We start from the raw sequence: 118,648 nt of genomic DNA on the forward strand, positions 1-118,648 counted from the left end.
AATTAAAAACTGCAGTTGATCCCCTTTCATCTAGGTTTTATCTGTATAACACATTTATAAGGAATGGGTGACACTCCAATATCTGTAGTAGCTTTAGAATATCTTTTTCACAGTGACCGCCATTAGATTTTTTTTTAAATGCACTGAAGTTCCAGCAAGATAGGTAGTAGGCATAACAATTCACTGTGAAAAGACACGGACCACACAGTCCGTTGTGATCCATCCCGATAGGACTCCTCGTCTCCGGCTACCATGCCAACAGTCTTTATGAAGGGGTGCCCAGGGTTGTCCAATCCTGTCTGGATAACATTGTCCATAGGCAAGGGAAGGTATGATGTGACTGGCCTTGCAGTTGTTGTGTTTGAGTAAATCAGGGAACTCTGAACTGTGAGAGAAATTGAAGGTTGGTCACACTATTGAAATAAGTACAGACAAAAAGGGGGTTCAGTGATAGCACACCCCTAATGAATGAATAGGTGATGGAGGCTGTGGACACTGGGATCTGTCCCTGTCTGTCTGGGATAATCCGGCATGGTACAGCCTCCTGATTTGAGCTCCTGTGGTGACATGCTCTCTGTTAAGAAAAAAAATCCCGCTGTAGCAAATGCCCATACTCCACTAAGAGACAGGAGTCCTATGTTGCACTTCCGAGAGGACAACAGCTTGAAGAAACCGCTTGCCATTTTCCCTGTGAAACATGAGGAGATTGCGTTACTGATACTAGCTGCTGTCCCCTTGAAAAGTACTACTGAATTACTACTCAAGATCTACACTAAACTACTTGATTGCTATTGAGATGTGTAGTAAACCAGTAGTGATTTATGTAGTAATTTAAGTACAGGTAATAATGAGTGATACATTGGGATGTTTCACTACATATTTCCTACTCAAATCACTACATAAATCTCCCTTAATGACTACTGTGCAGCTACTGAGCTTTTGGGTATCTACTACTTAAAATCTACACATACCCACATAATTCCTACATGTTCACTATTGGATTACCACACAACGCCTACACATTACTGATGTATGCCTACTCAATCCCTATTTAATTACTACTGCCAGTGCCATCTGTGTGTGTAGTGTCACTACTGAATTGCTTCTGATCCTTTTTAATTTCCTACATAAACCCTTTAGAATTACGATTGAAAACATTTACTACCGTTTATCTATTCAAAATCACTACTGACATCTTCTTGTTTCACTACTGTCACTACTAGACTAGTGCACGTTATTGCACTTTTTATTATTATTACATTAATTACATATTAAATTGCATATTTACACATTTTTGTTAAACCCTTCGAGGTCTTTGACTTAACTATCTTCAGATCCTCTTTTTTGTTGCAGTCACATTTCTCCACCATGTAACTTTTAGAAAATAAAGATATGCAGCAGTAATATGTAGGCATTGTGTAGTAATACAATTATAAGCCATTATTTGTCATCTGCTAACATAGGTCACATAAGACAACAAAGAAAAACATTTTATAAACAATGTTAAATCTTACCAACAATGGCCTCCAGTATTTTTATGTCGAGGGCCTCCTTGGCAACATGTCAAAAGAGATAAGAAGAATGGATAAGTACACCAATATGAAAATACTGTACATTTGCATACAAACACACTTATTAGGTATCATGAGGCTGCATACTGTGGCTACATTTCAATGGTGCTAGCAAAGAGCTAGGATAAACTCAATTACATCTCTATGACAACGGCTAACGCCTAAGACCGTTTTGGCTAGCAATCTTTTTGATGTGGTGAAAAGTTAAATCAACGACTAAACAACGACGTGAAAGTATTCATAAATCACGATGGAAAGATAATTTTCAGATGGTACCAGCATAAGGGTTATAAAAGCCAGGATGAGGAAGGATGGAAGATGATTACATTCGGGATTGTCAAAAACAGTAACGTTAGCTATCGAACAACAACAACCAAATACTTCCTGTCTTTTTCTGCGATCGCGAAAAGCCAGTGTAATCTGGCTGTACTGTTGTGACACTTATTTAATACCAACATCAAGTTGTAAACGCTCTACCTGATTACTAATGAAAAGCTGTGTAGTAAAGCTGTAGTGTTTCTACTACTTATTTACTAACAACATCAAGTAGTAAAACTCATGATTACATGATTACTACTTCAAACACTGGCTTTCCTACTGAACTCTACTTGTGTATCTGGAGCAGTGCATGAACTACACATTCACTACCCAATCCCTACATAGTCACTTCTACAACAAGCATAGGTTTTGTATAGTAATTCCATAGTACTTTTTCATGAGGGATTCAACTGTATCAAACATCATAACATATCAGAAAGTCTACAGTAATGTTAGCTAGCTTCCTTTTCACACTATGATGAGTGTTTAGGTCATATATTAGGCCTATTGTCCCTCCATCAGTAGATTCATATGATGGGTAATTTAAGGTATGTTGTCCTTAGCCTCTTGACTGGAGGACTATGGCTATACATATGAATCAAATAACACAGGCTGGTTTGCTAACCTAGATAGCTAGCAAGACTGGTTCGCATCAAATAGCGAATGTTGGATCAAATGTATTTATATAGCCCTTCTTCCATCAGCTGATATATCAAAGTGCTGTACATAAACCCAGCCTAAAACCCCAAACAGCAAGCAATGCAGGTGTAGAAGCACAGTGGCTAGGAAAAACTCCCTAGAAAGGCCAAAACCAAGGAAGAAACCTAGAGAGGAACCAGGCTATGAGTGGCCAGTCCTTTTCTGGCTGTGCCGGGTGGAGATTATAACAACATGGCCAAGATGTTCAAATGTTCATAAATGACCAGCATGGTCAAATAATAGTAATCACGGTGAACGGTCAGGGTTCCATAGCAGTGAACGGGTCAGGGTTCCATAGTTCTGCCGCTGGCAGAACAGTTGAAACTGGAGCAGCAGCAAGGCCAGGTGGACTGGGGACAACAAGGAGTCATCATGCCTGGTAGTCCTGAGGCATGGTCCTAGGGCTCAGGTCCTCCGAGAGAGAAAGAGAGAATTAGAGAGAGCATACTTAAATTCACACAGGACACCGGATAAGACAGGAGAAATACTCCAGATATAACAGACTGACCCTAGCCCCCCGACATAAACTACTGCAGCATAAATACTGGAGGCTGAGATAGGAGGGGTCAGGAGACACTGTGGGCCCATCCGATGATACCCCCGGACAGGGCCAAACAGGCAGGATATAACCCCACCCACTTTGCCAAAGCACAGCCCCCACACCACTAGAGGGATATCTTCAACCACCAACTTACCATCCTGAGACAAGGCCGAGTATAGCCAACAAAGATATCCGCCACGGCACAACCCAAAGGGGGCGCCAACCCAGAAAAGAAGACCACATCAGTGACTCAACCCACTCAAGGGACGCACCCCTCCTAGGGACAGCATGGAAGAGCACCAGTAAGCCAGTGACTCAGCCCCTGTAATAGGGTTAGAGGCATAGAATCCCAGTGGAGAGAGGGGAACCGGCCACGCAGAGACAGCAAGGGCGGTTCGTTGCTCCAGAGCCTTTCCGTTCACCTTCACACTCCTGGGCCAGACTGGACCTACTGAAGAGATGAGTCTTCAATAAAGACTTAAAGGTTGAGACCGAGTCTGCGTCTCTCACATGGGTAGGCAGACCATTCCATAAAAACGGAGCTCTATAGGAGAAAGCCCTGCCTCCAGCTGTTTGCTTACAAATTCTAGGGACAAATTTGGAGGCCTGCGTCCTGTGACCGTAGCGTACGTGTAGGTAGGTATGTACGGCAGGACCAAATCAGAAAGATAGGTAGGAGCAAGCCCATTTAATGCTTTGTAGGTTAGCAGTAAAACCTTGAAATCAGCCCTTGCCTTAACAGGAAGCCAGTGTAGGGAGGCTAGCGCTGGAGTAATATGATCACATTCTTTGGTTCTAGTCAGGATTCTAGCAGCCGTATTTAGCACTAACGGAAGTTTATTTAGTGCTTTATCCAGGTAGCCGGAAAGTAGAGCATTGCAGTAGTCTAACCTAGAAGTAACAAAAGCATGGATTAATTTTTCTGCATCATTTTTGTAAAGAAAATTTCAGATTTTTTCAATGTTACGTAAATGGAAAAAAGCTGTCCTTGAAACAGTCTTGATATGTTCGTCAAAAGAGAGATCAGTGCCCAGAGTAACGCCGAGGTCCTTCACAGTTTTATTTGAGACGACTGTACAACCATCAAGATTAATTGTCAGATTCAACAGAAGATCTCTTTGTTTCTTGGGACTTAGAACAAGCATCTCTGTTTTGTCTGAGTTTAAAAGTAGAAAGTTCACAGCCATCCACTTCCTTATGTCTGAAACATAGGCTTCCAGTGAGGGCAATTTTGGGGCTTCACCATGTTTCATTGAAATGTACAGCTGTGTGTCATCCGTATAGCAGTGAAAGTTAACATTACGTTTTCAAATGACATCCCCAGGTAGAATATATAGTGAAAACAATAGTGGTCCTAAAATGGAACCTTGAGGAGCACCGCAATTTACAGTTTATTTGTCAGAGGACAAACCATTCACAGAGACAAACTGATATCTTTCTGACAGATAAGATCTAAACCAGGCCAGAACTTGTCCGTGTAGACCAATTTGGGTTTCCAATCTCTCCAAAAGAATGTGGTGATCGATGGTATCAAAAGCAGCACTTAAGGTCTAGGAGCACAAGGACAGATGCAGAGCCTCGGTCTGACACCATTAAAAGGTAATTTGCCACCTTCACAAGTGCCACCTCAGTGCTATGATGGGGTCTAAAATAGAGGTCGACCGATTAATCGGAATGGCCGATTAATTAGGGCCAATTTCAAATTTTCATAACAAGCGGAAATCTGTATTTTTGGACACCAATTTAAAAAATAAATAGTTTACACCTTTATTTAATCTTTATTTAACTAGGCAAGTCAGTTAAGAAGACATTCTTACTTTCAATGACGGCCTAGGAACGCTGGGTTAACTGCCTTGTTCAGGGGCAAAACGACAGATTTTTACCTTGTCCGCTCGAGGATTCAATCTTACAACCTTACCGTTAACTAGTCCAATGCTCTAACCACCAGATTACATTGCACTCCACGAGGAGCCTGCCTGTTACGCGAATGCAGTAAGCCAAGGTAAGTTGCTAGCTAGCATTAAACTTATCTTATAAAAAACAATCAATCAATCATAAATCACCAGTTAACTACACATGGTTGATGATATTACTAGTTTATCTAGCATGTCCTGCGTTGCATATAATCGATGCGGTGCGTATTTGTGAAAAAAGACTGTCGTTGCTCCAATGTGTACCTAACCATAAACATCAATGCCTTTCTTAAAATCAATACACAAAAGTATATATTTTTAAACCTGCATATTTTGCTAAAAGAAATCCAGGTTAGCAGGCAATATTAACCAGGTGAAATTGTGTCACTTCTCTTGCGTTCATTGCACGCAGAGTCAGTGTATATGCAACAGTTTGGGCCACCTAATTTGCCAGAATTTTACATAATTATGACATAACATTGAAGGTTGTGCAATATAACAGGAATATTTAGACTTATGGATGCCACCCGTTTCCAGATTCGACCATATGAATGACCTAAGGCTCGTATTTCTGTGTGTTATTTTATAACTAAGTCTATGATTTGAGAGAGCAGTCTGACTGAGCGGTGGTAGGCACCAGCAGGCTCGTAAGCATTCATTCAAACAGCACTTTCGTGCATTTTGCCAGCAGCTCTTCGCAATGCTTCAAGCATTGCGCTGTTTATGACTTCAAGCCTATCAACTCCTGAGATTAGGCTGGTGTAACCGATGTGAAATGGCTAGCTAGTTAGTGGGGTGCGCGCTAATAGCGTTTCAAACGTCACTCGCTCTGAGACTTGGAGTGGTTGTTTCCCTTGCTCTGCATGGGTAACGCTGCTTTGAGGGTGGCTGTTGTCGTTGTGTTCCTGGTTCGAGCCCAGGTAGGAGCGAGGAGAGGGACGGAAGCTATACTGTTACACTGGCAATGCTAAAGTGCCTATAAGAACATCCAATAGTCAAAGGTTGATGAAATTCTAATGGTAGAGAGAAATAGTCCTATAATTCCTATAATAACTACAACCTAAAACTTCTTACCTGAGAATATTGAAGACTCATGTTAAAAGGAACCACCAGCTTTCATATGTTCTGAGCAAGGAACTTAAACGTTAGCTTTCTTACATGGCACATATTGCACTTTTACTTCTCCAACACTTTGTTTTTGCATTATTTAAACCAAATTGAACATGTTTCATTATTTATTTGAGGCTAAATTGAATTTATTGATGTATTATATTAAGTTAAAATAAGTGTTAATTCAGTATTGTTGTACATAGGAGGGCCAAGCACAGGAAGCAGCTCTTTCAGTAGTTTAGTTGGAATAGGGTCCAGTATGCACCTTGAAGGTTTAGAGGCCATGATTATTTTCATCATTGTGTCAAGAGATATAGTACTAAAACACTTGAGTGTCTCCCTTGATCCTGGGTCCTGGCAGAGTTGTGCAGCCTCAGGACAACTGAGCTTTGGAGGAATACCCAGGTTTAAAGAGGAGTCCGTAATTTGCTTTCTAATGATCATGATCTTTTCTTCAAAGAAGTTCATAAATGTATTACTGCTGAAGTGAAAGCCATCCTCTCTTGGGGAATGCTGCTTTTTAGTTAGCTTTGCGACAGTATCAAAAATAAATTTAGGATTGTTCTTATTTTCCTCAATTTAGTTGGAAAAATAGGATGATCGAGCAGCAGGGAGGGCTCTTCGATGCTGCACGGTACTGTCTTTCCAAGCTAGTTGGAAGACTTCCAGTTTGGTGTGGGACCATTTCCGTTCCAATTTTCTGGAAGCTTGCTTCAGAGCTCGGGAATTATCTGTATACCAGGGAGCTAGTGACAAATGTTTTTAGTTTTTAGGGGTGCAACTGCATCTAGGGTATTGCGCAAGGTTAAATTGAGTTCCTCAGTTAGGTGGTTAGCTGATTTTTGTCCTCTGACATTCTTGGGTAGGCAGAGGGAGTTGAAGGGCATCAAGGAATCTTTGGCTTGTCTGAGAATTTATAGCACGACTTTTGATGCTCCTTGGTTGGGGTTTGAGCAGATTATTTGTTGCGATTGCAAACATAATAAAATGGTGGTCCGATAGTCCAGGATTATGAGGAAAAACATTAAGATCCACAACATTTATTCCATGGGACAAAACTAGGTCCAGAGTATGACTGTGGCAGTGAGTAGGTCCGGAGACATGTTGGACAAAACCCACTGAGTCGATGATGGCTCCGAAAGCCTTTTGGAGGGTCTGTGGACCATTCCATGTGAAGTCACCAAAAATTTGAATATTATCTGCTATGACTACAAGGTCCGATAGGAATTCAGAGAACTCAGTGAGGAACGCTGTATATGGCCTAGGCCTGTAAACAGTAGCTATAAAAAATTATTGAGTAGGCTGCATAGATTTCATGACTAGAAGCTCAAAAGACAAAAACATGAATTTTTTTTGTAATTTGCTATCGTAAATGTTACATGCTGACCAGACTGGGCACGTCGCGTGCGCGAGAGTCGCAAAATAAATGTAGAAATCCATGTTAATTATTGCACCCACACTGCTCGCACCACGATGCCCAGGGCTAAAATAGAAGTCCTTTCTATTTCTGATGCAGATCACGCTGCAAGTCCTGCCTCTTCCATCTCCTCATTGGTTTATAGAAGCAGGTACCCACGTGCCATCTCCTCACTGGTTATACCCACGTGAGTGATTGAAAGACGAACTTTTTTGCCAATAGTCGTGGTAATATTATGAAAGTTTAGATGCAATCACCATATGAAAAAGCCTGGGAGGAGGAGAGATGACTAGAAACGATTCGGTTGGCCGTTTTAAGTGTGGATTAATTGTCAGAGTAGAGGACCTTGTGCATATCAGGTAAAATAACTCAACGTTTATATGCCAGGACAAATTAGCTAGCAACAGCAAGCTAGCTAAATAGGACAAATTAGCTAGCAAGTGCAAGGTAACTAGCTAAATTGCCATACATGTTTAATGCTTTTCGACCTGTCCCCAAATTAATGTCATTGGTTCAGAGTTTGTTTTGATATTTTAACCTGCGTGTCGTGATAGATTTTGGTGTAGTGGGACAAAATAAATGTATGCACAATGGCGCACGCTCGAAGCCGGTTTGGGTTCAGTGTTAGCAACACCTCCGCCTTTGCGGGAGATATGGTCACTAGTGTAACCAGGAGGTGAGGCCTCATTTAACACAGTACATTCATCAGGCTTAAGCCATGTTTCAGTCAGGCCAATCACATCAAGATATTGATCAGTGATTAGTTCATTGACTATAACTGCCTTGGAAGTGAGGGATCTAACGTTAAGTAGCCCTATTTTGAGATGTGAGGTATCACAATCTCTTTCAATAATGGCAGGAATGGAGGAGGTCTTTATTCTAGTGAGATTGCAAAGGCGAACACCTCCATGTTAGTTTTGCCCGCCCTAGGTCGAGGCACAGACACGGTCTTGTGAGGATTCTGTGTTATGCACTATAGCCCGTTACCATATGTGTGATTGAATATGATCTGCTGTTGGCTTGTGTGGATGTATGTGTTATGCAACATAGCTGACTTGAGACATTGTTAACAGTTTCAGGGCCATGGGCCTTTCTCGTGATGGAAAAATACAGAATAACATAAAAACGGACACATAAAGAACGTAGTGCCGGGAACAAACAGGCTTTTGTTAGATAACAGGAGCCAGGTGCGTGATAACTGTATTGAGCATGGGCGCATAGATATTCTACACAACTACTGACCGCTGAAGTGCCTAGGGGGCTGGGACCAGCTCGGGCGCCAACAATCAACAATAGGCTGAGTGAGTTTAAACCACGCCCAGTCTCTACTCTGACATTCCGGCTCGGAAGCAGGAACTACTTCTGTCAGAGTATATTATAATATCTTTGTCAGGAACAAGTCAGTTCTCTGTTTGCCCTGCGAGGTGTGACAGAGAGCCCATATATACAAAAATTGCATTTACCACTTATTGCTTAGCTAATAAAAAAATACATAGCACACAATGCGGTGACTCATTGTCATATTTATCCTGATACCAGATTTGATTGACGCAACACTAACAGTCTCAATGGGGATAGCTGAGCTGACTACACTGACCATGGTAGTGGCAGACTCCACTAAACTGGCAGGCTGGCTAACAGCCTGCTGCCTGGCCTGCATTCTTATTTCCTTGTGGAGCTAGAAGAGTTAGAGCCCTGTGTATGTTGGTAGATAAGATGAGAGCACCCCTCCAGCTAGGATGGAGTCCGTCACTCCTCAACAGGCCAGGCTTGGTCCCGTTTGTGGGTGAGTCCCAGAAAGAGGGCCAATTATCTACAAATGCTATCTTTTGGGAGGGGCAGAAAACAGTTTAACCAGCGATTGAGTTGTGAGACTCTGCTGTAGAGTTCATCACTCCCACTAACTGAGAGTGAGCCAGAGACAATTACTCGATGCCGACACATCTTTCTAGCAGATTTACATGCTGAAGCTATGTTACGCTTGGTGACCTCTGACGGTTTCATCCTAACATCGTTGGTGCCGACGTGGATAACAATATCCCTATACTCGCCAGTTTTAGCCAGCACCATCTTCAGATTAGCCTTAACGTCGGTAGCCTGGCCCCTGGTAAACAGTGTATGATCGCTGGATGATTCGTTTTAAGTCTAATACTGCGGGTAATGGAGTCGCCAATGACTGGGGTTTTCAATTTGTGAAAGCTAATGGTGGGAGGCTTCGGCGTCTCAGACCCCGTAACGGGAGGCGTAGAGACCAGAGAAGGCTCGACCTCTGACTCGCTGTTTACATGGGGAGAACCGGTTGAAAGTTTGTCGGCTGAATGAGCGACACCGGTTGAGCATTCCTACAGCATTTCCATCCAGAAGCCATGAGAAAGTTGTCTGGCTGCGGTGACCATGCGAGGGGATTTATACTACCATCTGTACAGACGCGGTTTCATCCTTTCCTACACTGAAATGACCTTTGCCTAACAGATTGCGTCTGAAGCTGGGCTTGCAGCACAGCTATCCTCGCCGTAAAGCGATCGTTCTCCTGTATATTATGAGTACAGCGACTGCAATTAGAAGGCATCATGTTAAATTTACTACTTAGCTTCGGCTGTTGGAGGTCCTAACCATGTCCAGATAAAGCGTCCGGAGTGAAAAAGTTGAATGAAAAAAAGTTGTGGGGGAAAAACTAAAAATATAAAACTGTAATTAAAAAGTAAAAACCGTAAAGTTAAAAAGGTAAGCAACAAAACGCACAGCAGCACGTAAACAAGTCTGCAAGTTGTGACCGGAAATGAGACGTTCAAGTTGGTTTGATAGGTTTAACACTAAAATGGGACATTTCATTTAACATTCTAGAACACAACTGATCGGGGGGCGCGCTGAACATAATTACTGCCAGTAGTCCAACCAGCCGCAAGATGGAGGTATTATTCCTAAAGGTTTTAGCTACACTTTTATTTGAGTCGACCACTGACCAATGTTCGGTGGAAGATTAAAACATTTTTCAAAATTCATTTTCAATCTATCTACTAACAGGGTTGCAGTTGTATTTAGCCTTGGAACAGACAAGCCAATATATGTATAATAATGTCGTTGATTGGCTGAGTAGGCTGGCGTAATTAAGCTACAGTTTGCACCAATGGTGCGACCTGCATGTCACGCGGTAGGCTAATCAACAGCGTGTGCATGACTACACGCTCCATCCTTTTGCAGCCATTAAATAGCAGTGAGCAGCTGTATACTTCAACAGAGCCAGGTGGGTTTTTGTCTGGGCAAAGGCAATTTAAAAGACTGGGGTGGAAGGGTTTGCTTCGTTTGAGTTCTTCTTGAAAGGCTCTTCAGCTCAGAGCTTTTGAAAACGAATTTGTAGTGGTTGTTTTAGGGTTGTGTGTGTGAGGGCCCTATTATTTAAAACCTAAACCATAATGTTATGCATATAGGCTATATTAAAATGCATATCTGATGCTCATCAAAATGAAAACATCTGGTCTTTGCACTACCCCCTAAAACAACAATTGTTAACACTGTGCAGACAATATTTGTTATAGATTATTCCAGCAGATGGCGCTACACTACTGTGTATATTACTCTTGAGCAGTAGGTGTGTCCAAATCCTGTGCATTTTCTCCTTGCCCTCGTTCGCCATGACGTATTTCCTGAGGGGCTATGTGATGTGGACCCCTCAGCTGTTTTGAGAGGGTTCATACAATTATGTTTTTATTTTATTTTGTAACCATTAACAATGTAGTATGATAGTTGTAAGACTATATTCGATGAATTAGTATATCGAAGAAGACAGGGGGTCATGCGTAATGTAAACGGGAATTGGTAAACCTACAGAATAAACCCTCTTAAGGCATTGGAAAGTTTCCTGATAATTGAGGCGCTCATGGGGTGTTTTGTACTGGTGTACCTTCGTTCCTGGAAGAGGCCAGACTAGTTGCTTAGTGCGAGGAGTGTGCTTTGCCTGTCATCGGCATTGCCTTGTCCCTATCAACGGAGACACTCGGGCTGTAACTGTCTGTGTCCGCCAAAAGGGCATTACGAGCCTGGCTGTAACGATAGCTGAAACATGACGCCGTCGACGTTGATCCCGGTTGTTGTTCTGTGAGAGTGGGTTTGTGTGCAATTATATTCCGATAACCGTCCAAATCGGAAAGATCAGAGAACCAGAAGGCTGGGATTAAACACGGGAAAAATTGTGTGAAAGAGCGCGTGCTCTGAGCGCCGCAGAATCGCAGTAGGCTACATTGTATCAAGTAGTTGTAGCTGATAACGCGATACAGTGTTGCTTCACTGAAATACCAGCGGGAGACGATTCAGGAACGTCTTGTATTCGAAGTTTATCGCCCAGCTGTATGCAGTTGTCAAGGACATTTGTGGTAAGTTGTCTTTTTTTTAATAGCAATAATAAGCCATTTCTGCTATGAACCACAATTGTTGTCATAAAATATAATGAAACTTGAATGGTTTAATGACACGTGGGATAACTTTTTGAGACACGAGCAGAAGTTTTATTTTATAGCCTAACTGGGCATGTTGACTCACTGGTATAACTGCCAAAAGAGGAGATATTCACTCTTTTGCGACCAACATTAAGAAAGCCGTCTTGAAATACTTTTTTAATTTGAATTGTAGCTTGGCTCCTTATGATTTGAAGAAGGATCTATTCGGCGGAGTAAACGCTATTACTGTAGCTTTGCTACTGTATATGATTAATCATTTTTCATGGTAATTTAATACTTGTGGCAGGGAATATTCATTATCTGCAAACAACATACAATGGAGTGTTAGAGGAAGCTCAAGACAAGAAGACAGTATATTGTAGTATGCTGTAAATGTTAACCTTAGGACCTGGATATTTTTTTGTGGATTGTGATACAAATGTATTGTAGTCATCACGTATTCAAGTGATTATCACCTTTAAGTGCCCCTGTCATGTCTCCATGTTAGAGTGTGTGTCAAAGCACAGCAGTCCTCTCCCGGAGTTACAATTAGTCTATGGGGAAAATGCAAATTCTGCAAATAACCACTGGGCTCTGTGAAAGTTCCTGTTTGAGATTTCTTGACTTTCTAGCCATTCTTCAACTCCTGAGCCAGTGGCCATGTTTTGATTGCTAGTAGGGAGACCTGACACCTCTGGCAGGGGAAAATGCTGAAGTATTCTAACCTTGGGAACTGCTCTGTGGTTTGCCAATGTTATCTCCTGTCAAGGGCAATAGCAGCATCACCATCTGCAGTTTGACTTACACTTTGTAGAATGTAATGTGTTTTCCATTTGGCCGTTGGTGACCCTTTTTAGATAATTTCAAGCAGAGTTATGAAATGTATGACTACTTGCTGATTTTGATTCACATTTATCTGTTAACACTTGTGCAGTTTTATAATATTTGCTGCCAAACCTTGACGTATGGTATCATTTACTCTGCTAACACTTATGAGCACTGGCAGCAAAATGGCTGGTTTCCCACTTTCTCCTGCGAGCAGTAAAGTAGTTGAGCTTTTGTTATTCCACGGTGTATGGTTTTTATACTGACATTAAACTCCGGCTGAACGGTTCAGTGCCCAGATGAGGTCACTAGGGGCGGGTGTACTTTGAGCCATGCATGTCTGTGAACGTTAAAGGGAGGCTTGGGGAAGGTGCACACCTCTGTCTGTGTGTGCTGCCTCCGCATCAGATCGGACTGCATCCGAATCACAACAACAACAACAACATTAGTCTGAAGCTCAAAGGTGAGCTGCATATTTTACAGCTTTTTCCCCCTTGAAAGTGTTAGTAATGTCATTTTGGAATGTCAGGTTCTTGTTTCTTGAGCTGTCAATCAGTGCATATTCCTGCTATTGTAACAGTGCGGTTCTTTCTGCCATTTATAGTTAAAGTTAAAATTGCCTTGTATTTGGTGGCTTTGGCCAAGTGTTCTGTCAGAATAATACATCCGTTCTGAAAGCTGAAGTTGTTCCACGTTTTCATACGGGTACTTTTTGTAGAGTTTTTAAAAATGGTGTAGTGATGAAAAGATTCATCACCCCCTCTAAAATATAATGATGTTGCTGGCCAGTACAACAGCAAAACAAGGCATTGCATAAAGTGGAAATGTTGCTGCTTGTTAGGTGGGTATGTTTTGTCGGGTCTATTGTAACAGCTGTAACAGAACACACTGCCTGGAGCACTGGACAGGGATTTGACAGCCACTCTGCCAATGGATTTCACATACCCTAGTATTTCAACTAGGTCTTTGAAAAGTTCTCATTGAATGAAAACATTTGATGCATTCCAGGTTAATTCAGATAATTATTTTGTCTTGTTTGTAGCCTCTTTAAACTGTAATGTTTTGGTTACTTTTGAGCTCAATTAACAAGTTGTTTTGCCAGAAGCTAATCACTCTGACCATGTGGTTGAGCAGGTTTTAAGACGATGCTTAATCTGGACCTATGCATTAGAGGTCGACCGATTTATGATTTTTCAACACTGATACCAATTATTGAAGGACCAAAAAAAGCCAATACCGATTAATCGGCTGATTTAAAAATAAAAAAAACGTGGTTTTTAAAATATATATATTATATGTATTTGTAATAATGACAATTACAACAATACTGAATGAACACTTATTTTAACTTAATATATATAACACATAAATAAAATCAATTTAGTCTCAAATAAATAATGAAACATGTTCAATTTGGTTTAAATAATGCAAAAACAAAGTGTTGGAGAAGAAAGTAAAAGTGCAATATGTGCCATGTAAGAAAGCTAACATTTAAGTTCCTTGCTCAGAACATGAGAATATATGAAAGCTGGTGGTTCCTTTTAACATGAGTCTTCAATATTCACAGGTAAGAAGTTTTAGGTTGTAGTTATTAAAGGAATTATAGGACTATTTCTCTCTATATCGTTTGTATTTCATATACCTTTGACTGTTAGATATTCTTATAGGCACTATAGTATTGCCAGCCCAATCTCAGGAGTTGATAGGCTTGAAGTCATAAACAGTGCTGTGCTTCATGCATCGGGAAGAGCTGCTGGCAAACACAGGAAAGTGCTGTTTGAATGAATGCTTACGAGCCTGCTGCTGTCTACCACCACTCAGTCAGACTGCTCTATCAAATATCAGATCATAGACTTAATTATAATATAATAAACACACAGAAATACAAGCCTTGGTTTCCGGATTTGACCATATTAATGACTTATCATTTCGAAAATAAAACATTTATTCTTTCAGTGAAATACGTAACTGTTCCGTATTTTGTCGAACGGGTGGCAACCCTAAGTCTAAATATTCCTGTTAAATTGCACAACCTTCAATGTTATGTCACAATTATGTATAATTCTGGAAAATGAATTACGGTCTTTGTTAAGAAGAAATGGTCTTCACACAGTTCGCAACGAGCCAAGGGGCCCAAACTACTGCATACACCCTGACGCGCTTTTGTTAAATCATCACCCGTTTGGCGAAGTAGGCTGTGACTCGATGATAAATGAACAGGCACCGCATTGATTATATGCAACACAGGACAACCATGTGTAGTTAACTAGTGATTATGTTAATATTGATGTTTTTTTATAAGATAAGTTTAATGCTAGCTCGCAACTTACTTTGGCTCCTTGCTGCACTCGCGTAACAGGTGGTCAGCCTGCCACGCAGTCTCCTCGTGGATTGCAATGTAATCGGCGTAATACCGATTTGTTATGAACTTGAAATCGGCCCTAATTAATCGTCCATGCCGATTTAAGCATTCGACCTCTCCTCTGCATTGTGTCTTTAGCATTGCATATAATTCTGTAAGTGAATCAAATCTTTGGGCACGAAGAAGTTTTGGTGTGCCTGAATAAATGTTTATTTTATGTAATGTTATTTGTGATGGAATTAGGATACTATAGTACAAATTTAAACATTTAGTTATGAGTCAGGAGGGATTTTTTGTCATCCCTATACATTTTCTGAAAGGCGCAGTCAGAAGTAGTTTTATAGCTAGATCAGTATTGAAGCGATTTTAACTGTGCCATGCTACTTTGTACCTCTGCCTGCTATTTTTATCTTTAATGGGTTGAATCCTCCAGGATTTTTCACCCAGCTTCTCATTTAGCATAATCATGCCATGCAACACTATCTCTCTGCTTTGTTTCTGCATTTCAAGACATTCTTTTTTCCAGCCGATCTGTAAATTGCATTTATTGGGATTCAAGTGCCAAAAGTGCTTCAAAGGGGAGCTGAGCCTTGCATGCTTTTTCATATTTTCTTCTTTCAAATTTCCTGTGTGGAACTTGAGCCTCCAAGGTTCCTCAGCCAGAGTCCTATCCCAGCTGAGGTCTCATAACTGACTGACTGCCAATGGCTAACACTCATCCTCATAGGGGAGATTTCAGCTGGTCGTCCCATCACTCTCTCTCTTGGACTCGCTCTGTAACTCATCATCCAATTTCCTTTTGAAAGATCGAGCTGGAAATGAAATGTTATGTTCGATGAAAAGTGTTCTTAGAAGGTTGAGGAACAGGTAGGGCTAGTGTTCTTTGTAGCTTTTTGCAGAGTTAATGGAAGGACGGAAGTCTCAAAGCAGCCTCAACCACATTCTCTGAAGTCAGCAGGCTAAATTTCTTAATTGGTTTCACTCTGAACACCTCTCATACTAGTGGTTAGGGATCTCTATGGGGTTGGACAGTTTACATTTTTTATTTATTTATTTTCCCCATGATTCCTGTTCACAATGCTCTTTACTTGGAAAAGTTTCTGACATCTCATGAGTGAAAACCTAGACTAGTCTAACCTAGACTAGTCATTGCTGGGTGAAAGTCTCTATCTTGGCTTACAGAAAAGAGGGGAAGTAGAGTTGCACATGTGTGATCATAAGCTTTGCATTATACATGGTAAGAGACATCCACTTCTCCACCACCTCCAGTGCTGAGAAAAGCCAAGAAGCAAAGTTAGGAGAGAAATAATTCTGGATTTGTTACTAGTTTGTCAGGTGAACAGCCTGTTGAAAAGTCTGCCACACACAAACCGTCTGCATTTGCAATCAACATTTTCATGCTATAGAAATTGGTATGGACTCTGTTTCCTTCAACTAATGATTCTTGTTTTCTTTCAAAGTGCCTTTTGTAATTCCAAATACAATACGTATTTAATTGTCATAGCTTCACTGAAAGGGAGAAGTAAGGACCTTGGACTCCTTTACCTCAAAAGTAATTACAGTCTGTTGTTAATCTGGTATTGTTCCCCTGTAAATGTTGATATCTTCACATCACTCCGCTCTCCTTTTGTAATGCTGTTGCAATGTAACAAGTGAGCAAACCTTGGCAGGATTGACGTCTCTCTGACAATACATACTGCTTCAGCTCACTATTACAGCACTCTGAATAGAAGTTGTAAGAGTTGTTGTTCTCATTGTGCTGAGCTCTGCTACATGTTTCTCTCTCTCTTCTTCGGTGATCCCGGTGCAGTGACTGTCCTGTGCGGTCTCTCTCCACCCCCGGCCTATCATAAAGACGCTGAGCTCAGGGACTGCGCTGCTGTAGGACCCCATGGCTCTGGGCCTTCCATCCTCCTCCATGGGCCCCTGGTCCCGGCTTGCTGAGCGGCTGCTGTTGGGGTTCCTGCTGGTGTCTGGGCTGGGCATGGCCCTTGGTCAGAGGGTTTACACCAACACATGGGCCGTCCACATCGCTGGAGGACCACACGAGGCTGACCTCATTGCCAGTAAACACGGCTTCGTCAACCATGGCAATGTGAGTTGTTGGGGATTCTTCACCCTCTTTTGTTTGTCTCTGTGTGTTTTGTCTAAGTGAATAATTAGGGAACATCTACTGCAGAAAGTGCTGCTCTAGACTGCTTTCCCACATTGCCTTTTAGTGCCAAAATACCTGACCTTAAATTGGCTTAAATATTTATTAGACTTGGAAGATGCCAGCCTCAGACACTCGGAACCAATTTAATTATATCACTTTACTATAGCAGGAAAAATACTTATCTTTAAAAAAATATTATATATCGGAGTAATATTGACGGTGTTGTTTGATATGTATTTCCAATATAACTTGTAAATAGCAGTGCTTCTTCTGGAGATTTAGGATAAATATTAGTTTACCATAGGCAGTGGTCCTTATAGAAACCCCTTGATGACTGAGTTTCAGTTCATCCATTCCAGAGAAATGACTCACCCAAACAGACTAAACACAGTTACCTGAACGACTGCAGCATTGCCTCTCCTGTTACTCTCTTACTGAGAGTGGCTGACCACAACCTCCATATGAATCAAATCACATTCTATTGTTCACATACACGTGTTTAGCAGATGTTATTGTGGGTGTAGTGAAATGCTTGAATCATACACCTGTGTGTGTCTGTGGAAATTTCTGCATTGTGTGAAAAGCAGAGTGATGCTTTCAGGACAGCTTTGATCTCATTGCTTAAGGGGAGGAGGCCTTCAAAGCACCCCCCCCCATATGCTCAGCCTGCTGTTTTGTTTGTGGTAAATGAGTTGATCAGAGAAATGCCCCCCTCCCATCTCTCTGACATGTTAGCATCCTCAACACTAACAGTCTTCCATGCTTTTCAGTTTCTGTTCAATTAAACATCCCACAAACTTTTTTCTGTGGTGGTCTTCCTTTGTCGCAGATGAGAGGCAAGTCATGGTACATTTCATGTGGCATTAACAGAACTTACTCCCCGTCTTCTCCTCAATGCGTTGTGTTGTGGCATTGTTTGCATAGCTGAGCTGTGTGTTTGACAGGAACAGATGATCCTATAGGAGCTTCCTGACTGGAACGCCCAATCAGAGCGTGGGTGAGATGGGACTTTGAACTATGAACTGCACGGTGCGGCTGAGGGAAGACTAACAGGCAGTGACAGGAATGGGACTCCGATCCAATGAGCAACACCACCAGGGTTTAGGTTTTCACTGTTTCTCTCCCTCCTTCCGTTTTGAGGACAATCTATGAATAATTAAGCTCTCCTTGGGATAGTTTGTTGTTGGTGCCCCAGTGGGGAGGTGCAAGAAATGAAACATTTCCTGTTTGTAAGTGGGCCATTTATATTCTCTGGTTGCTCCATCAGAAGACTTCAATGTGGGCATGATGAATATAATTACTTTGTTTTTTTGCCTCTGTCTTTTTGCATCCATTTCACATGTAACTTTTATAGCTTCCTTCCTGGTTAGCCTGTATCCTGCTAGGCAACTAAATCTCACGTCTTCTAGTTAGAGATCATTCGATGATTCATCTGGTCATGGAAAATATCAAGAGTGTAAGATAATTATTCCGGTGACATAAGGTGATACTGTTAGGTTTTTTATCATTCTGACATGTCTATGTTATAGTTTCCATACAGATTTTTTGTATGCTGCCTACTTTGGAGATGTAGTGGCTGTCAGTCAATTTCCTTTAAAATGCCCTTTTGCCTAAAGGTCTGTTTCATACTAATGACATGGGCAATAATGTTGATTTATCAAATAATGATCTGAATCACATAGTAAACATCAGCTTAGCCCTTTTTTAGAGCTCAGACGGACTCAATAAAGGTTGCAAATGGGGGGGAGAAAATCTATCAATGGTTTCTGAAAACTCACCAGAGAGAGATGAAATAAGATTGCTTAATCCCTTTGGGGAAAATATGTTGGGAAAATAACTGGGGAGGATTGTGAAATCACTAGCTAGTGAGCAAACACAAAATGGTTGCAAGAAAATATTATATATTTTTAGTGTTCTTTATAATATGTTTACATTGCATCCATGAACAGATTCTATTTTGGGCTATGGGAAGGTCAGACGATAAACCTTCCCTCACACTGACTCCTAGTTTGTATTTAGTGGGTGTATAATGTCAGTAATTGGTAGTGGTGTGGGCTTGTTGGCTGATATGTGGGTTACTGATTGGTTCTAATGGAAAGGGGGACCCAGTAATTCTTCCTTCTGAGGGAATTGAAGGAGAGTTTAATCAGCCTGCCCTGCCAGTGTGACCGGTGACCGGACCTAACGTGGTAGTTTGAGTTTATTTTATTTTTACAGGGACAGTGCACATTAATCAACGTTTCAGTAAAAGTGCCAGTTTTAGCCAGCCAGCTCATTTTCAACTGCAGTCCCTGAGCTTAGCTTAGTTTACCTCTGTAGCAGTCAGTCAACCAGGGACAGTAGTGGATATTTGGGGGGCGAGGTAAGGGATAGTTACTCCTTCTTCCACATCAACTGACCCCTCTTTCCCCTGTGTGATATGACAGTAATTGAAGAGCTTGGTCGTTTACGAAGCCAGGCTTCCTGCCCTGGGGCAGGCTTGGACTGTGGGTCTCTCTGTTGACAGATGTTAGGCTTCTCCATTTTAAAGACTATACCCCACCACTCCTCACAGGGCATCCATTTTTGATTAGGGCTCCCAGATCAGCCACCTCACTGTATTCCGACAGCATTTCTTACCGATCAACAGGAATGTTGCAAACTAATCAGTAATCTCACTGTGAAATGTCCAATGGCCTTGTTTTTACTGTGATTACTGGTAAGCCATTAACTATGTGTTGGCCATAAGGGAGTAAGGAATCCAGACATGACCATTAGAGACACTTACTCAGACTGTGTCCAGGAAACTGCGAGCTGTGTGTGGGCGTCTGTCTGTGTGACTGCTGAGTAGATTTGTCCCATCACCATAAAGGGATCTGAACATGTTGGAGACTTAAAAAGCTGTTTTGAGCCAAAATGGTGAAAAGTTTTGGGCCTCCGTTCGGCTGACCAAAGCCAAGTTTAGCCAAGCCTCATTGGTCAGATCAGTAACTCTACTCAGCTAATGTGCTTTACTCTGACCTTTTGCTCTGGCAAAAAACAACCCTATTTTCTCTACATGGTTATACCTGGCCCAGCCCCAGACCTACAGCGGGGAGGGACATGCTGTAATCACAACACTTCAGCTTTTATAAGCTCTTGTCCTCCACTTTAGAGTTGTCTGGAAATGGAGTCTGAAATGTAGTTACATTTTTTCTCTCCGCAGCAGTGTGGTATTGGAGTCTTCTCAGACTCCAATACCACACAGATTGCTCTTCCATTGCCCTCAGGACTCTTTGAGTAATAAGGCAGCCAACCTCCTCAATACAAGTGTGGCACTTCTGTGGTGTTTGCACCCCGTCTAATGGTATATATTTGGCCTTCATGTTTACTCAATTGCAGTGGGCTCCAGTTAGAGGACAAAGTTGACCCTGTCATGCTGTTAGCTTTCACACTGCTAGTGAGTACTCAGTCACTGTGTGTGTGATATTATAAAGCTACCACCTCCAATGTGGCTACAGGAAAACCACAGTGTTTTGACATCTGCATAGGCTGTTGTAAACATTTATCTTGACACCCAGATCAGCCACCTCACTAGTAGTTTCTACATGCCTCATCCTCTGTCTCTTATCAGCTTGGTGACGCACTGTGTGACCTTAACTCTCTCAGATCCAAATCATAAACCTGCCGGGAGGAAAAGGCCTTTCACAGGGTGACGTGGCATGAAACCTGCAAGCGTAGAAATTCCCAGCCAATGTATCCCTCGAAGATTGAACATCGCACCTAGAGCAGCACTGACTACAGCGGTGTTTGTTTTGTGGACAAGGCAAGGCCACAAACGGCATCAGGCAAGGTTGATCACTTGATGGGCTGTTGATGCAATGTGTGCAGCCCCCCCACTCATTAAAATAGACCATTAGGCAAAGGAGAGGGGGCCAACTGGGCACTAAGAGTGAGAGGGAGCGAGGAGCTCTGTACGGCCTGCTTGGCTGAATGAAGTGTGAGATGATTGGAGTATGGTAATGAAGGGAGCAGCGTTTTACATTTACGAGGGGGTGCTGGGGTGTAGAGCAGCGAGTCGGACGGCGGGTGCTGAACTCGCCATAGATGTGTGTGTGTGTGTGTGGTAAGGTCATGCTGGGGGTGTTCCGTCTGTATTTTGAAGGCCTTCCGGACTCATCTCATTACCATGTGGATCAGTGTGAGTATGTGTTCATCTGCTTTATCTAGCTGTATAGAAGGCCATGGCGTGAGCCCACAGCTGCATGGACTGTGGCCATACAGAACCATGACTACACCTTACTACATGGAACAGTCACATATGTTCAGCCAACAGTACATCATTTATGTGCCGTATCTGGAAGGAGATAAAACGATCATGCAGAAATGCAATAATACCATCATGCAGAGAGATTCTCTATTGAAATAGTTGTACTTAATGATCTTCCTGATGCAGTGAGGCATCCATCGCCAGTCATTGTGCAAAAGCAATTGTAGTAGATCTCTAATCAAAGCAGTGATTCTGCCTTCCCTGGACTGATGGTGAAGGAAACGAGGGTTGCGTGAGCAAGATCTGGTGAGGAATGGCATGCCCCAGCTGTGGTGTGGGGCTGGTGTGTGCAGGTGTTGTATTGAAGTGGGGAGAGGGCAGGGGGATCACAGGCTGCAGCTGAGGGGGTTTTATGACCCCCCCCTGATTGTCCCTGTAGAGTTCCCCTCCACCCCTGGGACTCAGCAGCTCTGGCCCCTGGCTGTTTTTTTTTTACAGCAATGAGCCACTGATGTCTCTGTTAAACGCAAGCACCTATTTCTAACTTCACTGTTAAAAGTGGATTTGATAGGTGGCCAAATGGCCCGAGAATATATACTTTTTCTCGTTGCGTGCTAGAGCTCTCCGACAATGCAGGTGTACTGCGGTAGTTGGCGTTTCTCAACTTTTGGTGTTTTGCCTAAGCTCTGTGTCTGGCCTGCCTGAGACGTCTCTACTCCATCATGCCTGAGACGTCTCTACTCCATCATGCCTGAGACGTCTCTACTCCATCATGCCTGAGACGTCTCTACTCCATCATGCCTGAGACGTCTCTACTCCATCATGCCTGAGACGTCTCTACTCCATCATGCCTGAGGCTCATAAAGCCTGTGATGATGTTGATGATTCTTGAGTCCTGGTGTTAAACCTATCCCTCTGCTGGAATAGTCTGCTATTTCTGGGGCTCACCTCATCTCGTGTGGTTTACTGCCCCTGCCTGGCTTAATGGTCTCATCTCTCTGGTCCTCTTTCTATCTAATCCTGATTAAACACATCTATCCACAGTCAATTACTGTCATTATAGAGTGATTTCACCCTGGCTTTTATAACATGGGCGATCTTCTGCCACCGTCATTGGGTTGGGATAAGTCGACTAGCAGAAGTTACACACACTTGTATATGAAGTTGAGGTGTTTGAAAAGCAGTGTTTGCATGATGGATGTCTTTCTTTTCTCCACACTTTCATAGTTCCCAGGAATTTAGAACAGGTTTGTGCTGTTTTCCTTTTCGAGAAGAGATGCAAATGCCTTGCTACTGGTGTACAGATCTTTAACAAAATCTGCCTTTTCTGTCCTATTTTCTTTAATAACAACTTATTTTGATTATTTATAGACAGATGTGGGAAGGAAGCTGATTAATAAATAAATACGTCATTGTTTCCTGCACACGCACATCAAAGTAGAATCCAGCGTTTCTCAGAACCCTGCCGTTTCCTTTTTTCTCAAAGAGCGCTGTGGTTTCTGTCACTAATGGCTGATGTGAACGCTTCCTGTGTTCAGGGTGTAAGCTAGGATGAGGAAGTGCAAGGTGGGGTACTCTTAGAGAAGGTCAAATCTCTTCATCTTTATGATAATAAGAACAGGAGCCTCCAGTTCATTTCACTGGTTGAACCTCCCCAACTCTGTGCCTGTGTTGTGTTAAGAGTACTCTATCCCTTCTGTACTACGTGGAAACACAACGCACACGGCCTAGCATTAAACCCATACATGATCTAATGGGGAAGGATGGTCCTTCTCTGCCATCGTGAGATGGGCTGATTCTAATCAGTGCTGGTACAGACCAGCACCATGACTGGGCGTGATTAGTGTTAAAGGGGGCAATTCCATCTAAAATGCCCCATGAGCATCAAACATGTGAAGTTCATAGGCTCATGTCAAATGAAGGTGAAGAGTCTATCCTTTTTGAGAAATTAAAGCATATACATTTTTCAACCATTTTCCATCCTACAAATTAGGAATAAGCAAAGGCTTATCAGTAACGCAATTACTGCAATTTAATTGGCTACAATGGGAGATGATGGTAGTCACAAACCACAGTTGGGTCACCTGCTACTGTCCTTCCTTCCACTGGCATACTGTTATGTTCAGCTCATAACTTTTATATTTTCTATGTCTGGTGGTCAAAGCAAGACTGTGAGAAAATCTGGACAACCCCTCCCTCTCACTCGTACTCTCTTTCTCTTTCTGCTGCTCTCCCTCTTCTCTCTCCAGTTAATGGGCACGTTCCTCTGCCTCCACATTGCTGATGCCTGCCAGATCTTACAACGCCTAGATGGGTATTTTATCAGCTAGCCACATATGTTACAACAATCTGTCAGTTGGTGACAGTAAATGACGTGCCATGCAGTCGGCGTCTGAGCTGCATGCACCTACTTACCTACCCTCTTTATTTACTGTGACAAGCATCTTCACCGACAGACACTGGATGTCCATGGACGTTGAAAAGTAGTTCATTGAAATTTGGTCAATCCACCCTGGCCGGACCAAATCTGAACCAATCATAGATGTCTGTTTCACAAGTTTGCACTGCACAGCAGTGCACACTGGAGTGGAGTACAGTATAATGTACTATACTCAACATATCTACGGTACTCTACTCTGCTCTACTGTGATGTTCAAGCTTGTGAAAAACCGATGTATATGATTGGTTCAGATTTGGTCTGGTCCGGGCCAACCAAATGTGGTCTTGTTTGGGGGCGGAGCTCATTATAATAATAGCCAGTGTGTAGATTAATACCCAAATAATCAAAATATTTTCCCCCAAATTTCAACCTTTGTGTACCAATTCAGGCTATATCACCATGAAGAGAATGATATCCATAATTATGAATATCTGTATAGTACAGCTCAGGGACCAATGTTATAATTCTGTTACCAGATGTAAATACACTTCGCCTACTATAGTTCAGTAACCAAAACACATTTTGGTTATAAGGTGTCATGTCATAGCTGACAACCCATTCTTTCTGCAGACTTAATATTATTTCGTAGCAGATATATTTTAGTTTTTGTAGAGAAAAAAAATCTGTAATCCTGTTACCAAACTTTGCATCTGCACAGTTCTTCCAGTAATTGTGTTTTTGTGAAATTTTCTGTGTAAATTGTTCAAAGTGGTCCTTGTGTTTTTTAGAGTTATGGTTTGTTAAACATTGATGTTTTTTCTGTGGCATACATTTTAAAGTGAAAAATGGGATTGAAAGTGTAATTCTGTTATTGTTTAATTGCCCTGGGAAAGATTGATGTCGATCTCCTAAAGGCATGGCTAACTATGGCAAGCTAAGGCCTATACACTACATGTAGCAAGACTGGAGGCCTATCTGTGCACCACAGGCATCCGGAGTGTTTATCTGTTAGATTCCCCATCTGTATAGTTCTTGTTTTCGCTCTAGACTTCTCTGTTCTGTTGTCAGAAGTGTCTCTGCTCTGTCTCCTTCCCAGTGCATTTACATTTGTTTTGATCTTGTGATTGTGCGAAACGACAAGATCATTTTCATGCAAGGCAATGCACAACACATCCGCATGCTCATCTCTTTAGCAGTTGATCTCTGGCATAGAGCTGGACAATGAGGACTAGACGATTGTAAGTGCGCATTGCAGCGGTGCCAAATTACTTTTGGTTCCAAATGTCCATGGGCATATTGTAGTGCAGTGCCAGAACTCCCTGCACCTACTGTAAATCACCAGGCCTGGTGACAGTGAGGACGGATGAAAGCTTGCCGCTGCAGAAAAACACTGTAGCAGATACACACACACACACACACACACACACACACACACACACTCTTTGCTATTTTGACCGAAGTTGGTTTTGATAAATAGCTTTACCATGTCTCAAATCGGACAGAGGGGAATCTTGAACGATATAAATATAATCCAGTGTTCATGGGAACTGTGTGTGTTTCCAACTCTTGAAATCTCTCTACTAGCTGCTGGACCTGGGCCACTCCACCAGCCATAAATCATCTGTGACCCTTTTTGTTTTACTCTTGATGCTTTCTCTAGCCCTCAAATGTAGCTATGGCTAATGTGGAACAGAACCTCGGGCTCAAATACAAGAGGCTGGACTCACACAGCCCATAATTGGTCCCTGGGGAGTCCAGGCTATTGACTGGGAGGCAAAAGGGGTTTGAAGTGATTTGCTGGAGAGCAAGGAATGAGGAGGTTATTGGGAGAGGGCGACACAGAGAAAATGGCGCGCTGATGGGCTTTGAGGCCCCACTAGGCAGAATTCAGCTCGACTCCACAAAGGTGCTTTCTCCTGTGCACAGCACCAGTTCAGGTCCTAAACATAACTGAACTCACCCATATCATGCTCCCTCACCCCTCTTCATACAACCTCTTTCAAACACAAACTCCTCTTCAACCCCTACTCCCCCTTTCCGCTCACAGCCTGAACACAAGGACTCTCTCATGATATGGTTTCTTGGAGAAACTGTTAGCGCCCATTGTGGTGTGGTAAGGTGACTTTGTTGGCTTACGAGTTACCACTCCCTTGGTTGGAGAGACTGTATTGGAAACACTGTGGCTATAGATCTGCTGTGTTAAGTATTGCATTATGGCTTTGCAGTGTTTTGTGACATGGCACACTTGTGCAATCGCTGTGTCAATCTTTAACAGGCCTGTGACTGTGCTGTGAACTCGGCTGTGGCCTACTTTAGCCAATGAGAGCTGACGGGTCTAAGGGAGCGTGCATCTTCTATACAGCCAGAGCAGGATGCCTTTTAGATACTGCAGCTTTGAATTGCCGTAATATCACCGCGACTGTGGCCCTTAGACCTAACCATGGGAGTTGGCCCTTAGACCTAACCATGGGAGTTGGCCCTTAGACCTAACCATGGGAGTTGGCCCTTAGACCTAACCATGGGAGTTGGCCCTTTGGCCCTTAGACCTAACCATGGGAGTTGGCCCTTAGACCTAACCATGGGAGTTGGCCCTTAGACCTAACCATGGGAGTTGGCCCTTAGACCTAACCATGGGAGTTGGCCCTTAGACCTAACCATGGGAGTTGGCCCTTAGACCTAACCATGGGAGTTGGCCCTTAGACCTAACCATGGGAGTTGGCCCTTTGACCTAACCATGGGAGTTGGCCGGTCTCGTAGTGCAGAGAAATGTGACTTTCTCCTCCCACCTGTTTTGGTGGTTAACAGTTTACCTCTGCATTGTCTTTGGCCTTTGTTGCTCCCTATAGACGAGTGCCCATCCCCCTCTCTGTTGCGCCCCCTGACATTCATTACGCTGTAAAGATATTCATCAAAGTGTCTCTGGCATCTTGCGAACGGTGGAATCAACTTTGTTTTGCTCCATATTTGGAGTTGAGGCATGGGACATTTTGATGGTTTTGTAACGCGAATAACTTTTTGTAACCTTTTTGGTGATGAGCCTGAAGGCAGAGCATTATTTAAAAGGTAAATGACCTTTCAACATCTGCGAAACCATCCTCAACTTAGCCCGTGAGAACAGTCAGTAGTCGAGGGAAATGCATTGCATTGCAAAAGCTGCTCTTGTTTGGTGCTGCGTAGTTAAGAGACATGACCTGAGTATGACGTAAACCTCTGGACAGAGCTGGGCTGGGATGGCCGCACCCCGACTCCCAAACAAGAAAAGCCAGCTGGTCAGCAGGCGGCCATCTGGAGCCGAGATCAGAGGAGTGGACACCCAGATCGCCAGGGACCAGAGGGGCCAGGGACCAGAGACGAGCCAGGGGAACTTCAGTGTCTGTTATTCCCCTGTTCCCTCTCAGGTCAGGGCTGAAGGACTGAGTTGAACCACTCACAGGTCACAAGTGCTGTAACTAGAGCCAGATGTGCTGAGGGGACACACATGACCGCACACACTCACAAACACACGAAACACGCTGGGTCACCTCTCCTCACATCTGAAAGGGATGTGTGGAAGGCTGTGACTAATTGAATAACCGTGTAACTAAAGGTTATGGATAAAGACCTTGATGACCATAAAATAACCCTCAAAACGGTTTAAATAGACTTACATCCATTTTAGGATTTATTTTATTTTTATTAACTTTATTTTCATGTAGATAAAGTTGTCCTAATAGCAGGAGTGTGCTAATGATTTAAGCAATTGTTTTGCTAACTCAGTCTGTCTATTCAACTTTCTACATCTCCTCTCCTATGGCACTTCAGTAAAAATATTTTATGTGGGCATTCTTTTATACTTTATGTTATTATTCAACAGCAGTCGACAAGGTTGTTCTGGCTCTGAGGCCTATAATGAACTAATGTGTCGTGGACAATGTGCCAATCCTCTCCAACCTGGCATGATATAATTTGATACTGAATAGTTTCTTAATTTGTATACTAATCCATGCTGATCAGGCCCAGCTCTAGTTGATATCCCGCCCTAGGCGAGAAAGAAAAATTGCCGCCCTCCTATCCCTGCCAAGTAGAATAGTAGCCTAGGCTATACAGTGTCGGCCTGCAATGCATTTTTACGAATGCCCATGTGGTAGCCTCGCGTTTGAAAAACAGGCAATTTAATGTTAATCCCTGTCATTTGGTTATATTCATTTCTGTGAATGCATGTATTATTTACCGTTCTCACGCCTGCTACGTGCAAAATGTAGGAAAGTGCCCATTTGGCAATGTCTGATTTCTTTCATGACTCACCACCTCTACCACTAATAAGCTGAGCTTCCCAGTAATTTTTTTCTTCACCTTATACAATGTTAACGAAGTCTGTTTTTCTCACATCTATTGCAAAAGATAGTTCCTTTTAGTATTTGAAAAACCTTTCCAACACTCCCGGGCCTCTAATCACCAAGCCTCAGTGTAAAAGAGCAAAATATCATGATCTGAAAATTCCATATATCCAGTGGAAACATCATTTTAAAAAAGTAATCTGTCCTGAGCTCACTGGTGCGGAAAACTCTGAAGGCCCAGAATAAGCTAGTTGATACAATGTTTCAAATTCGCTAGCACCAGCTTCTGGCCGAACCCAGTTGATGATTTGATACAATGTTGCACTTCACTAGCAATAGCTCAAGTCAAAGTGAGGTGGAGTAGAGAGATGAATGTGATAACCAGAATTTTCAACAGGATATTTTCTGTTTTTATTTTTCTGCTTTAGGCCTATGTATTTTACTTAGTTGACAATGGAAGTTAAAGTCCTACTGCTGCACTGGTCTAATAGGCCATCTCTGAGTTCTATGCGTTCATTTCTTTATTCGCCGGTGGACCACAGCATATCAATGTGTCCACATGGCAGAGGCTGGTGCTCTCGCTTTAGTTGAATTTGAAGTTTTAGATTTTGAATTTTGAATTTTTCTTCATTTTATGATTAACCTATCTAGGACTGGGGTTCCGCAACAGCCAGTGAAAGTGCAGGGCGCCAAATTCAAATTCCTCAAGCACACAAGTATTTTACACCATTTTAATGATGAAATTCTCGTTAATCCAGCCACAGTGTCTGATTTCAAAAAGGATTTACAGCGAAAGCACCACAAACGATTGTTAGGTCACCACCAAGCCACAGAAAAACACAGCCATTTTGTCTAGCCAAAGAGAGGAGTCACAAAAAGCAGAAATAGAGAGAAAATGAATCACTAACCTTTGATGATCGTCATCAGATGACACTCATAGGACTCCATCTTACACAATACATGTATGTTTTTGTTTGATAAAGTTCATATTTATATACAAAAATCTGAGTTTATATTGGCGCGTTACGTTCAGTAGTTCTAAAACATGCGGTGATATTGCAGAGAGCCACATCAAAGATGTTTAAAGAAATACTCATAATAAACATTGATAAAGATTCGACTATTCTACATGGAACTTTAGATACACTTCTCCTTAATGCAACCGCTGTGTCAGATTTCAAAAAAACTTAACTGAGAAAGCAAACCATGCAATAATCTGAGTACAGCCTTTAGACAACAAAGCAGCCAAAAAGATACCCGCCATATTGGGTAGTCAACATGTCAGAAATAGCATTTTAAATATTCACTCACCTTTTGATCTTCATCAGAATGCACTCTCAGGAATCCCAGTTCCACCACAAATGTTTTGATTTGTTCGATAATGTCCATCAGTTATGTCCAAATATCTTCTTTTGTTAGGGCATTTGGTAAACAAATCCAAAAGCGGGTTCAGGTCACGCTGAACATCGGACAAAAAGTTCCATTACAGCCGGTAGAAACATGCCAACTTAAGTATGGAACCAGTCTTTAGGATGTTTTTAACATAAAACTTCATTAATGTTCCAACCAGACAATTCCTTTGTCTGTACAAATGAATTGGAACGTAGCTACTTTTCACGTGAGCGCGCCAGACCGAGGCTGTGGCACTCTGCCAGACCACTCACTCAAAGAGCCCTTATGAGCCCCTCCTTTAGAGTAGAATCCTCTAAACAGATTCTAAATACTGTTGACAACTAGTGGAAGCCTTGGGAAATGAAACATAACTAATATCACCCTGTATCTTCAATGGGGGCTGAGTTGTAAAACTAAACCTCCAGATTTCCCACTTCCTGGTTGCATTTTTCTCAGGTTTTCGCCTGCCATATGAGTTCTGTTATACTCCGACATCATTCAAACAGTTTTAGAAACTTCAGAGTTTCTATCCAATACTAATAATAATATGCATATATTAGCATCTGGGACAGAGTAGGAGGCAGTTCACTCTGGGCACGCTATTCATCCAAAAGTGAAAATGCTGCCCCCTATCCCAAAAAGGTTAACCACATGACAATGATTTTAGAAATTAAAATGTTATTGAAATTAAACTTTCACAATAATGCACATAATAAATAATTGTCATGCAGATTGGTAGGATAAATTGTAAGCTTCTCCAAACTTCCCCTGAAAAGAACCCGCATCAATCAAAGCCACCAGCATATGTCAGACACGAGCAAATATTTATCCTTTCCTTAAAACGTATGAAAAAACTTAGGCCTACCTTAGGCTTTCCGGATAGGCTATAAGATAATGAATTGACAAGGAAAGTATGAAGGCGACAACTATGCTGTAGTATGACGTTGGCGACAATTAAAATAGAAACAAATACACTCAACATGTCCATAGCCTATATATCAGTGACGCTGATTATTGAGGTGGAGTGTGTTGGAAATATTTTTTAAATACTGTAAGGAAATATAATAATCTGGATGTTGACTTACTGTGTGAGGTGAAGACAAAATGACTGAGAAGGCCAGCTTATTAGTGGTGGCGAGTTAAGACAATCAGACATCCCCCAAATGGGCACTTTCCTACATTTGACATTTGCGAGAAGCAGGCCAGGTACTTCTATGCATGCTCAGGCGCGTACGCATCGCCGACATTAACGAGACGGAGAAACCAGGCACATGCTCATTGCTCACATGGAGTGTGTAAATAATGGTATGAAATAAACCAAAACGTGTTTCTCACAATTGTAGCAAACAACGTCTCCTCTACGAGAATGATAATGGTAAATGACTAATTAATACATGCATTAACAGTAATTAATGTAACCAAATGAAGAGGGTTTAACGGTACATTTACTAGGCCTACAGTGTCATATGTAATGAGGAATTGATAAAAAAATAATAATCATCAAAGGGCAAACAATTCACACAATGAATACGCAAGAATTGTCGGGTGACAGCTGAGCGCATGCATTCTGGAGAGGGACGCCATTCTTTGCCACCCCCCCCCATTCTTGTTGCAACATCTTAAATTATACTGAAGACACTTCTTCACATTTTAGATGCTTTTTACTGACAGCCGCAACTCAATTAGCTAGACATATTGCCACATGCGCTGTGCAAATTGCAGGCTTCCGAAGTGGGTATAGACCTACCCACTTGTGACTTCAAGCAATCCACAGCTGTTTTTTTTTAAATAAGCCAATGATCCTCTGTGGCTAAATTATGCTCTCTGGTGATGTTTTTATTTTGGCTGGAGTAATTATATAATTTGGGCAAAACATAAATTTCCTCTAGGGGAAGCCAGCACCCTAACAAAGCGCTGTGCACCCTCTAACTTACATTTCCATATTTGCTAGAGGCTGAAACCAGAGATCTATATATAATAATGAGATGCTCATGTCTCCGCTCTAACAATGGGAGTCGTTGTCCCAAAGGCGGGAAGGCACCTATGATCCCTTATTAATGTCATTTGTGTTCAAAGAGTGAATGGGCAAGATTTGAATGGGTGTCCGAAAGATGGCACCCTACACAGGGCAATATTTCCATTCACTGCCCTGGGGCATTGGGACAATTGTTTTAGGCCAGAGGAAAGACTGCCCCCTACTGGTCCTCCAACACCACTTTCAGCAGCATCTGCTCTTCCGACCAGGACCCACCCTGCTTAGCTTCACCCTGCTTATGCTGCTGAATAGTTTCCTGTGTGTATCAAGAATGGTCCACCACCCAAGGACATCCAACCAACTTTACATAACTGTGGGAAGCATTGTAGTCAACATGGGCCAGCATCCCTGTGGAATGCTTTTGACACCTTGAAGAGTCCATACCCCAATGAATTGAGGCTGTTACGAGGGTGGGGTGGGGGTGCAACTCAATATTAGGAAGGTGTTCCTAATGTTTGGTATACTCTGTGTGCCCATTCAGAAAGTTTCCTGAAATAGCCTGTTTGGACTCTTCTTTAATAAGAATGCCCCTGTCATGATTTCATCTTGTAAAAAGCCAATTTTCAGTAGCTTAGGCTACATTATTTCTGTCATTTCGGCGTCCTCCCACCATTATTCCTCCCCCACCAAACTTTAAGGAAGGCACTGAATTCGGGCAGGTAGAGTTCTCCTGGCATCCACCAAATCCAGATTTGTCCATTGGACTGCCAGAGAATGCGTTTCCACTGCTCTAGAGTCCAATGGCGGCTAGCTTTACTCCACTCCAGCCGAAGTTTGGCATTGCGCATGGCAATCTCATCCTTGTGTGCGGCTGCACGGCCATGGAAACTAATTTCATGACGCTCCCGACGAACAGTTATTGTGCAGACGTTGTTTTAGAGGCAGTTTGGAGCTCGGTAGTCAGTGTTGCAACCAAGGACAAATGATTTTTACGAGCTGCGCACTTCAGCATTCGGCGGTCCCCTTCTGTGAGCTTGTGTGGCCTACCACTTCACGGCTGAGACATTATTGCTCCTAAACATTTCCCCTTCACAATAACAGCATGGGTAGTTCTAGTAGGGGAGAAATTTGAAAGTCTCTGAGCTATTCAGTACGGCCATTTGACCTCCAATACTTGACTATGGAGATTGCATGGCTGTGTGCTCGATTTTTATACACCTGTCAGCAACAGGTTGTGGCTGAAATAGCCGAATCCACATTTGAAGGGGTGTCCAGACTTTCAGAAAGTTCCCATGCTAGAGGGCCAAGGAGACTTGAGACTTCTGCTGAAGCTTGTTTTTAATACTGAGCTGTTGAAATGAAAAACTATCAATCACCCTGATACACTTTTAAAAGGATATTCCTCAAATATTTGGTTGTAAAGGATACAGCGTGTGGGAAGGGAAAGTTAGTGTCTTTTGTTTCTGGCAGCTGGAGCTGGGTTCATTGTTCACTGTTGTGCAAGCGCTCAGGGAAATGGTGTTGGCTGGCGTTCAGCAGATTGAATAACTCCTGTAGGTCGCTGGTGCATGTGGCTGGATCTAATATCACAGACCGTCCACCCGGGACCGGAACCACTGCCCTCAACTAGGTCCGCTTGAAACCCTGCCTGCCAGCCATCCCCTGGATGACCTAGTCGCTCACAGCCAAGCACACATGCGCACTCTCTGACTGTCGGAGATGGAGTGACAGCTTGGTGTGTTTTCAAAAGGTTAACGCTTAGATCAGAAGACTTTTACAATGAAAACAATGAAGTCTGCCTTAAAAGCCTTTTAACCAGTGTAATGGTTGTGGTGGTAGGATGAATGCAGGGTTTGGGTAGAGTTTTTATGGTGTCTCTTTGTAATAGGAGTCATGGTGGTGCGTGTGTGTGTGTGTGTGTGTCAGATCTTAGTGTAGATTTGAGCTGTCTGCTCAGCACCTCTCTGTAACGCTGTAGCAGAGTAGCTGGGCTCACATTTCAGCTCTCCGGTCATCATTACACAGAGATGTAACCTGGGTATCATTTTCTTCTGGGCTTATTGTGTTATGGACGTGCTGCTGCTTTATTGTAACATCATGAATGAATCAACAGGTCATACATTGCATTACATGCTCTTACACCACACATGCACACACAGGCCTGTGTTGTAAGGAGGGCTGCTGCATTAGTCATGCCATGCTGTGGGTCTCTGGTCTCATCCTGCCCACTGCCAACACCCCAGAGAAGGCTGCTGTAGCCACACTGGTACTGGCATCCTCCCAACTTGTTACACTGTCTCCCTATCTCTTTCCCCACTCTCCACCTCTCTCCGCCTCTCTCTCCCGCTCTCCGCCTCTCTCTCTCCCGCTCTCCGCCTCTCTCTCTCCCGCTCTCCGCCTCTCTCTCTCCCGCTCTCCGCCTCTCTCTCTCCCGCTCTCCGCCTCTCTCTCTCCCGCTCTCCGCCTCTCTCTCTCCCGCTCTCCGCCTCTCTCTCTCCCGCTCTCCGCCTCTCTCTCCCCGCTCTCCGCCTCTCTCTCTCCCGCTCTCCGCCTCTCTCTCTCCCGCTCTCCGCCTCTCTCTCTCCGCCCCTCCCTCCCTCCGCCTCTCTACTGTACTGTTCTCTCCCTGACACCTACAAGACTCACCCTACTCATGTCTATTCTCAACTTTGCTCTTCCCCCTCTTGTCCCCTATCACCTTCCCTCTCTGATCATTTCACCTCCCTCCGACTCCTAGTCACATCACACACATCACGTCATTACCTCCACACGCCACCGTACACTCAGACTTTGATTTGTTTTTCTATGGTTCCAGTAATGTCTTGGTATCGTGCCAACTCCACGGAAATCATTATTTTAGAGGACATTCGCTCCTGAGTACACCATCTGTACAGTAGTTTATTTTATTCAGTGTTTCTTTTTGAAGTGTTTGTCTTAGTGCCTTGTTGTGCAGTCATCAGACTGCCGTATTAAAGCTGGCAACTTAGTCAGGATGCGACTTGGTTCTGTTCCTCTGAATTCTCATTACATTTCACTAGAAAGCTTTGAAATGGTTTTGATCTTGACAGCACAGTGACTCACAAGAAAGACAGGAACCCAGTCACGAAACATACCAGTAAAAACAGCTTGTATGATCTAGGAGGCTGTGTTCCTGTTGCTGTGGGGTAGCGTACGTGGGAGGGTTGGTGTTTTGTGTCTGTCTTGGTCTTTTTACAGTATCTGTTGCAGTGATGCATTTGACTGCTTGTGAATATTTTATTATCAGAGATGCAGGTTTTCCATGAAGGGACCACAGCCAAGCAACCCCACCCCCTTTGTTTTATCAGTTGTTAATGAAAGTTGACTCTCCACTCCACATGAGCAAATTGCTTTGAAGACTGTTCTCATATTCCCTGTTTTGATTTAATTTGTGAAATACACAACTTGGCTATGACAGCAATATATTTAGATTACTTTGCGGTTGTCTGGGCTTGCTAGCAGTAGCCAATAGCCAGCCAGCAGCCCTGGGTGGAGAATTGCACCCTGGGAGTTAAAATGCACTCTGGGAATCGTAGTATGCTGTGTAAAATCCATTGAATTTCTATGGCTATTGCAATAAAGAAGCTTCAGAAATGAGCTTCAGAGAGTTTAGTTCCGAAACAAAAAATTACTTTAATACAATAAATTATTTAGCTGTAATGAATAATGAATCTTAGGTCTTATGAATGTCATTTGACCAAATATTATGGCCATGAGAAAATTAAACCTGATATGTATCAAATTCAAAAGTATAATTTAATACGGATGTAATTGTATGAGTCTCAGATACATTTTCCTTATGAAAAATCATAACATTCCTCTGTTTTAATATGGTGTTTTATTTAAGAAGTTATAATAGAAGATATTTTAGTTTTTCTACCTGTTATCAACATATTGTTGTTCAATGTTAAATAAAATAAAGCCCTATGGTTATTCTGTGACTAGCTAATATGCTTTGTTTTGCTGTGGTATGTCTTCGGTTTCGGTATCAAGTATTGGAATACAAACCTGGTATCAGTATTGAAGTCAAAATTATTGTATCGTGAAGTCACATTTTTTAGTGGTTATATTATTTTCATGACGGTCTTCATCCATAACCATTGGTTACACAGTTATACGGTAATTGTGCCAGCCCTATCTGGTTCTGAAGCTGGTTTGGCTGAGTGGGCAACACCACAGACTAGGACAGAAAGCTAGAGAGGTTATAATTGGTAGGCCTCAGTTCTCTCTCTCTGTGTGTCTCTCTCTGTGTGTCTCTCTGTGTGTCTCTCTCTCTGTGTCTCTCTCTCTGTGTCTCTCTCTCTGTGTCTCTCTCTCTCTGTGTCTCTCTCTCTCTGTGTCTCTCTCTCTCTCTCTGTGTCTCTGTCTCAGACTGCAGCCTTTCTCTGGAAGTCCAGCTCCCTTCCATTCCTCGACTTGCTTGTACACGAAGTAGACCACAAGTCTGCAATTACGGTGCATGTGAAATAGCTGAGAAATGCGGCCGCCTGCGAGGGAGCTTTCCCAACCGGTGGGTTCAGTCCTCACTCTGCAGGCCCTTAACATTGTCCCCTCGGACGCAGAACCTGCCCTCGACAAACCCACTGAGACTGAGCGGCTCAGCTGAGGCCAGAGAAACCTCTCATCTCTATCAGTTTGGCTTGTTGGTTATTTTATAACCACTGCTTCTTTGGAAGTCAAACGTGGTCTGTAGGTTGAGCAGTAAGTTCGCTTACAGTAAACAGAAGCTGATAAGTCTGCTGCTTCCGTCCCTCTCGTTGCCCCAACCTGGGCCTAACCAGAAACCCTCTGAACATACTGACAACAGTCACCCACCTATCACTCCACAAATGCCGCTGCCCTTGCAGAGCAAAGGAAACAACTTCTTAAAGGTTTGTGACGACACCAATTTGAAACGCTACTAGTGTGCACTGCTAACTAGCTAGCCATCACACATGCATATTAATGCACACTTGTACATGTGTGAAATAGGACAAATATAAGCACCCACCAAATTATTATTATTATTATTATTCACATCAGTTACATAAGCAGCATTTTTCTGTTTGCATGTTCAAGCTCAGCCTCGGCGGAGGATGGTGAAGTGTGTTTCATGAAGGTTTGATGTTGGAGGATGAGTGAGAACTCCTCTGACTGAGAAAATAGTGTAAATGTGCAATCAATGCTGTCTTTTTAATGGAGGTGCTGGGCCTGCACATTCATATGCTCCAACACCATAACTTAATTCCAATAGTCTCTGAGGGGTGTTAAACCCTTACGTTTTGGTTGGCCCTCCTGACATCTCTCACTGCTGAGCAGGAGGGTGGCTGGGGGCCAACAGTGACCTGTGACCCCGAAGCAGTTGTCATGGTGACCGGCTGGCTGGCCGCAGGGCTCAGAGTAGGGGTGGACCCTTGGGGACAGAATGGAATGTTCCCCCCCCGTGGGGTGACTGACCTGGTGTGCCTGTTTAGCACACTCCAGGTCTGAACACCACGACCTCACAAAACACACACTACAATAACTGCCAAGAACATTGTTCACAATGGTCTAGTACCCTGGACAAGAACATGTCACCGTTTTTGAAGGTTTTAAATCAGTAAATAAATAAACCTTTATTTAACCAGGAAATCCACATCGATATTGACCTCTTTTTAAAACTGGAGTTTGTCGATGGTCTGCTGCTTTGACTGTGTGTCTCCTTGTTTTCTGTTCTTGGACGTTGTCTGCTGACGAGGGGTGTCCGGTGAGGAGGTTCAGTGTTTGGCTGCTGTCTGGAGGAGAAGAGGAGAGGCTGCCAGGTGGCTCTGTGTGCTAAAGAGGGCATTGAACACATCCTGTCACCGCTAGGGAAGGCTCTGCCACCCTGCCCCTGGCTCTATACCCCGGCAGAACGTCAGGCTTTAAATTTAGACTACTGCTGGGAAGACACCTGATTCCAGTACTACTGAGAGACAGTAGAGCGTTTGGCTTGACTGAGTTAACAGTATGCACACACAACAGTATGCACACACAGCCCTATCCAATCTCCACACCTCTGTGATTTTACAGGGACAAAAGCAACATGAGCGCAACTCCTGTATTGTTTTAGTGATTCAGTGCCTGCTCGCTTTAGCTGGGCTGTGCATCTCATTTATGTGTGCTCATGTCCTGGTTCGCGCCTGTGTCTGCCTTGCATCCTGGAAACAGTGTGTCTGATTGGTTTATTTGACGTTGGGCCCAATTCCGAAGTCTGTGACATCGATCTGAAATACACCCATGTTATTAATGTTCAGTGGGCTCCTCATAGACACTCAGTGTAGATGATGAGACTGGGGTTGTCCTCTGCTGTGCCACCGCTCTCTGTATGAATAATTTTGTGTCCCTCTCCTCCCCACATCTCCCGTTGCCTGAATTATTTGGTTGGATGAATTTATTTATTCATTCCGGCTGCTGAGAGAGAAACTCTGTGTGGAAATCAAAACAAAATTGACCCAAATATGCTGAAAATGCAAATGTTTTTTTCACACCGAGATGAGAAATGTGTTGATTCTCTCGGAAATAGCAATAGCGAGGTCAAGTCCTGTACCAAATCAAATCAAATCAAATGTATTTATATAGCCCTTCGTACATCAGCTGATATCTCAAAGTGCTGTACAGAAACCCAGCCTAAAACCCCAAACAGCAAGCAAACCATTATCGCCCATCACTCTACCGGTTGGATGAAGCTGCTTTCATTTTAGTTTGATGAACAGTCATTGCACTCCTCCTACCTGGCTTGTGAACCAGCAAGCAACCTATTACAGGCGCTTCCTAACCATCGCACGGCACTAAAACATCCCTGATGTTTACCCAGTACAGAATTGTTTGACTAATGATCAACTGATATGGACACTGTGCTATGCATCGTGGTTGTCTAGTGCACAAGAGGAGCAGAGCAGTCTGTCAGTTTTGCCTAGTTTCCCCTGCAGCTCAATCTATAGGCCTACACTCTCAACCAACACCTCCCCATCACCTGACCCTCCTGCCCTCTCTGGTCTCTGTCAAGGGTTAAGAGCCTAATTGTATTAACCAATCAGACCTGTTTGACAGTTGGCCTCCAAATGTTTCATGAACGTGAGACAACCAGAGCATATGTTTTACCTGCAGTGTGTGTGTGTGTGTGTGTGCGCGCCCAGCTCTCTCAATCAGTTATCTTAAATTGTGGGATTGATTGTGTTAATCCTACTATGAATGTCAGTCAGGCAGGTGTTCCACAAAGAGCTTCCCCATGCAGCGTCCTTCAGATCCAGCTCTCATTGTGCCCGGGCTAAGAGCTGGAGTTCCCACCACACCCTCTGGTACCCAGGGAAATGATCCTGTACTTAAAATATGTGCTTTTATTTCCTCCTACATATAAATCTCCAGAAAGTGCTTCTTGAAAATGACCCTCTCTTATCTATAGAAACACTATTTCCTGGTGATTTTTTGCCAACATGTGATTTAATGCCACCCTACTTGATATCTATTACAGTTTTGACTTTGGGGAGGGACTGGCGAATGCTGAGCCAACAATGCCATCCGGTGTGAGAGAACAGCCTAAAACATAATACCCTGTCACTTACACCTCCAGTCGATCATCATCTTCTGCTTCTGTCTCCGCTAGGGGAATCAAATTACCCTAAGGCCCATCCGCTCTCACTGTAATGCTGTCTGTCCCTGGCTCTCTGTAGATGGAGGGGTAATACACTGAATCCCCCAAATATAGAAATGGGTCTCTGTCAGCGTCTCGTTTGTTGGAGTGTGTTTTGGCTCACTCGGAGATTACGTACGAGTGGTTTTAATGCTGAGTAGGATTGTGAGTTGGATTAGTTTTGATATAACTTGTTTTGAAGACCAGACACACACACGAGATCACATACAGTGTGGCAGATGAATAAGCTACTGCATGTTTTGTACATGTAGAGAAGTCTTCTACAATCCATCTGGTGACTGGAACTTGTAGGACCAACAGATCGGATGTGAGTAATGTTAAGCCTTTTCAATTTCCTCTCTGTCTGTGGCAGGGAAGTTCAGGTTTTGAAATGTTTTACTTTAGATTTTGACACCCCAAACATCCAATATTGTTGTACATAAACGATCATAATAATGTTTTAAGTCTAGCAGCTATTCTACCCCCGCCCTGCTTAACAAAGACCAAACCGTTCAATATTTGATTATCAACTGATTTAATCGTTGCAGCTTCGTCTCCATGGGAATGGGAGTAACTAACAGTCTTGGAAAGGGGAGGGGGGGGTGTTGCTCCATTTCATGTTGACTCTGTTCACCTCCAGTCAGAGGGCCAATCTGGGATTGAGATGTTGGAAAGACTAATGAGGATGGGCCATGTGAGCAGATGGAGGAAAGGAAGGGAGCTGATGAGAGAGACTAGGGAAAGGACAGACTTTTAAGACACTGCATACCTGTAGATGCAATTGTTGTTGGATCGGAGGGTGAGGGCTAGGGCCATTCCCCCCAGAGATATCCTGGAACTTGCAGGTGCCTTGGTGGAAGAGTGGGGTAACATCTCACAGCAAGAACTCATGGACTGCACCAGATTTGCCAGGAGGAGATGCACTGCAGTACTTAATGCAGCTGGTGGCCACACCAGATACTGACTTGCTTTTGATTTTGACCCCCCTTTGTTCAGGGACACATTGTTCCATTTCTGCTAGTGGAACTGTGGAACTTGTTCAGTTTGTCTCAGTTGTTGAATCTTGTTTTGTTCATACAAATATTTACACATGTTAAATTTGCTGAAAATAAATGCAGTTGACAGTGAGAGGACGTTTCCTTTTTTTTCTGATTTTAGTTCAGTCACATTTAGTCTGGGTCTGCATTGACATCCATCACTTAGTTTGAGCTCATTAGCGACTCTCTGGAGGAGAGCGGTGGAGAGCCTGTGAGACTAGGCCCAGTCTAACTGTTTCTCACTCAGGACAGAGCTGCTTTTAAACTGCTTTTAATTCCCAGGGTGACTGTGACACTTCTGGAGAGCCCTCTGGAAAGTCTATTATAGCTGGTCCAGGAAGGGGGACCAGTTTTAGCTCCCCAGAGTAGGAGCAGTAACAGAGGTAACCTACCCCTCTGAGGGGATGGGGACAGGACTACTACTTTAGAGAACTGTTAGAGGCTGTTAAGTCTCTTCCCTCAGAGGGCCCAGTGCTGCTTCCATGTTTCTGTTCTAATCCTGTTCTGTATATCCTCCTGCTCTACTCTTAAAGTGTCTAGGAGTGGAGAGGTGTGAGAAGGGAGAGCGGAGAGCTATAAATAGATCCAGGAGTTGATCTCATTAGCCTCTGGTCTCCCCGGCCTATCATGATGACTGAACCCACCTGAGAGTTGGCCCGCTCGGCTCTGTGTCATGTGATAGGAGGGGAAATTAAGTGCAACCCTGGAGAAGGAATGGGAGCCATGAATAATGAACGAGTTCATCAGGATGGCTTTAATGGCTTCTGGTGTAAGAGGTACAGTACAGTTGCCATGGATATAGTGACCAGAACCCTTCTACCCCTTCTATCCACGCACACACAGTGCAGAACTTACTGTAGTGCCCTTACTTGCTGGTACCTCTGTCAGCATTGTTGCCCTCTTGTGTGCAGTAATGTTAACCTTTTAAAATGTTTTTGGAATGTTGAATACTCCAGGCCACAATGACAAGTGATCAAACTGTGACAGTGTATTTTAAAACACTCTGGTTCCACTGGAATTGCTGTGACTCACTCCTGCATTCATGTTATCCCTCATGTTTATTCATCAACACGCATTCATTCTGTTGAACCCAGAAGCATGTAGAGCGTTACGATGTGTGTGTGTGTGCGCAGTCCCGAGTGGTACTCTCTCCATGCATGTCTACACACACAATGCCATTTGTGCCAGCGCTATAATTTCCCTATTGCTGTGGGACATGGCGGGCTGCTCCATGGTAATGCAGAGAGGAGCCTCGGCCTCGTATTAGATTAGATTTAGCGCTCCCTCACAGAGACCTGTGCAATCATCCAGCCTGCCCTGCCACTGATAGGGCCAGCTCCCTGGTGTCAGAGCCTGATGTCCTCTCTCTCTCTGAGCAGGGTAACGTGTTACTGGCTCAGGTTTAATGAAATAGAATTCCAGACCTGTCAAAGTTTGAGCTTGCCCACCAGGCTGCATGAAAACATTCACATTTTAATAGATTATTTCTGCGCAGGGTGGATATGATTGCAATGAGGGTGACCTTTCATGTCCACAATAATAAACAAGTGATGCAGAGCAGCGAGACTGACTTGCAAAAGACAGATTTGTAAGGCAGTCTGGGAATTGCCTTACGATATGATATTATCACAATACTTACTGTAGGTGTCTATGTATTGGGATTTTCATTATTAAAATGTGCAGTGCATTCAGAATGTATTCAGACCCCTTGACCTTTTTTCACTTATTCTAAAATTGATTAAATTGTAGTTTTTCCTCATCAACCCTAACACAATAACCAATAATGCCAAAGCAAAAACAGGGTTTTAGAAATGTTTGCAAATGTATTAAAAATTAAACACTGAAATATCATATTTACATAAGTATTCAGACTGTTTACTCAGTACTTTGTTGAAGCACCTTTGGCAGTGATTACTCCCTCAAGTCTTCTTGGGTATGATGCTACAAGCTTGGCACACCTGTATTTGGGGAGTCTCTCATTATTTTCTGCAGATCATCTCAAGCTTTGTCAGGTAGGATGGGGAGCGTTGCTGCACAGCTACTTTCAGGTCTCTCCAGAGATGTTCTATCGGGTTCAAGTCCGGCCTCTGGCTGGGCCACATAAGGACATTCAGAGACTTGTTCCGATGCCATTCCTGCATTGTCTTGGATGTGTGCTTTGGGGTATTGTCCTGTTGGAAGTGGAACCTTTTCCCCAGTCTGAGGTTCTGAGCGCTCTGGAGCAGGTTTTCATCAAGGATCTTGCTGTACTTCGCTCTGTGAAAATGAAAGTCACCCAGTAAAATATTACTTTAGTAAAAGTATTTGGTTTTAAATGTCATTAAGTATCAAAAGTAAAAGTATAAATCATTTGAAATTCCTTATTAAGCAAACCAGACGGCACAATTTTATTTGTATTTTATTTACAAATTGCCAGGGGCACACTGCAACACTCCGACATCATTTACTGATGAAGCATTTTTGTTTAGTGAGTGTGCCAGATCAGAGGCAGTAGGGATGACCAGGAATGTTCTGTTAATAAGTGTGTAGACCATTTTTCTGTCCTCCTAAGCATTCAAAATGTAACAAGTGCTTTTGGGTGTCAATGAAATTTGTAAAAAGTATATTTTTTTAGGAATGTAGTGAAGTAAAAGTTGTCAAATATAAATAGTAAAGTAAAAGTTTTTTTGGGGTGTACTTTTCAAGTGTTTTTACTTAAGTAGTTTCCACCACTGTCTGGAGGTCTGTCAGTGACCATTGGGTCTTTGTCACCTCCGTGACCAAGGCCCTTCTCCCCAGATTGTTCAGTTTGGCCGGGCGGCCAGCTCTAGGAAGAGTCTTGGTGGTTCCAAACTTATTCCATTTTAAGAACGATAGAGGCCACTGTGTTCTTGGGGATATTCAATGCTGCAGAAATGTTTTGGTACCCTTTCCCAGATCTGTGCCTCGACACAATCCTGTCTCGGAGCTCTACGGACAATTCCTTCGACCTCATGGTTTGGTTTTTGCCCAGACATGTACAGTCAACTGTGGGACCTTTTTATATAGGCAGGTGTGTGTGCCTTTCCAAATCATGTCCAGTCAATTGAATTTACCGCAGGTGGACTCAAAATTGTAGAAACATTTAAAGAATGATCAATGGAAACAGGATGCACCGGAGCTCAATTTGGAGTCTCATAGCAAAGGGTCTGAATAATTATGTAAATATGCTATTTCTGTTTTTAATTTAAGACATTTGGCACAAATGTCAAACCTGTTTGTCCATTATGGAGCTTGACGAGGAGAAATATTAATTTCATCCATTTGATCATTTAAACATTTATTTGACCTTTTATTTGACTATGCAAGTCAGTTAACCTCTCTACGGTACGCTAGCGTCCCACCTTGTCAACAGCCAGTGAAACTGTAGGGCGCCAAATTCAAAACAGAAATCCCAGAATTAAAATTCCTCAAACATACAAGTATTTTACACCATTTTAAAGATACACTTGTTGTAAATCCAGCCACAGTGTCTGATTTCAAAAAGGCTTTACAATGAAAGCACACCAAACAATTATGTTAGGTCAGAAAAACACAGCCATTTTTCCAACCAAAGAGAGGAGTCACAAAAAGCACAAATGGAGGTAAAAATGAATCACTAACATTTGATCTTCATCAGATGACACTCATAGGACTTCATGTTACACAATACATGTATGTTTTGTTCGATAAAGTTCATATTTATATCCAAAAATCTCAGTTTACATTGGCGTGTTATGTTCAGTAGTTCCAAAACATCTGGTGATTTTGCAGAGCACCACATCAATTTACAGAAATACTCATAATAAACATTGCTAAAAGATACAACTGTTATGCATGGAATTTTAGATCCACTTCTCCTTAATGCAACCGCTGTGTCAGATTTTTTAAAAACTTTACGGAAAAAGCAAACCATGCAATAATCTGAGTCCAGCGCTCAAAGACCAAAACAGCCAAACGGATATCCGCCATGTTGTGTAGTCAACAGAAGTCAGAAATGGCATTATAAATATTCACCTACCTTTGATCTTCATCAGAATGCACTCCCAGGAATCAACGTTCCACAATAAATGTTTATTTTGTTCGATAATGTCCATAATTTGTCTAAATACCTCCTTTTTGTTCGCGTTTAGCCCAGTAATTCAAATTCATGACGCACTAGGTGCAGACTAAGTCAAAAAGTTCCGTTACAGTCCATAGAAACATGTCAAACGATGTATAGAATCAATCTTTAGGATGTTTTTAACATAAATCTGCAATAATTCGTTTGTCTTCAGAAATGCAATGGAACGCAAGCTAACTCTCAGGTGAACATGCGTGGCCAGCTCGTGGCTCTGGCAGACCCCTGACTCATTCCCCTCTCATTCAACCCCACTTCAGTAGAAACATCAAACAAGGTTCTAAAGACTGTTGACATCTAGTGGAAGCCTTTGGAAGTGCAATATGACCCCATAGACACTGTGTATTCGATAGGCATAGAGTTGAAAAACTACAAACCTCAGATTTCCCACATCCTGGTTGGATCTTTTCTCAGGTTTTTGCCTGCCATATGAGTTATGTTATACTCAGACATTATTCAAACAGTTTTTAGAAACTTCAGTGTTTTCTATCCAAATCTACTTATTATATGTTTTTATGGCTGAGTAGCAGGCAGTTTAAATTTGGGCTCGCTTTTCATCCAAAATTCCCAATGTTGCCCCCTACCCTAGAGAAGTTAACATTCTTATTTACAATGACAGCCTAGGAAAAGTGGGTTAACTGCCTTGTTCAGGGGCAGAACGACAGATTTTTACCTTGTCAGCTCGGGGATTCTAACGCTTTAACCACTAGGCTACTTGCCGCCCCAGAATAAGACTGTAACGTAACAAAATGTGGGAAAAGTCTAGGGGTCTGAACTTTCCGAATGCACTGTATTGCGGTTCATTTCTGTTGCAATTAAAAGTGCTATTAACAGTTGGCTCACTATTTAAAAAGATGCAGAGCAAGCTATAGGATGAAATCTCAGACAGAATTGCACAGCAAGAGAAGAAAAAGCATGTTCCTCTTCTGATACGGCTGTTTTGAAGCTCCAGTCTCTCGTAAAGTAGGCCAATGGTGTGGTGGGGAGTGTTTGTGTAGTGGGGGAGTGGTAGTCTTTGTAGGGTAAGATTATGGTATATTTGTACTGTAGGCCAGGGGGGATAGCTAGTCTGTGTAGGATTTTAGATTCTATTTAGATAATTTTGTAACCTGTAGTCATTCAGGTTGCACTGGGCAAAGTAGAGCTGTTTAGCAGACCCATTCTGAGCCTCTGAGGCTACATGAAATCCCCCCCCCGAATCTCAGAAGGGGTTGTCTAGTCCACATGAACATTCCAGACAGGCTCTTATTATATTACCTGCCCATTTAATAGCAGTCACCATCACTGGGCTGGGTAGAGTTGATCCCCATTGAAGGGGCTGTGTGCTGGGCTCTGTATGCCAGGTGTGCTGGTGTCGTCTCTCGTGGACAGATTCTCGTGGACAGAGGGTTTTCATCATTGATTATTTGGATGAATCAGGATTGGGTGAAGGCGGTGCTTAAACTGATGCATTGATTTTCAAGCCTGTGCTCAGATGATAAGCGGTTTCCACTAGATTCCATAGCCACAAGGCCAAAAAGCAAATTTTTGTTGATGAATTTTTGACTATTTATCAACATGAAATTAGTGGAAGAGGGGTTTGGACGAGAGTTTCCGTTTGCGAGGGAGGAGACTTCGCTACCTAATCACAAATGTTAATGTCCCCCCCCCCCCCCAGAAGTAAAACAAATGACAAACTTTAATAATATAATTTTACTTCTGGGTAACCAAGATTGCTTGTGGTGTGGCGAGGTGGTTGTGTGTATAGTGGTCTGGCACTTCTCAATGGAACTGGTTTAGTTGGCGTCATGTCTCATTTGGACCTGTGTGTAGGTGTTTACGTTTGTTGGCATTTCAGTTGGGTGGTAGTGTTTTGGTGTATGTGTGTGTGTGCCCCCCTTTACTGCAGCTTGTTAATTAACTCGCTGATGCACAGGCCCAGTTAATGGGGCATCTCGGCAGAAGTGGCCCTGTATCTTTTCCTACTGCTTAGAGAAAATATTAGCTTTCCTCTGGCCACATGCTCCATCCTCATGTCTCTTCTTCTGTCTGAAGCCCTTCATCCTCACTGGGTTGACAAGCTGAGAGAAAAAAGTAGAACATCTGGCCTGTTAGATTGTTATTATAATGCACCACACACATACACTCCCATATTGAGAAACGTATTTATGTCCCCTATTTGGAGAAGGTATTTTTAGTGTGTTTTTCTTAGAGCTTCTCACTACTGCATGGACATGGACAAAGTTCAACCTAGATAACAGAACCTCCAATGCAGGCTCCAGTTGCAAGAGGAGTATCATTTGTTTTCATGCTTGAAAAGCCAGGGCACTGAATGCTTATTTTTCAGATATTGTTAAGATGGTTCGCCGTCAAGCTGTGACATGAAAGTCATGATTTGATTTTTGGAGCTCTAGAAATAGTGATTTCATTTTATCAACAAGCAGATTAAAAACAAAGGAAGGGAAACCAAGCCATGTTTATTGGTTATTTACTTGGAGGAAAAATTGAATTCATAATAGCAGCATGAAGCCACATATGTCTGCCTTTTCTGTCCGTCTGGCTCTTACGCTGAAAAGTGTGGTAGAACGGATACCATTTCATTTTTTACATTGAATTATTTCCACTCTCAACCCCTTCACACATGCTCACACATATACGTACATTTGCAGTCTATTATTTAAACATTGCACCTCAGGTCTCAATGGCTGAAATTGCATGTTAATTTTGAACAGCAATAACTTTCCAATCTCATATCTGTGCTGCATGCTGCCTCTGTTCCCAAGCGAACGACGGTCCAGCATTTCTATAACATTTGTCTTGCTTAAATGGGTCCTGGGGAGTGTGACTTAATTAAAAGCTTAAATGATATTCCCTCCTAGTAGGAACTAGGATTAGTTTTTCCTGTGGCTACTAAGTTACACTCCACCAGCTCTCTTCTGTTCATATAAAGTCTGTTTTCTCTTTGGTGATTTGAAGTGTTGAACAGAGACTTCAACACGTTTTGTGCAAGCTCCATTGAAATGTGACCTCCGCCTAACCATTTCAACTGTCAAAAAGAAAGAGTACGTGCTCCTTTTTAAAAGTCTTTTTAGATTTAATTACGTTTTTGATTGAGGCCATTGATGTGTGGCTTTATAAAACTGTCTTACATCCTGTCTGATTCACCTTATAAAATCAAACTTTCACTCCATGAGGATATTTAATCCAGTGAATGTAGCTTGAACCTCCAAGAACAGTTCTTCATTGTGCCAAAACATCTCAATAGACCAGCTATTATTTTCAATACTGTTCAATTTCAGACTTGTATGGAATGTTAACGCTCGATACAGCAGTCAACTGGTCAAATCTGGTCGAAACGCACACCTGTGCATCCCCCAAAAGTTAACTCACTATACTGGCCTAACATTAAACTGAAATATTTAGTGCGTCTTCTACCAATTCTCAATTTAGGGTATGCAGGCGGTATATCAATATATTGATGTACTACATAAACCAATTGAAACCAATCATGTTTTGTTACAGCCCTATTCACCATGAGGCCTGCTGAAAGGTTGTGTTGCTAGTTGGAGTACTCAGCTCTGAAATAGACTGGCCCATCTCTCCTAAAGTACAGATGGCCACATTCATCTGTGATGCATTGCTTGGTCATGGAATATTGTAAACATGGTCTTGTATAAACTTTAATTTACAATCCAAAATGGGTAAATAAGGTTGGAGTTGTCACAGTCAGTATATGCTCATTAAAGTATTTAACACTCTGGGCCTTTTGTGAATTTCCCTTACATTACAACTGTCACCTGTACAATTTAGAGTAATCTCACACAGGTCTTAATGAACTGTTTGTTCAGTGTTTCTGCGAGGCCAGCTGTTTGTGCCCTCAAAGGACCAGTCAACTTTAACCTTTGACCTTTACTCACCCCCTAACTGTAATGCCCCTGAAAGCACTATGCACATCAACATTGGGGGACGATGTTGTATTGGGTCAGTGTGCGTTATTTAAAACGTGTGTTGAGTCAAGTTGCCTTTGCATAGTTTCCCCTTATCACTTGACTGGCCACAGTGTTCCAAAGCACAACACTGGTGATGTAGAAGAGTCCCATCTGCTGAGTTGTCAGGTGCTCAGCCGTATTGATCTGGCTGTAATTGATTATGATAGAGTCTGAAGATAAAGGCTTCTGTTAAACCGTGGCTGGGCTTTTGCAGGGCCCTGTAATTGCATATGCACGCTGTCCCTGTGCTTATCTCACTGCTTTCTCCCAGCACCATACAGCGCTGTCAGCTTAAAGACCTCGGCAGCACGGCGAGTTATGCCTCCAAGGACACTCCTCGTCAACACCAGAGACTGACAGCCTCTGCAGCAGTTGTGCTACAACAGTTTTACACACCAATCCACTCCATAAACTACACTGGTGCTCCTGCTGCTGGGGGTAAAGGGATGTCCTGTCCTTCGCTTGAACTTAAATAAACCCAGTGGGTTTGGCCACACGACATGCTAACAGATTGTGTGTGTGCCTTTCCTGTGTTGTGGTGTAGCTGACAGTGGGTGCTCACCCCCAAACCATTGACCACCACGAACTGGAACACTTATGTTTTACCCGCAACTATACGCACAACAGTTTCTAAATACTTTGGCCAGAGTTTAGTTATTTGGTTTCTGCAGTTATTGTCATTAAAATGCCAACATTTTATCACCCAATTCTTATCTAAGTCAGTTGTTCTAGTCAGCGCTATTAAATCCATTACTGTAAGCTGTTTTCAGAACAACACAGGCAGGCAGTTTACTGTTCTGAGAGTGATACGCCCTGTCAGACAGTGCAGAGAGGAATTTGGTATCTTGTCCGGAATGGGCTGGTATGTGGATAAATGAGTGTGCTGTAGAGGGCCATATAAGGTTTCATAAACGCACCGTTTATCTGGCAGGCGGATGGATGCGGTGGTATGGTGCTGCCGGAGTGGAGAAGTTCTGTCAAAGTTGTAAGAAAATCGAATCAAGTTTAATCTGTCACATGCTCCGAAAACAACAGGTATTTGTATTCCACCTTACAGTGAAACGCTTACTTACAAGCCCTTAACCAACAATGCTTTAAGCAGTTAAGGAAAATAATAAGTGTTAAGTAAAAAAAAATTGAAAATAAAAGTAACAAATAATTATACAGCAGCAGCGGCTATATACAGGGGGTATTGGTACAGAGTCGATGTGTGGGGGCACCGGTTAGTCCTGGTAATACGAACATGTAGGTAGAGTTACTGCCGGCGCCGACAGAGATGGCCGCCTCGCTTCGCGTTCCTAGGAAACTATGCAGTTTTTGGTTTTTTTTACGTGTTATTTCTTACACTAGTACCCCAGGTCATCTTAGGTTTCTTTACATACAGCCGACAAGAACTACTGAATATAAGATCAGCGTCAACTCACCATCAGTACGACCAAGAATATGTTTTTCGCGACGCGGATCCTGTGTTCTGCCTTACAACCAGTGTAACCGAGTGGATCACATGCAGCGACCAAAAAAAAAAAAAAAAAAAAACGACTCAGAAAAAGAGGGAAACGAAGCGGTCTTCTGGTCAGACTCCGGAGACGGGCACATCGTGCACCACTCCCTAGCATTCTTCTTGCCAATGTCCAGTCTCTTGACAACAAGGTTGATGAAATCCGAGCAAGGGTAGCATTCCAGAGGGACATCAGAGACTGTAACGTTCTCTGCTTCACGGAAACATGGCTAACTGGAGAGACGCAATCCGAAGCGGTGCAGCCAGCGGGTTTCTCCACGCATCGCGCCGACAGAAACAAACATCTTTCTGGTAAGAAGAGGGGCGGGGGCGTATGTCTTATGGCCAACGTGACATGGTGTGATGAAAGAAACATACAGGAACTCAAATCCTTCTGTTCACCTGATTTAGAATTCCTCACAATCAAATGTAGACCGCATTATCTACCATGAGAATTCTCTTCGATTATAATCACAGCCGTATATATCCCCCCAAGCAGACACATCGATGGCTCTGAACGAACTTTATTTAACTCTCTGCAAACTGGAAACGATTTATCCGGAGGCTGCATTCATTGTAGCTGGGGATTTTAACAAGGCTAATCTGAAAACAAGACTCCCTAAATTTTATCAGCATATCGATTGCGCAACCAGGGGTGGAAAGACCCTGGATCATTGTTACTCTAACTTCCGCGACGCATATAAGGCCCTGCCCCGCCCCCTTTCGGAAAAGCTGACCACGACTCCATTTTGTTGATCCCTGCCTACAGACAGAAACTAAAACAAGAAGCTCCCACGCTGAGGTCTGTCCAACGCTGGTCCGACCAAGCTGACTCCACACTCCAAGACTGCTTCCATCACGTGGACTGGGAGATGTTTCGTATTGCGTCAGACAACAACATTGACGAATACGCTGATACGGTGTGCGAGTTCATTAGAACGTGCGTTGAAGATGTCGTTCCCATAGCAACGATTAAAACATTCCCTAACCAGAAACCGTGGATTGATGGCAGCATTCGTGTGAAACTGAAGGCACGAACCACTGCTTTTAATCAGGGCAAGGTGTCTGGTAACATGGCTGAATACAAACAGTGCAGCTATTCCCTCCGCAAGGCTATCAAACAAGCTAAGCGCCAGTACAGAGACAAAGTAGAATCTCAATTCAACGGCTCAGACACAAGAGGCATGTGGCAGGGTCTACAGTCAATCACGGACTACAGGAAGAAACCCAGCCCAGTCACGGACCAGGATGTCTTGCTCCCAGGCAGACTAAATAACTTTTTTGCCCGCTTTGAGGACAATACAGTGCCACTGACACGGCCTGCAACGGAAACATGCGGTCTCTCCTTCACTGCAGCCGAAGTGAGTAAGACATTTAAACGTGTTAACCCTCGCAAGGCTGCAGGCCCAGACGGCATCCCCAGCCGCGCCCTCAGAGCATGCGCAGACCAGCTGGCCGGTGTGTTTACGGACATATTCAATCAATCCCTATACCAGTCTGCTGTTCCCACATGCTTCAAGAGGGCCACCATTGTTCCTGTTCCCAAGAAAGCTAAGGTAACTGAGCTAAACGACTACCGCCCGTAGCACTCACATCCGTCATCATGAAGTGCTTTGAGAGACTAGTCAAGGACCATATCACCTCCACCCTACCTGACACCCTTGACCCACTCCAATTTGCTTACCGCCCAAATAGGTCCACAGACGATGCAATCTCAACCACACTGCACACTGCCCTAACCCATCTGGACAAGAGGAATACCTATGTGAGAATGCTGTTCATCGACTACAGCTCTGCATTCAACACCATAGTACCCTCCAAGCTCGTCATCAAGCTCGAGACCCTGGGTCTCGACCCCGCCCTGTGCAACTGGGTACTGGACTTCCTGACGGGCCGCCCCCAGGTGGTGAGGGTAGGCAACAACATCTCCTCCCCGCTGATCCTCAACACTGGGGCCCCACAAGGGTGCGTTCTGAGCCCTCTCCTGTACTCCCTGTTCACCCACGACTGCGTGGCCACGCACGCCTCCAACTCAATCATCAAGTTTGCGGACGACACAACAGTGGTAGGCTTGATTACCAACAACGACGAGACGGCCTACAGGGAGGAGGTGAGGGCCCTCGGAGTGTGGTGTCAGGAAAATAACCTCACACTCAACGTCAACAAAACTAAGGAGATGATTGTGGACTTCAGGAAACAGCAGAGGGAACACCCCCATCCACATCGATGGAACAGTAGTGGAGAGGGTAGCAAGTTTTAAGTTCCTCGGCATACACATCACAGACAAACTGAATTGGTCCACTCACACAGACAGCATCGTGAGGAAGGCGCAGCAGCGCCTCTTCAACCTCAGGAGGCTGAAGAAATTCGGCTTGTCACCAAAAGCACTCACAAACTTCTACAGATGCACAATCGAGAGCATCCTGGCGGGCTGTATCACCGCCTGGTATGGCAACTGCACCGCCCTCAACCGTAAGGCTCTCCAGAGGGTAGTGAGGTCTGCACAACGCATCACCGGGGGCAAACTACCTGCCCTCCAGGACACCTACACCACCCGATGCTACAGGAAGGCCATAAAGATCATCAAGGACATCAACCACCCGAGCCACTGCCTGTTCACCCCGCTGCCATCCAGAAGGCGAGGTCAGTACAGGTGCATCAAAGCTGGGACCGAGAGACTGAAAAACAGCTTCTATCTCAAGGCCATCAGACTGTTAAACAGCCACCACTAACATTGAGTGGCTACTGCCAACACACTGTCAATGACACTGACTCTACTCCAGCCACTTTAATCATGGGAAATGATGTAAATATATCACTAGCCACTTTAAACAATGCTACCTTATATAATGTTACTTACCCTACATTGTTCATCTCATATGCATACGTTGATACTGTACTCTATATCATCGACTGCATCCTTATGTAATACATGTATCACTAGCCACTTTAACTATGCCACTTGGTTTACATACTTATCTCATATGTATATACTGTACTCGATATCATCTACTGTATCTTGCCTATGCTGCTCTGTACCATCACTCATTCATATATCCTTATGTACATATTCTTTATCCCCTTACACTGTGTATGACAGTAGTTTTTTTTGGAATTGTTAGTTAGATTACTTGCTCGTTATTACTGCATTGTCGGAACTAGAAGCACAAGCATTTCGCTACACTCGCATTAACATCTGCTAACCATGTGTATGTGACAAATAAAATTTGATTTGATTTGACTATGCATAGATTATAACCAGAGAGTAGCAGCAGTGTAAAAGAGGGGTCTGGGTACCTTTTTGATTAGCTGTAAGAAGAACAGAATGCATGTCTTCTCTCTGTATGGCTCCCAAACCATTTATCTCAGGTAATACATTCATGTTTTAACTGGCATGCTCATCTACATTAAGGTTTGCCTGTCTGGGCCATGGTGAATGGAGCCATGGGCCATGGTTTGCCTGTCTGGGCCATGGTGAATGGAGCCATGGGCCACGGTTTGCCTGTCTGGGCCATGGTGAATGGAGCCATGGGCCACGGTTTGCCTGTCTGGGCCATGGTGAATGGAGCCATGGGCCACGGTTTGCCTGTCTGGGCCATGGTGAATGGAGCCATGGGCCACGGTTTGCCTGTCTGGGCCATGGTGAATGGAGCCATGGGCCACGGTTTGCCTGTCTGGGCCATGGTGAATGGAGCCATGGGCCACGGTTTGCCTGTCTGGGCCATGGTGAATGGAGCCATGGGCCACGGTTTGCCTGTCTGGGCCATGGTGAATGGAGCCATGGGCCATGGTGAATGGAGCCATGGGCCACGGTTTGCCCGTCTGGGCCATGGTGAATGGAGCCATGGGCCATGGGGCCATGGTGAATGGAGCCATGGGCCACGGTTTGCCCGTCTGGGCCATGGTGAATGGAGCCATGGGCCACGGTTTGCCCGTCTGGGCCATGGTGAATGGAGCCATGGGCCACGGTTGGTGAATGGAGCCATGGGCCACGGTTTGCCCGTCTGGGCCATGGTGAATGGAGCCATGGGCCACGGTTTGCCCGTCTGGGCCATGGTGAATGGAGCCATGGGCCACGGTTTGCCCGTCTGGGCCATGGTGAATGGAGCCATGGGCCACGGTTTGCCCCTCTGGGCCATGGTGAATGGAGCCATGGGCCATGGTTTGCCTGTCTGGGCCATGGTGAATGGAGGGAGGTGGGTATTTATTTGTATAATCTGGTTAGATTTGGTTGTTGTGCTAATCTGAGAGGCGTATAATCTGGAGTTTGGGGTGCTCTAATCTGGAACTAAAGACGGACCCACATTAACAACTCACTTGAGCAGACTGGAAGGAGAGCTTAAGAAGGAAAGACGAGAGGATGGTGGATGAGAGAGAAATGACTCCGGAAGGAGATGATGGAAAATTGGTACCAACACGGATGAGGAAAAGGCGCATTATTCTAGCAGACTGAATGGCAGAACAGACCCATCTGCCGTGTGTGGGCATATGGGCCCGGCTTGGCCCAACTCGCCTTACCATTATTAAGGGAAACTGCCTGTTAGCTCCAACTGCAGCCCAGTGCAGCGTTACCTGGCGCTCTCTCTCTGCCACCTCCCTTAGCCCCGGCCCTAAGAGCAGCAGCTGAGACAGGGTGTGGCTCCCAAGACATTCTCTAAACCTGGAGGTGGTGTTTATGTTCCAGCGCAGAATGTAAATAAGGTGGGAAATCATTTCTGGGAGATGTTGTGTTTTTAACTTGTTCCTCTACTGGCAAGTATGTATTTCAAAGTTTGTTGATTTTATAATAAACTTAATCTTAAGAGGTTAAATCTTGGTTGTTTCTAGAAATATTGGCCATTGGCTGACCTCTGTACTAATCAAGTGACTCTATTGTGCGTCACTTGGGAAATTAATGTAAAAAAATGGAGGCTGTGAATCATCATTTTAGACGTGTTGAGTCAAACGCATTGTTCCAGATCCATACCTGTCTTTACTCTTTCCACATGTGCAGCTCTATAGCCATTGGAGCCGCTCTAATCACCAGAGGTATTCCCTTCCTGAGCTCGTAACTCCTTCTGGAATAGAGAAACTTTAACTTCACTTTGTTCCCATTATGCCTGCCCCTCCAATTTGTCTCCAGACATTGGGCTTTTTGTAACACCTAATTGTGTCGACAGTCTAAAGACGCCACACCTTATGATAAGTGCATTCCCACAAGGGAAACTTGGCAGGGCTCGAGTAGAACGAACCAACAAACAACCCAACAAACATGCAGTTATTCCAGAGCCTGTTGCTCTGCATCCCAATGAGGCTGATGGATTAGCGCTCCGCTCCAGTAATGGGCTGAGAGGAGGAGTGCCAGAAGTCCCATTCTGCTTTTAACAGTGGCTCACTGCTTCTCACATTTGTAATGGTGTCTGAGCCGGCTGTTTTCCACATTTTCCTCTCATCTAAACTTCTTTGGTGTGTAATTGCAGTAAATGGCCTGTTTCCCCCACAACCGACTAGTTAAAGTTTACTGCCCGAACGTGGATGCCAGATTAGATGACAATAAGGCTTTTATGTTTGGTTCACAAATGCAGACACAGGGCTAAAATAACCCAAGGGGCTTTTAGTCGTGGTGGAATGGGTTTATGTTTGTGAGTCCATCCGTTCGTAAGTTTACGCGTCTTTCCAAGAGTGCGGTGTATTCTTGATGTCTGTGTGTGTGCGCTCTGCTTGGTCCCGCACCGAGAGCGGAGTCCTCTCTGACTTCTACTGAAGGGTCAGGGGTCGTCTTTGAGCTAATTGGGTTCGCCTCGCTCTTGTCATGACATTCTGGGGTCACACTGCTTTCAAATGTCAGCCTCCAGCCGTGTTCCATGCCAGCCAGTCCTGAGAACAACAGAGCATCAATGCCACAGCCTCTCTTCCCATTCAACCATCTCTGCCGTAAACCTTGCCAAGGACCGTCCACCCAAACATCTTTTGAGAACCATTCATGAATTCACCTTTTGTATACAATGACTACATTTCTCACATCCCAACTAAAGTCAGCGGTGAGTGTTATAGAGTTAGGACATTGTTATTGCAGTTTTTAAGCTCTGCAGTTAAGAAGTTGTATTGTACAGGTCACTTCTGATGTAGTGAAGGAGAGGGCTGGGGTCTTTCTGAATGGTGGATGATCTGGAAAGGGCATTAACATTCTGTGATGTAGTACTCTAGGACAGTGTGGCTTGATAAAGAGTGTTTGAAGGTAATCACAGACCGGCCATAGCGTACGGCAGCAGTCAGAGACTACGCATGGCAGAAGCCTAAAATCCCTAATTGATTCCATGGTCGTGTTTTGAGTTTAATTTATGACGTGCTGCTGTGCGCTTGTCTTTCAAAACATTCCACACTCTTTCAACTGTTGCCTAGCAGCAGTGGGGTTTGGCACGAACCGTCATGACTTCAACCACAACCCATTATCTGATTTTTATCAGTGTCAAACTCTCAGGCTTAAACCATTTGTCAGACCTCTATTGAATTCTAAGGCCGCAGCGTTGGCTAATTCTTAACCGTAATTTCCAGGCTAATGAAGCACTGTAAAGCGGATGGGCGATCTTAAGTAGCGATCACTTTAGCTGAATCAATCCTGGCTGCTTTGTTTCACGCGTCCCTTTTACTTGGCGTTGTTGTGATTTAAGAGCTGCCTTAATGGACCCCGCGGCTCTCTGTTGAAGCCATATCTACATCTCCCTCCACCTCAAGTCTTTGATCGAAGCCCACCCTCTCAGGCTGTTATCTAGGCTCACACACACAATGGGGCCCTCAGCGCTCCAGGTCTTCTTCCCTTCTTTCTTTAGCATCCTATCTCTGGACGGGACAATGGGCTCTGCGGAGCCGCTCATGTGATGTCAGCATTTTATTCAATTTTCATCCCGCTCTCTCATGGGTTAACATTCTGTTCTTACACACACACAAACTCCCCATCTCTTTGTTGGTGTTTGTGATGGTGGGTCGGGCTCTGAGAGGCATTTCATTGTGAATCATGTCATATGCTCTTTCTGGGTTATTGCCTCTCTATTTTCCGCTGGCTGTGTTCTGAGAGGGGGGATATTTTGTATTGACCTGCTTGGAACCGGCCTGTTTTCTGGGATTTAAATGGGAGCAAGAGAGGCTGAAACCCCCCCAGAGTGGAGGAATGGTGTTCTATTTCCCCTCCACTGCAGCGTCTAAACGGTACTGTACTGCCAGCCAAGACAAAACGGCACAGTTAGTATGTGGCCTGAAATACCCCAGCCTAAATGGTCAACTTGGTTATATAAGGGCCATACTGTAGCTGGGTCATGCTAGGCCTATTTATTCAGAAGAGTCCTTCCTAGCCATGTCCCAGCCCTAGGCTTTGTCACAGCCAGGATGGACATATTGTACTATTTATTATTACATAGTCTGCCACAATTCAGTCTGAAGTCATTCTCTGGTTTTCTAAAGCAGTGCCCTCATTTGGTGTAGACCTGTTATGATCCACCTCCAGTGCTGTGTTAATGCTGTAGACATGTTATGATCCACCTACAGTACTGTTAATGTTGTAGACATGTTATGATCCACCTACAGTACTGTGTTAATGCTGTAGACATGTTATGATCCACCTACAGTGCTGTGTTCATGTTGTAGACGTGTTATGATCCACCTACAGTGCTGTGTTCATGTTGTAGACATGTTATGATCCACCTACAGTGCTGTGTTCATGTTGTAGACATGTTATGATCCACCTACAGTGCTGTGTTCATGTTGTAGACATGTTATGATCCACCTACAGTGCTGTGTTCATGTTGTAGACATGTTATGATCCACCTACAGTGCTGTGTTCATGTTGTAGACCTGTTATGATCCACCTACAGTACCCTGTTAATGCTGTAGACATGACACTTGTGATTTATACACTTCCATTCTTTCTAATGAAATCATTAATTGGCCATTCAGAACCCATCAGGCTGACATTAGGTTGAGCTCTGCTCATTCACAAGGTCTGGGTGGGCGGTTCAGCACTCACTCTCTCTTTCTCTCTGAACATTAAGCCTTTTTCATTTTTGATTGCTGAGGGCCTCATTTGGTCTTTCTGGTCTGACAGTGCTCCAACTTCACACTTCCTGTCGCTGGCTCTGTCATTAGGAAAGGTGCAGAGGGCATATGGAAGGTTGACTCAGACAATTTCTCTTAAATATATGTGCACTGTACACACAGTGTGTCCCAAACCATCTTACTCAGTGAGGTCACGGCCAGGGCAGCAGCTGTGATCCTGCCATTGACCTTGTTTTAACCAGGGCCCGTAGCGCTCCACTACCCTCCTTCAGGTCGTTAGTGCAGCTCGTTCTCAATTAGTGTCGCTGTAGTGCTGAGCTGTTAGGCCCTGCTGGAGTACACCAGGTTAGAGACTTTTCCACATCTGCCTCCCTCCCTCACTTGGTAGAGTACTGTACAGGATCAGCCTGATATAATTTCTCTATGCTATTTTCCAACTGTGTGCTCTCCTTGACTTTTGAGCTAGTCCATGCACTTGTGGCAAGACACTTCTCTACATTGCGGCACTTTGTGTTTTCAACTTTGTCTGAGCTTTCTAGAGAAGGTGTCAAAGCAGGGCAGGTAGTTTCTCCTGAGCTCTGAGAGCAGCTGAAGTGTGGGTGTTTTGTGGTACAGTAACTCAGACAGGATATGTTTACTGCAGCGCTGTCACCACCTCAGACTCTCCAGGAACTCATGAAAATAGCTGTATTAACAATGCTAGAGGGATTACATATACTGTTTGATGATGAATACTGGTGATCAAATTCCTTGACTTAATGGAATCTCACAATGAGATGAATCGATTCATATGTATATTTTCATGAATCCATAAGTCAGAATGAATTGGCTGTTTCATCCTCAACTTTAACATGCGTCAAACTCATTCCACGGAGTGCCGAGTGTCTGGGTTTTCGCTCCTCCCTTGTACTTGATTGATGAATTAAGGTCACTAATTAGTAAAGAACTCACCTGGTTGTCTAAGTCTTAATTGAAAGGGAAAACCTGAAGAAACTAGGACCTCTGTGGAATGAATTTACTTTAACAGGACATTGTCTGGCTTCTGTCTTCACACCCCCTCATGTATAATACACGTGGATTTATATTTGTAAAGTATCTAGTGATTTATCTTCAACATCAGATTTGCAACTTTTCTGTTTACACTAGCCTGGGATGTGGTGTGGCCAAACAACACATTCCTGCATCTTGTGAGTGCAGCTATTAGCATACTGTTAAAATCATAGTATATAAACAAATTGCAATTCAAACTATACAGGAGCTTCTCAACTAAATGATGTTGCACACTTGATTTAATGCAATGATTCACAAATGTGTGGATACTTTTAAAAGCAGAAAATGCTGTCTACTGGTATAAAGGTAATTCTTGCAGGTTCATGTGGTGTGGGAGAGCTGTTGTTTTTGCACTGTACCACTGAGGGGGCTATGTCTCCCACTCTACCGTTGGAGCAGGATTCCCCTCAGGGTTCCCCTTTAGGAAAATGTGGTGCCGAACATTTGACCGGCAACATTTGAATATACCGGACATTTGAGGAATTCTCCGGACCCATATGCATTGGGTGCGTAACCTGATTAAGGCGTCCACCCATGGTGCGCAGAATGACAGAAATCACATTTAGAATATGGTAATTCATTTAATTAACGGAACATGTAAGTTGAGGATTCAACGATGTGCTGTCCTTACCGAATTCTGATGTTCACTTTGAACATGTCAGTAGAACTGTCCACATTTACTCTTCCTCAGCCAACAAGACGAGTAACGAACCGCAAAATCACTGGCATTTGTCAATCTACTATAGTAAAGAAGTTTAGGCTGCCTATTCGATTGGTCAGCTTGTTGAGAAAGAAATAGCCTATTTCAAACGGACTCTAGGACAGTTATGGGACGATAGATCCCAAATTCATACGACCAGTATGCCCAGGTTCAGTGGCAATATTTAGATTGTAGATCTTGGTGGGGCAAAAAAACATGAGGGATGCATGCCTGCAAAGCCACTACACAACACTAAACAATACATTCATTGCACTATAACGGTGACAAACGGTGCCCACAAACTGTTAGGGCCTACATAAAACTGTCCCAACAGCAGATGGACGTAGTCCATCTAACTATTTGTTCAACACTTATGAAATGTACAGTATTCATGTACACCGAGGAACTTCAAACTTTCCACCTTCTCCACTGCTGTCCCGTCGATGTGAATCGGGGGTGCTCCCTTTTGTTTCCTGAAGTCCATGATCATCTCGTTTTGTTGACATTGAGTGAGGTTATTTTCCGGACACCACATTCCGAGGGCCCTCACCACCTCTCCGTAAGGCTCTTCACGAACGCTGGCTAACAAGTTGAATCAGCAATACAAAATGTTGGTTTATTTATTTACTAAATGCCTAAAATAATCACACAGAATTACATCTACACAGAATGGATCACACATTGATTACAAATTATGTCATAAAGGAAAACGTCCCTAGCGGACGGAATCGATATGACAGGCTGGTTACACAAAGACAGCGGGTTAGGTTTTGAATGAAAAAGCAGGAAGTGTGAGGAACAAAAATATTTTTTGTCTATCGGGCCATAGGCAGCAATGCTATCGTAAATATTGTATCTTATGCATTCTAAATAACCGTCCATTTGAAAAGGAAAATGCAATAAATATTTACTCTGAGCTGCGCTTCGGTAGATTGGTCATAGAAGGCCAGATTGTCCAGCATGGATCTCTTGTCCGCTGAAGAATGTCTAGTAGTGAATTGGAGCATGGTAGAATGCATACTCTGTCCGTCCTCTCCTAATCCACATTTACAGCTGCTGTTGCTAACGCAACGGCTAGGAGGTATCACTTTAGTGAATAAGAGTTCAAAGTTCATACCAAGTTGCCATACTTTAAGCTCGTGCTATATTCTGGCTGGTATAGTCAATTCATCCTTTTTGGTGTGTTGGTCGTCATCTTCACGTTGAAATTCGATGCTAATTTTGTTAGGTTCTTGTCGTTCAACCAGTGCTCACGCTGAGGTTGGCTTAGTTTTGTTGGTGATCTTGTCCTTTTAACGCAGGGACCGCAAGTCCTCACGTCCTTGGAACAGGATGTTGAATTTTCATCAACGGGTTTATATAGTGGTGAAAGAAGGGTGTGTTTCATAGTTTACAATCAATGTCTGTTCCCTTGGGCGGGGCCTCTTGAGTGAGCAGAGTTTCTCTGACAAACCGTTCTCTCATTTAAAAAGCTACAATTACATTTAATCTTTTCAAATAGTTTCATATTTAAACATTTAAATTGCACAGCAATTCCATGTGAATCTGATAACTAGAATGTGTCGACTTTCCAAGATAGTTTGTCATCCTGTCATTAGTAGTAATGTCTCAGACAACAACTGATCTGAGATCATATTCATTAATTACCAAAGCATATTTTCAACTGGTTGGATTACTGAAATATTGGTTCCGTTTCCCACCTTTTGATGTTACCAGACTCTCTGTTACGAAGGCTTTACAAGAGCCAACTCTATAAAGTAGAGAGAGAAAAGGGGAAAGGTATTTATGGGGGTCATAAACCTCCCCAAAAAGCCAACGTCATGACACGATCTTCACCACCTGGGGTGGCCCGTCAGGAAGTTCAGGACTCAGTTGCACAGGGTGGGTTCGAGACCCAGGGTTTGGAGGGTACTATGGTGTTGAATGCTGAACTGTGGTCAATGAACATCATTCTTACATAGGTTTTCCTCTTGTCCAGATGGGATTGTGCAGTGTGATGGCGATTGCATTGTCTGTGGACCTATTGGGGCAGTAAGCAAATTGGAGTAGGTCAAGGATAACTGGTAGGGTGGAGGTGACTAGACTCTCAAAGCACTTCATCATGACAGATAGTCGTCAGTTACCTTAGCTTTCTTGGGAACAGGAACAATGGCGGCCATCTTGAAGCATGTGGGGACAGCAGACTGAGATAGGGATTGATTGAATATGTCCGTAAACACCAGCCAGCCAGCTGGTCTGTGCATGCTCTGAGGATGCGGCTAGGGATGTCGTCTGGGCCGGCAGCCTTGAGGGTTAACAGGTTTTAAATGTTTTACTCACGTCGGGCACTGAGAAGGAGAGCCCACAGTCTTTGGTAGCTGGCCATGTCGTTGGCACTGTATTGTCCTCCAAAGCGCGCAAAGAAGTTTTAATTTGTCTGGGAGCAATACATTGATGTCACGAAAGCCAACATCACCCACGACAGAGAACGGTTGATTGTCAAGGGCAATACATTTCATTATCTTGGCGTTACTGGATTTGGCCTTTGTCTCGCTGAATTTGTTTTTTACTCTTTCAAATGATTGTTCAACTTGTTGACTGCTCGATCCACACAGCAGACATATGCAGTAGACTATCCAATAATGTTTGTTCCATAATGCAGTTAGTGGGAAAACAACACTATTGTCAAAAGGGCACTGAACATGCAAGCAGTTTCATGTGAAAATATCCATTAGAAATGTTCAAAGCGAGGCGACCTAATAGAGGCTACTTTGAAGCAAGGTAAGACATGCCTCATATGAATTAAAACATTTCAGGTTTCAAACTATTAAGTGTATGTTTTTCGAAATGCAAACTGCCTCCAGCTTATTGCAAAGTGGTGTGTGGCACGCCGATGAAGCCTGCCTTCCATTGCAGTTTGATGTAGAGGTCAACCGATTATGATTTTTCAACACCAACCATACTGAATGAACACTTATTTTAACTTAATATAATGCCTCAAATAAATAATGAAACATTTGGTTTAAATAATGCAAAAACACAGTGTTGAAGAAAGTAATAGTGCAATATGTGCCATGTAAGAAAGCTAGCGTTTAAGTTCCTTGCTCAGAACATGAGAACATATGAAAGCTGGTGGTTCCTTTTTAACGTGAGTCTTCAATATTCCCAGGTAAGAAGTTTTAGTCCTATAATTCCTACAACCTATTTCTCTCTATACCATTTGTATTTCATTAACCTTTGACTATTGGATGTCCCTATAGGCACTTTAGTATTGCCAGTGTAACAGTATAGCTTCCGTCCCTCTCCTCACCCTTACCTGGGCTCGAACCAGGAACACACCGACAACAGCCACCCTCGAAGCATCGTTACCCATGCAGAGCAAGGGAAACAACCACTCCAAGTCTCAGAGCGAGTGATGTCTGAAATGCTATTAGCGCGCACCCCGCTAACTAGCTAGCCATTTCACATCGGTTACACCAGCCTAATCTCAGGAGTTGATAGGCTTGAAATCATAAAAAGCTGCTGGCAAAACACACAAGTGCTGTTTGAATGAATGCTTACGAGCTTGCTACTGCCTACCATCGCTCAGTCAGACTGCTCTATCAAATCATAGACTTAGTTATAACATAGATATATGAGCCTTAGATCATTAATATGGTCGAATCCGCAAAATATCACCTCGAAAATAAGATGTTTTATTCTTTCAGTGAAATACGGAACCTTCCCGTATTTTATCTAACGGGTGGCATCCCTAAGTCTAAATATTCCTGTTACATTGCACAACCTTCAATGTTATGTCATAATTACGTAAAATTCTGGCCCAAAATGTTGCATATACACTGACTGTGTGCAATGAACGCAAGAGAAGTAACACAATTTCACCTGGTTAATATTGCCTGCTAACCTGGATTTCTTTTAGCTAAATATGCAGGTTTAAAAATATATACTTCTGTGTATTGATTTTAAGAAAGGCATTGATGTTTATGATTAGGTACACATTGGAGGAATGAAACGCACCGCATCGATTATATGCAACACAGGACATGCTAGATAAACTAGTAATATCATCAACCATGTGTAGTTAACTAGTGATTATGATTGATTTTTTATAAGATAAGTTTAATGCTAGCTAGCAACTTACCTTGACTTACTGCATTCAGGCAGGCTCCTCGTGGAGTGCAATGTAATCAGGTGGTTAGAGCGTTGGACTAGTTAACTTTAAGGTTGCAAGATTTAATCCCCCGAGCTGACAAGGTAAAAATCTGTCGTTCTGCCCCTGAACAAGGCAGTTAACCCACCGTTCCTAGGCCGTCATTGAAAATAAGAATGTGTTCTTAACTGACTTAACTAATTTAAACGGCCAAATCGGTGTCCAAAAATACCAATTTCCGATTGTCATAACTTGAAGTCGTCCCTAATTAATCGGCCATTCCAATTAATCGGTCGACCTCTAGTTTGATGCCACGTTCAAGACAACTTTGGAAAAAAACAAGCTCCGACTTGGAAGAAAAAAAAATTCTAACGGTCATCAAACTCGGAATTCAAAGATCCCTGAAATCATGATTTGACCTCCTTCCCAGTTGTCTTGGAAGCACAACAAGACCTCAGCAGCAGTGCTTGCTCTGTATGACAGATTTTCCACTCAAAGGCTCTGTATCTGTATGCTATACGGGTGTGATAAATAAGAAACATAACAAATAAAATGTACACGCACCAATTATGCAAAGTAACTTCTAGACCAATTTTTAGCATGACCATTCTAATGTATTTACATGGACTGGTATTTCCTTCAATGAATAGGCTGAAAAGCATTATTTTACACAGGGATTTTCTTCTACCTGCGCCAGTCTTATTTATTGGCTTTTCTTTGATAGGACGAAAGCCAGCTATTACCGGGTAATGGACAACTTGTCCCGGAGGTAGTGTGAGACATCTCTTAAAGAGATTCCATTTTTAACAACACAAGTATCTCTCCTGGACCTAGTTTGTGTCGTAGAAGTAGTGTAAAGAGGCCACTTGCAAATGGAATGCCTTATCTCCGTAACATGTTGGGATTAATGACTGTGTTTGTGTGTGTCTGCAAGTATTGGGTGACAATATTAACAATAATGTGTATGTGTCTGTCTGCAGGTATTTGGTGACATCTATCACTTCCGGCACCGTTCTGTGGAGAAGAGGTCTCTGTCGGGTCACCGAGGGACGCACGTCCGTCTACAAAAAGAGCCTCAGGTAAGACGCCTTGGGAGGAGGTGTGAGTGTGTGTAGATGATGTTGGGTGGGTGAGTGTATCAAAGTGGATGAGGAGGTTGAGAGTGAGTGTGTAGCTAGAGAGGGTGGAGGGATGTGAGTGTAGGGGAGGATGGGTTATATCAATAACATGACTTCACCAGCTGCAACAGAGGGTGGGGGTTGGATTGGGCTTGTTGAAAGATGATTCATTAATCTAGAGTCATACTGTAATGCACCTCCCAATTAACAACACAGCCAGTGTGAGAGAGGTGAGAGGTGATGGAGGGCAGTATGTGAAAGAGGTTGAGAGTCACTGTACTGTAGCTTGGTTGGATTTGTTAATTTATATTCCATAACATGACTGGCGGAGCCGTTGGTACTACATCACCACCTGTGGAGCCGCCATTAGGCAGGCAGTGGGTAGGATCGACGCAGAGGGGACCACGGTGAGCTAACAACCACAGGGCAGAGTGCCAGAGACCTGAGCTCTCATTTATCACCCGCTTTTAATGGATGTCTCGGACACTCTACAGCATCTGCCTGGTCCTGTTCCTTTCCCTGCTTTATGTTAGGGCTGGGAGGTGAGAGCATGCTAAACATGCTACTCACATACACACACGTATACTGTGGTGTCTAATGATCTCATTCTCAAACCACCTCTGAATAGATTAGGTTTCCAGTTTGATTTCTAATGCTTGTCATGTCTGATTTCTCTTCCACTCCTATTGTGTGTATGTAGTCTGTACTGTGGGTGTTTGAGTGATGGGTCCCTGTTTAAAAGGTCTGTGATTAAGTGTCGCTGGGGCTGTGTGTAGTTCTCTGTGGTCTCCTGGTCTTGCGTTTCCCTCTGGAGCTCTCTGGGCTCTGGCAGTGTTTCCATGGCTGTGAAAGTCGAGCGTTTGAACTGCGGCACAATGAATGTCCTGCCATCTGCAACAGCCGCTCAGAACCGCTCCGCTGTTTGTCACTCAGCGCAGCTCAGGTCCAGATGGGAAGATCAGAGAGAGAGGGCTAGTAACTAGTAACGCAAACTCAGATTCATGTCCAGGAAAAGCAGATATGCACACTCAGCAGTAGTTCCTCCCCTGACTAACTAATGTTGGTGCTGTTGTGGGCTGGTTCTGCTAATGGGGGTGGCTGGCAGTTCACATGCTGTACAAAACACAGCTTTAAAGGTATGCAGGACCTGCTGATTCAGAGGTACTCTTCCCCTCCCATATCCAAAGAACAGATGTGTGTGATTGAGTGTGTGTTCTTCTGGGGGTGACTAGGTGTGAATGAACAAGACTTGTGGTACTAACTGACATCCCCTGGGAACCCACAATTGAAAATCCCCTGTCACTATGGAGTGTCATGGGAAGTCCATTGTCTTCCCATGAAGGACTAAGTGCTACTGCAGTCTGCCAGTGGTCATCTCTCCTAACCAGTCCTGTTCCTGTCGACTGTAGAGAACCCATGTTTTGGTTTCCCTGCGTTAGTCAGCCAGCGAACTGTGTGGCCATGTCTCGCTGCTGTTTTGTCTTGAGCAGGCGCACGGTGGGAAAAGCGTTGTGTGGCCTATCCTCTTACCCTTAGCAGCACAGCACCAAAACAACACTGCTCCCGCCCCGCCCCAACCCCACTCCTCCCCTCACCACTCAACTGATGGGATTTCCTCTCTCGCAGCTGCTCCATTTCCTGTTGTTGAATTCCTTTTCTCCCTGAGCACCTCAAAGAAAGGGGAACCTCCTTGCACCTCCCTCCCTGCACTGCTCAGTTCAGTCCTGTGGCCCACAGCAGTCACACTGGGGGAGATGGATCTCAAACAAAAGCAGCAATAAACCCTGCTCAAAGACCCACATTACTGTGGACCAAACGGCCAGGGACTCTGCCAAAACTCAGTCTGGCTGACAGACCCCGCTGATCGGGGAGCTAATGTCTGGGCTTCGCCCGGCTGCTCAGTCACATCTAATGGTGATGCATTGCTCTAATATTGTGTTGCTGTTGTAAGACCATTGCTGTAGTGAAATTGTGTTTGGCCTAAATGATATACCCATGGAAATGCCATCAATCCAGTATTACCACAAGTTATTCCTGGGCAGGCCATGTTGTCAGGGAAAACCCCTGGACCTAATCATTTTACAATCCATACAGCTACTGTTACTACAGCAATGTAATACTACAGCCATGCTCTGCCATCGTAATAGTGTTCATGTTTGGTTGTGTTCATGTTTGGTTGTGTTCATGTTTGGTTGTGTTCATGGTTTGGTTGTGTTCATGTTTGTATATGGAGGGGAAGAGAGCAGGAAGGAGAGACCAGAGAGACCACAGAGACCTGTCTGCTCAGTATCTGCTGGACAGCAGCGTTTAACCAAGCAGCCAGGGTCCTTTATGTGAATGGTCTGGAGCAAAGAGAAAAGCCGTCTCAGATAGCTGGCATCCGGACCCATTTATAATGGAGATCTTATCTGTTAACTGCTAGCTGGTTCCCTCTGTTCTGTTCCACCTCACTCGGTCTGTTTAAGAATTCCCGGAGACTCCCTCTCTGGCTCGCTCCAATTTTTCCCTTTTCAAACATTTGCTTAATTATCTCTCTTTGCGATAGGGAAACTTTGGCAAAGGCCTTTAAGTGTAATTAACATTGGAAGCGTCTGTCTTTCTTGACAAAGGATCGGATGGTAATTTGTGGTAAACTTAACTCGGAGACAAAGTTAACTTCTCTTGTCTTAATGTGTTGATTTTAAATCCATCCATTCAAAATGTTTATTCACTCCCTGTCATATGAAATCACAAGCCTCTCATTAACCTCTCTGGGATATGTGGGACGGTAGCGTCCCACCTCGCCAACAGCCAGTGAAAGTGCAAATTGCCAAATTCAAAACAATAAAAATCTCATAATTAAAATTCCTTAAGCATACAAGTATTTTACACCATTTTAAAGAATAGATTCTCGTTAATCCAGCCAGTGTCTGATTTCAAAAATGCTTTACAGCGAAAGCACCACAAATGATTGTTAGGTCACCACCAACTCACAGAAAAACACAGCCATTTTTCCAGCCAAAGAGGAGTCACAAAAAGCACAAATAGGAATAAAAATGAATCACTAACCTTTGATCTTCATCAGCTTACACTCATAGGACTTCATGTTACACAATACATGTATGTTTTGTTCGATAAAGTGCATATTTATATAAAAAATCGCGTTACGTTCAGTAGTTCTAAAACATGCGGTGATTGTGCAGAGAGCCACATCTATTTACAGAAATACTCATTATAAATGTGGATGAAAATACAAGTGTTATACATGGAATTAGAGATCTACTTCTCCTTAATGCAACTGCTGTGTCAGATTAAAAAATTACGGAAAAAGCAAACCATGCAATAATCTGAGTACAGCGTACAGGCAACAAAGCAGCCAAAAAGATATCCGCCATATTGGGTGGCCAACATTAGTCAGAAAAAGCATTATTAATAGCTTCTTTTGTTAGGGCGTTTGGTAAACAAATCCAAAAGTGCATTCAGGTCCAGCCGAACGTCGGACGAAAAGTTCAAAAAGTTCCGTTACAGCCCGTAGAAACTTGTCAAACGATGTATAGAATCAATCTTTAGGATGTTTTTATCATAAATCTTCAATAATGTTCCAACCGGAGAATTCCTGTCTGTAGAAAAGCAATGGAAGGAGAGCTAACTCTCTCGTGACCGCGCCTTAGAGCCTGTGGCACTCTGCCAGACACCTGGATCATTCTTCTCTCATTCGGTCCCACTTCACAGTAGAAGCCTCAAACAAAGTTCTAAAGACTGTTGACATCTAGTGGAAGCCTTAGGAAGTACAACATAACCAATATCCCACTGTATCTACAATAGGGGCTGAGTTAAAATACAAGCCTCAGATTTCCCACTTCCTGGTTGGATTTTTCTCAGGTTTTCACCTGCCATATGAGTTCTGTTATACTCAGACATCATTCAAACAGTTTTTGAAACTTCAGAGTTTCTATCCAATACTACTAATAATATGCATATATTAACACCTGGGACAGAGTAGCAGGCAGTTCACTCTGGGCACTTTATTCATCGAAGTTACTCAATACTGCCCCCCTGTCACAAAAGTTAATGCTGTTTTCTGGGGGTGATCCGTTAGGCTAATTTGAAAAGATCAGTCCTATGGAAAGGATTGGTTGCGCCATGCGAGTTTTTTTTATTATTATTATTTTTAGCCTTCCCATCCTCAAATCAAATGTTATTGGTCACATACACATAGTTAGCAGATGTTAATGCGAGTGTAGCGAAATGCTTGTTCATCCTCTATGCAGTCAGGCGCTACTTGATAACCCTGTGCATCTTAAGAGAGGGATTTAGCTACTCTGGGATGCTATCTTTCATGACTGACCTGTTTTTAATCAATAACCTCAGATAATCAATAACCTCAGAGATACTGACCCCCTCCCCCAGACTGACGCTGTCTGAGCTTAGCAGACTGTTCATTAACAGTCCAGAACCTCCATTTTCCATCTGAACCTCCGGTTTTCCATCTGGAACATCAAGGTAACAAACTATCAACAGTGTTCTTTCTGGTTGTATTGTGGTTGGCAGAGTTCATGAAAGCAATGACAGGCTCCATTGGTCAAATGCAGACTGTAAACAGTGTTGCCCTGAGTTACCATAGAGACTGTTGTTTTCATGGAAAGTGAGTTTCTCCCTAATGTGTGTTCTCAGTACACACACCACATAGTGAGCCCAGTACCAGCAGCTAATCTGCATGCTTGACTGAGTGTGCTTGAGCTATGATTAAGGGGTCTTGTAGCAGGCCTTGTTAATGCCTTGTTTGCAGGAGGACGAGCCCAGACTGTGGCATGGCACAATTACAGGGGTCCTCTCCCTCCCTCTTTTGGCCCTCTCACTCTCCGCATGGCTGACCTAGCCTCATTCTGTGGCCGCCAGTAAATCGCAGAGTAAGAGACTTAACAGTCAGGGAAAAACCATGTTGCTTCTGGCCGTGCAATATCACTGTTTCCTTTTTTAAACTTTGTTTTTGATGACCCCGGTCGCCTCAGTTGTCATTATTCTGTGGGGAGTTGGTGAGTGTAAAGCTGATGACTGGTCTGTGGGGAGGTGAGTGTAAAGCTGATGACTGGTCTGTGGGGAGCTGGTGAGTGTAAAGCTGATGACTGGGTAAAGAGAGGAAAGCAACACTATCTACTCTGTTCCATGACTGCAGCCTGGATTAGAGATCAATGGAAACTGTTGCTTCCTGACAGGAAGTCATGTGGACTCATGGGTAATGGAGTGTGGTCCATTACCCATGAGTCAGATGGTACATCCCAATAGTCTAACGTAGCCATGCCCCACTATTTCTTCTGAAATCCCCTGCTGTAGGACACAGACAAATCCCCCATGTTATCTCTGTTTTCATATTGCTGCTGTCAGTACAGTAGCACCCCACCCCCAGTCCCCCATTCTTCTTAATGTGTTGACCTTGTGAAGGGGCCACCCACTGTGGAAGCATCTGCTCCAGTGTGATTCTGTACAACTGCCAACCAGCAAGGGCCTTTCAACACTGATTCATGTAAACACGTCCGTTTAAAAAAAACAAAAAACTTCTGTACACCAATTATTGGTTGGAGGGCAGCGCATAAAGGTGTGTGTTGTGTCGGTAGGAACCTTGGTGTTATTGACGCTCTTGTGGTTTGAGCTGTTAGCAGAGAGGGGGCTGCTGTGGTTCCTGGTTGTCCTTCATGTCTGCCTCTCTGTCCTTGCAGCAGTCTCTTGCCTCCCTGCTGCAGCTTCTCGTCCACACCCCTCTCTCCACTTCCCCCTTTGCCTGCGTCCCTTTCAGCCACTCCACTGTACGGAGAGACAGCAGCTCGTAGAGGGGGTGTGACGCAGGGTTGTCGTTGTGTGCAATCTGCCTCTGCCCACACTTTCTGCCGCACACCGGCTGGAACTCCAAGAGAAGAATATCTCAAATCAAATCACACTTTATTGGTCGCTTACACAGTTTCTAGCTCCAACAGCACAGTAATACATGGCAAAAATAATAAATAAAACACAATGCACACATAATCCAGAAAAATCCCTCCCTGCTTACTGTTATTACCAGGGCTTTGTGTGGGGAGGCAGAGCACAGGGAGGAGGGAGAGGATAAAGACTGGGTGTGTGTATATATCCTCCTTTCTATGTTGTTTTTTTGTTTGTCTCTGTCTGCGTTAATGTGATTTTGTGTGTGTGTGTCTGTGTGGCCCCCTATCTGACCTCATCTAGCAGTTGTAATTAGTTTCAGCGCAGGCCGTCGTTAGGCTCAGTCTCTAATGAGGAGCTCCTGAAACGTATGTTAGAACTGCTGTTCCCTTTATCTCTCTCTGCTGTCATCCCGCTCTGCTTGCTGAAACTACATTTCTCTTTCATTCGGGGGAAATGGTGACCCTCATGTTCCCTCCTGCTCATCGTTATTCCTTATACCCTGTACTAATGGTCTTCCTCTGGTATATTGAGTGCTGCATTAGCACGGCTACTTCAGTAATGGCCCTCCTCTGGTTGAAATCCCTGTTACTAGAGGAGTAGTGGCGTTCCCATCAGGATATTAAGTTGGTGAACGAGTCTACTTGAAGATGGAATCCGCAGCAGGGGAAACGGCGCCACTGTCTGCCCCACGGCTTTTGTTATTGTTATTGTTTTGTTGACGAAGTGGATGTGAGGAGTGTCGCCCAATGTGGTCAAAAATTGCAGTACATATTGCTGCTTCGCACTAGTACAATGTCTAATGAAGAATAAAAAATAACAGTTTGCAGTAACTTGTTTGTTGTAGTTTCGGGAAAGGATGTGGTAGTTTCACCATTAAAGATTCCAGCTTTAATGTGGAGTGCCCAAGCTGAATGTAATCACGTCTCTCTGTTTAATGCCATGACTGATGCCTCTGTGTGTGTGTGTGTGTGTTCCTCAGGTGACGTGGGCAGAACAACAGGTGGTGAAGAGTAGGAAGAAGAGGGACATCTACACGGAGCCCTCAGACCCCAAGTTTACTCAGCAGTGGTACCTGGTGAGTAGACCAAGTCTGGCTGACGTTGAACAATCTATCGCTTTATTATCTCTCAATAGGAAAAATATGAGGAAGAATGTGTCTCATGCGAGGGAGAGAAATCAATACCCACTCTCAGCGCTTCATTGCTGTCATAAATAAGCCACAATGGCTTCCTCAGTGTATGGACTGAAATTTCAGAAACAACCTCTCAGACAACTTCAGACTACTGCCCATCACTGAAGCCACTGTGTTGTCAGGAGACAGACAGTTCAAACCTCTTCTCAGTTGATCAGTAATTCCTCCCTGTGCTCGGCTGTGTGCAATGTTATGTCTGGATGCACAGGGCTCTATAGAGCCTGTATCTTTATTAAAAGGGAAATGACATAAGAGCCCAATACAGTGGCACAGCAGAGCCCAGCGCTCTGTTTGATCGGTCTGCCCATTCTCCAATAACTCAGTGGATATTTCCCTCTTGGCTGAGTAAAAAAATCAACTTTACTCTATTCAATATACTGTATTAATACATGGCGGCCCTTTGTCTGAAGGAGTGGGTGTGATTTAAGCGTCTTGGTCGATGCAGAATGGACTGCTTAATGACCATGGTCTTTTAGGAGTCCATTATCAGAACGGCATACACATTTGGGTTTCCAGTCTTAAATTGAATTCATCTATTTATTTTATTCCCCAGACAATGGCACAGTCCCCGAACGAGGCCGTGAATACAAATAAAGGACTGAAATTAAACCAGTCTCAGTTATTGACTGTATGTATCATCTTAAATGCAAAGTGAAGCACTTTGACAAGGTTACACAGTCTGATCCAGTGGTCCATGAAAGAAACGGTGAGATAAACAAGTTGTGATTTCTCTTCATTTTGCTCCACCTTTAATTAGTCTCAAAGAAGGTTCAAGGCAATATAAAAGAGTTGATTGTAATTCTCAACAAACAAACATTCCTCGCTTATTCTCCAACATGCTCATGCTGAAGCAAATCCAATTTCGCCCCATGTCCCCGAGCTGTTGTTGTTGTTGGGGGGGGTGCTGCTGACTTCACCAGTGTGACTAGCTACATTTAATTCCCCTCTGGAGTTCACAGCTCTGTCGCACACAGCTCGCTCGCTAACTCTCCAGGTACACTGATTTGACTTAAGCAGTTTACCATCATGCCACAGAGGGAGGCAGGGAACTTGGGGGACTGCGATGGAGAAGTATGGAGAGGTACAGCCGGTGCTGCTTGCGGTTAGTGGGTTTAGTAAGGCTACTGTGCAGTGAGGTACGAGGAGTAGAGAGTATGCAATGAGAAGGTTGTGAGGGTGTAAGGAGTGTAAAAAGGGTATTTAGTTTTAGTGGGAGCATGTAGCTGTAGCAAAGGTATAATGTTGTAGTGTGGTGTGTATAAGGGTGTAGGTGTAGTGTGCATGTAACAAGGGTGCAGTCAGGCAAAGCAGTGTTCTAGATGGGGTGCTGCTGTATGAGCATCTGAGAGCCTAGTCTGAGAGCCTAGTCTGAGAGCCTAGTCTGAGAGCCTAGTCTGAGAGCCTGAGCCCAAGTGATTCTTGGTGGCAGAAAGTATCTGTCGTCAGTTTACACTGTGTCTCTATGATAAGGACATGGATAGACTCTGCTGCTACTTCCTCTGCTTATTCTTATGTATGACCGCAGCTCATATCACTGGTCTGTCCCTCATGGATAAAAAATAAATAAATAAAAAAGCTCAAGGCACAGTGTGAGATTTCGAAGGCAGGACAGTTTGTTCATGTGCCAATATTTAATGCAGTAAGCCGGTCAATTTAGGTATAGGAAAAATACAGAAATATCAATGTCCAAGACCATTACAAGAGCCTGGAGAATTTTCAGGGTAATTTCCAGATTTAATCAGGATTTTCTGAGTGAGATGGATCCACACAACCATGGCCAAAGCTTTGATCTATCTGACACCGACGGGGTGTGGAATCTGACACCGACGGGGTGTGGAATCTGACACCGACGGGGTGTGGAATCTGACACCGACGGGGTGTGGAATCTGACACCGACGGGGTGTGGAATCTGACACCGAAGGGGTGTGGAATCTGACACCGAAGGGGTGTGGAATCTGACACCGAAGGGGTGTGGAATCTGACACCGAAGGCCTTGGATGAGAGGAAAATAGTAGATCGCTTTTCAGACAAATTACATTAAATTGCGGCAGCATTTTAGAGAAATGGCTGTGAACTGCAAGGCCTCAGTCATGGTATTTGACCAATGGTCAAGTATGATGGGGAGAGAACACCAAAAGGCCTGTGTAGAAGTCTCTGTACCATTACCCTGGTGGCTGGTTGCCCACTAACAGAGACCCTCGGGGTGGCTCTGATGAGAGATGTATGCTGGTTCTGGTCTGCACTGATGCTACATGCTGAGTGACGAGCCTGTCTGTCTTTGTCTGCCTAGCACCACAGGATGTTGTAAGCCTGTCTGGTGCCACAGGATGCCGTCTGCCTCCCGTTGGGATTTAGTCATTTTCAAATCAAATCAAATTTATTTATATAGCCCTTCGTACATCAGCTGATATCTCAAAGTGCTGTACAGAAACCCAGCCTAAAACCCCAAACAGCAAGCAATGCAGGTGTAGAAGCACGGTGGCTAGGAAAAACTCCCTAGAAAGGCCAAAACCTAGGAAGAAACCTAGAGAGGAACCAGGCTATGTGGGGTGGCCAGTCCTCTTCTGGCTGTGCCGGGTGGAGATTATAACAGAACATGGCCAAGATGTTCAAATGTTCATAAATGACCAGCATGGTCGAATAATAATAAACTGGCAGAAGTCAGGTGGAAGTGAAACTGGAGCAGCAGCATGGCCAGGTGGACTGGGGAGCAGCATCATGTCAGGTAGTCCTGGGGCATGGAAGGTCAGTGAAACTGGAACAGCAGCATGGCCAGGTGGACTGGGGACAGCAAGGAGTCATCATGTCAGGTAGTCCTGGAGCTCAGGTCCTAGGGCTCAGGTCCTCCGAGAGAGAGAAAGAAAGAGAGAAGGAGAGAATTAGAGAACGCACACTTAGATTCACACAGGACACCGAATAGGACAGGAGAAGTACTCCAGATATAACAAACTCATTTTCTGTTATGATTGATGTCTAATGCAGTCTGACACACCACCCAAACACTCATCTATATATTTCTGGTTGGAGACGATCGCGGTATATTTTTTTCATTTCATAAAAACAATTATAAACTGGGTGGTTCGAGCCCTGAATGCTGATTGGCTAACAGCCGTGGTATATCAGACCGTGTATCAAAACATGTATTTTTACTGCTCTAATTCCGTTGGTAATACGTTTATATAGCAGTAAGGTACCTCAGGGGTTTGATATATTGCTTAAGTTGATGATGCAAAGATATGTTTGATAATTTTCGACATTTAACGTGTGTTTTGTAATGGATCTTTAGACTCCATTGACTGTTCTTGGTGTTTTCTACTCCACAGTACAATGCTAATCATCGTGACCTGAATGCTAAAGGTGCATGGGAGCTGGGCTACACTGGGAAGGGAGTGGTGGTGTCCATCCTGGACGATGGTATAGAGAAGAACCACCCAGACCTTATATCAAACTATGTGAGTATCACCATCATCTTACCCCTGGCTTCAAGGCTGGGGCTGCTGCATCTCAATAGTTTAAGGTGGCTTCCTTTCCATGATCCATGTTGATGAGGAGAGGAGGCCATTTTGGACTATTGGTATTCACCCCTAGACTTTTACTCTTACTCCTCTTATCATAGATGAGTGATTCTGATTTTCTCTCTGCCTGTAGGACCCAGACGCCAGCTATGATGTGAACGACGGAGATCCAGACCCTCAGCCACGATACACACAACTCAACGATAACCGGTAAGACCCTGATTTTAAAAAAGACACTGTTTCAGTGACAGCAGAATTTGTTCTCCCCGTGCCTAACTTGATTTTTTTATACAAATCTACCATTGACGTCAATGCATGATTAACATGGAAATACGAGTCACGTCATATGCCACATTATGATTCAGTTCTGAGAGAAGAGACGTGTAGGATGGTTCTTATATTAGGCAATACTTAACGCATCACACGGGAATCGTCACGCCTCTACATGAATAGGCTGTGTCATTGTGGTGTCCTCATAAAAAATACTGTAATTTCTCATGCAGTCAGCTGGGTGTGTGGTTCTATTGAAGAGAGACAGAGGAAGGGATCTGGAATAGCTGGGGGGGGGTGTAATGGAGTGAGTTATGGGCACCGTCACTCTGGCTTGGGTCCAGGTCTGTCAGCTGTTAGCGCAGAGCTTCTCTGAGTGAAAAGAGAAAGGGACATGCACTCAATGAATGTGACAGTTGAGTTATTTTAATAAGCCGGGAGACGGATTGAAGTAGTAGACTCTTAGAGGGTTGGAGAACATGTCAATGGGTTTTGGGTCTCCCCCCAATCGAGAGCAAAAACATGTGCTTTAGAGTCTTAAATCACCCAGCTGCTAACAGAGCATTTCTGTGGCCTAGTTAAGTGGAGTAAATCTCCTGGGATTAAGTGAATTTGTGAAGAAAGCAGCTTTACTGCAGTGGCCTGAGCAGATGGCATTAAGACTTGTTTACTACCGCCCCGATGTCTTCTCTGCTGCCCTGAATTGATCGATTTAATTTCATCAGCGTTAACGAATACAACAAATCTGCTGGCTCTGGAAAGGCCTGCTCCTCTCATTCTGCTCCCCTGCATGCTTCCCCTTTCTGACTTAAATGTGTGATTTTCCGTAATCTGCTGTTTTCGGGCTGCTAGCCAAATACCCTTTTTTTAATCTTGAGGCTAACCATGCTTGGTGATGACAGGCGAAGAGGGTTATAGTTAGACGCTGGTGGAAATCAAAGGTCTCCAACTGAGACTGCATGGGTCTGGAGCAGGCACTGTCCACATGGAGGCCAGACTGGTGTGAGGAGAGATGGAGATGACCTCAAGTAAAACGACAGTGTACATTACTTCCTACGCTAGTGTGTATAGCCATAGGTCTTGAGCCTCCTGCAGTCAAGGCGAGAAAGTGAAACGGTGGAGTAAGAGCCAACGCCAATGGAGCTCTGCCACTTACCACACACACGCGTACACACACAGTCATCCATTATGATTCCCCCAGCATACACACAGAGCCATACATTATTATTCCCCCAGCATACACACAGCCAACAGACAGTTGATTCCCCTATCCCCCACACACAGTGCAGTAAATGCCTTTGGACTGAGAATCCTCCTGGCTTGTCCTCTCCTCCCTGCCTAGCTCACCCCAGCCCTTATCTCCAGCCGCCCAGCTCTGCCTCGCTTCCCCGTGGCAGGACTGAGGTGTGTGTAACTGCGTGGGTTTGGTGTAGGCGTGTGTGTAAACACCCTGTGGGCAGGCTGGAGCTCTGTAAGGCTGTGTAAGGGTCTGTTCCCTGCAGAAAGCCCAGCTCTGTTCACCTCCATAAAGCTCCCTTTCTTCCACTGCGTGAGGAACGCTCCTCTGCAGCAATGTGGCCATTCAGCCCTGTGATTCTCAAGTCAACATGTGATCTGGCCCTGTGGCTCTGCAGCCATACTGTCTTAGAACAGGAGGATCAGTCTCTCTAGGGGCCTCTGCTGTGAGCTGGAATTGGGGGGGGTTCTTTTATGCATCAAATGTTTCCCAAAATGCCCATCCTCAGCTGGGAGTGGCAGGCTTTTAAACTAAGTCTAGCGCAGGATAATCTCCATAAGATTTGAACTGAGGTTCTCTTGTAATTGATTTATCCAACGGAGGCTTTTCTGTTATTGGAGGTATTTTGGTAAAGCAGTGGGAAGTGGACTTGAGATGTATTTTTTAATGTCCTGGAGGAAGTTGATTTTATCACGCGGGGCTGTAACTGCTGTACTATGGCTGATATCATGTTATTCATATTTTAATTAAAAAGAGCCAGGGAGTTTGAATCGTGCTTTACATTAAGTTGGCTTGCTGCAAGATACCATCAAGGACAAGAAACTTAGATTAACTGTACTGTAGTTGTACACACACAGCAATGTAGCTGTATATTGGGTGAACATTGGGGATATTGCTGGTAGCAGTAAGTGTTGGTGATCATCTGACCACCTTTTCTCAGGCATCCAGGGTGCCAGCGCTCTGTGTCTGTTAGTGCAAGACAGAAAGAGCTCTTGCTTTGTAACAGGAGGCATGTGTGTTAGTGTGTAGTATTTGCTTTCCGTTTCCGCTGTATCACTGTCACATGTCAGGTTGTGTACACACAGCATGAAATGTCTAGTACACACATGTTTGTGTCTAACAAGGCTGCAGGGGCCAAGGAAAATAGTTAAATTGATGTTATATAAGGTTGCATTCTGACTTATCAAATATTGCTATCAGTTAGAGGAGGAGAACGCTTGTTCTTCATTACAGCCCATCATTTCTTTGGAACATTAAATCCCTCTTCCTAATGTGACCGGTCGTCAGTGTTGGGAGGAAGGCTCTTTATCAGGAGCACTCCACAGAACAACGCAGGTTGATTCATTTTACAGCGTCTCAGATTAGTTACACAAGATGTTTGCTTTGTATTCCCCCTCTGCCTCTGTTCCATAAACACTGAGAGACCTTTTGTTCTGTAGGTCAACTCATTAGTCAGCTGATTAAGTAGGAGCGGGGCCAGAGCAGTTGTCTAGATTTACCTCGGGGCAGGCAGGCTAATGATCAGCTGGGGCCACTGGCCCAGCCTCAGAGAGCACAAATTATTTTCTTCTCAGTAATTAATTCAGGTTAGGGAAAAACAGTGAGTTGAAGGAGCGCCCTGTCAAGCTATCAATAGCCCAATATGGCATCTGAGCGAGAAGAGCTCTCACACAGACAGGCTACTCAAATGAAACCCTATTCCCTATGTAGTGGACTGCTTTTGGCATCATTTAAAAAGTAGTGCACTATGGGTAGTAGGGTGTCATTTTGGATTTTGAAGCAGGACTTCAGTGGACTGGACAGCTTGGACCTGCTGTAGGAAGTTTCATCACCTTACGCAACGATAATAGGTGTAACTTTACGTATGACCTGAAAGGACGTAATGGCTGCTAGCACTGTGTTTCTGCTCTGTAGGAAAACTCTAAAGTTCCACCTGTAGTTTTTCCCACATAAAAATATTTGTCTTGTTAATCTCTGTTCTTTTAACAGTTGGCTCCGTTTGAAATATTGTGTCTTTATGGAAGTTCCACCTGTGGTTTCCCCTTGTATTAACATTTATTATGCTAATGTTAAGACCTTTAAGGAGGCAGCTGGTTGCCATGGGGATGTGAGCACCAAATTGGCTGCATCATCCCGAAAGTTCATCAAACTGTAGCCTTATGGTTTCAGCACTCCAGTTCCACACCAGTATGGGAGCCATGTTCTATCAAAACTGATAACTATGAAATATGAGTTCCAGCTAAGGAGAAAGCCAAATCAGCAGTCTCACAGCACAATGATAATGTTGTTTTTGCTTACCATGGAAATCAGCTTTCTTGTTTTATTTTAATATGCCCTTCGGTTAAGTTAGTCCAAACTTCTGGGAGGTTTGTCTCGTTCCTCTCATAGTTTATCATTCCAGCACCGTCTACAGTATCCTATCCTCAGTTTACCTTTATGTATTACTTTCTGGCCAGCTCAGTTGAAAACTGGCTTTGTCAGTGGTGTTAAGACTGGAGATGGCCTTGTCTCTGCTCCAGTAGTTCTGGTCAGGCTGACTTGCAGCTCCTCGGGGACCAGCCTCATTTCCTGCTCAACTGCAGCCCAGATGAAGGAAGGAAGGAAGGATGGAGTTGCCCCTTCACACTGAGCTTAAGTTTTTTTTCCGTTTTTTCTTTCGTTTTCCCCCCTGCGGGGGTTATGTTTTGGGCACGGTAAGCTCATCCTAGATCCATACCTAATGGTAAATTCTGCCAGGAGGAACGGCCAGCTAGCGGTCTGACGGAGATGGATTGTTTGACCTACTGCAGTTGTCAATTAAAGCAAGGACGAAGACAATTGACCCAACGTCATTACATTAAAGTAAAATTAGCACTTGGTCTAATTCAATGTCAGTTTTGAGTTCTAGCCTAGGATTGGGGGAGCTGATCCAAGATTTGTGCCTGTCTTCCAGACTACAGTAGAGCAATTACTCAGAATTAGTCTGTTTCAACGTGACTTTGGTGAGGTATTACCCTATGGGTGTATCGGAGTGCCTGGACACTGCCTGTCTGCTTTTAGTTGAGTCATTGTTTAAGAAGGTGTTTCCTCCACACAGTGATGTGATGCAAGTAGGGCTGTCTGTTCTTTGAATGAATGCTAATCTAATGGGTAGCTTTGGGCTGGCAGCCAGCTGTAGCTGTGTGTAAGTCTGTCTTCTCTCCAGACATGTGTGTCTGTAATCAGATAATGCCTGTTGTGTTCAACTCGTTGACATGGCTTTTTGTTGCTCTTATCCCTCTAGATAAATATCACTGTTGTGTGGAGACTACAGAGGATTGTTACACAATTAGGGCAGCAGCTACGAAGGCAGCAGAGTGGGCAGCAGCTACCTTATAAAAAAATCCAGCACATAAGCAGAGATCTTTAGCCACAGAAAATCTGGAACCGTAGCCACTATTTTTAACCTCAAATATGAGACCATCGTGTGTGTGACAGACGGACAATAAAAATTGTTATTCAACCTGCCTGTAACAGATGGTCCAGGGATTGGTTCAGAGCTGATCTCATTACAAACAGTAACCGTTGAATAAAATTTAAGGGATAACTATAATCTGTTACTGATGATGCACCTCCTCTCTACATACTGTAGTATATCATACCAGCACAGTGCGATTCAGAGTCTTTGTGTTGAGTGTATTCTTTGTGTTGAGTGTCAGTGTATTCTTTCATGAAATATAAGATGGAGGCCGACCCACTCACATGAGTCAGTGTCTGATCCCAGGCAAGTACATTTAGTTCATCTATATTATATAGCATTGATAGTTGTTTTATGGAAGGCCTTTTAACTGCACACTTTACAGCAGTAATATGAAGTAAAGTTTCTGTCCTCTGGTCTGTGACTGATGGTAAGTGAGGCTGCCAGTGTGTCAGATCAGTCCAGACTGTGTGTCAGGGGGATATTAAGGCTCTGTGATGTTAATTTATCTCACTGTGACTTGATGAAAGATGCCCTCCTCCTCCCCTGTGAGAGTGAGAGACGTCACTTTGTTCTGCCAGAGTGGAGCAAAGTGTGTTTTGATAGGCCAATTCATCTGAGCCCCCTCGTATAGCCTACACCAGAGCTCTGCTCAGTTACCTCTGTAACCACACCACAAGGTTGGGTTCAATCCCATGTCAATGCCAGGCTGAGGCAATGCAGGAAATCGAATAAATTGAAATTCAATTTGGTGGCAGGTAGCCTAGTGGTTATGAGCATTGGCCTAGTAACCGAAAGGTCACTGGTTTGAATCCCGAGCTGGCTAGGTGAAACATCTGTCAATGTGTCCTTGAGCAAGGCCCTTAACCCTACTTGCTCCTGTAAATCGCTCTGAATAAGAGCGTCTGCTAAATGACTGTAAACCAATCATTATCATAGAAAATCTTGGGAATGTTATTTTTGTTTGTGTGCTTCCATTGCATCAGGAAATTCGTTGGAAGTGACTGTGAACTCTGGCCAGCTGCTTGAACCCCCAGTGGTTATTTGGCTGGAAGCCTGGAACATAATATTAACCTAAGACAATCATCTAAAACACACAATCAAATTTGAAGTTTTGTATTGGCCTAGTCAAAGTGCAGACCTAATCCCAATATGACAGGACTTGAAACAAGCAGGTCATGCTTGAAAACCCATAGATGTCGCTGAGTTAAAGTAGTTCTGCATGCAAGAGTGTGCCTAAATTCCTCTACAGCGATGTGAGAGACTGATCAACAACTACAGGAAGCATTTTCATTCAGTGGTGGCACAACCAGTTAGAGTGTAAGGGGGCAATTACATCGGAGCAGAGACTCTACAAGGTATCAAGCTTTCCACAGCAATGCTAGCCCATGTTGACACTGCTTCCCACAATTGTGTTAAGTTGGCTGGATGTCCTTTGGGTGGTGGACCATTCTTGATACACACAGGAAACTGTGTGAAAAACCCAGCAGTTTTGCAGTTCTTGACACAAACCGGTGTGCCTGGCACCTACTGCCATAACCCATTCGAAGGCACTTAAATATTTTGTCCTGCCCATTCACCCTCTGAATGGCACACATACACAATCCATGTCTCATGGCTTAAAAATCTTGAACTCTCAGGGACAGGCGTTCTGCTAGCGGGACAACTTTCAGTGAAACTGTAGGGAGAGCAATTCAAATAAATAATCAGAAAAATGATGGATATTAAACATTTAGGAACATAAGTGTCTTATATCAGTTAAAAGCTTCAATTCTTGTTAATCTAACTGCACTGTCCGATATACAATAATTACAGCGAAAGCATGCCATGCGATTGTTTGAGGACGACGCCCCACATTAAAATATTTTTCCACCAGCACAGGTTTCATAAATTCACAAATAGCGATTAAATATTTGCCTACTTTAAAAAAATCTTGCTCTGATTTGTCATCCAACGGGTCCCAGCTACATGTAGTGTTGTTTTGTTAGATCAAATCCTTTATTTCCCACAAAGTCTGTTTAGTTGGCGCCATTGATTTGGGTAATCCACTCATTCAACATGCAGAGAAAGGGATCCAAAAAGCTACCGCTAAACTTGGTTAGAAACGTATTTTGACTGATTTTATCTAATCCTCATATACCCTAAAATGTAATTAAAATATAATATTTCACAAGGAAAGAAGTATGTTCAATAGGAAAACGATATTAGCAGGTGCGCGTCCTCTTCGTCACGCATCCTCTTTGTCGCGCACATAGACTAATTTCCAAGTCTGTATCCCAGTACTAAAACTCAAAATTCTTCCTCATTTGGGAAGAAACAAGTCTGAAACCTTGACCAAAGACTACTGACATCCAGTGGAAACCGTAGGAATTGCATACTGGTAGCTAGATTACATTTCTTCCCTATATGTTCAATTGGAAGAGCATGGGCTCTCCCAAAAAAAATCTGGTTGGTTTTTATTTGTATTCTCTCCTACCATATCTATTGTGTTAGTCTCCTACATTATTTTAAGATTTCTACAAACTTCAGAGTTTTCTTTCTAATGGTACCAATTATATGCAAATCCTGGCTTCAGGGCCTGAGTAACAGGCAGTTTACTTTGGGCACGTCAGTCAGGAGGAAATGGAGAAAAATAGACCTTAGCCTGAATTAACCTGTCTCCACTTCATCTACACTGGTTGAAGTGGATTTAACACATTTCATTAATAAAGCATCATAGCTTTCAGCTGAATTCACCTGGCCAGTCTGTCAGTGTACATTCCTCATTAAAGAAGACTTCACAAACCATTTTTACAGCAGTTCCAGCACCTCCAAAAGCCCACTTTTACCCTAGACCAGACTGGATGACCGTGGCATGTTTGCTTTTTTCCCTCTCCATTGGAGCAGCAACCCACAGTCTGTAAAGGCCCACTCACTCGGAGGATGTGATTGACTGGGCTGCTGACCCAACCAGTTATGTCCTCCACATTCTCTGAATGAGGAGGTCAGATAAGCACATTGTGTGGCTCTGAGATGGACTGCTGCTGTGCTGCGTTGCTGGCCAGTCGACTTCCCACTATTGTGGGATTCCTGACCCTGGGATGTCTTGCACCACGAGAGACACCAAATGGTCTCTCCTGGATCATTTTCAACCTTTTTAGATATGTTCAAATGCCTTTAGTGGTGCAAATGGATCAAAATGCCCTTGTCTCGTGGAAAGAACATTTTGCATCAAAAGGATGGCACGTCTTGAATTCTGGAAGATGTTCAGATTGGGATATTTTCCGCATCCTTTGATTTTACTCTAGCAACATCACATGCCAGAAGAACGTGTCAGATAGACCTACGTGGATATGTATTTGTCAGAGGCAGATATGACTCTGAAAAATGTCATTCTTTAGATGTGTTGTTCAAATTTTCTTTGAATTACTTCTACTCCTTCTACCCTTCACCATTCAAGCATGTCGTTAAAAGGCCCTCTGGTCCTGCAGTTAATCGAGGTTCCATGACACTTGTTAGTGGGACATTGAGCACTCGGGTAACTCTGACATTAATCTTTGACTCACAGCTCATAGCCGCGTCTAAAGAGATCTCAGATGGATTGGTTGATCCACAGTGCAGCGCTCTCTGATCCTCTTGTTTAACGGGGCCTGGTCTTCGTCCTGTGGGTTTAATGGAGTACATTAGCCTAGCCTAACGCCCATCAGTCAGGCCTGGATAAATGAGGTTAAAGTGTTGCGGAGGTTGTTTGAGTACAGCTGACCCCCCAGAATTAAATGGCAGTTAGAAGATGTCCCACTATAAGAGAGGTACTGGAGGCATTAAGTCCCTTTCATATTCTTTAATTGCTCATCGAGGGCCATGGCTAACAGCTTGGTGGCTCATTCACAGTGCTCCATAGAGCCACATGCTGAGACCACATGCAAGTTATCAATGGAGGGTGTCAGTCTCTCTCAGCCCACTGGGGTATTTCCCCTGGGCTATGATAGAACACCATAGTACTGGTTTATTTACTCACCCTGAATGGGAGTCTGCTGGCTGGGCTGCTTTCCTTGGCAGTGGAGCTGCTCTCTGCTGATCTGGTGTATCCTACCCCTGGCATTATCCACTCCCACTGATTTGTCCTGGGGAGCTGGTGGTTTGGAGGACGTTTAGTGTCCGTGTCCATCCGGTGGTGCAAAGTGAGCGGAGGAATGAACCTGACTGGAATGTGGTGGTCCACATTCTCCCACCGATCCCATACAGCGCTGAGAGGGACAGATCAAACTGGAGAGGCACAGACCCAATGAAAAGCACTTTTGTGGAAATGGCAAATCTAATTTGTTTCCCCCACCGTAAGATGGTAGCATGTCAGCTCATTTTGCCTTTCCTTGCTGCCGGCAGGCCCCGCGGCCCCAGACTCATGGTCAGGCCTGCTGGAAGGGAACAGTCTAGTGTTTCATGACCCTCGCTCACTGACTGACTGTTTTTCTCTGGGCTACAGCTGAGTCGGAACAGCTGAGAGGCAGCCAGAGCCAAGGACTTGTCTACATGAGTTTGTTTTTTGTCGATGGCCACAGTATCGCAGGGAGTGCATTCCTACACAACCTCCTGTATCTGTTAATTTACTCTCTCCAAGAGCTCCATTCATAGATAATGCACACTGCCTGGAGTCAATTATGTAGTTTGTAGCTAATGTACACTGTGTTTATATGGGGAAATCACATCAAGATGAGGACATATATTCTCTCCTCCCCCCCGTTCTCTCCCTCCCCCGTTCTCTCTCTCGTTCATTTGCTCACTCTTGCTCGTTTTCTCTCTCTCTCTCTCTCTCTCTCTCTCTCTCTCCTCCCTCTCTCCGCCTCTCTCTCCCTCCAGGCATGGGACTCGTTGTGCAGGCGAGGTGGCAGCGATGGCCAACAATGGGATCTGTGGAGTCGGAGTGGCCTACAACGCCAAGATTGGAGGTACAGTACCGTAGAACAGAGGGCGATTCATGTCATCTCTCTCCGTTTCTCCTCCATTTTATCTTTCAATTCTTCATGTTTTCTGACTGCTAAGACATCTGCTAAAACATGTGTGCTGCATCCGTACTATTCTGAGCTCAGTTTGAGCAGGAGTTGCTCAAGGGTACCTCTTCCTCCTCCACTTCTCGCCCGAGATGACAGTGAGGCTCTATGAACATTTAGGTGTGTGTGATAATCTGTGTGCAGCGTGGCTCCTCTGAGTCCATGCCTCAGTGTAAGCATGTGTAATCCCTTTAATTAGAGCCATCTCTTTTATCCAGTCAGTTGGTGCTCTCATCTCATTACCCCTCTGCATGTTTTATCTCTCCATGCCGCTGCATGTTTCCAGCTGTCACAGCCCGGCTAAATCCAACGCATAGTTTTAGTCCTTATTGGTCACATCCAGTCACATCCACATCCTGCCGCCACTTCTCTACTGTCTGGAGTAGTACGGTCTCATTTAAACGATGAACATACATACAAGTCTTATTCAGTTAGTTGAAAAATTAATTCTGTAGAAGTTTCACATTGTATGCCTCCTACATTCAGCCTCTTCAGCACGACTACTTCCTTTATAAAGGTAGACTCCACACTGGGCAGTGATTAACAGTGTCTGCCTTGGAACCTGCGTGTTAATGAGATGGTTAATGAGCAGCAGCTTCTGCTCACCTTCCCCACTTAGAGGACAGAAACTTTCTGACCAACCACAGTCCTTCCAAGACTGCAGCAAGGGTGCCCTGTCAGGCGTAAAGGAGAGTGAAGCAGAGGAACAGCAGTTTGTGTGTGTGTGTGAGACCTACCTGCAGGCTTGGCCCAGTCCGGCAGCTGCCTGTTAATAAGTGAGTAGAAATACCCACTTCTAGAAATAAATATTTTTTATTTCACCAGGTAAGCCAGTTGAGAACAAGTTCTCATTTACAACTGCGACCTGGCCAAGATAAAGCAAAGCAGTGCAACACAAACAACAAGAGTTACACATGCAATAAACAAACATATAGTACAGTAGAGAAAGTCTATATACAGTGTGTGCAAATGAGGTAGGATAACGGAGGTAAGGCAATAAATAGGCCATAGTGGTGAAATAATTACAATATAGCAATTAAACACTGGCGTGATAGATGTGTACAAGTAGAGATACTGGGGTGCAAAGGAGCATAAAAATAAATAATTTGGGGTGAGGTAGTTAGGCTATGTGCAGTGATCTGTGAGCTGCTCTGACAGCTGGTGCTTAAAGCTAGTGAGGGAGATATGAGTCTCCAGCTTCAGTGATTTTTGCAGTTCGTTCCAGTCATTGGCAGCAGAGAACTGGAAGGAAAGGCGGCCGAAGGAGGAATTGGCTTTGGGGGTGACCAATGAAATATACTTGCTGGAGCGCGTGCTACGGTTGGTTGCTGCTATGGTGACCAGTGAGCTGAGATAAGGCGGTGCTTTACCTAGCAAAGACATAGATGACCTGGAGCCAGTGGGTTTGGCGACGAATATGAAGCGAGGGCCAGCCAACGAGAGCATACAGGTCGCAGTGGTGGGTAGTATATGGGGCTTTGGTGACAAAACGGATGGCGCTGTGATAGACTGCATCCAATTTGCTGAGTAGAGTGTTGGAGGCTATTTTGTAAATGACATCGCCGAAGTCAAGGATCAATAGGATAGTCAGTTTTACGAGAGTATGTTGGGCAGCATGAGTGAAGGATGCTTTGTTGCGAAATAGGACACTGATTCTAGATGTAATTTTGGATTGGAGATGCTTAATGTGAGTCTGGAAGTAGAGTTTACAGTATAGCCAGACACCTAGGTATTTGTAGTTGTCCACATATTCTAAGTCAGAACTGTCCAGAGTAGTGATGCTGAGCAGCGATCGTTTGAAGAGCATGCATTTAGTTTTACTTGCATTTAAGAGCAGTTGGAGGCCACTGAAGCGGAGTTGTATGCCATTGAAGCTCGTCTGGAGTTTAGTTAATACAGTATTCAAAGAAGGGCCAGAAGTATACAGAATGGTATCGTCTGCGTAGAGGTGGATCAGAGAATTACCAGCAGCAAGAGCGACATCATTGATGTATACTGAGAAAAGAGTCTGCCCGAGGATTGAACCCTGTGGCACCCCATAGATACTGGCAGAGGTCCGGACAATAGGCCCTCCGTTTTGACACACTAAACTCTGTTTGTTTGAGAAGTAGTTGGTGAACCAGGCAAGGCAGTCATTTGAGAAACCAAGGCTGTTGAGTCTGCCGATAAGAATGTGGTGATTGGCGGAGTCGAAAGCCTTGGCCAGGTCGATGAATACGGCTACACAATATTGTCTGTTATTGATGGCGGTTATGATATCGTTTAGGACCTTGAGCGTGGCTGAGGTGCACCCATGACCAGCCCGGAAACCAGATTGCATAGCGGAGAAGGTACGGTGGGATTTGAAATGGTCGGAAATCTATTTGTTAACTTTGCTTTCGAAGACCTTGGAAAGGCAGGGTAGGATAGATATAGGTCTGTAGCAGTTTGGGTCTAGAGTGTCTCCCCCTTTGAAGAGGGGGATGACCGTGGCAGCTTTCCAATCTTTGGGGATCTCAGATGATACGAAAGAGGTTGAAAAGGCTAGTGAAAGGGGTTTCAACAATTTTGGTGGATAATTTTTAGAACGAGAGGGTCCAGATTGTCTAGCCCGGCTGATTTGTTGGGGTCCAGATTTTGCAGCTCTTTCAGAATATCAGCTATCTGGATTTGGGTGAAGGAGATTTCTAGAAAGGCCATACTGTGGAGGGCCTATTGCACTGCCCCTCCACCAGCTCTCATACCATACACACCTCAACAAACACAACTATATCTTACTATACACGTGAGGACTTTTTGCGGCCCAACAATTGATTCCCATTCAAAATCCTATTTTACACCTTACCCTAAACCTAACCCCTAAAATAAATTTTTTCACAAGTGAGGAATTGTATTGGTTTATTATTCTTGTGTGTCATTCTGGTACTCACAAGTATTGTAAAACGTGTACACACACACACACACACACACACACACACACACACACACACACACAGAGAAAGATCAATCTAATATCCTATCACTCTATGGCAGTGACTACCAATGAAAGGCAGGTCTTTGTCATCCCACCAGAAATCCTACCACTATTCCAGAGCACAAACTGTAAGCTCAAGCTTTGACCTTAAGATTTAGAAAGCTGTATTGGCTTCAACCCACCTACAGAAGAATCCCTGTGTGTTGTTGGAGCTAAGGGGTAGCAGAGATGGGCGCAGCGCTCCCCAGATAATGGGCTATCTCCTTCTATAAAACTATTTGCTCGTTTCTTTCTGAGCTCTACGGGGACCCTGAGTCAGTGCCCTCGCCGCTGGATGCCTTTGGAGAACTTCAAAGGGCTGAACTTTGTTTGTTTACTTTAACCGGTATGAGGGCAGTATGGATAGCTTGACCCTCCATGCATCAAAGCAGCCAACGCGTTTGTTTTGAAGATGTCTGCCTTCGATTTCTCAGATTTCTATCTGCTGGGCTGGGATGGGGGTGCGAAGAGGATGAGGAGGCTCCGAAAACTGCCCTAGAGGCTGGCGCTAGAAAACGTTCTAAATTAAATTCATAATCGATGGCTTTAAAATATAAAAAGCGCTGGCATATCCCATTTCAAGTGTCCCTCTTCTGCAGAGGGGTTTTGTGCAAAGCAAAGTCCACCCGGATTCAAACGTTTCATCTGTTTTCTTTGGAGGGAAACAGAATGTTCTCATTTATGACCTGTAAACGAACCTTCAGTATCAGCGCCTCTTCAGATCTAAGACTTATTTATCACCAACTCTGCTGCTGACTTTGTTTTTATGTGGAACACTTCCTACCAGTGGCTTTGCTATTTGAGTTTAACCTCACCTGCATTTCTCTTCAAGGAGTAGATGGTTATTAGATTGTGTGTGTAGGAGTGCGTATGCTGGACGGCGAGGTGACCGACGTGGTGGAGGCCCAGTCTCTCAGTCTGAACCCACAGCACATCCACATCTACAGTGCCAGCTGGGGCCCCGAGGATGATGGGAAGACGGTGGATGGGCCCGCCAAGCTCGCCAAGGAGGCCTTCCTGCGTGGAGTGACCGAGGTGTGTGTGTAAATATCTCTGTGTTCTGGGCCTCAGTTGTGTGCCGTGTTCCCAATGCCTGTTTTACCATCAATAGTTTGTATGACGTCCTCTACACACAGCCAGTAATTATGTAGTAAACTATTCAACCATTTTGAAGGACAAAGGCAGCTTGAACAACGCAAGTGCACTTCATGACCCAGACTATTATGAATGGGGAAATTTGATTTGGTCACAGTGGAAGTATCAGGCTTTCTAAAGTCCACTAAGGATAAAATAATAAATGGCCTGAACAAATACTGTAGGAAAAAGAATCCTCAATACAAAGCACTGAAAATATTGTACATTCATAACCACCTGAAGTGCACTTTACACAATCAACTCTCTTCACATCACTACCGTACCACAATTGTAGAAGTGATTTCAGAATCTGAGTGGGAGGATATTTGTGTTATGAGATTTATCTCAATAAAATGCCATTGAGCTCAGGTCACGTGCACATTTTTTTTGCATGTGAAATGCTAACAGATGTAAATAGTTCAATGGGGCTTTAACGTTAGTGTGGCAGGATTCAGAGAGACCGAAGTCTTAGCTCCAGCTCCTCCGTCTCACATGGGCATCCGGGCAAAGCATTGGCATACTGCCAACCCCGAGACAGTGACATACTGCCAACCCTGAGACGTTATCTGTGTGTGTGTGAGAGAGAGACTATTGCTTTTAGGCATTTTGATAACTACTTAAAGAGCAGGATGGTTACTGGTCCTGGTCTTTAGTGTCAATAGGAAACAGTAGCTGGTTTGCTGAAGGCTCTGTCTTTAATGGGCTTCTTACTGTATACAGCCTCCACCAAAAAAAATGTGATTACAAACGCTTATACTATAGTTAAGCAATAAGGCACAAGGGGGTGTGTTTAGTCTTTGGATGTGTGAGTGGAGGGAACAGTAAGCATCCCGAATGCAGACGTATAGGGGCCATATGCCAGGCTCTCTTTAGTGTACACATGGGAGCCTGCATCCATATGATCCCAGTTCTAAGTGTAAGAGGGTGTGAGAGAGCCAGTCATAATTCATAGAGCCGAGCCAGGGCCAACGGGCCATTCAGACAAAGAACCATCAGACCTTATGGGGCAAACCCCATCTGAGGGCCATTACTGGTGCCCTGCCTCCATTTATTACAGGCCTGTCAAATAAAAAGCATATGGCATGTAAACACACTATTCTATAGGGAGCCATGGCATCATCAGTAGCTCCAGTCTGTTGTTTACACTGTTCATGATGGTTGCGTGTGATGGTCAGTGGAGGCTGCACAATGGAGCATTCTGTGGGACTTTGATATTTATTCACTTTGAAAGCTGAATAGCACAGATGATTTATTGCTCAGAGTTTGTTGACATACGGTCCGGTCCCTGTTGTCTTGTATTGCAGCCGTGGTACATTAAAGGTCTTTGGATTCAAAGCGTCTGAGTGATCACACGGTCCTGTGATGTATGGATGAGCTGTGGAAGGCCTTTCAAAGATGGACCCTGGAAATAGTTGTGCTGTAGTATCAATGGGAATCTAATTTAGATTGAATGACACTGTGTTCCCCTCTTTCATTAGCTGCGCCACACCAAGATACACATGCATGTGGTCATGTACGTCAGAAAGGCCTGTCTAGAAGTGGTTGTCTAGGTTTGTTATTGACTCTGTTCTGTCTGTCCGTCTCCCTCTAGGGTCGTGGGGGCCTGGGCTCCATCTTTGTGTGGGCATCAGGGAACGGCGGGCGTGAGAAGGACAGCTGTAACTGTGATGGCTACACCAACAGCATCTACACCCTGTCCATCAGCAGCTCCACCCAGAACGGCAACGTACCCTGGTACAGCGAGGCCTGCTCCTCCACCCTTGCCACAACCTACAGCTCTGGCAACCTCAACGAGAAACAGATAGTGAGTTCAGTAGACACGTGCTCACGTACACACATACACTTACAGTGGCAAACGGAGCGGGGAACACTGATTTTGATTAATTAACATACTGAAAACACTCATTCACTCCCAGTGTGAGCATCATGAGGAGTGCGGGAAACGTTTGTCTGTACAGTCTGAAAATGGGCATGTCAGAAAACATTAAACTGAGTGGTGGTGTGTGTGGAGGAGTGTGTGAGTCGGGGCTCCTGTCCTGTGAGTCTTGTGCTCTGTGGTTCCAGGGCCTCAGTGGTATTATGTTGCTAACTGCAATGGGAGATCACACAGCTACCACTGAGCTTTGAAGAGGAGGAAGTCTATTTTACAGAATATTAGTCAGGGGAATGATGTGTATGTGTGTGCTTCAGTGAGATGTAAGAATGGATGGAAACTTTTGATGTATAGCCAGGGTGTTGATGTATAGAACCAGGTTGACTTGGCTCCTGGGATCCTTAGAGTATCTCAGATGGTTGAATCCGGAGCCAAAGCACTAGTACATACTATCTAGCTGTACTCTAGAGGTTTGAGTGTTTCAGGATGTCCTAGTTAGCCTGTATGCTGTTGCACTTCTTCGTCGGTGTTCCTATTGGTTTTAGTGCTCCTTCTTCCAGTCAGATAGAATCTAAGCCAAATGCTTATTGGACTGTTTGGTTCTTCAAAGCAGGTTGTGTGTGTGTGTGTGTTCAGTCTGGAGGAATGACTGAGTCAGTTCTCACTGGCCTGCCTCAGACAGCCATGGCCTGCAGTGACACTCTCTTTCCCGCTTTCCTCCTTTTTTCTCTCTTCATAAACTCTTGCTCTTTGCACTCTTTCCCACCCGCCCTCTGAGGCCCATTTGAATGAAGAACTGTAAAACGTTAAAATCCCATCTCCATGTCTCACCCTTACACACACACACACACACACACACACACACACGAGGTGGAGGATGGAGAGCCTCTCACTAGGAGAGATTACAGTACAGTACAACCTCCTGCCATGAGGCATGCTGTACACACATGATTAATGATTGGTGTATGTTTCCACATTCATGATTAATCATGTTAACCATGTGTTGATACATAAATGCTTATCAAAGTAGATGGGGCTGAGTAGAATATGATTTTTTAGTGTATAACTTACACTCCTACTGATTGTTTCAATAGAAAGTTCTTTATTTGCCCATATATTAGGTGTTAACATTTCGGCCCGGTATGTGCAGCACCATATCTAACTATCTAACTCTCTTCCTGTCAGGTGACAACGGACCTCAGACAGAAGTGTACTGACACCCACACGGGCACCTCCGCCTCGGCTCCACTGGCTGCTGGGATCATCGCCCTTGCACTGGAAGCCAAGTGAGCGACTCTTATCACCTGTCTGTCTCTCAATCTGTGCCTCTGACTGTTTGTCTCAATGTCCCCTTGCTTGTTCCTATTTTTCTCTCTGTCTGCTTCTCTCCCTCCTTTGTGTTTTTTGTCTGTTCACAAATATTTGCTGTCTGAGCGCACACACACACACACACACACACACACACACACACACACACACACACAGATGTCTCAGAAGTACAACAAACTCTTGGGGGAAGGCAACTGTCTTGTAATAATGTATTGTGGATCAGAATAGATGAGTCTTATCTCCTATCATTCTGCTATGAACGTGTCATCAGCTCAGTACTGTAGTCTGATTTGGGAACAGGGCACTTGTGACCAAAACCTCTGTAGTTCCCTGTCCATTAAAAGTGTCTGACTGTACTGCAGGACTTTGACTTTCCCTTCAGTCAAAGCTGACCTTTCAGTAAAAGAGAACTGATGAGGTTTAAACTCAATGTTTCGCTGGGGTACTATACACTATCTAACTCTGTTTTACTGTAGGCTTTTACTGTTGCTCTGTTGGGTGGAACTGCAGTAACACAAAGTTTTATACGGAGAACAGAGGAGAGTGGGAGAGCAGAGATGTGACTGACAGAGGGATCTCTGGTCTCTTTTTATCTTTTCAATGCAGTAACATTAAGCCTGATGTTCAACTCTTCTAGTGCACTTGGGCACCTAATGCCATTTCCTTTGCAATTTGTTGCTATGCATTGTGGTACAGTAGGATATGTTGCATGTTTTACTGTCTTCATAATCATGTTAAGTGTATTTCAGATCTGGAATCTTCTATATTGATGAAAGGTATGGTTGTTGTGTGTGTGCAGTAAAAACCTGACATGGCGGGACATGCAGCACTTGGTTGTGAGGACCTCTCATCCCGCTCACCTCCTCACCAACGACTGGAATACCAATGGGGTCGGCCGAAAAGGTACAGCGAGGCGTTCCATTAGCTGAGCTCGGTTGACCATCACTCCCGTGCCCTGCCAGTTACACAATGGAGACTGATCTATATTGTATTTACATCAATTGATTTAAAGTTGCCTACATTAAGAAATTACAGAAGGCCATGGCTCCAAAGTTCAGGGAGAGGTTTTACTGGGCACACAGCAGGGTACATGCAATAATCTAATAGTGAAGAGGCCCTTATTGAGTTGGAACTGGAATCGTGATGAAGTAGCCTTTCAGCAGTCTATCGATTTCTCTTTTTCCTTCTCTCTCTCTATGTCGATCTCTCTCAGTGAGCCACTCATATGGGTATGGTCTGCTTGATGCCAGTGCGATCGTGGCTCTGGCTGAGAACTGGACCAACGTTGGGCCCCAGAAAAAATGTGTGCTGTCCATGGTGGCAGAGCCCAGGTGAGCTACACACACACACACACACACACACACACACACAGCTCTACCAACTCGACCTGTAATACCACTGTTTGGCTGGCAGGAGCATCAGTACTAGCTTCATAGGGATTACATTGGTTTTGGGTATAGTACAGTTAACCTACCAGGTGATTAACATATAATAAACCTATGTGATCCTTATTAGAATAGGATGCTTCAGATTGTGTGTGTGAGAGTGTCTCACATCTTGGGGTGGGTCGGCTGTGGAGGTGATGAGCGCTGCTGTGTGTGGGCTGGTTTGTGATGGCCTGTAGGTGTGAGAGGTGCACATGTGGGACCAAACTGTCATACCTCAGTGTGACTGCACGTCATGTTTAGATTCTGAGCATGGCACCGGGGGCCCATTGATAGGCTCTGCTGGGTTCTTGTGTGTGTGCTAGGGTGATGATATTTTGAACCTGGGGGAGCATGTTTAATAAGGGAAATAATCACTTACAGATGAGTCTCTCTCTGCTTCCATGTTCTCCACGCTGTCCTGGCTGTCTCTAAACCTCTGTCGATATTTTACTCTTTCACTCTCACTCCTTTGCTCTTGCTCTCTATTCCCCTCTCATTCTCTTTCCCTCTGTCTTGTGCTCCTTCTATCTCTCCCTCTCTCTATCTATTCCCTTCACACTTTCTCTATCTCTCTTTCTCTCTCCCACTTTAACCCTACCTCTGCTACATACTGTAGCTGACAGGTTCCCAGCCCTGTTGTATCGTCTCTGTACTGGTCCCCAGATCACAGCCTACCACTGGAGCCTGTGTTAAAGGTGTTAGTGGCATGGTGTTTGTGCAGTGTGCATTGTACAGTGCAAGAGGTGTTGCTTCTCCTTCACTCTCTCTGACTGCTGCGGATTAGATCCTAACATTTTAAGGGATTTAATTAGGAGGAAGCGGTGTGTTTTTACACCCAGTTCACCGATTACGGCCCGTATTTTCTATTAGCTGGACGCCACGGCTTTTGTAAAGCCTCATGCCCTCCTCTCTCTCCTCCTCTGGGTTCAGTTGTAGTGGATGTGTGTAAGCTGCTAAGCGGATTGGGGGGAGCCTGGTACTTTTCTCCTGTAGAGGACAGGGCTGCTGCAGGACCTGAGCTGCTAATCCTGTTTCAAGGCCGCAAACCCTGTGCCTTCAGCAGACTCTCACTCACACACATACTTCTCTCACACACTAGTCCAGAGCGACAGTCACACACTCATGCAGCATCACTCACACACTCAGAGAACAATTATATCCACGTACACAGATGCTGTCACATGCTCACTCCCAGCTGTGACATCTTCCTCAGACACCAAAAGCCAGCAACATTAGAACACGAGCCTCTTCAATCACTATGCTGTCTTTGTGTAAATGTATGTATTTGGTCATATATGCTGATGTGCTGTTTATCTGTGTGTCAGGAACATTGGGAGCCACCTGCTGATCACCAAGACAGTGGACGGCTGTGTTGGGACAGCCAACCATGTGAGCTCCCTAGAACATGCCCAGGCCCAGCTCACCCTCTCCTACAACCGCAGGGGCAACTTGGGCATCTACCTGACCAGCCCACAGGGTACCCGCTCCACACTGCTCGCTCCCAGGTACACACACACACACACACACACACACACACACACACACACACACACACACACACACACATACACACACACACACACACACACACACACACACACACACACACACACACACACACACACACACAGTGTATTACGTACTTACTGTCTCTCCTCTGCAGGCCTCATGACTACTCATCAGAGGGCTTTAATGACTGGGCTTTCATGACCACACACTCCTGGGACGAGGACCCCCGGGGGGAGTGGACCCTGGAGATGGTAAACGTGGCAGGGGCCAGCGACTATGGTAAGACACCTCATTTACTACCTTATTAGCTATTGTGATGTCTGGGAGCTCAGAGAAAGAGTGTGACAGGGTTTCTGTTAGTGCAGCCATATCTGACTAGCAGTGTCACTGAAAGAATGTGTGTGACGGGATGTATGCTTGTATTTGCATTTATCTGTGCATCATATGTGTTTGATTCATTGATGTACTGTGTGTGAGAGAGTGTGTGCATGTGCAGTAAGTGTTTGATTTATGTGTTAATGAATTTGTTAATTTCATAGTGTGCGTCAGTGCATGTGTGCATCTACGTCATTCATGTGTCGATGATTGTGTGTGTGTGTGTGTGTGTGAGAGATGCTTCCAGACTGTTAACAGGGAGTGTTTTATGCACGGGGCAGCAGTGTCTGTGCCTGGAGAGCTTTCCTTTTGATCCCTTTTATACAAACTGTCAGGCAGTCTCTCTCTCGCTCCACACACCCACCTCTAAATCAGCTTCATTAAACCAGGGAGAGTAAATCAAGCAGGGGAGTGGAGGGCCCTGCTGTCTGGCCCAGGCTAACCCAGGCTGATCCAGAATAACTATGACCTAAGGCCCATCCAGGCCCTCTCAGACAATCTTTTGGGGTTTATTTGTAGTCCTCTCTTGCTCTTTCATTTTGTTTTCTTTCCCTCCCTCCCTCCCTCTGGCTGTAGACCCTCTCAAAGGGCTCGTCATATAAATGGCTCTCCCGGGAAGTGTTGTTCTGAACTAACAGGTCTATAGAGAAACACCAGAATGTATACTTATACATTTAATGCTTTACTTCTAGGAATATTTTTCTGTCATTCCATCCAGGAAATCCAAGAATATAAAAGGAGCAGGATAGAAGCTGCAATTACAGAACCCACCCTGAAGAGTGCCAAAGCCTTGCTGGCGTAGACGGTGGCTTGGAGATCTGTGCTGTTGTTGCTCATGTGTAACACTCTCTCTCCCTCCCTCTCTCTAGGCACTCTGACTCAGTTCACCCTGGTGCTGTATGGTACAGGCTCAGACTCTCCCAGCTCCACAGCCAAGGACCTCTCTCAGTCCAGTAACGGCAGCTGTAAGACTTTTGACCTACAGCAGATCTGCATTGGTAAATATGTTACCGTTGGTTACTGTAAGAGAATGTACATTCTGTACCTAGGGTTAGGCAACTAGGGTCTCGAAGAGCTGTGGTGTGCCCAGGCTTTTGTTCCTGCACAGCACAAATGCACCTCATTTCTAATGGATCAAAAGTCTGCCCCACTGTGGCTCTGCAGGCTTCAGTTGCCTACCCCTACCCTAAGCCTAAATTTAATGAACAGGTACATTTACATTGCACACTGTACAGGTAAGACCGGAGAGATTAAACACTGGCTGTCATATCAAAAGTGTATGGCTTGTATAGGTTAAACCCTAGAGCAGGAGTCTCCAACAGGTAGATTGTGAGCTACCAGCAGCTCGCAGCCCACCTATGATAAGCTTGCCAATTAATTCTGAAAGTACATGCATTTTTTAATGTGTTCCATCACAAACTGTTGTGAACATAAGGCTCCCTCCCGGCTACTATCTAATCAAAGGCACATTGACATTATCCCACCCCTGGTTAGCCACTGTTGACTTAAAAATCCAACTGTAACACAATAACTGGCAATTAAATTCCGGCAATGTTGTTTGGTGCGCGCGTTTGTCTAATGATAGCCGGCATCTTGTGGGTAGACAGGACTTTCCCCATAAACCTTCTCAATTAAATGTGAACAAACATTTAACCTCACAGAACTAGGCTATATCATGATTATTTGTATCAATTGGGTGGCCATTGCTTTGCAAACTCTGCCATGTTCTATAGACATCAACACTTGTCTTCTGATGTGGTTTAAGCATTGACATGGACACCATTTTAGTTGTTTTCATTATGAATAATTGTTATATTGAGAGTAAAAATACAATTAAACTGCGAGAAGTGAATTCAGAAAATACAAAACAAAATTTTATGGGCCTGTCATGACAAATACTGTTCATTAACCATTATATTACCTGGGTATATTGACAGAAAGCACAAATCTTGTTCACTAAGGATCCGGGGAAGAGTTGCATGGTAGAGGAGAATAAAATAATGTGCCTATTTGAAAGCTATAAAAAGAGTAGGTTGTGACATTTTTAAAAGTAGTGTTCATGCTAGAGTTTGGAGACCACTGCCCTAGAATAAGACTGGGAGAGACGGGAACAGTCTGACCCCTGCAGGATCCCCTGGGTATCACAATTTAACACTTGTTGGTATACTGTATCAGATGGTGAGTGGCGTAATGGCATAGGTGTAGGTTGTGAAGCAAGAACTCTGGATGGTTGAGTTTGTTGATCAGCTCGTCCTCAGAGACATCTACTGCGATAAAGTAAACATGGGGGAAGATTAGCGAGGACTGCATTTTCAAGGGAAACTAAGACGCACCTCCAACACACAACACACAATTCTGCCCCAAAACAATCCTAAAAACAGGACAGGTAAAACAATAAAAATGACATTATGGAATGGACAACCAGTGGGTTACATTGGTTTCGAGTTTGTATCCGTACATATTTGACGAGCTGATCATAGTGAAAAATAAAATACTTCTGCATTTGCCGTTGTGTTAACACATTGACTCTCATTGCAAATAGGCCCAGGATAACTCCTGATAAAGTTGGGTAACTTAGTCATGGGAATCAGGACTAATAAAGCAAATGCAACTGCCTGTTGTAGGAACAGTAGGCCTACCAAATGGATGGGCATTCATAAAATTCAATTTCAGGCCGACACTGTAGGCTACACCCCACCGACTGACACCGACATCAATTGGGTGTCTTTTTTTGGTCCTGTCCGGACCAGTCTCTTTTTTTGTTGATTTCCACGCCCACGGATGTAGATTTTTGGTCCGGACCAAATCTGAACCAATTATAGACGTCTATATTTGGTTTGGGCCTCCCGAGTGGTGCAGTGGTCTATGGCACGGCATCGCAGTGCTAGTTGTGCCACTAAAGATTTGGGGTTTGAATCCAGGCTCTGTCGCAGCCGGCCGTGACTGGGAGACACATAATTGCCCCAGCGTCGTCCGGGTTAGGGAGGGTTTGGCCGGCATGGATGTCCTTGTCTCAACGCGCACTAGCGACTCCTGTGGCGGGCCGGGCGCAGTGCACGTTGACATGGTGCACGGTGTTTCCTCTGACACATTGGTGCGTCTGGCTTCCGGGTTAAATGGACATTGTGTCAAGAAGCAGTGTGGCTTGGTTGGGTTGTGTTTCGCAGGGTGCACGGCTCTCAATTCGCCTCTCCCGAGTCCGTACGGGATTTGCAGCGATGAGACAAGACTAACTACCAATTGGATACCACGAAATTGGGGAGAAAAACGGGGGTCCTAACAAATGTAAACATTTGGTCCAAACATAGACGGCTGGCTATAAATTACGTATTTTTTAACTTTCATTAAGAACTGAAATTTTACCTGATTTCAACGTCTGGAAAATACTTAATTAATTGGACTATTCTAGTTTTGTGGGGGTATAGGAGGAGGGTGGGAAAGCAGAACGGCCAGGACCGGGCCTGGCTGTGATCAACACATTCAGCCAGTTAGTAGATGACAACTCTTATTAGTGCAGCCAGACCAGCCCTGTAGACATACTGTATCATTTGTTGGAATTTAGTCCCTACTGCTCCCTCCTCCCTCTCGCCTCTGTCATCAACCCCTCCTCCCTCAACACTCTGTCACTACTCCCACCCTCTTCCTCTTCCTCCCTCTTGCCTCTGTCATCAACCCCTCCTCCCTCAACACTCTGTCACTACTCCCACCCTCTTCCTTCCTCTTGCCTCTGTCATCAACCCCTTCTCCCTCAACACTCTGTCACTACTCCCACCCTCTTCCTTCCTCTTGCCTCTGTCAACACTCTGTCACTACTCCCACCCTCTTCCTCTTCCTCCCTCTTGCCTCTGTCATCAACCCCTTCTCCCTCAACACTCTGTCACTACTCCCACCCTCTTCCTCTTCCTCCCTCTTGCCTCTGTCATCAACCCCTCCTCCCTCAACACTCTGTCACTACTCCCACCCTCTTCCTTCCTCTTGCCTCTGTCATCAACCCCCTCCTCCACTCACTACACCCTCTGCCTCTGTCATCAACCCCTCCTCCCTCAACACTCCCTACCCTCTTCCTTCCTCTTGCCTCTGTCACTACTCCCACCCTCTTCCTCTTCCTCCCTCTTGCCTCTGTCATCAACCCCCTCCCTCAACCTCTCAACACTCTGCCTCTGTCATCAACCCCTCCCCCTCACACTCTTCACTCTTCCTCCCTCCCTTTGCCTATGTCATCAACCCCTTCTCCCTCAACACTCTGTCACTACTCCCACCCTCTTCCTTTCTCTTCCTCCCTCTTGCCTCTGTCATCAACCCCTTCTCCCTCTGTCCTCTGTCATCAACCCCTCCTCCCTCAACACTCTGTCACTACTCCCACCCCCTTCCTCTCTCTTCCTTCCTCTGTCCTCCTCTGTCATCAACCCCTTCTCCCTCAACACTCTGTCACTACTCCCACCCTCTTCCTCTCTCTTCCTTCCTCTGTCCTCCTTTTCCTGCTGTCCCCTTTCATTTGATCCTTCCTTTCTCTCCCACCCACTTCAACTCTTTCAACAGGGAGGGAATGACAACTGATTATGAACCTAGTAATTCGATTGGGGTAATGGCCTGTCTGACCGTGTAGGCTGGAGGGAATGCGCCTTGGGTGGATGCGGAGGGGAGGTGTGGAGCCTCAGTAGCTGTGTGTGTGAGATTAGCTTTCCAAATCATTGGGGGAGATAAGGAGTTACAGGGTGCTGCAGTGATAACACACTAATGCCACTGCCAAACTGTTCACATGGATGTGCAGACTTAGTACAGATAAATGCTTCAGAGCTTATTAGAAAGTCCATATATCTGCGATATTATTTCCAACTGGGTTGGCAAAGCACGGCTCAGGGCATAGATATGCTACAGTGCATTTCTCCTCAGATTGTTGAGGGATTTACACACGTTGCATTTGTCTCGGCACACAATCTGCACAGCTCATCAACACATTCACACTCCAAACAGTTTGCGGCAGGAAACTGTTCATTCTAGCAGAAGCTACATCAACATTATGCAGCTTAAGTTGAGGGCACATTCACAGGCTCATGATTTTAATGCCCCAGAATGAGGCGATGCGTAATGTGCTGCATGATTGTCGTGGCAGACTATTCAAATACAGTTCACATATTTGAAGCTTTGTGTGAACTATATCCATTTATTACCGGTGGTTGTGCACTAACCGTATTAAATGAAGAATTTGAACACCAGCAGTACTAAAATATGTCTGTTTCTCCTCTTGTCTCCTTGTATGTAGAGTGCAATGGTGGCTACTACCTCTTCCAGCAGGGCTGTGTGAGGGGCTGTCCAGCCGGCTACACCGCAGGCTCCCAGCTCCTCAGTTACACCATTGGGAACTCTGTGGATCCAGCCTCGGTCCCCTCCTGCCTGCCCTGCCAACCCCCCTGCCTGACCTGCAGCGGCCTCAGCCCCAGCGCCTGCCTCTCCTGCCCCCCTCACAGCCACCTGGACCCTGTTTCCAGCACCTGCCTGCACCTCAACCAGATCCAGAGGGAGTCCCCCGGGAACTTCATGGTGGGCCAGGGCGACACCGGTCCCCGCCCAGAGCTCAGCTCCCGCCTGCCCGTCACCATCGCCGTGCTCAGCTGCATGATCATCATGGCCACCTTCGCTGGGGTGTTCGTTCTGCTGCAGCTGAGATCTGGAGTCCTGGCCAAACTGCCCTCACTGGAGGAGGCCGGCTCAGGCCTGAGGGGGGGCTTCGGCCTGGGGGGCAGCAGCAGAATGGTGTCGTACCGCGGTATCCCTACAGTGTGGGGCGACGAGGGGGTGAACACTGACTCCGACAATGATGAGTTTGACGTCCACAATGAGAAGACTGCCTTTATCAAAACACAAAGTGCTCTTTAACCCCCTCCTGTCTTATAATTCCTTCTTTCTACAGCCTCTCCCCCAATCACTCTGAGTCGTCTAATTCCGGGATCCCTGTCCTCCTCATGGTCTCCTCTGGTTTCTCTTTCCCTGTTTCACTCCCTCCTTCTTCCTCTCATCGGGTTTCATTCCCCAGGTTTAGTGTTCCACTCTGTAGTGGGTGACGTGATGCGAGACTGGAGTCACGTGGAACAGGGATGGCCTGGGCGCGCTCGGCGCTCGCTTCACACTCGGGTGCTTTTCTATTAAACTGTCTCTCTGTGCCCTTTCGCCCTCAATCACCATCAGACAGAGTGTTTTCTGAACACAGCCCATTTCCCGGACAGCTCCAGGGTTTCCCTGTCACAATAAACAAACCATTATTGTTTGCTCTCTCCCTTTTTTTCCTTCTTCGGTTCCAGTGCAGTAGCCAGATGAGATTGTAAATTGGGGGTACACTGTGTGTGTGTGTTGAGTGGACAGTAAGATCGGGGTAGGGTCAGGTTCTGAGAAGCCACAGTGGAGTCGTCAAAGTCCCACGGTTTTGGTGAATCAGCCCCAGGCCCTCCCTGAGCTGGGGAGTGTCCATGCTGCAGTATGACTGTGTCTCTCTCTCAGCTCTGGCTGGATACAAGGCTTTGAGTCCATGAGACTAGCATGGGGGGGGGTTCTGGCCGAGTGCTCGCTCGCTGCCAGAACTCCAAAGATAGGTCGCAGTTCACCTAACTAGGCTGCCACACTTTACTGGGCCTCAGAATTTTGACCAAAATAATATTGCCTCTATGATTAAAACCCCATTCCCAAGGAAAAAAGTACCTAGGACTAATTAAATTGGCTTTCCACTTAAGTCTTTTAATTGCTCAGCTTCTGAGTGTGAGCGTGTTAGTGAGATGTATTGTGGATGGGGCTCAGTACAGTAGAAGTGACTTTTAACACAAGGGTTTCTCTGAGCAGCTATACAGGTAGTGAGAGGAGTGTGTGGTAGAGAGAAGGGTTTTACGCACTGCAGAGGAGAGAGAGAGAGAATAACACAGTCTGGCCATGATTACCAGACAGGGCACTCTACTCTCTCTACTCTGCTGTTCTTTTAATGCTGTTCATTACACACACTTTGCACTATGTTGGTCTTATGTGTTTTTGTGTGTCTGAGTGTGTGCCGGCCAAGTGTGTGAGCAGCTGTCCAGTTGAGCAAAAGGAAGGAATGACCACATTAGGAATACTAAGGATGTGGTTGTGTTTGTAGGCTGAGTTATGATACTGGTTGGCCTATGTAGTTTCCCTGTCTGCTGTTCTTTAAAGAACTGCCTATTTCAAAGAACTGAGGTTGGCTATAATAAGCAAACTTCTTTTAACATCTTTTATCTCTCTATGAGACTTATCACTGCTTTTCTCCACTCGCCCTCCAGTCGTCATCAGGGGTGTCGATGCAAACTACAGATAATCTGTTTTATATACTTGCCAATTAATTATATCCTGAATGACACTACAGCTCAGATGTGTTCCAAGGAAGTATTTTTTTTCTATTCAAACTGTGTCTTTATTGAAAAACTTAAGTGAATATTTGGCTGCATATCTTCCTTCTACAATCTTCTGTACCTCATTAATTCATCCATTGGACAAATAATGGATCCATCCATCTTTTTTTTTCTTTTATGTTGAAGTTATTTTTCATTTCCAGCAGATAATAGGGGGCTTCGCTGAGAGGGGTTGTCATAGTGACAACATGCATAAAAGATTGATGCAGCTGCTCATCCCGTCCTCACTCGGATCACACAGCAACGGCAGCAGAGTATATGTGTTACATAGCGATGATGAAGGATTATATAGGTCAAAGGTGAAAGCTTTTCAGAGAAGGATATCTCTTTTGAACTGTAGGAGTTTTCCTTTCACTGATTTTACACTTCTACAGTAATAATAAGACTGAAACGTCTTTATCTACAGTGCCAGGGCTGTAGGGCTGCAGTCTCTCTTCTTTTTTCTCTCTCTCCTCCCCTACTCTGTCTCGGCACAATTTAAATGTAAATTAATATATCCTGATTTATGCCCTCTGAATATATTGTTTTCAGGATTGTTTTTTAAGGTGGTGGGGGGGGGGGTGATCCCTGTGCTTTAAATCTTATGTAATTATAAACATTGCTGAGGAAGACAGTCTTCCATACACAGATTGGGGAGTTGCTATCCTCTGAATGCAAAGTAATGACGGCCAACTTTGAGCAAAATATGTAATTATTACAGAGATGGAATAGTGTGCCATTTAGCCCTGGCTGATGTAAGGTGCAGTAATGCTGTCATTAATGATAATTTTTTCCCTTAAAATTAAGAAGTAACAGATAAATCCTAAGAGATTTTTCTTCCTACCAGAATTATAGTTGAGCCGCGGCTGAGGCAATCATTTGAATGTCCCAACGTACTTCCCCCACTTACATTCGTTTCATCTAAGTTGGTCACTCCTGAATGTGGAAATCTCTATTGCATTATAACAGTATGTCTAAGGAAACGGACAGCTGCTGGGGAGGAGGTTGCGCCCTTTGCAGTGCAGCCTCAATACTACATCTGACTGCAGCAGAGTTTCTGGCATTACCAAAGACAGGGCAATTTAGAGTTGTGTACAGTTCTGCTTCAGATTGCTGAGCCTGAGTTAGGGAGATGACGCAATCTGAGGTTTTCTATATGCATTGATTCAAATCAGATGAATGTCCTCCTTTTTTTTTTTTTAACTCTTTGTTATTCCTGCTTTTTAATGCAGAGACCTTTCCCTCCACTCCCTGCTTGGTGACGGTGGTGGAGCAGAGACATTCTGTATGCTGAGATGCAGGGTTGGATGTGGAGGGAGCAGATTAAGAATGTATCCCATCCCCATACACTAAAGGGCTGAATGAGGCTGTGTGTGTGTTATAACTACAGAAGAAACACACTCATGAGGGTTAAACAGAGCTCTGGACATACGGACCATCCAGCTCTGTCCACCTCTCCTTATCAAGTCTTTGGCCTGGGGCTACATATTATACCTTACAGAAACAGTGACCTATGAATAATGTAAAAGAATGACTACCTTAGATGGGACAGAACTCTAAAATAAGGCCTATTTTTGTACTATATATGGTGCAGTGTAATTTTCTTGTAATTTAAAGATTTTTTTTTTGCTCTTGTTAAATTTGTCCTTTTTATTTAATTGATAGATTCTATAAAAATAAAGATCTATGCAAACTTGAGGATTTGTCATGTGCTTTTCTATGTGATTAATGGTTGGCTGTATTTCAAGAATCAATATCTTCTGTCCAGCTAGATTTAATTGAGTAGAGTACTTTATTTCACCTGAGTGCTGTGCTCCAGTACAATGGCAGTTCATATATAGAGTCAAAGGATGGCTCTACAGGAGTTGGACAATTGTGGTAAATGAAAGTATAACTGTTTCTTACATCCGCAGTACTGTGTATCACACCAGAAGAGCTACAGCATGTGGCCTCCACCCAGGGTTGGGTAGGTTACTTTCTTAACATAATCCGTTAATTACTAAACTCAGGGTCCTGAAGAGACGTTTCTATTTTTGCTGTCTGTAAAAGATAATTGGTAAAAATCCAAATAACTTCATAGATCTTCATTGTAAAGGGTTTAAACACGGTTTCCCATGCTTGTTCAATGAACCATAAACAAGTAATGAACATGCACCTGTGGAACGGTTGTTAAGACACTAACGGCTTACAGACGGAAGGTCATTAAGGTCACAGTTATGAAAATTTAGGACACTGAAGAGGCCTTTCTACTGACTCTGGGGGGAAAAAACACAAAGAAAGATGCCCAGGGTCCCTACTCATCTGCGTGAACGTGCATTAGGCATGCTGCAAGGAGGCATGAGGACTGCAGATGTGGCTAGGGCAATAAATTGCATTGTCGGTACTGTGAGACGCCTAAGACAGGCTACAGGGAGACAGGACGGACAGCTGATCGTCCTTGCAGTGGCAGACCACGTGTAACAACACCTGCACAGGATCGGTATATCTGAACATCACACCTGTAGGACGGGTACAGGATGACAACAACTGCCCGAGTTACACCAGGAACGCACAATCATTCCCATCAGTGCTCAGACTGTGCACAATAGGCTGAGAGAGGCTTGACAGGGCTTGTAGGCCTGTTGTAAGGCAGGTCCTCACCAGACATCACCGGCAACAATGTCGCCTATGGGCACAAACCCACCGTCGCTGGACCAGACAGGACTGGCAAAAATTGCTGTTCACTGACGAGTTGCGGTTTTGTCTCACCAGGAGTAATGGTTGGATTTGCGTTTATCGTTGAAGGAATGAGTGTTAAACTGAAGCCTGTACTCTGGAGCGGGATCGATTTGGAGGTGGAGGGTCCGCTGTGCGTTACAGGGAAAACATCCTCATCCCTCATGTGGTACCCTTCCTGCAGGCTCATTCTGACATGGTCCTCCAGCATGACAATGCCAGATACTGTTACTTTTGATTTTGACCACCCCTTTGTTCAGGGACACATTATTCCATTTCTGTTAGTCACGTCTGTGGAACTTTGTTCAGTTTGTCTGTTGTTGAATCTTATGTTCATACAAATATTTACACATGTTAATTAAGTTTGCTGAAAATAAATGCAGTTGACAGTGAGAGGACGTTTCTTTTTTTGCTGAGTTTAGTTGTCCAAATTGTAATCAGTAACGTAACTTTTGGCCAAAGTTACCCAAATTCAGTAACGTACATTCAGTTACTTCTGGAATACTTTCCCCATAAGAGGCACAGGTTAACGTTTTTCGTCATGAATCTTGTTCTGGGGGCAGCTATGCAGAGTGGTCACTAAATTGCCACAGTTATAAAATATGATTTTAAACCTAACATTAACCACACTGTTAATGCCGAAGCTTAAATTAAGAACAAAAACAATTGAACAACAACCATTGCAGGATAAATTACAGAGTTGGCCATAAATGGATGTTGCATTTTACTTGATGGGTTGGTTACGTAGGCTTCTTCTAACCAATTGCTTTCTACTACAGATAATACTATTACGCTATATCTTTACATTAAAAAAACACCAGTCTGTCAGATTTCCGGTCATTCCAATTTAATACCCCTTGATCTTCAAGAATAGGATTTGGATATATAGATTAGCCAAATTGTTTTACCTCAGCATAACCCCAAAACTAAGGACTAATTAGCCTACTCTGTTTATGATTTATTTTGATGTTATGGAGGATTGATTAGGCTCATTGCTTTGAGTTGAAAAAGTAAATGCTGCTCTCGGGAATGGCATGCTTTTAACACTCCCGAAAAGCGCTTTTTTGCATGTGAAAACTGGAACCGAGGTAAAGAGTTTCAAGTTGGATATTCAACGCTTTCAAACCTCAATCGCTTTCAAACGACTTGAGCTTTCAAACCACAACTTTGCACGGGTCTTATTTTCACGATTTGGACATTAATTCGCATTCCAAAGCTAATAAACATGTGGAAATGTGAGCAGCATTTTGTATTCCTAGTTGAATTAGTTAGGGAGCGTAAACAAAGTACAAACTATTTATACATTCGAAATTCAATAGCTTCCTGGTTGTGACCTACTTGACTCAAACAAGGTTCAGAATGTCCACTGTCTACCCTTCTATATTGCACACCCTTTGGTTTGTTCATTTTCATCTCACATGTTTTTACATTAATTTTTCAAACTTTAAAATATCAATAGTGCCTTGGTCATGTGACCTGACTTTAAACAAGGTTCAGAATGTCCACTCAGTGGGCCTACACCTTGCACACCCTTTGGTTTGTTCATTTTCATTTCACTTGATTTTACATGAATTTATCAAACTCTAACATTTCAATAGCTCCTTGGTCATGTGACCTGACTTTAAACAAGGTTCAGAATGTACGCTGACTACCCTTATATATTGCACACCCTTGAGTTTGTCCATTTTCATCTCACTTGATTTTACATGAATTCTAAAATGTCAATAGCTCCTTGGTCATGTGACTTACTGACCTCAAACAAGGTTAAGAATGTCTACAGACTCTGCCTTCATATCACACGTATCTGACTGATAGAGTAGTTAACAGTGATTACTATTATCTGTCTGACCCCCTTGTACCCTCAAACCCTCCCAGGATATTACAATCTCACAACGCAGGATATTGGATGGTCCCTACATTCCTTTCTAACAGTCCTCAAGCTTCAATAGGATAGTCAATGACTGTGTAACTGTTGAAATTCAGAGTCAATGTTATCATTTTAGCATAAAATGTTGTCTCCAGTTTCTTGCTTTCTCAGGTCTTGCTGAGTGGACGGTATTGATGCCTTTTCAGTCTAGCTCCAGTTAGGTGTCATTATGTTATAAGCACCACTCCCGTTTCATAATACCCCCCCCACCTTCTACCATTTGTCTACACTTCAAGAACCACGAGAGCCCTCTAGCTGTAGATGCCCCCAGATCCATGACAACTGAGATTCCCATATCCATAGACTTCTTAGCTTGTAGGTCTAAAAGCGTTTTTGTCCATACTATGTTGAAATATCAAAGACTAAGCTTTTTGTGTGACTCTGGAAAGTCATTTCAAGTCAAAGCCTTGTTTTCCCTGGTACATAAACGTATACTTCTAACTAGTTCTGTTTATTTTGACTTTGCAACATAAAAATCTTGTTGGGAGCTGTAAAAACACTTTCACAGATGTATGTTAATGAAGAAATCCTACAGCTCAGTGCAATGGTAAATGTTAGCTGTGGGATATGGACAGTAGAGGAGGATGCTGTTGTAGTGACAGAGTCATCACTATTTTCAGGACTTTTTTTTTTATGAGGGTCACAGCACTGGAGAATAACCTGGTTCTGATCCAGATGTACCGGACTCATTTGCCTGAGGGTGGCCTCTAAAATAGTGAATACAGTTATGTTTGCTTGTACACTGGTCAACCTTAGGAACTGCATGCATTACTTGCTGTTGTTTGTAATAGTTATTGTCATGTTTTGTCCACATTTGTTTGGAAATACGTGTAACTGTCCTTTGTCATTGGCGCATACAGCTGCATGGTACTATGATATTAGTTGTCACTAAGCTGGTTGTTGTTAGTCTAAAGCATACTTTAAAGTTTGTTTAATATTTTCATTTGTCACCCAGCTCTTTGCCTCGAGTCCAGTCTGCCTTTCACAGCCCTTATTGAAAAGACGACATTGTAATTCATTTGGTGTTCGAACAGAGGTACTTAAAGGAAGTCGCACAGGTAGGCCTCATGAAAAACAATGTTTCATATGCTCTTTTTAATCACAGTAATAGGCAGTGATTTGTCAGTCACATTGAGCTTGATAACGTGAAAGAATCCTTTTCATAGCATCACTTTCATATACTGTACATTAAGACAAATCCTTCTATGTTGAGTATTAGCACTCAGTTTACATAACCTGACAATGACTTGATATTTGAGTGCATTCACAACAAGCCACCTGCAGACAACTTACAAAATGCAATAGTACATTTGAGGGTTCCTTTCTCTGATGAAAATAGTTATTTGATGCATGGCCTACTATTTCTAGCTGGAAAAATAAATTCCCACATCTTTTGTGTAACACCAAAATGTATAACATTCACACCACAATTAAACGTTGTAACTAGTTTTTTTCCTGTGCAGTGATCAACTTATATTTTGATACCATTACGTCACTCAGAAATACAAAAAGCTATCGACATAGTGATGAATTCAGTTTTAATGTCTTACAGAAAACATACCACAAAAAGAAAATGATGGAGTTAACAACACATTGGAAACAGAGCATGTCATGAAACTGGCAAATAAAGATGACAATGGAAAGGGAAATATTGATGATGGCCAGAAATTCAGTCAACAGCAACTAGATCATTACTCCAGAGACAGAAGGTGAGGCAGAGGCTCTGGAGGACAGGAAAGATGACATACAAGCACAACGTGATGAAGAGTACTACAGGGACAGAATAAGTGAGTGATGCTAAAAGAATGACCAGACCAGGGGGCAAAGTCATTTTACATTTCTATTAAGATGGACAGGTGGAAGAAAATAAAGCCTTTACCAGGCTTCCTCAAATGTACAACAGCCATGGACAGATGTGCTTTATTCTGAATTTAATAAGGTCAATCCATGCTGCACCTTGGCATTCAAATACCAGCAAATCAAAGCTAGTCACATCCGGAAAAAAGCCTCACCTTACTTCTGTACCTCGGCCACCTGCACCTTTCAGTCGTGTAAAGCATAATACATGTTTAAACGACAAAAAAGGCCTAGAAAATATAGCAAATATGTCAACATCATGGTATTCAGATTTGGTGAGGCGACACACTAACGAAGTGAGAGAAGATGTAGGCCTGTAAGATATATCAGAAGTGCAGTAGCAAAGGCAGCACAAAAAGGTGTCTGTAGCTAGCACTACAGACAGTTAAAAAACACACATACAGAAGAGATTTTGGCAGGCAACATTACAAGAAGCCCTTCAAAATATATTCTCAAAGTGATTGGGGCTGAAATCAAAAAGAGCACAAAAGGTTTTGAAGGAGTGTGCCACAACTTCTGCTACTACATCTGGAAACATGCAGCACCTCCAAGTCGAGCCGTTTTGGCATTCACTTGTTCACAGAAGAGGGTTTGAAGATCCTAGTTGAACATCTGAGAAAGCGCAGTCCAGTGTCTCTTCATCTTGATGCCACTGGTGAGATTGTGTCTAAGATTAGCAATCAAAGTAAAAGAGTTCTGTACTATGCTCTGGTTCTGCCCGGAATGGGCAAGGATAAACCCCCCCTCCCCGTATCTGAGATGATTAGTGTTCAGCACTCCATCCCAACAATAACCTTTTGGTTAATGGAAACAGTATGCAAGGTCTCACAAATGACAAGCTGCAAGATGACACAGGTGGAGGCTGATTTCAGCTGGGTGCTGATTGGAAGTGTATTGCTCTCATTTAACAAAGAGAGCATCACTTGTTATCTAAACAGAACCCACAGCAGAGTCTCCTTGGAGGAAAAAGAAGATTGCGAAGACTTCACAGTGCTCCATCTGTGCTCTGCCCAGATCCTCAAGGCTGTCGCCCAGGGATTTGGGAAGAAAACAAATGACAATGGGCTCAACGAGTATGAAACTTTTTGGTTTGCCTTGTTGCTCAACAGCACCTCTTTCTTCAAGCCACTCAATGCCTTTAGACAAGTGTGTGCTTTTCAAACCACAACATAAAAGTAATCTTGTGGATGAATCACAAATGCATTTAGATGAGAGTATTGAAGTCCAAGAAGGTGAAAGTGGAGGACGTGATGAGAGAGAGCACTTTTTCATTAACTGTCATGTCAGCAAAAAATAAAACTATGTGGACAATCTCCCTTCACACGTGAATTTATGTCAGTTCTTAAACATTCGCAGAGTCTTCTGCAGGAGACACAGACAGGGCCTGAAAATAGTTATTTCTGCCCTGGTATAATAAATGTTCTAATGGACACTTACATGGCCATTTTCCCCCATATGGAGTGGGATACTGCTGGGTGACCTTACAAGATATTGTAATGTGACCAACACAACATTGCAATCAGTGAAGTCACGGGACACCAACTGCTATGTGGAACAGTGGTTTTGGATCCTGAAGCATTCCATTTTGCAAAATAAGAAATTCTTCCGTCCAGCTGAATTCATTTTGAAAATGCATGCCACCCTCTAAGGAAGGTATAGGGAGCACATAATAAAACATGACCTGCCAGAATCACTGTTCACTAAATCCCCCTAACGCAACAAGTTGTTGGACCAGGAAGAGGAGCAGTGGGCCAAGAGACAAAGAAAATACTCACCTCACAAGTCCAGGTCAAAGTATTTCCAGCCTCCCAGACAATTACCTGAGCCAAAGAAGAAGGGTAAAAAGAAACCAGCAGGGAAGGCACACCACAAGAAATATGAAAGCAGGGATGAGGCAACATCGCTCCAAGACAACGAGGCTGCAGGTCAGGTATGTTTTTTCCCAAATGTTAAAGGATTGTGATAGTTTGTTTTCATTTTCAGTTCTTGTTTAAGCGGACAATAACTCTTCTAAATGTGTTTAATTTGCATATTGCAGGTCACAGCTCTGTGGCGAAGAAACAATTGCGAGGTGGTGGTTGCTGTTGTGAGGTCTACAAAGTCCTCTTTCCTTCTTCATCATTCTCAGTTTAAAACTCTGCAGCCCCATAAATGGATTGTGGGTGAGGTAATAAATACTAGTCATAACATGACAATAAGCATTTTTTCAATCACAATTCTAAACATATCTTGGGGGAAAAAAATCATACAGTATGAAGGATGAATGTAACGGCGTTCGTCTGTTGAAGGAGAGTCGGACCAAAATGCAGCGTGGTGGTTACTCATGTTCTTTAATGAAAAAAATAGCGATACATGAAATAAATAAATAAATACAAAAACAACAAACGAAACGTGAAAACCTAATTACAGCCTATCTGGTGCACACTACACAGAGACAGGAACAATCACCCACAAAATACACAGTGAAACCCAGGCTACCTAAATATGGTTCCCAATCAGAGACAACGAGAATCACCTGACTCTGATTGAGAACCGCCTCAGGCAGCCAAGCCTATGCTAGACACACCCCTAATCAGCCACAATCCCAATGCCTACAAAAACCCCAATACGACAACACAATAAACCCATGTCACATCCTGGCCTGAACAAATAATTAAAAACACAAAATACTAAGACCAAGGCGTGACAATGAACATAGAAGTACATTAGATTAGGGGCGGCAGGTAGCCTAGTGGTTAGAGTGTTGGATTAGTAACCGAAAGGTTGCAAGATCGAATCCCCCAAGCTGACAAGGTAAAAATCAGTCGTTCTGCCCCTGAACAAGGCAGGAAACTGGAATTGGAGTTGAATGTTTCTGATGACGTACACTTGAATATTTATGGCCCTTATTCTGTCACTTTAAAGTAAATAGTGAAGATGTGTCATCACCTAAATACAGTATTGTCAGCAATAACACATTTTTTTGACCCATTAAATTGCATGTAGCCAGAATATATTAGACAAATAAAAACAAAGGCAAATTAATGATGTTTGTTTTAAATCTTGATTAACAATCCTTCTAACCAACCAATATTCTCTGAAATGTCTATGTATTTTAGTTTATTCTTAATTATTTGTGGAATTTTAAAGGATTAACTATTGATACATTTTTGGGGGGCTTAGTGGCAAGCATTTGAAATTATTTATTTCAGGTGAACTTCGGTAACTACAATGTTGTCATGAGTTTCTTGAATGTGAACCAGAACTACTGGAAGTTCATTGTGAGTCAAATCCTTTTTCCAAAATTGATTTAGGTACATTTTTGTGAAGAGGTATGAGGGTTGTGATATGGGTGATTTAATAGTAAAATCATTTAAGGGATCAATACATTTCTATATTGCTTCCCCAGTATCTGCATGAACCATCAGGCCAAGTGTTTTTGGTTGACCCTGCTGGACAGAAAGAGAAGGAGGAATCGGAACACGCTGCATTCAAATTCAGGTCTTAGTTATTCCATTGTACTGGATCTAATACATATTAGCATTTTACATATATTCATAAGTGTAATACTTTGTTATGACATACTGTGAAAAACTCTTGGCTGCTGGCTGTCACTTTCAGACACGCGCAGAGCAGACTTGAACCACAGGGGTTCTCTGTAAAGAGAGAGTAATCCAAAAGGCACAGACACACCCCTTGACTTTCAATTGGCACCGTTGACCTGTATGTATTCTCTCCTGATTGGCTCTGTGGGGTTTAGTCAATGGGAACTTCTTTGCCGGCCCCATCATGAAGTTTTTACACAGTCTGGCAGTCTGACTAAAGTGCCAGAGGTATGAGGAGAGACATCCTCCTTTTGTATTTATGGGAACAAATATTTCCTAACAGTTTGGATTCTATTCTTGGACGCAAATGCGTCAATGCAACAAAATACAAATACTAATTACTGTCCATGAGTAACCTCCAGCTTGTGGGTGTTTGGGCCAATAAGTGCCAACTCAATTCTACCACTGTCGAGTCTCTCATGCCCCTATGAACGGGGACACGGAGCAATAGTTTTTAATCTAAACCAGCCCTTTTTTACTGGAGTACACAAACCCCTAATTAGGGCTCTTTTCTTGACACATAGTAGCAGTTTACCAGATGAGAAGATCAAGAAGTAGATTGTTGTAAAAAAAAAATCCAATCAGGAAGGGACTCTTATTTAGAAAGCTCTGCGTTCCTATGCGTCCCTTATTGAGCAGTGAATGAGATATCAACCAGATTCCTTTTTCTATGGCTTCCCTAATGTGTCTGTCACAATACATAGTTTCAGGCTTTTATTTTGAAAATGAGCCTGAACGACAACATTGCGTCAGTGGTCAGCTGGAGGCTCTCAAGAGTGTTTGTGCGTAAAAGACAAATGCGGCCATTGTTTCTCTCTTTCCTACTAAGAAGCCACCTGTCCTGGTTGATATATTATCTAATAGATATTTGAAAAACACCTTGAGGATTGATTATAAAAAACATTTGCAATGTTTCTGTCGATATTATGGATCTAATTTGGAATATTTTCCGGCGTTGTCGTGACCGCAGTTTCCGGTGGATTTCTCAACCAAACGTGAAGTACAAACGGAGGTGTTTCGGCTATAAAAATAATCTTTATGGGACAAAATGAACATTTGCTGTCTAACTGGGAGTCTCGTGAGTGAAAACATCCAAAGCTCATCAAAGGTAAATGATTTAATTTGATTGCTTTTCTGATTTTTGTGACCAAGCTGCCTGCTGCTAGCTAGGCATAATGCTATGCTATCGATAATCTTACACAAATGCTTGTCTTGCTTTGGCTGTAAAGCATAATTTAAAAATCTGAGATGACAGGGTGATTAACAAAAGGCTAAGCTGTGTTTCAATATATTTCACTTGTGATTTCATGAATATGAATATTTTCTAGTGATTTTTTTTGTCCGTTGCGTTATGCTAATTAGTGTCAGTTGATGACAATTCTCCCGGATCCGGGAGAGGGAGTTCCAAGACACTTTGGTGCTTACAATTCATTTTCTATTGTCATGGACTTGGTGGGCACTGTCATCTGTGATCTTTGTGATATGACTTTCTTTAAGCACGTACTGATGAAACTCTCACTTAATTTAAAAAAAATTAGTCTACAAATGCTCTACATTTATTCCCTCTGTGATAGGGTTGGATCCTATATGCTACTTTTATTATTCTCCTGTAAATGGTTCAGTGCCTGTAATTTAGGCTGTAAGACAATTTATGATATAACACAATGGATGGCTAATTCGTCATACTGCTTTGATATTTGATATTATTTATAACGTGTTCCTCTTTGTTTTGTTTTAGATTGAATGTTTTGCATGTCAACGGTGGTTCCATGTGCTGTAACTAGGAATGAAGACGAGTTCAACAGAGTAAAGAACACATTCTGGAAGTGCAGTCTGTTGTTGAAAATGTATGCTATACCCCATCCACACAGAATTGGCTCTGAAATGTACATCAACTAGGGATAAAGAGAAAGTTAACACTGAAATGTTTTGTACTTAAGTAAAGTTTCTGTTGGCATGTTGGAAAGTATTAATGGTCTACAATTTGTTATTACATTTTTATTCATTGATTTACTGGCCACCATTACTGTGGTTAAATGATCAGTATATGTATTGACCAGCAAACCCAATGCAGCCTACCTCACTAGCTCACTCTCCATCCCTGCTTTGGACATTTAATAGCATGACTCTCGTACTTTGGCCTTTTCCTTTATGGTTGATATTAACGATGAAAATAGATATTATTTGTCTCTTTTTGTGTACCGCTGTTAAATACTGTATGTGTGTGGGGGGGGGGAAATAAGTACTTAGAACTACCAATTATTATAGATAAATATTAAAGAAAAGGGACTGAGCCTCCTAATTGTCAAACTAATATTAATGTAATATTAACTAGAGGTTATGCAATATGGGTGTATATCCACTGCACGCTTCTTAGGTGTGTAATTGACGTGACCAAGGAGCTACTGAAATTTAAAACTATGAAGAATGTACGTTACTCCATGTGATTTTACAGTACACAAACAACAGTGTGCAATATATACAGTTGAAGTCGGAAGTTTACATACACTTAGGTTGGAGTCATTAAAACTCTGTCTGTAAACAATTGTTGGGAAAATTACTTTTGTCATGCAAAACGAGTTAATGACTCCAACCTAAGTGTATGTAAACTTCCGACTTCAACTGCAAGTCAGTGATTGCGTCCGTAACTGTTTGTATGAATTTACATACATGTTAACAGCATGGAGAGAGAGAGAGACTGTTGCTGTACTCCCACACAAGACCCCTGCTTTTGGTACCATTGAAGGTCACAGTTTTCAGCCAGGCAGCTTGAAGATGTCACCATCCAGGTCCATGTCACAGGTACCATTGAAGGTCACAGTTTTCAGCCAGGCAGCTTGAAGATGTCACCATCCAGGTCCATGTCACAGGTACCATTGAAGGTCACAGTTTTCAGCCAGGCAGCTTGAAGATGTCACCATCCAGGTCCATGTCACAGCATGCAGTGACCTGATAGGGAGATGACAATAAATGGATGATGTACCTTTCATCACCAAAGCCATGTTAGCATTTACTGCACATGTTGCTGAACAATTTAACCCTTTTGTTAGTGTCACCGATATATGGAAATTCACATACAATATTCAGTTCATAGGCATTGATTAATACCTCTAGGGCAGGCACTTCATGTTTTCAATTTAACCAACCTGGAAGACCAGGTGTATTGAATTTAGGCAATCACTGAAGTGATCAATTAGCCCAGTTGATCAGGGCTGTGTTCGGCACATAAAAACCTAATAGAACGTTAAATGGAACTGAGAGCTCTACGGAACGACCAGTTGAAAAACAGGGAGGGGTTGGGTTGTGGGTTCAAAACGCACCGCTGACATTTAAGTATGTCACTCATTGCTTCAAGCCACACCCACTGAACGGCACAAACGTATCTGAGTCTGTTCAAAAATGTTTTGGGAAAACGTGTTCAGTACAAACTGTCGCAAACGTTCAAGTGAACTGAACGCAACTCTGGTGTACGGCACTCCAGGAAGAGGGTTGCCTTTTTTTCTCTTTTATTTTTTTTTAACAACAAATCAATACATAAAGCACATGAGGGAACACAAGCATACATAGATTACAAACAATGGACAATCGAGCTAGGGGCGGGGCTAGGGGCGGGGCTAGGGGGTACAATATCACATTACAATTACACAAGGACCTTAAGGGACATGCATATTCTAACAGCTTTTTTGTTAGTAGAGCATTTAACCGTCTTAAAATACAGTTCAATTTGTTTTGTAGGGTACGAACCTGTGGTTTTCTGTTGGTAAATTTACATTTGTGTATATTCAATTTGGCCAAAAGAATAATTAAATTAATTACATAAAAATGTTTCAGCTTATTTCTATTGTATGTAAAGAATCCCAACAGTACATCTCTCCACAATAGTGTAAAATCTTCATAAATGTGTTCAATTATAAACCTACTGATGTCTTGCCACAGTTTTCTTACATGCATACAATGCCAAAAAAGATGCAACACTGTTTCTGGGTGGTCATTACAAAAGGAGCTATTTGAGTTGATGTTTTCCTTAAACTTCTTCATATAGTGGTTGGCAGGATAATATTTATGAATAATTTTAAAGGAAACTTCCTTAATTTTGTTAACAAGTAGGTATGTGTGTGGCAACATCCAAACTTTTTTCCAACAGATATTATCAATAAATCCATTCCAATAAGGCATGACATAAGGTATAGACACAACATCCTGCTGAAACAAGGATCGTATCGCTCTGTTGTTGAATGGACCAAAAGAGAAACTGAAACTTTCCTACTGATGAGTCAACAGGGTCAATAGAAATCAAATCAAATCAAATTTTATTTGTCACATACACATGGTTAGCAGATGTTAATGCGAGTGTAGCGAAATGCTTGTGCTTCTAGTTCCGACAATGCAGTAATAACGAACAAGTAATCTAACTAACAATTCCAAAAAACTACTGTCGTATACACAGTGTAAGGGGATAAAGAATATGTACATAAGGATATATGAATGAGTGATGGTACAGAGCAGCATAGGCAATATACAGTAGGTGATATCGAGTACAGTATATACATATGAGATGAGTATGTAGAGGGTAGGCTCTGAGGGTCAGGTCTTGACACGTTCCTGAATAACATTGCAACATCTGAGGGAATGGCATCTAAAACAATTGCAAAATCTTTAGATGTTACAGGGACCTTGTAAAGTGATAAGAATTCTTTATAACTGAGTAAAAGACCCTCTGCATCTACCAGTTGTCTCACCAATAGGATATTATTTCGGAACCAATATTCTAAAAACAAAGAGGTATTTTTATACAATATATCCCGATTATTCCATATATATTATCTGTGTGGAGAAAAATTGTGTTTATAAATTAAGGACCATGACAAGAAAACCTGCCGATGAAAAGCAGAAAGTTTCACTGGAACTTTGTCAATATTATAATTGCAAAACAACATGAAGTTAAGGCCACCAAAAGTAGAGAAGACATGATGAGGAATAAAATGCAAGATAGAAGTGGGTCTTCTTAGGAATTGTTTTATCCAATTGTACA

The 118,648-nt window shown here is 43.7% G+C and overlaps 1 protein-coding gene across 3 annotated transcripts; it reads left to right on the forward strand.

Annotated features, from left to right (window-relative positions):
- Window positions 1-10,680: 10,680 nt before the first annotated feature.
- On the forward strand, window positions 10,681-105,231 carry LOC112263744 (furin-1). Of its 3 annotated transcripts, none has more exons than XM_024440302.2 (16): window positions 10,681-10,813; window positions 17,000-17,284; window positions 64,791-64,889; window positions 71,806-71,901; window positions 75,342-75,470; window positions 75,667-75,743; window positions 85,313-85,401; window positions 89,358-89,530; window positions 91,221-91,433; window positions 92,688-92,788; window positions 93,631-93,734; window positions 94,045-94,162; window positions 95,584-95,763; window positions 95,922-96,046; window positions 97,012-97,140; window positions 101,406-105,231. In XM_024440302.2, exons 2-16 carry the CDS (start codon window positions 17,081-17,083, stop codon window positions 102,017-102,019), a joined length of 2,451 nt encoding a protein of 816 aa, XP_024296070.1. In that variant the 5' UTR covers window positions 10,681-10,813; window positions 17,000-17,080; the 3' UTR covers window positions 102,020-105,231. The 3 variants fall into 3 exon arrangements, with proteins under 3 accessions (XP_024296070.1, XP_024296067.1, XP_024296068.1); XM_024440299.2 differs by lacking the exon at window positions 10,681-10,813 and adding an exon at window positions 11,195-11,939; XM_024440300.2 differs by lacking the exon at window positions 10,681-10,813 and adding an exon at window positions 13,182-13,290.
- Window positions 105,232-118,648: the final 13,417 nt, after the last annotated feature.

Source organism: Oncorhynchus tshawytscha, linkage group LG04, assembly GCF_018296145.1.
Source record: "Oncorhynchus tshawytscha isolate Ot180627B linkage group LG04, Otsh_v2.0, whole genome shotgun sequence".
NCBI lineage: Eukaryota > Metazoa > Chordata > Actinopteri > Salmoniformes > Salmonidae > Oncorhynchus > Oncorhynchus tshawytscha.

Coding starts and splice junctions, on each gene's coding strand:
- LOC112263744 (XM_024440302.2), top strand. CDS start 17,081: ATGGCTCTGGGCCTTCCATCCTCCTCCATGGGCCCCTGGTCCCGGCTT. Junction 85,402..89,357: donor CTACAACGCCAAGATTGGAG/GTACAGTACCGT, acceptor TTGTGTGTGTAG/GAGTGCGTATGCTGGACGGC. Junction 93,735..94,044: donor CAATGGGGTCGGCCGAAAAG/GTACAGCGAGGC, acceptor GATCTCTCTCAG/TGAGCCACTCATATGGGTAT.